This window comes from Astatotilapia calliptera, chromosome 17 (assembly GCF_900246225.1).
Source record: "Astatotilapia calliptera chromosome 17, fAstCal1.2, whole genome shotgun sequence".
Classification (NCBI taxonomy): domain Eukaryota; kingdom Metazoa; phylum Chordata; class Actinopteri; order Cichliformes; family Cichlidae; genus Astatotilapia; species Astatotilapia calliptera.
In genome coordinates, this window is record NC_039318.1 from 22,338,510 (window position 1) to 22,444,485 (window position 105,976).

Below are 105,976 nucleotides of genomic sequence, written 5' to 3' on the forward strand. Positions count from 1 at the left end.
GTAGCTTAGAGACTGAACTTAAATGACAACATTTAAGAGCTTCAGTTTGAAATATTACACATAAAAACCATTACTCCTTGTGTTACTGGTGTCCTGCACACATTACCAAACCTATACTGCCCTCATGTGGTACCTGTGGATCACCTCAGCATCAGGTGTGATGGTGTGACCAGCTATTCATTACAGTTTGTAGATTAGAGCGTGCAATCTATAGTGGATTACATGTAGTATCTCAGTACTAATATGTACAATTGAAAGGCTATCTGCACCAGGGCATTGGAAGCACGGGCCTGCATGTTTTGAATAGCTTCATTTATTAAAAAATAATAATAATAATAATACGTATAAAATTATTTTATCTTAAGGCATTGATTAATCTAGTCTTAAAAAGTGTATTATGATATTTACCTCTGTTCTTTAACCTGAAAGAGCATCCTTCCCTGTAAGACCTAGCTGAAGTCATTACTGTAGACAAAGCTTCTTAAGATCTGATGATGTTGTTTTTCAAGCTATCAACAGCAGCTAGCATTTGTCTTCTCCTGAGTGTTCTCCTCATGACGGAACAGAAGTAAAAGAGGCTTACTTTTAATTCAGATCTAACTTAAACTAATTGCTGTAAAATAGTGCAAATGTTTACAATTTAACATTATAAAATGCAAAAGTATCAGTTATAAAGGATCACTTTTATTAAGTATCAATTGAGAGATCTCCATCTTTGGAATACTTAGAATGTATAAGCAATTTGCAGTTTTGTGAAAAAGAATTTACCCCTTTCCTGATGTATTAGTTTTTCATATTTGTTATTCAAACCTACCTGGTCCTGTGTGAAAAAACAATTTCCTTCCTTGTTGAGTCAAGAATTAACTGTGATTAACCACATTGTTTTTACACTAGCCACAACCAGGTCTGATTACTGCCAGACACAGTGACTGTATGACTAATCCAGAGAGTTCCTGGATAAATCATTTTAACAATTACCTTAATTTCTTCACAATGTCCATTTATCTAAAAGCGCAGCCCCTGCATGGCAGTAGATCAGACCATCTGAGGGAGTTCTCTCCTTGCAAATGTTTGAGTTGTTTGGCCTCGAGGGTCACAAAGAGCAATATGGTAAATGGCCTGTATTTGTATAGTGCTTTTACTAGTCCCTAAGGACCCCAAAGCGCTTTACACAACCAGTCATCCACTCATTCACACTGGTGATGGCAAGCTACGTTGTATCCACAGCCACCCTGGGGCACACTGACAGAGGCGAGGCTGCCAGACACTAGCACCACCGGGCCCTCTGATCAACACCAGTAGGTAACGGGTGAAGTGTCTCACCCAAGGACACAACGATCGAGACTTTCATAAACGAACATTACACCAACAGCCAACCATGGTGGTGGTAGTGTTATGATCTAGGGCTGCTTTGTTGGACCTGATACTGGATTATCTGCCATAATTGATGGAAACAAGAATTCTGATTTCTGTCGATAAATCGTAAAGGACGATGTCCACCCACCAGTTCATGCCCTGAAACTCAATTTCAGTTATCTAGGGGGTGATCCAAAAGACACCAGCAAGTCCACCTCTGAATGCGTAAAACAAAAACAAAATTAAGGTTTTGGAGTGGCCTAGTCAAAGTCTGAGTTTCTATCACATTGGAATGAAAATTGGGATCTTAAACAGCCCATTCATGCTTGAAAACCATCCAGTGTGGCTGAGTTACCACAATTCTGAAAAGAAGAGTGGATCAAAATTCCTCCACAACGATATGAAAGATTTATAGCCAGTTATCATAAACGATTGATTACAATTCAAGTTGCCAAGGGTGGGACAACCAGTTTTTATCCTAGTTATTAGTTCATACAGTGCCATATGGCAGGAGCACTAATCCCTTATCAGTCATGAGGTTAGTTTCCACTGCAGGTCACATCCTCAGTGTTTGCACTGTGCAGTTACACAAATTACACCTTACACAGTCGTGTTTGTACAGATATTTCTTCTAAAAGATTATATTCAGAATTATATCTTAAGTGTGGAGGTTTGGGAACGGCCCGATTAAGACATTCACACCATGCCTTGAAAAATATATCAGCACCATTTTTCCCTTTAACATAACTATGATTACATAATGTGTCTAAATGGATAAAAACAAGTTTTTCACTGGTTATTTCTACCTGTTCTCAAAACGACCAGGCTGTGCAGAAACTGACAAAGTTGCTGCACAAAATCCAGCAAACTCTGCCCACAGGCACACAACAAGAACCAGATGTGCCACTTTAGTTCTGTTTCACAACAACCATCCCATGACATATCGATGCAGAGGGGGTGTGGTGTCACGTGGACCGGTGTTAACCAGGAATGGTTTTTAAAGGAGCGCTCACAGAGGAGCTTTCCCGAGATCTCAGCCCAGCATTAGCATACACACAACTACACACTTCCTACCTGGAGGACGGAGAGGATGGACGCTGCATACAAGAGGGTTAATGGAAACTACAGCCCAGAAGCAGAAACAGGGGACCAAGTCCCAGGGGTAAATCTGACTTATAGCTGACTTAAAAGCCATTTGTGTTTTCTTTCTTTTAGCACTACATTCAATTTTGTCTGTTTATTTGTGTTCTTTTTGTGGAGGTTATGCAAAACAAACAGCCTTAAATAGCGATTCAAACCAGTGCGTTTTTATTAAAACAACAGTATGGCTGGGCAGAGCTAGAAAATTCGGGGTACAAGAGCAAACAAAGCAGAGAATTACAGTGAATAGAGGTGAAAAACAGCTGACGATAATGGAAAAAGTCAGAGTGCTAAACAAATGCAAGAAATGTCCCTACTCTGCAGGCTTCTGTTTTTGTTTCTGAATGACAAAAGCACCCTTTAAGTTCTTTTTTATAATCAAATAATTAAAGCTACAGGTAACTTTTTGCCAGATGGACCACGAAGTTAATATCTTTAATATCAGTTTGAGCTCTGTGTATCCATTTATTTAACTGACATCAGATTTCATAAGCAACATATTAGAAATCTTTAACTGGAGCCTGAATAAAAGCCATACAAAAGATGTAGAAATTCAGTCACCTGTTGAACTCTTGCAGTCAAAACTGTCCTTTAAAAGCTTAATTTTATGTGGGTTCCTTTTAAAAAAGCATGGGACATGTTCAGTTTAATAAATAATTAACTAGGTTGTTATTTCTTCATCTGTATTTACTCATCTGTAAAACATCTGTAGAAGAAATGAGGGGATGTGTTGGGTTTTTGTTTGTGTTTATCTGAAACCCTCTTTGAATATGGCTGAGTGTGAAGCTTTGAACTTTACGCGCTGCCCTGGATGGCTTTAAACTACATAACATGCTCTCTAACAGCATATGGCAGGCAGACAAAAGGAGAGCCAAACACTATTCTAACAATTTTTAAATTCATGATTCACATCCCCGCACTAAAAGTGAATCTGTTGCATTTTTGTAATAGCTTTGCATTAACAACACTGTATGAACGACTTCATCCATGTTGTATTTTTATATAAAATCTGTATATTTATCTTAAATACGTCTCTCAGCAGAAGAGAAGGGGCTCCATGTACCTGGAGGAGGAGACCAACAATAAGTCAGAGGTGATCTCCTGCATCTTCTCCTTAAAAGAAGAGGTCGGAGCTTTAGCCAAAGCCCTGAGGCTGTTTGAGGTAAACTTTTTATATCAGTGGACAGCCCTGGGTCCTAATGGGGTTCAGCGACAAACTGAATGCTAATGATATTCATGTACCTTTCAATATCATTAGGATTTCTAACTTGTTCATTTAGTCATGGAAAGCAAAATTACAAGCAGCTCTTCCAGTAATAAACCATAGGTTGTTAAATTAATGTGTGAATGGTTCGGTATATTAATCTTTATTTATGACAGTGTCTGACTATTGTGAAATGCATTCAAGAAGAAGAATTTATTTTAAAAAAAATATTCCATCCATCCATCCATTCGCTTCCGCTTATCCTTTTCAGGGTCGCGGGGGGGCGCTGGAGCCTATCCCAGCTGTCATAGGGCGAAAGGCGGGGTACACCCTGGACAGGTCGCCAGTCTGTCGCAGGGCTAACACACAGGGACAGACAACCATTCACACTCACATTCACTCGCACATTCACACCTAGTGACAATTTGGATTAATCAATTAACCTATCCCCACAAGCTGCATGTCTTTGGACGGTGGGAGGAAGCCGGAGTACCCGGAGAGAACCCACGCAAACATGGGGAGAACATGCAAAATCCACACAGAAAGACCCCGGCCTGATGGTGTAATTGAACTCAGGACCTTCTTGCTGTGCGGCAACAGTGCTAACCACCATGCCACCGTGCTGAAAAATATTAAAATGTGTTTAGCATTGTCAGTACTTTGAACATTGTGCCTCTTGGCTTTCTTGCAGAAAATTAGATTCATAGGGGACCATTAAATGAAGAGCTATAGCCAGCCACTGGTTGCTGGTTAGGTTCCGAAGAGCGGTTCTGACTGGACTAGATATAAATAAAACGCTTCAAGCAGCAGCTATAACTAAATAACATTTCATCCATCTATATATCCATATTCCTCATTTCTGGTTTTTATATCTCACATTTATATCTTATTTGTTTCATCTGTGTCACCAGTGTTTCTAAGAAGCTAAGCTTCAATGTGTGCTTTAATCTTACTAATTAGCATTTTATATTTCATTTGTATTTTCTATAGCACCTTAATTCAAAGTTTTTGTGAGAAGATAAGATAATATAATAGTATATAATATAATACAATAGTTCTGATCTCACTAAGAATTTATACTATTTCTTTAATCTATATTACTTGATTCCACTCTTTGTGGCTGTGAGCTGGCTAAGCTAAGTCTAAGCTAAGCTATAACCATAAGCTACTTACCTTGTTAGACTAACAGGAAAACACCCTGGATGCAGCCCACACAGGAACACCCCCAATCGCTCTAAGCAACATTTTACCATCAAATGGGTGTCTCCTGATTCAAGGTTTTGTAAACAGCTAAATATATGGTAAGCTAAGGTACATCCAGTAGCTAGTTTGTGTTAAGTAGCAACAATTTGGCTGGTCTAACTGAAACAAACTAATAATGACACTGATTGAAATAAATTCACATTTCTATATTATATTTGTTAAATTTTTAAGTTTTATTTTTAAGCTAAGATTTATTATATAGGAAAGTACAATGCAAAGTGGGGGGAGCTAAGCTACCTTGTAAAATGCTAACTCATGCAACAGCTAAGCTAATGCTTAGCTAAACTACATTCACTATTTAGTTAGCTTATTTTAGCATTAGAGTAATCAGTTTAGCTTAATCGAACAAAGTCATGCTAGTAATACCTACAATTTCACCACATTAAAATTCTATGTCTGATATATTTAATCTATATGATTCAATTTCTACTCTTTGTAAGAATGTAAGCTAAGTGACAGGTAAACTAATCCTGCAATAAGCTACCTTGCAGGGCTCTAGACTAACTTTTTGCCATGGGCATACGGCACAAAAGTTAGGCGTACACAAATTTTATAATAATTTATATAATATAAATGTGTTTTTCTGGATACACTGTGCTTTTTCAGCATTCAAAGATTGATGACACCGTGTCAGAGGACTGGCTATGAATTTCAGAAGGATCAGGCCTTAACTTAACAGAAAAGTTAGCAATAGTTATTTTCCTATTACAGCTACATCCACGTCTGTCGTGCCTAGGCTGCTCACTAGGGCTGGGTATCATCACTGATTTCTATAATCCATTCGATTCCGGTTTTCAAAGTCCCGATTCGATTCAACTTAGCCTCAGACAGTCAGAAATATTATAATTCTGATCATTTATCAGTACTGACTACATCAGAATTGTGAACATCACAGCAGATGCCTTTGTGTGAAAGTAAGTGAGAATAAAACACAGAAAAACATGAATGAGATTTTCCTGGTCTGGCTTTTTATAGCAGATAACCTTAAAAATATTCTACAATGTTCTGCATATAAAGTTTAAATTTCTTCAGTATTGAACAACAGAAAAAATAGGCTTTCTTGTCCGAGGTCATTTAAGTGAAAAAAAGAAAAGAAAAAGACAGCAGCCGACAGCGCTGTAAACAACGGTAGACTGGTGGGTAATAAGCGAATGAATAATACAGAAAACAGAGATTGGAGACGGGAAACTGTTCTTGAAGTACAGAGTGAGAGAGTATAGAGAGTATAGAGAGAGAGAGAGCTAGCTGTGCATGAAGTGTGATTTTAATAGTCGTGGAAGCAAACAGCAAAATTCATGACCACATTGATCAAATGTGAAGCGCAGTTTGCTGCTTCTTTTGCTGCTGGCTCTGTGAATTTTGGTTGGAGAGAGACAAAACCTACAGCTCAGAATCAACGCAAAAAGACGTAATCACAGCGCAGACTGGACGCATCAGAATCGCTAAGCTCCGATAGCGTGTCCGTCTACAGGCCGTCGGGTGAGAAAGCCGAGAAAGACAAAGTTGATTCTGAGTTCTGTGATTACGTCTTTGTGTGGAATCCGTGTACCTGCTCTCATTTGCTGTTTGGTTGTTGTTTAAATGGTTTTGTGAGCTTTAATCTGAGAATCTGCCGTTTCTGGCAAAACACAGTTATATTTAAAAGTCGATTCAGGATTTAATGAATTGATATCGCTTTATTCAAGCTACCAGAGGTGGGACCAAGTCATTGTTTTGCAAGTCTCAAGTAAGTCTCAAGTCTTTATCCTCAAGTCAAGTCTCAAGTAATGTCAGGCAAGTCAGAGTCGAGTCTCAAGTCACTGGTGTAAAAGTCCAAGTAAAGTCACAAGTCTGAAATTTTGAATTTCAAGTCCTTTCGAGTCTTTAAAAAAAAAACGAAAAAAGAATGTTGCAGTTATGCTAAATGTAAATATTAGACCATGTAATTTTTAACTCTGTGTTTTTCTCAACACATGACAAAATAGTGAACTTAGAAAATATACACAAATTGTGAAATTGCACCTCTTTAAAATGCAGCTCAATTAAACTTAGCTCCAAGAATAATTTTCACCGACAGTTCTGAGATAAGCTGCATGTTATTCTTGGATGTGCTTGTAGGACCAGCTTTAAAATCGCATGACAAAAATATCATACACATTAAAAAAAACTGCATCACCAACGTAGCCTGGACAACATTTGCTAGTTAGATGAAGTCAGCTATCTCATCGTAGCATATTTATATGCATATTTATAATCATACGGTTCTTGGAGTGAGTGCACACACTCATGAAGTTTAGTAACTTCAGGTCACTGCAACAAGCCCAGGTACAGTTTACCGACGGATGGGTGCAGGACCTTGAAATGTACCGTGTAGAACGAAAGACCATCGTACGTATCATAAGTTTACCAGTCTCACAAATCGTCGTCATAAATACACATTCCTTAACCGTTTATTAATATAACCTTTGAGCTCAACGGTAATTAATTAGTAGTGGAAATAATTTCTGGTACGCGTTACAGAAATGTAGCAGTGACAATAATACTGTATGCTGTAATCGTACTGGGCAATTAGTGATACAAAACAACTGTTTTATCCTGTGAATAAAAGTATGTTTTTGTCAATGTACCATAATAACAGAAGCGAAACACAATATTGTGTCAGGACAATTCACTATTTATGCACAATAAACAAAGGAGCATAGCGCGACAATTTCTGTTCAGCGTCAGACTTGCTTGTAACCTATATCACCAATTATGTTATGAAAGTGACGTATTAACTACTACAAAACTCTGACCTTTGTGGAAATGCTTGGAGCAGACTAACCTGTGAGCTGGAGTGTTCTGGGACGTTATATTTGGTCTTTGAATGGCTGCGATCCAGGCCATCCGTCGCGTCTTTGTTACTTCGGAAACATGGCTCGAACAATTTCTCTTTAACGACGTAATCCGATAACAACCGATTTCTTTACCCGTCGGCTTCCCGTGGCTGTCATGTGACCGGCTATTGCAGTTAATAATACAACAGCTTGCCATTTTTTGTGTTTCTTTTTATCGCTGTATAACTGATTTCAATTAAAAGCCTGCGTGCGCTAGTACCTCTTGCCACGAGTTCCCAGAATCCTTTGTGGTTCTACCCCAGAATGACATCACATTTTCAATCTCTATATGCATGTTACATTTTATATTTGGAGTGAAATATCAAGTCTTTTCAAGTAAACCGGTTCAAGTCCAATTCAAGTCCCAGGTCATTGGTGTAAAAGTCTAAGTCAAGTCACAAGTCTTAGAACATTTTTTCAAGTCAAGTCTAAAGTCATAAAATTAATGACTCGAGTCTGACTCGAGTCCAAGTCATGTGACTCGAGTCCACACCTCTGATAGAAGCCACTAGAAACAAACTATTCCAGCCTAATTGATGACATTTATGGCATTTGTTTTCTGTGCTGACTGATATGCTGCTCAGTGCTTTGCTGCCTGCTTTTAAATCAGATGTCACTCTGAACATAAACACAAGCTACATGTGATGTCTCTGATGTGTATCTGTTTCTACCCGTGCTGATGCTAGCATGACTAAAGCTAGCCAAGCAGCAGTAAATATGTGAAGCAAGGCAGAAGGATATACTCATCAAACAAACAGGATCATAAGAATATAAAACCACGAGCACTACAAATGTAACAGAAATATGTTGACATAAAATGGCATGTTATTTGAAATCTACACGAAACAATGACACAACTACCGTACTTTTTTTCAATTTTTTCAATTTATTTATTTTTTACCAATTATCCAAATTAGTCTGTGATTGGCCTTAGTGTGACAGAAATCATATTTATATACAACTAAATATGACTCAGCAAACATGTTTTAAATGGATGATTCCTCACTTGATGACGAATGATCCATTTCCATATTTGCTGAGTCTTAAATTTGATGTCAGTGAACTTTTCAGTGGTTGGTGTTAAAAAAAAGCCCCCAAATCCCCTATGAGCAAGCACTTGGCGACAGTGGAGAGGAAAAACTCCCTCTTAATAGGGAGAAACCTCTGACAGAACCGGGCTCAGGAAGGGGTGGCCTTCTGTCTTGACCGAGAGGGGTTCAAATGTTCACTGACAATTTAGTTGTATATAAATATGATTTTTAGGACTTGATGTTGACACCAATTATGTGAAATTGGGGACGCGCACAGTTCCGCTTCTTCTTGTTCTTCTTCTTACTTGGCGGAATCTCTGGCAGGCTCTTGACTTCAGTCTTGAGTTCAGCCACCTTGACATTGAGCATTTTCTGTTTGTCTTGTACACTTTGCAAAGATTCCTGTACAGAAAATGCAGCTGACTCTTCTTTTTCTATCTTCTGTTGTTCTGTGGTGTCTTTTTCTTTCTGAGGCTCCTGCAGAGACCTTGCAGTGGATGGCAGTGAGTCCTCTTTTTCCATCTTGTCCTGTTCTCCAGTCTCGTTTTCTTTCGGAAGCTCAAATTTGTGCATTTCATTTGCAGCAGTGGAATTTTGTTCTTTGTGCTGCTGTGGGATTTTAAGTGAGGAAGCTTTGGCCCCTTTCAGCTCTCGCTCCAGAGACTCTAGCTTCAAATCATGAAGGGCCTTGTTGGGGCAGAGCTGGGATTTCAGGTCACTGATTTCCAGGTTGAGTGTCTCCTGCTCCTGCCTATGTTTAACGGCCTGCTCTTCAAGCTGATTTTGAGCTGCTAGGAGCTGTTTCTGGAGCATCTCAATCTGCTCTTGCTGAATCCTACATTTGAGCTCAAATTCAGCCTCCTTAGAGGACTTCAGTCCTACAGAGTCAGTGTGTGAAGCCTCTGTGGTTGGAGTGGCAGACTCCACACACTGCTCTGTGGTAGGGTGGCTGATTTGGTCCTGCAGGGTAGCAATCACCTCATCCAATATGACCATAGCTTCATTGTCACTCACGAGAGTGTCTGTCTCACTGATGTCATAGGGCTTATTACTAGAAGCTTCTTCCAGCTGCTCTATGAGGCCTTTGATCGTTTCCTCGTGATTTTGCTCGTTCTCGTGAATTTCTTCACGAAGTTTGTTCACCTGAAGCTGGTGATAAGAGGCCCTCTTGTTTGCACCTACCATTTTACAGTAAAGGTCGTTCTGATGGTATTGGGAGGCTTCCAGTTGGTGTCTGAGAGCAGCAATCTCGTGCCAGGGATTAAACGGGGGTCTAAATGTGGGAATGGGTTGATACTCCCAAGTCCCTCCATTAGGCACAGGGTTTTGTCTGCTGGGGTTCTTCCCATTTCTCTCTCTCTCCATGTCCTCCTTTGCATTTGAAATGGGGAGCATTTCTTCATTTTTTGGGTTTGCTCCATCAGCCGTGCTGTTTTGAGCTTCAAGAAGAGCCCGGGCATATGCCCGAGTAATTGCTCTTCTTGGTTCTTCAGCCACTCTTTTCTGTTTTTGCTTTTTTGGTTTCTTTGGTTTCACAACCGTTTCCTTTGGTGGTTGTGCCACAGGAGACTTTTTAGTATTTGGTTGTGCGGCTTTATCAACCTCAGGTTTTGGTGTGATGACCATTTCTATTTTTGCTTCTGCCATTGTAGATGCGTCAGCGTGTGCGTGTGCGTTTCTCTGCGTCCGCCTTGTCTTTGTTTTAACAACCAGGTTGCTTTGTGTTTCTGCCATCCGAGATCCACTAAAGTCGGTTGAACGTCTCCCCTATTTATAGGGTTTTCCAGTAGAATGTGCACTGTGACATCACAGGCTGTTCCTGTGATGCGCTGTTCCTTTGAAGTGCCATGATTGGAACAATTCAAAATAAAATGCCCACAAACCTAATGTAAAGGAAAGGCTTTTATTTTGTAGCACATACTGAATTAACACTATAAAAGCTACTCTACAGGAATTGCAGTAAAAAATAAAACAAAAGCAAAATATGTTTTTTAAATGGTTGTTAAAAAAACTAACCAAAGTAGAAGACAACTGTTTAGTGGAAAGTATTCGACATTCTAGAGATTCTCAGGCATAATAACTTCTTTCATAATTTAAACAAGGACAGGTAGAAAACGTTCATATTTAGTGAAAGATATTTATTAACATTATCCAATGAGAGTTACTGAATGTCTGTAGGCAGTGAGATCTTGGTGGTTGATGAGGCGACAGAATGTCATCTATGTTTTGTTTTAAATTCAGTTTCAATGCTGAATCTAAGAAACAACAGACTGCAGAGGGAGACTTTAATAGAGGTTTACTAACTCTTACTATCATATACATTGTGGAAAAATCTGTCTTTATTTAGCATAATATATTTGTTATAAGCACTAAATATGTTTTATGATTAACTGATGAACACTAACGTACCAAGCTGAAAATTCTGCTCACCAGTCAGCAGCTTATATTCACAAAAAACGGATAAATCTGCGATCCATGCAACTCTAACCAGCAGAGGTGGGACCAAGTCATTGTTTTGCAAGTATCAAGTAAGTCTCAAGTCTTTATCCTCAAGTCAAGTCTCAAGTAATGTCAGGCAAGTCAGAGTCGAGTCTCAAGTCACTGGTGTAAAAGTCCAAGTAAAGTCACAAGTCTGAAATTTTGAATTTCAAGTCCTTTCGAGTCTTTAAAAAAAAACGAAAAAAGAATGTTGCAGTTATGCTAAATGTAAATATTAGACCATGTAATTTTTAAATCTGTGTTTTTCTCAACACATGACAAAATAGTGAACTTGGAAAATATACACAAATTGTGAAATTGCACCTCTTTAAAATGCAGCTCAATTAAACCTAGCTCCAAGAATAATTTTCACCGACAGTTCTGAGATAAGCTGCATGTTATTCTTGGATGCGCTTGTAGGACCGGCTTTAAAATCGCATGACAAAAATATCATACACATTAAAAAAAACTGCATCACCAACGTAGCCTGGACAACATTTGCTAGTTAGATGAAGTCAGCTATCTCATCGTAGCATATTTATATGCATATTTATAATCATACGGTTCTTGGAGTGAGTGCACACACTCATGAAGTTTAGTAACTTCAGGTCACTGCAACAAGCCCAGGTACAGTTTACCGACGGATGGGTGCAGGACCTTGAAATGCACCGTGTAGAACGAAAGACCATCGTACGTATCATAAGTTTACCAGTCTCACAAATCGTCGTCATAAATACACATTCGTTAACCGTTTATTAATAGGACCTTTGAGCTCAACGGTAATTAATTAGTAGTGGAAATAATTTCTGGTACGCGTTACAGAAATGTAGCAGTGACAATAATACTGTATGCTGTAATCGTACTGGGCAATTAGTGATACAAAACAACTGTTTTATTCTGTGAATAAAAGTATGTTTTTGTCAATGTACCATAATAACAGAAGCGAAACACAATATTGTGTCAGGACAATTCACTATTTATGCACAATAAACAAAGGAGCATAGCGCGACAATTTCTGTTCAGCGTCAGACTTGCTTGTAACCTATATCACCAATTATGTTATGAAAATGACGCATTAACTACAACAGAAGACTGACCTTTGTGGAAATGCTTGGAGCAGACTAACCTGTGAGCTGGAGTGTTCTGGGACGTTATATTTGGTCTTTGAATGGCTGCGATCCAGGCCATCCGTCGCGTCTTTGTTACTTCGGAAACATGGCTCGAACAATTTCTCTTCAACGACGTAATCCGATAACAACCGATTTCTTTACCCGTCGGCTTCCCGTGGCTGTCATGTGACCGGCTATAGCAGTTAATAATACAACAGCTTCTTGCCATTTTTTGTGTTTCTTTTTATCGCTGTATAACTGATTTCAATTAAAAGCCTGCGTGCGCTAGTACCTCTTGCCACGAGTTCCCAGAATCCTTTGTGGTTCTACCCCAGAATGACATCACATTTTCAATCTCTATATGCATGTTACATTTTATATTTGGAGTGAAATATCAAGTCTTTTCAAGTAAACCGGTTCAAGTCCAATTCAAGTCCCAGGTCATTGGTGTAAAAGTCTAAGTCAAGTCACAAGTCTTACAACATTTTTTCAAGTCAAGTCTAAAGTCATAAAATTAATGACTCGAGTCTGACTCGAGTCCAAGTCATGTGACTCGAGTCCACACCTCTGCAAGCTACTCACCTCCCACTTCCACCTGCACTTTCAACTGGACCACGGCCAATCAGAGAGGTCCCGCCCCTTACTATCTCTGATTGGTTTAGTCCACGATAAGGGCATAATGTGTGTCTGTTGTTGACCACAGGGAAGGTTGCAGATTTTTTTTTTTTTTTTTTGCTACCCGAACAGTTGGTCGCACAGGTGCAACCAAATGGTTTTTTTTAGTCACACCACTGAAAAATTTGGTCGCATTTGCGACCAGATTGGTCGCACTCTAGAGCCCTGCCTTGTAAGATGCTAAGCTATGGCAGAGCTTAGCTCATGCTAAGTTACAACCAACAGTTCGTTAACTTATGTTAGCATTATAAGAAACAGTAATGACTTGCCTAATGACCACTAATCTCTCTAAATAACATTTGAAATCCCATTTGGTTAATGTATATCCCCATGACTGCACTCTGTGTGAGAAGCTAATCTGGCATAGTTTTGGAAGGCTGGTTTTGCTTAATACTAATTACTACTAACTGTTACAAATGATATATATGAAAATGTTATTGATCAAATGTAAAAATGTTTCTGGCAAGGATCCTTTTCTTTTTACACTTTGGCCTGTGCAGATAAAACAAATAAGAAACAGCTGGCTTCAGTGAGATTGGTATCTGTCCATCTTACTTAACTCTGGGCCGTGTTGCCAACTCCTCAGTATTGAAAATCGCTATTGGCTGTCCTAAAAGTCGCTAGAAGTGGCTAAATGATGTCATCGCCTAATTTGCATAATTGGTCATGCTAATGTGATTGTAACCTACATTGTTGGAGAGAGGAATAACATCGTGGAAGAGACATAAAGTGAATAAAAAAAACGTCCTAAATGCATTTAGTTTACTTAGAACTACAAATTAAATTTCTTTTAGCAATTTTTGTGCTTTTTTTAATGTCACAATTCCAACCCTGCTCCTTTACCCGGGCTTGGACCGGCAAAAGTGACCCGAAATAGGCACTCTGGTGGAGTTACTTTGTGTGTGTGTTTTCCGTAAGTTTTAAACCTTGTGATCCACAAAACAGCATAAGAGTAAAAGAAGAACTGACTGCGTTACAGTCAGTGTGGGAGCAGCGGCTTCGCTCATGCGCGATTCATTTGCACTTTGGACGCATAGGTGTGAACATCTTCTACCTTGATAGCAGCTGGGGGAGGACTATCCTCCACCCGTGAGCACTGTGGAACGGGCGAGGTGCCCACGGCAGCACCCGCTGCTTGTTGAGAGTAAAAGCGATATGCGCTTTCACGTCAAAAAGTCGTCATAAATAAGTCTCCAATAACACCAGAAAAAGTCGCCAGATTTGCTAGTCGATTTTTAGAAAAAAAGTCGCTAAGGGGGTCTGAAAACTCGCTAAATATATAAATATATCGCTAAGTTGCTAACACTGACTCTGGGGGGAGACAATTTGTCAACCTGCTCCTTTAAAAAAAATGGTTCATGACAAAGCAGTTATGTTACGATAAGTTAATGATTAACATTAAACAAAACAAGCCACGAGGAGACACTAAAAAGTAAATCCTGGGAATGTTCCACTTTAGTACATAATTTATACTAGTCATGTCATTTAAATACAATATGGCTTTTGGCGAGGGGAAAGAAATGTACAAATAGGCTAAGCGCTTTGCGGTGTAGTTTTCATGCTCCTGGCTTTTTCTGACTCTTTAAAGGAGGAAACTAAACAAACAGAGCTTATCTCACATGTTTGTATATCAGTGGTTTGCAAACATGGCAGGTGCATCATTGATCTCAGCTGGGGGTAGTGATAAAGAACCAGGCAAATGCTGCTAGAAAATTCTCCATTCTTACACGCTGCAAACTGATTGCTGTGCTGTACCTATGTGAAAGTAAAGTAGTTTACAACATACTATGCTGATGACTAACAGCTGTTTTTATCTATAAATTCTTCTTTATGTTTTGTTAGGAAAATGGGAAAACGGTAGAGCAGTTTCTTGAAACATGTATGGAAATATAATGAGCTTAAATTTTTTATGACGATCTTTATTCTTCAAACCACCTGAAATCTCTTAGGTAAAGTCTTTACGTAGTCTTCAGGGATAGTTCTCCAGGCTTCTTGAAGGACATTCAAAGCTCTTATTTGGATGTTGGTTGCCTTTAGATGAGCTCACACTGCTCTAAATCACTGATAGTGCTCCATTGTGTTTTTCTGTCCAGGTTTGGTTTTACAGCATTGACATTTTTGGGATCATTGTCACGCTGAAAAATGAATGGATCTTGAATGGATGAGAGTTGAAAATCTGATTGTATATTTCTATATTTCTTCATAATCACATTTACAGTTTTGACAGGATCTCCACCACCAAGGCTTGAAATCTAGCCCCAACATGATACCCCACCGTGTTTACAGATGGCTGTAGACACTCTTTGGACTCTCTCTAGGTCTCCTTCATAATAACTACAGTTTGCATTATGACACAATTTGACCAAAATTCTCATAACTGTTCCAGTGATTTTGACCAGTTTTGTTATATGAAACCTCCCTTTTTCCAGTTCTCTCTTAGAGGTCTTTGACGGTCACCTTCCATGTGCATTTCTGATGAGCTCATGAACATAATATCAACTGAAGACAGGTGATCTCTCAGTCTGTATACGGACTCTGTTCAGTATGTCCGTGAGATTTGTTTTAACACATTAATTTGATAAACAGTCTATGTTGTGGAATCTGTGCATACAATGGTACTTAATGGTTTGTCGTACTTTTGCACATTTACCAAGGAAAATCAGTTTGATGTGTTATTACACAACCTGTTATTGCTTAATCCTTCAAATCCCAACAACATCAGTGCGTCATTGTGTTGTTGTTTCTTCTCATATCGATCTAAATTGCCTCTGCGTAGGTGACTACGTGCTCGTGGTAAATAGCGACTGGCAGCACCTTCATTGTTTAATCTTTAAATCTGACCTTCTTTCAAGTATCAAGTTTTAATTTTTTTTAAATACATTTTGTATTAAAACACTATCATAACATATAAAACCAGCCATGAAAATTATGTTTTCAGTTCATGAAAAGCATTTTTGTGAAGAAAATGTTTTCTTTGTTTAATTTAATTTTCCACATTTTTGTGGGTGGAGATGTGGCTGTGTTGACTCTGATCAATACCAAGTATGTGCCAAATGCTTGTCTCAAATGCAGCTGTAAACATCAGGATCCCCTTTGAGCCTATGAGCTCCCACTCTGCCGATCCTCCCCCTGCTCCACCCCTCATCCTCCCACTGCCCTTAACGTTTCAGTAAAACACGCCAAACGACCCCCAAACTATCAACAGACCCCATTCTTGCCCAGCTGTGATGTAACACATGCTGAGTCTGCTCACATGCTTTAAAGTAAATGATGCTGTAAAAAACAAAGCTTCAAGAGTTTGTGCTCCAGGACTTCATTTTTCTCTCCTGTTGTGTGTGTGTGTGTGTGTGTTTTTTTTACTGATATATTGAAAACGACTGAGCCATGTGCTAACGTTTAGCCACACAGCTTGGACAACCATCACGTGTTCATTCAGAGAGCCGCTCATAAAAACTGCCGGACAGCTTATCCACCCGGGTTTCAGCGCACATGTGACACAGCGGCATGGCTTTCTTGTGACGAGTCATGCTACCAACTGACCTTGACCTCAGCTGGGGTTATTGTCACCGGCGTCACAGTGAAGGGACGGCTCGGAGGGGTACAGAAATTTGGCAGATTTGCCGCTGCACTATATTCGCTTCAGGACTTGGAATGGTTATGTTAAGCTGGACCAGGCTGCCAGTGGCACGCACATTGAATTATTTCTCTTTGTAGTCATGGACAGATTAATTATGATGACAGGGACACAGTTCTCAATCCCAAACTAATTAAAAATCAGAAACTAAATCTGTCAGCTACATATACATATCATATTTTCTGTGGTGGCCTCACGAATGATTTGATGTATCACATTTTTTTAATTTATTAACAAAAATTTAAGTAATAATATACAGTAATATTGGGTTTTTAATTGAAAAACACAGTTTTAAATCTCTTCAAACAAATGAAATTCAAAAAATGCCATCGTGGTCTCATCTTTGGTCGGGATGCAGAACCACATGACCCGTAAAAAAAAGCTGAATAGGATCCAGATGGGAGAAAAGGTGATGTTGGGTTGCCTACGCCCTCCTCTGCAGCCTATAGCGGACCAAACAAATAACACACTCCCTCCAAAAAGTTACATAAACGTGCACAAAAACAAAAGCACATTTAGGTGAAAATTGCCATATAAAATTCATTCACATACAAGCCAGAACTATTTTGCATGTTAAGATCAAGTACAGTTCTTGAATTTCAACCATAAAACTCTGGAAACTTCCCAAGGGTTCCACAGTTGTGTACTAACTATTACAACATGTCCCACACGTCTTTACTAAGAGAATGCATCCAGTGTCTGGCTCAGCGAGTTCCAGCCAGCTGACCTGTGGTCTTCACAAAGTCTGATAGAGTGCACTCTAGTAGTTTACTAACAGCACACCACCCTCTAGTGATAGCACAAAGGCAGTGCTGCGGGACAATTTTCCACCTTGTTTTTTATTAGAAATCCCTCTCAAACAAATTTAACATTTCCGTATACAAAATACATGCGTGGATGAGCGTAAACATAAAGACATAAACAGCTGACACCCGCATGCCAACATCTTTCTTTTTGCAGGAGAAAGGCATTAACCTGACACACATCGAGTCCCGTCCATCGCGCATGAACAGTGAGCAGTATGAGTTCTTCATCAGCGTAGACTCCTCCTGCTCTCAGGCCCTGGATGAGGTCATTGACTGCCTGCGCACACAAATCAGCGGCCATGTGCACGAGCTAACACGCAGCAAAGAGAAGGACACAGGTTAGTGAGTAAGTTGTATGAGGATGTCCACTGAACAAGAGCACCTTCAATCAGCAACATGATGAAATTATTAAATGTGAATTTATGTTGCATGTGAATGTCAACTTACAGATATATTCTCGTGTTTAATATGCCAGTCATTTCAGCCTTTAAGTGCTAAACAAGCAATGCAATGAAGTTTTAGACTTATAAATCAAAATCTGAGTCGCTTTTATTTTTAGCCAAAGGATGGCACTAGGTCTCCAAAATGATTACAAGAGGCACATGAATACCTGCAAATAATTAATTACAAGCCATTTGATATTAAACAAGGTCATTCATTGCAAAATAACAAAAAATGTAGCACAATGGGGATTATCTTCTGGGGATCATAAATGCTTTTTGTCAAAGAGCCTTTTTCTTCATCTATGTAATTTTTTAGTTTTTAAGAGTATACCCTGGTCAGGGTATACTCTGGAACCAGATGTACTAGATTATGTAGCAGACCATCGAGTTGACATTAAATAGTTGATATTTTAGTACAAAACACAGTAAACCTCGATGTAGATGCTTTGTCGAGCCTCTGGGGAACCTTGATGTCTGTACCAAATTTCATTGCGATAGACACCAGTGATCATCCTCTGGGGAAATGTCATTACCGTGCTTCATGTTAAGCCACCCAAGAGATGTAAATACGTTTCACTACATATACATACCTTTGAGCTGATTCTGATAAAAAAGGAAAATATGGGCGTATCCTCTGGGGACCCCTGATATCTGTACCAACCTTCATAGCAGTATATTTGAATTCAACACATAAATGAAAAGACAGCAGCAACAACCTATCCCGTAATAATAGAAGTAGTAGTGGTAATATTGTGCGATGTAGATTAAAGATTTTGGTAATAGAGGGAAATTTAGGGTATATTCTCTGAGAACCAGAAACAGCTGTGGTTAAAAAAATGAATAAATCTAAAAAGCTGACACCACTACAGCTGAAATGATCCATTTATCAACCGGGCCTGGTGCTGGGTGTTGAGCTACACCAGACTTAGTAATGGACAGCCAGTGTCGCCCATGAGAATGATGGCCCACTGCCCCTTTTATTAGTTGTTTCCAGAATGACATTAGTTTAGCTACTGAGGACCAACAGGCCCGGCAGGAACAGAAGAGTTTAGTGTCTCCGCCCCAGACTAACCCAAGGACAGAGAACATGCCAAGGTCATGGCAGGCTGAGACAGACAGGGCCACCATGGATCCCCCTCTGACCTCAGCATAGACTCTGTGGCGTACTGGTCAGGGTCAAGTGGACAAGGAGGATATTTATGGCCAGTTTTGGAGACAGCCTAAACAGCTTTATTGTCTCTGCAGGGGCCTCAGGCTGGACCACACTGCCCAAATGCAGATTAATGATTGTGCCTCACTGTTTTTTGAGTGTCATAAATCCATATGAATAAGCAGATGCCCCCCTCGTGTACAGCTCTGTTGAGTGTCAAAATGCCACAGCACTGAAACAAATTTTGCAGGCAAAACGCACACAAGACTGTGTAACAATCATCAATATTAATGTGAACTGCAGCCATTTATATAAGTCAGGAATAAAAAAATATTCAGGCTTCAACTGATGATCATTTCCTTAAATGAAAGTTTTTTATTAAGCGCTTTTTACAGACAGCCACAAAGCGCTGTACACAAAAAGTAAAATAAATATGAGCATTAAGTGCCATAATAGTCAAAGAAGAAAGATACAATAAGAAACAATAAAATAAACAAGTTGTTTTAAAATAAATAAATAATCTTGGGATCAGATTTTCTGCAGAATCTCTGAAGCAGACACTCAACGCACAAAGTGTGGCGCAGATATGTTGGTTGACTCCTTTGAGCGTAGTGGGTATAATAAACACAAATACAGTCATTAAAAAAGTATTCCTGTATTAATATGACCCCACTTGGTTATTGTAGTTGTTGAAATAGCTTGGCCACTTGACTTATCTCTGCATAATATGACAATAAAAGGGCACAGAGATGACCTTTAACCCTTTACCTTACACTGAATATCCCCTTCAGACACTGCACGACTGGTCTGTTTGATCCAATGTTGACTTAAAACATAAATTATAAGTACGTAATGACTGCTGTTATCCTCTAGTGCCATGGTTCCCCAATGATATCCAGGACTTGGACCGTTTTGCCAACCAGATCCTGAGTTATGGTTCCGAGCTGGACGCCGATCACCCGGTAAGGACCGACTCATCCACCGCCACATCCTGCCTCTGCGTGTGCACGTGAATGCACGTCCACTCACGTGCACTCACGCCCACGCGCTTGCTTATGAAAAGCAGCGGAGATGACAAGGCCGCACTCCGCCATCCATTCTAATGGAAACTATCTACACACACAAATTGATGTCAGTGCTTTAATTGAGCCCCTGTAATTATAGATAATTGCTCCCTTTTGCCACTGACATTAAAGCAGAATGCATTCATCATAAGCTGAAAAACACTCTACAAAGGCTTCATTTGAATATGTATGTGAGTTTGGCCTTCCCAAAGGATTTCCACCTTTGATTTAGCTCTGCTGCAATCATGAGATCTAACATGGCTTTTATTTGTGTGTGTGTGTATGTTGTCAGGGCTTCACAGATCCAGTATACAGAGCTCGCAGGAAGGAGTTCGCAGACATCGCCTACAACTACAGACAGTAACTACTCCTACTTAATATATTTATGCTCATAGAGACGTTATGGGCTGAGTTTGAGTAATAGTGGGTTTAAAGGATCACCTAATCAGGAAGTCTTATTCACATGTTGGTCAAATGCTGCAGACAAATGATGAAGTGAACTTTCTCATTGGAATAAACCAATATGTTTTTAAAAAAGAGTTTACTGTGTAGATAATTTAAAAAAAAATTTAAGTTATACTGTAGCTTTAGGGTATAGAGAGAGTATCGAAGTCCAAAACAAAAACACGGGTGAAGTAAAAGGGAAAAAAAACCAACAAAAAATATAAACTAAAAATATTTTTTTGTCCTTTTCTTCACAAAATTCAGTCTTTCTTTGTGAGGTTTTGTTTTGTTGATTTTATTGACTTAATATGTTGTAGACCTGCAGAGTTTTCCACTTTTGTGGTAAGGACATTGAGTCTACATGTACTGAAATGTGCTATGTAAGTTAAATTGACATTGATATATTTATTCAGTGATAAATTATTTATGAGAAAGCTGTTACAAATTAAATTATTGCAATATTTCCTAAAGGAATTGCAATATTTCAATTTTTTGTTATATAATAGATTATTAATAGTATCATATTATATTTTTTCAAAATTTCTAAATGCTCATTATATCATATAATTATTTATTATTTTTATTTAATTCTAATTTTTATTTTTGTACGGGTTCTACTAATTAATTCAAGCCTTTCTATGGGCTGTTTTTATTGTCTTTTCTGCCGTGACACAGCAATTACATAAAGAATTCTATATTTATTTATTTCATTAAAAAATACTATATAATTATTTATATAATATATAATATATGATATTTATATATGATATATTACCACTATATCATATTTTAAATTATTTTTTATGTAGAAAAAATTACCACATTTATTTTTTGATGCTACCACTAAAAATCCTCCACATCAGACATTAGAAAAACTCTACATATAAAACTACAGCCATGGTGAAATTTTTATTGCCGTTGATGTAGACGCTCAAAAGCCATCAATTTATTTTTTAGTAATGTTCACATATAACCGATAAAATGTCTAAAACATGGTTTTAGCTGGGTCGTTAGTTGCTGAGTGAGACTTACAGGAGCAGCAAGTAAAATAAAACTGATATTTTTCAGGTTAGAAAACAGGAATAATGAGCTGTGGCTCAAAGGTTTGTTGGGTTCAGGGAGACTTGGGGAAACATCCACAGAAAAACTGATTCGATTTAAATCTAGAAAAATTTAAGGTAAACACAGTGTGGTGATGTTAGTGTTTATCAGGGAAACATAACTTCTGTTGTGACTGCTGTTCCAGTGGACAGTCCATTCCCAGGGTGGAGTACACAGAGGAGGAGAAGGCCACCTGGGGCACGGTGTTCAGGGAGCTGAAGACTCTGTACCCGACTCACGCCTGCCGTGAACACAACCGCGTCTTCCCCCTGTTGGAGAAATACTGCGGCTACAGGCCAGACAACATCCCACAGCTCGAGGACGTCTCCCGCTTCCTGCAGTGTAACTCCACACCTAAAAAAAACACTTGTTTTTTATCACTCCGAGGTTAAAATGCAGACATTTGAAAGACTATGTTTAATAATATAATTTATAAATGCACACTATTAAAAAGCTGCTAATTACTGCCTATAGATGGCAACAAAGCTGCTATAATATGTAAATTCTCTTCTAATGATTGATAGAAATAGACAATCTCTTTCTGTTATGAGTCACGCAACATCACACAGTCCATGAAACCCAATGCATGAGTCATCATTCAGTTCATTTGGCTGTACAGATACAGACCCCCACTTCCTCTTCCTCCCTTCCTATCAATGCATGCTCTTATTCAACTCAAGCAACAAAACGCTCAGTGTCTCATCTCTTTCATCTCCCCACCACTCTCCTGCAGCATGCACAGGTTTCCGGCTTCGCCCCGTAGCCGGCCTGCTCTCGTCCCGTGACTTCCTGGCTGGACTCGCGTTCCGCGTCTTCCATTCCACGCAGTACATTCGCCACGGCTCCAAGCCCACGTACACACCTGAGCCGTGAGTGTCTCAGTGTATAAAGCTAATAAAAAATTACAGGTGAAGTAAAATCTTCCTTATTACAAGGAAGTAAAGATTTCTAAATTAAAGAGCAAATTGTGTTTCTAATCCAGGGATATCTGCCACGAGCTCCTGGGACACGTTCCTCTGTTTGCTGATCCAAGCTTTGCGCAGTTCTCACAGGTAATATTAAAGAGGAGAATTAACACTTTACTTTTTCCCTTTTCTATTATTCAGATTAGACCAAGAGTGATATGAATTCCTGTGCTGAGGCAAAAAGATGACAAATCTCAGTTTCACCAGTTTATCCTGGCCTTGTCTGACAGCGTGAGCAGCTCCTCTTAACCCATGTGCTTTGATCCCACACAGGAAATTGGCCTTGCATCTCTCGGAGCGCCGGATGAGTACATTGAGAAACTTGCTACCGTGAGTACTGTGTACAAGGCAAACAGCGGTAATAGATAAGAGCCTCTAATTACAAAAGATTGGATCAATCTAGACCACATTAAATAACCTGTTTCTTAATCTAACAGGCTATTCTGACATGTCGCTGCAGGATAAACACAGGTTTAATTAATAACATTAATTACAGTCCTCTTTGCTTTATAGAGCCTTTGGATTGTAAATATAAGAAGTGCATTTTGTCCATGACACGTGTTTACCTTGTTATGACATGGAAAAAACAGTTATTGTATCTTAATGCAGAAATTGGTCAAGACGAGCTTGAATTAGTATTAAGGCTTTCTGTTGATAAAGTAGTACATATATGTATATATATGTCTAGAAATATCAAGACATATATGCTGCTAAACACATTTATTGCAACTCTTTCAGTACCTCCAAAATCATGAATAATTTTTTTTAAAAGTTCATTATTAATATTATATCTGTATTTAATATTCCTATTTTTAAATACTCTGAGTAAAACAAGAGATAAAATGTGATCTAAATCCTAGAGTTTATTTGAGATTGTGTATATCAGAAGCAAACCTCAAGAATCTTAATGACAATTTATATTTTTGTCTTACATAAGTAAATATAAAAAGGAATAAAAAAGAGTGGAGAAATATTAAGAGAATAATAAAAAATAAATAAAAACTTACTTTACATAGTATAAAAATGCAATTTTTATGTCATCATCTTGTTTAAAATAAGATATTTTTTCCTCAGATTTCCTCTGAAACCCAAAGCTTCCTTTCCTTTTTTTTTTACTGCAAGTCACATTTCATGACCCAGGTGTGTGTCCCTCAGGTGTACTGGTTCACCGTGGAGTTTGGCCTCTGTAAGCAGGGCTCTGAGATCAAAGCTTACGGAGCCGGCTTGCTGTCTTCATTTGGAGAGCTGGGGGTAAGAGGAAGCCGAGTACAGCGATGACATTTTGCTTTCTGTACATTATTTTTATAACACATTTGCCTTATTGCACAACAGCAGGCAGTGGGTTAGTGGTCCACTCGGGTTCAGGTTTAATGTGTCACTGGGGGAGTTGCTCAGCAGGGCGGTGGTAAAGTGGTTCAGTGGGTAAGCACTCAGGTGGGGGCAAAGACTTCGAGGTCATGAGTTACATTAGCTGCTGTCAGCAGAGGATGTCCACTCAAGTCAGCAGAGTCTTAAATCGTGCCGCACTTCCTGTTTACAGACAGGAATAGAGATGCTCATTGAGAAAATAAAGCAGTGAAAAGAAAAACATTTTTTTTCTTTCAGTACTCTCTAACAGAAAAGCCCAAACTTCTGCCTTTCGACCCCGAGAAGACGAGTGTCCAGAAGTACCCTATCACAGAGTACCAGCCGGTTTACTTTGTGGCAGAGAGCTTTGAAGATGCCAAAGAGAAAGTCAGGTAGGACAATTTTTAGTTTTTTAGTTGTTCTAAAATTTACAATGCATGCGAGTCTTTAATCATTCACATCTCTCTCTGCAGGAAATTTGCAGGCACGATCCCCAAGCCTTTCTCAGTGCGCTACAACCCCTACACCCAGAGCATCGAAGTGCTGGACAACACCCAGCAGCTCAGGAACCTGGCTGACAGCATCAACAGTAAGCAGCTTTGGTCAAATTACTTATGACTAGTCGTCTGGAAATATCAAATAATAGATGTCTGAACGTGAATGAATGTTTGACTTTGAGTGCCTTAAATTTAAACACCAAGCACAGTGTGGATTTGTTATGTACAGTGACCCCAAACTCCAAAAAGCACGTGCAAACTCCAAAAGTTTGTACGTGTTTGTCTAGACCTGAACACAACCATACAATCAGCCAAAGGCCCACAGACCTGGATGTATACACTCAAAGGACTAATCATGGAAATGCATGCAGTGTGAGACACAGGTGAAAATAATCAACACAATGAAATGGGCAGGAAGTGGAACCAAAACAAGACCTGGGAGTAAACCGTCAAAATACAAGAGAAACAACCCAAATGACACAGGCTTTTCTCACCTCCAGTTTTTACCTCCTCGTCTCCTCCGTCCTACAATAGAATAAAATAGAATGTTTATAGTTAGATGTTTAGATGTTTATATAAAGATGTATTTATTTTCACGTGTACAGTGGTAATTAGGTGCAATTTGAACACTATATAAAAACACTATATAAAAACAATAAAGTATATGAAAATATATTAGACATAACAATAAGTAAAAGATAAAAAGTAATCTTTCTCCGATATTACAGCATTTATTGCTTGTACAGCTCTGGGATAGAAACTGTTTTTCAGTCAGTTTGTCTTCATTTTATTTGTTCTGTACTGTCAGCCTGACGGTAACAGCCAAACACTAGCTGACCATGGTGATCGATCCATTGTGATATTATTAACCTCTTTGAGGCAGCAGGAACTGCCTGATCTTTCAGACATAGGAGGGGGCATCCAGTGAATTATAGGACTGTGTGGATGTTGCAGCAGAAACATAGAAACAATATGTTAATATGACCTCTGTGGAGCTGTGGTAGAAGGACATTAATGGTCTTTGAGAGATGTTCTTTTTGAGGGTCCTCAGGAAGTAAAATCACCAGCTCTGTGGTGTTTTTACACACTAAGTTAGTGTTATAGCTTCAGTGTGTAAAAGTAGGCAACGTGCCACACAGTATGGTGGGATGACTCTTTAAACAGCTCATGTGTGCAATTAAAAAAATACTCCACCATATTGTGAATGTTATTAAAAGCCATAAATAAATAAAGTCCATAAATATGAAAGCATGCGATGAGCATTAACATACAGCAGTAGTTGCTCCTCTGACTCTTCTATTTTCTTCTGTTTCAGGTGAGATGGGGAAATTGTGCGAAGCCCTGCGGAAGCTGGAGTAACAGGACAGGAGATCAGACTTGGAGAACCCTCCTGACAATTTCTTCTTGGCTTCTTTAAACGTCATGCTTAGAGATTCAACTTCTTTGTATTAAAACACATACGCAAGTCAGATAGTGACCATATTCTTAGAATTCAGGTAATAGGAAACATGGGCCCGTTACTTATGGAGAATAGTAAGTTTATAACCTCATTAATGTTACGTGAAGAATAGCTTTTCAAAATAAGAGCATTGTATAATAAACATTTCTTTGTTAGCTAACTGCAATAATCAGGTTATTATGCTTTTCAAAATGACAGGAGGCTTTCTGTTATTATATTTCATTTAATCTGGATTAATTAAATGTTTTGTATATGCATGACAGTTTTTAATAAATATCTCTGTACTCTGACTGTACTTCCTGTGTCTACTGTCAGCTAATATTCCTCTAGTGAGGGGAAAAAACGAATGCCCACTTGGGGTTGGCTTCATAGACTCCAGCTCCAGCAAAGAGTAATTTTGTCCTCTTTGGATAGTTTTACTTTCTGTATTCAGAAGTCTTGATGGGGTGCATTTTTTATTACTCATTCCTTTCTAGCTGGGGTCACTCATTGCGCCTTTTAAAGTGTTATTAATGGTATCATCATTCTAAAAATTAAGTCTTCATGCTCCAGTTTTGCTAATATTGTCACTTAGCACCAGAGCAGGCTCAAAGTATAATGGGGGCCTTAAATGTTGAGACGTGCTGTGCTCCCCAAACCATTTAAAAAATTCTGTTTAACACTAATTAGCAGCTATCTGTGCCCGTGAGTCGCATCTGTACAGTTCATCGGTTTAGCTCTTAGCGCTTCACCTTTCTTCCAAATATGGTCGCTTCTGGCTGTCACTTCTCCATCTTTTATATACAGTCTTTGGTCTGTCCATATTAACAGACTGCAAAGCATTCTGGGTGCTGCAGGATATTATTTTTTTGGAGGGGAACAGCTGGTACCAACACAAACATCCCCCTCTGTTGTACACCACCAGTTTAGTGAATAAAAAAGGGTAATTTACTTATAAATCCACCTTTTAGGTCAGCTGGAGCATTATTAAGGCTGATTAGTGTGCTCTTTTCCTCAATGAGGTGAGGTTATGTTCACCTCACTGATGTCTTCTTTACCTGCAGTCTAGATGTAATCTTGAATCTGTTCCTGTAGCTGCCCCAAAACACAGGGTGAATAAGAAGCGAACATAATAATCTTCATAGCATAATTTTCTATTTATATCCAAGACTGTGTAACGTTTACGTAACCTTTAATGGTTTTGTCTGAGTGCACCTGAAGCGTCTCCTCCTGATATTTGTGCCCCATAAATAGAAAAAACGCCGTGACGCATAGCAGGCCTCCAAGCAGCTCATCTCCATACAGCCTCTAGATGAGAGGAGGCTATTTAAACCTGTCCGAGCTCTCAGCTCCAACAGAGATGAAGACGGACGGTGTGGTGCAGACCTTCAGCGGGAGGAAGCAGAGCCTGATCGAGGACGCGCGCCGGGAGCGCGGAAGTGCCGGCGGCCCGGCAGGCTCCCCGGGGCCCTCCAGGTACGGAGACGGCTTCGTGTTTGAGGAGAAGGACGGCAGGGTGACCCTGAACGTCCTGTTCGCCCTCAGCAGCGAGAAAAACGCGGGCTTCTTCAAAACAGGGAAAATATTTGAGGTGAGCCTGAGACTGAGGTGTGGAAGCACTTCATTAAATGCATAGACTCGTGTGACGATTTTATAAATTAAATGTAAACTTGAAAAAAGCATAAATTTCAATGTCAAGCATGTCTCAAACACTCTTGAATCGTGCGACAGAGGCATTTTTCAGTAAATGAAGCCAGATATCACCATTAAATTTCCTCATTTCTTTTAAGGACTGACGAGTTTGTGACGTGTAATAATGCATTAAATTTATAAATATGCATTAATTTGCACATTTACAGAACATTTTTTTTGCTTTGTTGACACTTGTCCTTTGATAACCTTATAAATTAAAAAAAAAAAAAAAAAACTACAGAGAGCCAGAAGCAAAGCACATTTTTCCACATTTCATGGTGTGCAGAATCCCTTACAATAAAACTTTCAGAAAATCCAGAATTACTGCAAAGTTTAAAGCTGGTGTTACTGAAGAGGGGACTTCTGGATAAAAGGATTTCAATTATCAGGCATTATTGCTGCTGTAGGAAAAAGTCCGATTTTTATTAGAGATATCACCAAAACTAATTACTAATTAATTTCATTTATGCAGTTAAATTGTACTGCTGTCTTTTTTTAACCAAGACACTCTTAAATTATATTTTTAATGTCAAGAATCTTGTTTTTTCTCCTGGGTAATGGAAAACAAACAAACAAAACAACGAATTTGTGTTTGGTAAGATTTATTTGGTGTGGGTGGTTTGTCTTGAGCAGCCTGTGAAGCTCATGGAATGAGTGACAAATAAAAAGATTTTGTTATGTTTATGGGGTAAAGCTAAAGACCAGCAGAACTGAAAGAAAAACCTGAAGGAAAAGCAGGAAAATTACATCTTTGTACTTTTTAAAATCTCTTGCAGACATTTGAAGCCAAGCTTCTCCACATCGAGAGCCGAATGGGGAGGAAGTGTAAGAACAGCACGACGGACCTGGAGTTCTTCATGAAGTGTGAAGTTCACAGCTCAGACCTGGACGTGTTCGTCAACTCACTGAAGAGAGTGGCTGACGACGTTCGCTGCATGCCAGAAGAAAAGGGCAAGTGTCTGATCATTGATTCACCCCAATGCTTTTATCATGTTAGCACAGGACCCATTAACCACTGCATGCGATATCAGCCAATCAGACGGATGGCAGGAGCACTAATTAGTTTGTTTGCGCTCGACCACAGTGCCCTGGTTTCCCCGACAGATAAAAGACCTCGACAGATGCAACATGTTGATCACCAAATTTGATCCTGACATGGACCACGACCATCCAGTGAGTGATTACGCATCTGCTCCTAAATGAAAGACAAAAATAATGGCAAAATAGAGCGTAATGATCATTATTCATTTATTGCAGGGATACAATGACCCTGAATACAGAAAGAGACGGGCCGTCATCTCTGAGCTGGCCTTCAGATACAAACAGTGAGTCCCTCTACGCTGATGACGTCTGAAAAAGTCACGTTTGGTATTACCGGGTTAAAAAGTTTAATCTAAAAGAGGTGAAAAGTTTGAATTGTGCAGCTGAAATGATGCATAGGCTGGTGGAATTGTTAGCTGTTGCAGCACAAAGAAAGAAGTGATCAGAAAAACACCACATCAGATGCTGCAACCCGCAGGTGAAGCTGTGAATAAAAGCTGGATGTTTTTAACTCTATGCCGCCCCCTACTGAGCACCTGGACTGTCTCCACTTGTAATGTCTTATCTATACTGTGCAGATTATTGCTTTGACTTCAGGATATTTCATTTGAAATTTTAATGCCATAGTTTCCTTATTTTTATATATATCTTACCTTTATATCTTTCTGGGTTAACTGGTGACGTGAATGCAGTCAGATCCAGTTTAAAAATAGTTTATTGAACATATTATTGAACATGTGGGGACTGATGTTTATGAATATCCTGCAGGGGGGACCCGCTACCTGTGGTGGAGTACACAGCAGAGGAGATATCTACATGGTGAGGCAGCCCAGCCTGCACAGTCATGGCTGTAGATGCACTGTGGAGGGGGCGATTACATCACAGTGATGCTCTGGTATGGTTGTGTTTAAAGGAGGCAGGTCTACCAGCAGCTGAGGAGCATTTACCCGAGTTTGGCCTGCAAACAGTTCCTAGACGGCCTGCAGCAGCTGGAGAAAGAGTGCGGCTACGGAGAGGACCGTATCCCTCAGCTACGAGAGGTGTCGGCCTTCTTGAAAGGTGACACACTTAAAAATTAAAATCTGAACAGAATTTAACTCAGACGAGTTTTAAAAGTCTCTAAAAGACGAAATTACACGTATAAAGAAGAGAAGTAGTGTTTAAGATATCACTCTTTTAAAATGCATTATAAAAGTTCTTCACTTCTTCAAACAGCTTTTTATTTTCTTGGCTATTTTCTCTCATTAGTTAGGTTTCATTTAGACAGATAAGCAGATGAAACGTGATTCTTCGCATGTTTTTTTGTGTCACAGGTACTGATGCATCTTTTAATGCATTACAAGTGGGGAGTCTGGGACGACAGTGCTGTGCCTTAATGCTGTTTTTGTGTTAATTAAAGCTCCTTGTTGTGACAACAAGGACTGAAATGAAGTAAAGACGCAGAAAGAGAAGATACCAAAACGGACAGTTTATTTTCTGTTCTTTTTTTCTGGTTAAATTCAGAGAGAACTGGTTTCCAGCTGCGCCCAGTAGCCGGCCTGCTGTCAGCCCGAGACTTCCTCGCCAGTTTGGCCTTCAGGGTGTTTCAGTGCACGCAGTACATCAGACACTCCTCTGCGCCCATGCACTCCCCTGAGCCGTGAGTTTTTAGTAAGACCTGAACTGTTTCTTTATGCTCTTGGCTGATTTTACTTTGATAATAAAGATCACACCGCTCCCACAGAGACTGCTGCCACGAGCTGCTCGGCCATATCCCCATGCTGGCAGATAAGGAGTTTGCCCAGTTTTCACAGGTGACTGAACTGTGAGCTTGTTTTTATTCTTTGTGTGACCTTAAATGAAGTATGAATTAATAAACTTGGATGTTTTCAGGAGATTGGACTTGCCTCACTCGGGGTTTCTGATGAGGACATTGAGAAACTGTCAACGGTACGATTCTCAGCCTCAAAAATAGAACATGTAAATGCAATGAGTGATTTTTAACACATTCATGCAGACCTACAGCTTCACTCTTTGCAGTTTAATGGCCTTCAGTGCCATCTAGTGGTAAACACCTTTCATCAACCCTCTTTTTTTTTTTTTTTGCACTGCAGTTATACTGGTTCACTGTGGAGTTTGGCCTCTGCAAGCAGAACGGGGCAGTAAAGGCTTACGGCGCTGGACTTCTGTCCTCCTACGGAGAGCTTGTTGTGAGTTTCCTCACACACAGATGTCCTCTGTTTCTGCATTTACCTGCTGTGCTGTCTGACACTGCTGGTGACCTGTGTCTCCAGTACGCCCTGTCCAACGAGCCCGAGTACAAGCCGTTTGCCCCGGAGGAGACTGCGGTCCAGCCGTACCAGGACCAAACCTACCAGCCGGTTTACTTTGTGTCTGAGAGCTTCGAGGATGCAAAGATGAAACTGAGGTACAAGAAAAATATATATAAGCACATAGAAACCCTCATCAAATGTTCATGGAGGTCCCTACTTTTTAATAGTGTATTATATATCCTATATATATTATATATTGTTGTCTTCTTTTTGGCACTTGTGATGGACATAGAAAAGATGGACATAGCTACTGTGACATCACCCTTCATTAATGCAGGTTATGAAGTCTCAACTAGAACTAACAACATTTGAATGAGAAGTTGGAGTTAGAGCTGCCGACTATCTGCCTCCACTAGTTGAACTCACAAAGTGGACCTCTCTACTGTGTCTCTGCTTCTCTAGGGAGCGTTTTTAGGGGAAATATCTGACTAATAATATGTCCTGCTGTGAGGTATAGACCATCCATATGTTTGTGCTTCAGTTTGAGTGAAATTCCAGTATTTCATTTGTTTGTCACTTGCACTGATTAGCAGATATTTGTGCCTGTGAGTGGCACCTGTACAGTTTAGCTCACTCTTGTCCAAATATGCTCCCTTCCGGCTCTAAAAAAAACCAAGCCAATGTGTCACACAGACATAGAAACTGATCTGCAACCATCTGGCAACCACCATCATGCCAGTCACACAGGGCCACAGACCAGTTACTGACCCTCTGACAACCACCAGTTGGGAGTGTGGCCCACAAAAAGGCCAGCCACTATACTGAGATTTAAGTAAACACTGCGGTCAAAAATGCAGAGCACAAGCAGTTTTATTGGTTATGTAAATATGCAGGAAATGCAAATAGATAAAGATGAAAAACTACAGGCAACCATGGCAACCTGCTAGCAATCAAAGCAATTACTAGGAGGTTTTTGGTGCAGCACCAAGTTCATCCAGTGAGTGCCAGCCATTACCACTGCTAACAACACTACAGTATACGTTTCCATAGCAACCTGTGGTTGTATCACATCTAGTATGGCAGACAATTCTACCAGTGGGCATGACATTGAGTGAAAAACCAATCAGACAGTCTTCAGTACTACAGTTGATCTCAGTAGAATCGCTGTTTATTATACCCAGTAGAAAATCTCCAAAGTGATTTCCAGACATGTCTGGTCAGTTAAACGTTGTTCTCTTTCTAATATTTGTCTTCAATTTGTTTTATGTGCACAGGAAATACTCTGCAAACATCAAGCGCCCCTTCACAGTCCGCTATGACCCCTTCACCTGCAGCGTGGAGGTCCTGGATCAACCCAGTAAAATCCAAAACGCCCTGAGCCAGATGAGGGAGGACCTCAAGACCCTGCACAGCGCCCTGGAGAAGCTCAGCTCGTCTTAAGACCGGGGGAGACATTTTTATAAGATTTCTCCTCCTTATGTAGTGAGATTTGTAAGGCTCCACTGGGCCATTTAACTGTGTGTATAAAGTAGACCATGTAAAAAGACAATAAATGTTTATTTTCATGAAAAACTCTTTGTTGTTTTACATTTCAATCTGAAAAAAATGCGCCACAGAGGTGGTTCAATGTTTGTCAGCAGGACTAATCAAAGGCAAAGGCTGAACCACTACAATACAGGGCTCCCAGACCATTTTCTGGCTTTTAATTCCAAACCGACTATTTCCATTTGGAAAATTCTTGGAAGTCATTTATCTTCACGTGTTATTAAGCAAAGGGAAGGAGCTAATTATGAATGATTTAAGTATCGTGTTCCCTCTTCTGGTCAAGGCCAGAGCCAGCACTGAGGCCCAACACGTCAGCAGGGCCAGGTCGCCGGGACCTCACAGCCGACCACAGCACGGTCCGCAGGGCTGCGCTGCTGACAGACGCTCTTCTCTCTTTATTTCTCTTTGGAGAATTTGGCCTTCGGGGTTTTTGATAGACGTCCAGCGTTTTGATCTCCACACCGGCGACAATGCATATCAAAGCCGTGCACGTCAAAGCTTCCCCTTGAGAAGACAAATCATCTCCATCTGCAGGATTCATAAAGCATCACCAGCATCAAGACGGTGGCTGGCAAAAGCCTTGCGCCAGCCACCTTGTGTTGGGAAGCTTTCCCTTCCCATAATTCCACTGTGCAGTAAATCAAGCCTCCCTGGGAAAAGCTTGTGTGTGCAGAGGAGAAAAAATTGTGTGCAAAAAGAGAGGGCTAGGGAGGGGGGGGGGGAGAGTAATCTGCTGCTTTTGAAAGTGTGCAGCAACGCACACACTAGCACTCTCCAACCAAATGTTTCACACTTTATAATTTCTTGTAACCCGGCGACCAGCAGAAGGGATCCAATGAGATTCTTGCGCTTACTCGCCACAAATCCCAAATGCTGTGTCATCCCTGTATCATCTAACCATGAGTGTTTCCTTTATTGATGTCAGGGCCATCTCATCCCGACGCTGGCTCGGTTGCTTCTGAAATCAGGGTCAGGAGGTTCACTGCGTCCTCAGTAAGATAGTCTGTGAGGCACATTAAAAGTCCATCCCAGTCCTCATGGGTCCGTTTTGCACTAATGCACCTCACTGGACCTCAAGGTAAATATGTGTACCTTTTTTCTCCCTAAAAAGGTACACAGGTCATGAACCACCCTTTATTTTGCCAGGAAAATTGGGAAATAGCTGCAGGGATTTATTGAAATCTGTGCTAACATGCAAGTAGTACAGTATACGAGGCACAAAATAGTCTTTTGTTTTGGGGTTTTTTCTTTTTTTACAATCACATGACCACCTTTATTCTTCAACACAGCCTGAACTGAAGGCAACCTTCTTTGAATTTCTTTAAGTAGTCTTCAGGAATAGTTATCCTGTGTCTTGAAGGGCATTTAAAGCTCTTCTTTGGATGCTGTATGCCTTTAGATGATCCCACACTGCTTCAGTAATGTTGAGGATGTGTGTTTTTCTATCCAGAGATGCTTTTACTGCATTGGCAGTGTTTGGGATCATTGCTGTCAATCAGAAACGTTCCAGATGGTATTGCATGTTGGATTAAAAATAAAAAAATTCATAGTTTTCCGTGACAAGATCTCCAACACCGCTGGCTGAAATGGAAACCACCTCCGCCATGTTTTACAGATGACAGATGACAATTTGAACCAACAATTTTCACATTTAAATTCATTCAATTTAATTCTATTTTATTTATACAGTGCCAAATCACAACAACAGTCTCCCCAAGGCTCTTCATCACTCCATCAGGCCAGTTCTTGTGTAAGTTTGTATACCTCGTTCTTTTCAGCCACCCTACTCTGATGAGGCATCAGGGAACAGCAGATGGATCAGATGAATGTATAATGTATATGTCTCACAAAATCCCACATCTCTCTGATCTTTTTTCCTTTTTCTTGAGGATATACCTTTCAGATACTGTTCTTCTTCTTCTTCTATACAGACATGGATAGGTTAACTGGTGATTCTAAACATGGATCCAGGAGCTCATGTCATAGTGGACAGTATTAGTAAAACACATATCTATACAAACTTGTTTGGTCTATGATGTGTACTCAAGTAGTAAAATGACATTCACTGATCAGTTATAATCTATGTGTCTCACAAAATCCCACATCTGGACGTGCCCCCAGCACTGCCCCAGCCACAAGGTGTTGTAAGAGTATTTCATGAATTAAATACTCTTAAGAATCACTTGGGAAAGCCTTATAGATAAATAGATAGATAAAAGGAATAGTTAAATATTTTAAGAGACATTTTATCTGAGTCACTATACTATACCTGTGCGTGAGGAGCTGAAGTCAGGTGAGGGAAGGCAAAGCAAAACAACACACCTCTGAAGCTGATTAGCGGTTCCTTTTTTGTTCACTTCAGTTAGTTAATATGTTAAACACAGACAAACATCTGCCAGCCATCATTAGGTGAAGCCCTGGAAGCATCTGCAACATCTGGAATTCAAACAAAGTCAACTTTAGAGAAGTGTGGTTTTTACAGCAGCTTCACTGACGCTGAAGTTAAACAGAGAGAACAAGAGACAGAACGGAAGTAAGGAAATAAGACATTCATCGGTGATTGGCTGGACTTACCTGGAAGACCAGGACTCCAGCTTATGGTAAATTTATGATGGAGAAGGAAAGTTCAGTGTGATCTCAGGCAGTCAGTTGAATTTGTCTTTCCAGCTCCAGAGCAGCAATATGCAACTACTGCATGGTATTAACTTTTTGTCCTGTGTTAAAATATCTAACTAAGCAGAATTAAAAAGCACATTTACAACCTGGCACAGCAGCTCCAGAGGCTGCTGGCACCGATTCTCAAAGCCAAAGTCATATTATTTCAAATACAGCCCAGTTGGATCCAAATATATGGATTTTCAGAACAATTAAATTAATGAGTAAGAACAGATTTAATAAATTACTTACTCATTATTAGATGATGAACAGCCAGAGGCGTCCCAGTTTTTCTGTTTGGTTTATCCATCCATCCTTCCTTTCTCTTCCACTTATCCTTATTAGGGTCATGGGTGGGCTACCCCAGCTGCCATAGAGCGAGAGGCAGGGTTCATCCTGGACAGGTCACCAATGTGAAGCAGGGCTAACACAGACAGATGACAACCATTCATACCCACATAGTTAACTCCTCCCTGCAAATGATGCTACCAAGCTAAGGGTCTAGCCGATGCCAGTGGATGGGTAGGTGGTTTTAAGTATTCCTGGGCCTTTGACAGTCAACCATCTAACCTCCCAGTGCCATTTCTGTTTCCGTTGCCTTTATTCAGGCTTTGAAGAGACCACTCCCATCATGCCAGAAATGTTTCATCAACAGTTTTTTTTTTTTGTTTGATTTCAGATGATGAGATGTCATGGTTCAGTGAGTAAACTCAGAAGTGCAAAAGCACCCAGCTGAGTTTGCTTTTTCGTTCAAACGTGCTCATAAAACTTTAAATCGGGTGCAGGTACAATATAGACCTTATAAAAGGATAAACCGTTGACACACAGCTTCCATAAAGTGCATACTGGCTGCATCAACACTTCAGATGATCAGCCAACACCACCCTAAAGCAGTGATGGAACCCTTTTTCACTGACTCTTTCTCCTTACTCCATCAAAATCAGCATAATCGCTTCATTCTGGGAAAGCATCGCAAACAAACCAGGCCAACCACAAGATTAAATCAAACACCAGCCTCAAAGAGCTCTAATCTCTCTCTTTGTTTCCTGCCCTATCATGCTCCTCATTATTTTTATTTTGCTCTCTTTGTGTTGAGCCCCCGGCTTAAAGTTGGCAGGGCCGCAGAAGAATTATCTGGGGGCAGGAGATTAGAAAGAAGTTTGTGAAGATTTGAAGACGGCCTGATCTCGCTTTCATCGTTTCACAGTTTGTTATTAGTCCACACAGCACCGCCACCGCAAGAGATCAAGCTTCATTCAGGTTACATCAAAAGGTAACGCCGGGGTCATCTGAGTGACATCTGAGGACTGCTTTCAGCAAAGAGAAGTCCACACAGCTCATGAACAAGATTAAGCCTCCCTGCTGTTCTGTCAGGCAGCCATCAGATGGCCACCTTGAGTCACAGGATTTGTAAACCCGCTCAGGATTGAGACTCGTGTTTGTGATTGCAGCAGGCGGAATGTGCACACATGAAAGGGCATCTTAAACCACTAGTTTATCCTTCTTTACAGGACTGCTCTCGGTCTGTTACTGACTTACATATGTGACATGAGTAAAGGAAGTCAGTTCCTTTCAAAAAGAAGCCAGCACTGAATTGGAAAGAAAGGCTTCAAACTTAATTAAAAAAAAAAATCCACTAAATCGTATGCACTGTCTCACTAAATGGCCTTGAAGCAATTTTAAAACATCTGGGACCCTTATTTTAGGCTGTAAATGTAGACGCCTGAGCATTGCTACCCCCCGTTTGGTCCAAGACGACTGTGACAACTTTTTCTCATGCTCCGGGTGCCTGAAATGAGAGGGAGGCATTTGTGACGATGAAGATGGAAGTGAAAGCGTACGAGTGGGGAGGGGAAGAGTCCAGGCAGGGTTCAGTGATTTGTGACAGAAAGACAAGGTTCACAAGATAGTAGTGACACCTGCTATGATGTGCCTTTTGGAGACGGTGGTACTGATAAAAAGACAAGAGGCCAAGCTTTAGATGTTAAGATCTTCATTGGGAGTGATCAGAATGGACAGAGTTAGTAGATCAGAGGGAACCGTTTGCAGACAAAGTAAAAGGGGCAAGGCTGATATGTGCATAGGAGGGATGGTGGATATGCTGGACAAAGGATGCTGAAGATGCAAGGGAGGAGGAAAGGAGGAAGGCAACAGAGAAGATTTAGTGAAGGAGGACACGCAGAGGGTTGGTGTGACAGAGGATCCAGGGGATAGAGTGAGATGGAAGCAGATGATCTGTTGCTGCCATGACCACAAAAGGGAGAAGCTGAAGAAAGAAGCAGAAGTCTCTTTATTTACTTCATATTTTGCAGTATTTATGTGTATTACTGGGTCATATTGGCCATGACATCAAAAGAGTCGCGTTTTCCTGAATAACAACAGTTAAATGAATAAAAAATTTAAGTACAAATACATTTTTCAAAGATCTGAAAATATATCCATCTTATTAATAATGAGGTAAACATGATTGTGTATTGAAAGTGAACGTCTCAGAGAAGCTGATTTGTGGGTTGGAGTTCAAAATAATGTGACCTGATAAGTTTGCAGCAGTTTCAGAAACACCCCTGAAAACCATCACTGGTGCACACAGTTCTCCCCTGCATCTACAAATATAAACACGAATAAAATCCAGAAACGATACTGCCCAGACTGTTTCAGAGGCCGTTAGTGAACAGGATATAGATAATGAAGGATATGTGCGGGTATCACAGGGCTTGCTTACTTTGTGAGATGATGCCAAACCGCTTTGTGCACGTACTCTGACAGCACGGCTCTGGACTGAGAGAGTCCGGGTGCCAAACTGGCCTGTCTCCAGTCCAAACTTGTCCTCCATTAAAGATATTTGGCACGTTATGATACAAACATATAACAAAAGGAGGCCCGAACTGCTGAGCAGCTGAATTTGTTAAAGTAAGACGTGATGCAACACAGTGGGAAGGTGACACTACTCGGCTTCGATCTTTTTATACGTTGGCTTTGCAGAATATTCAGTTTAACGCAGGCTTTAAATGATTTTCATTCATTTTGTTTTTATTTGCATTTCACACAGCCGCTCCACTTTTTTTTGGAATCGGTCTTGTATACGCAGCTGCTCCAACACCGCTTGCACCTAAAGCACGGCAAAACCCAGAGAGCTGCGACCACATTGGACTTGTTCAAACAAAAAAAGTGGACCGGGAGAGCAGTAGCATGTTATGCTTTGTGGATGGTGGTCAGCGCCTCCTGTCCAAGAAATATAGGAGGCTGATGGACTGGTTTGAAAGAGTGGTGCTCGCTCCTGCTCTGTCACACCGGCGTCGGCGTCCAATATAACCCAGTGTTTAAGCTGACGTTTACGTTGAAATAAAGCTCGTGCATTGAGGTGGAAGCTGAAGTGATCACCTGCCACCCCGAATGATTCACGATCAGTTTAATTACACCAGCACCCGCTGCAGTTGAGCGGCCGTACAACCGCTTTGAAAACTCGCAGGCATTCCTGTGATGGTACAATGAGTCTTTGTTCTACTGCGGGCAGCTGCCAAGTCATCCCGAGTCTTCATCAAGGTCAGGTGAGGCACATCTGCTCCTCTTCCTAAATCCTCACGCAACTGCTCAGTTTGAAGCTGAAGATAACCTGAAATGACCTCAGACTTGAGAGCCTCCCTGAGCTTTTCCCGTGCTTACACTTTTCGTGATATGATTCAAGGTCCGCCGTGGATAGTAAGAAAATTCAGAAGCCAAGAGGGAGAGAAAACACCTGTACGAGGACAACGTTGACTGGTGAAGTGTAGAGTTGGCACTCGGACACGTTCCTTTGAACTACGGCTCTCTTGGCAGGACATAACAGACAACTGATGTAAGTCATTCCTCTGAGAAATGAAAAACAAGTTCTCGGCATAAACCAGACAATCCTGCTGTTTATCTGTAGCTGACCTGAAGGGGTGGTCAGAAATGAGAAGAACAAAGCTCGAGCATGCAGCCAATTCCCATCAAATTCCACACAAACTGCACGAATACTTGGAAAAATATTTTATTGAGCACAAACAGAAACAGGACGCAGGTTTCCACAACAGATTTCTACATCTCAGTCATCCAAAAGCAAAGCTTCCTGTCGCCGCCGACCACACAGAGCGGCAGCGTCCGGTGCCAACTGAGGCCTGATCCGACGGTCACCGACCCGATCGCCACCGGCTGTAACGACATGAGGTGTGTGACGTGAGCTGATGGAAAGCACATTAAATTTAATTAAAAACAAAAACAAAACTCATAACAACTATGGAAAGCACACACAGACCTGCGGGTGGCCGAGATGGTGGATGATCAGCTGAGTGTTGATCTTTCCTGGACATCCCGTTGTGGCAAAGAGGTTTTCATTGGCTCGAGACCACCTGGAGAGAAGAACAAAGTCCTGAAAGCCTTCACACAATTGGAGAATTACTGTCTGAAATATAAAATCATCCTCCTGAAACTGACTTGTGTTAAGTTATGAAAGTTTCTTCTGTGATGCCAACCAATTCAGGTCTTTGTAAAAGACCAAAAAGAAAACTCCAAATCTTTCAATTTCAATAAAATTAAAATATTTTTTAGCGAATCACAGACTGACCAGATTTAAAGGAGAAACCTGAGCAGGTATGAACCGAAGCAATAAGGCTTATGGAAGAACTTTCCTCACCTAAACAGCCGTGCTTTATCGATGTGAGCTGGTCTTTTTTCTTGTGGGTAACTGCAAACAACAAAAAACGTGACTTAGACACATCCCAAATCAATACCTCGAGCAATATCAGCACCACACATCCTCTCACCTGGATCGAGTTATATCCCAGATCAGCCAGTCGCTGCCCGACACCCCGCCTACTTTGATCGTGTTGGTAAGGCACCAGTCTGCTGACATGAGCGGTTCGCTCTCCAGTGACAGGATGGCCTGCTGGGTGACCATGTCATAAAAGCGAATCGTCCCCTTCTTCTCTGCCACCATTAACTAAAGAGCACAGGACGTAATGAATGTAGCAAGGATTTCACAACACTTTGTACTTCTGCACCAAATTCATGCTTTATTCTGAAAGTGGTGCTCGTTTTGGTTGCAACAAAGGTAGCAAAGATGACACGGATGCATGGTGGGTCCTGGAGCACAACTAAACCTCTGTACCAAGGTTATATGAACAGAAAACAACTGGTATCAAATATCCTGTCGGTTCATAGAGATTTCCTAAAAATGATGGTACTTATTTTTATCATGGTTACATAAATGCCAGTGGACATATTTTACAGTATGGGCATCAAACACTGAGGCATCAAAACTCATCATTAAGGGTACTGTGAAGGTTGTGAAACGTCTTTATCAGGGAAACAATTAAGATGAGCTTTTTTTCAATTACATCTCTTCAGTGAGGTGAAGGCCAATCTCCTTCAACATGACTTTGAGAGTAATTCTCACCTTTAATACCTCTTGATTAGAGTGTTTTAATTCTTTGTACGTTGGCTTTGTTAAGTCGTTACTTCGTAGCCTGCAGGCTCTACAAAATGGAGCAACTCGCTTTCTGACAATAAAGAAATGGCATGACCACACCACACCTGTATTGGCCTCCCTATACTGGTTTCCAGTCCATCTCGGGATCCAGTTTAAAATTTTATTACTTGTTTTTAAGAGTCTTAGTGTTTTGGCGTAGAAGCTCTACACGCCTACCAAAGCACTGAGGTCTAGGAACCAATTGTTCTTGGATGTTACTACTTCCAGGCTCAAAGGCAGAGGCGATAGGACCTTTTCGGTGGTGGCTCCTAATCTGTGGAACAACCTATTTTTTCGCACAAGAGCTGCCCAATCTCACTTGCTTTCAGATCTACTTGAGCAGGACATCCTGGCGTTTGTTTTTGTGCAAACAAAGCTGACTTCTATTATTATGTGAGAGTTCTTCTTTCTAATTCAGATTTATGGTTTTTAGTGTATAATTTATTGTATTTTTATTGTTGACCCTATTAACTTTATGCAGTAGAAACCATATTTACAGAGACAGTGGTTTAGAGATGTGGAGCTTCAGTGAAATATATACTGATTTATGTATATCATGTGCAATATATCAGTTAAACTACAGATTAGAGCATGTCCCAGCATGCAACAGTATAGAAAGTAGAAATTAAGCATGATTAAACTCTGTTGGACTCTGCAACATTATGAAAGGATTTAAAAACTATATTTTTTTGTTTCTCACCCTCCTCTGTACACTTCAGCAGGCCTTTACCCACATGTGTACTTTGGGCTCCACATCAAGATATTTCACAACAAAATCTATATTTGAATGTTGGGCAGAATCTTTTATTTGGCTTATCTAACCACCCACGTGAACTTCAAGTGTTTCTGATAACAATGAGGATGTCTCGGAGGAGTGAGGGCATCCATAAAGTTGACCTCACACCTGACCCTCCAACTGTAAACCATCTATACTACTCAGGTGTTTTACCTCAGCTTTAGAGTAGGCAACTCCTACCTTAAAGACTTCCTTTGGGTGCCAGCACACACTGATGCCAGGAGACTGAAGCCGGAAAGTAGCGCTTTCATTCCCATCCAGGTCCCACACCCTGCAGACATGAATTCACGTGGACAACAAAGATTAAAATGGACACCAACAAAATGCAGAGCGATCTCAGAGTGAGGCACCTTGTTTGACCCAGTTTGACTCACTTTGTTTCCAGAGTATTGGAACTGACACTGTGTTCGCAAGTGCTGTGAGAATTAATTGCCAAAACCTGTATAACTGTCTCATTATTGTGTAGGAGGTAAAAAAACACAGGGCTCTAATCATTTCTAATTAGTTGTGCTACGGATTGATTCAGTTTGACACGTGAACTGTTCTTGGCCTAAAATCCAAAAACAAAATCCACTACCTCTTAATTAACAGCAAAGATGGGGCTTTAGAGCAGGCGCCTAAAAATAGCATCGGATTTTGAGCCACCCTTAGCCCTTACATAACATTAGAATGAATTGACCTTCCAAAGGTTTCTTTCTCTGTAGTGCTAAATGCAAAAGCATAATGGCACACACAGCCTTGACCTTTGCAAATATAATGCCCTGAGTTTTCTTATTCCTATTAAGGCATGCAATGATCCAATATTTGGATGAGATATGGTTCTGTGTTTGCTGCAGCTGTGTATGTTTGCAGTAGTTATCAAACTCCCTCAACTTGCACCATCATCTTGTCTTGAGTGACGGGAGGGTGGAGCATGAAACTGCATGCAGATGTTGTGTTAAAGAGAGCCTAAAGATAAGATAAGATAAGATAAGATAGAACTTTATTAATCCCTCGGGTGGGTTCCTCTGGGAAATTCGATTTCCAAAAAAGCACAGCACCGACAGAAGTTACAGAGTTATACACACACACACATATATATAAATACAGAGACAATATAAATAAAATATACGAAGGGGATAAATAGAATAAATAGGAATAAAAAATAAAAATACAAGTGAATTGCACATTTCAAGTATTGAGTCTATTGCACCGTTGACTATTTACAAAAGTATTGCACAAGGTATTGTACAGTGAGGTGAAGAGGCACTACAGCTTAGTTGTTCCCTCCTTTGTCCTCCTGTTTCCCCTCCCTCTCCCCTCCAGAGAGGAGTTAAACAGTCTGATGGCGTGTGGGACAAAGGAGTTTTTAAGTCTGTTAGTTCTTGTCTTTGGGAGAAGCAACCTGTCACTGAACAGACTCTTCTGGTTGTTAATGGCCGTGTGCAGAGGATGCCTGGCATTGTCCATAATGTCCATCAGTTTCTTTAATGTCCTTTTCTCTGCCACTGTCACCAGAGTGTCCAGCTTCATGCCGACCACAGAGCTAGCCCTCCTGATCAGTTTCTCCAGCCTGGATGAGTCCCTCTTTGCTGTGCTGCTCCCCCAGCACACCACAGCATAGAAAAGTACTCCAGCAACCACCGACTGGTAAAACATCCTCAGGAGCTTCCTGCAGATGTTAAAAGACCTCAGCCTCCTGAGGAAGTACAGTCGGCTTTGGGCTTTTTTATACAGGTGCTCTGTGTTGCATGACCAGTCCAGTTTATTGTCCACCCACAGCCCGAGGTACTTGTACTTGTTGACCACCTCCACCTCCTCCCCCTCTATCTGAACCGGCAGTGGACCTGCTCTAGACCTCCCGAAGTCCACAACCAGTTCCTTAGTCTTTGAGGTGTTGAGTTGCAGGTGGTTTGTGTGACTCCATGCGACAAAGTTCCTCACCAGACTTCTGTACTCCTCTTCCTGATCATCCCAGATACACCCCATGATGGCTGTGTCGTCTGCAAACTTCTGAATGTGGCATAATTCAGAGTTGTAGCAGAAGTCAGAGGTGTACAGGGTGAAGAGAAGAGGGGACAGCACAGTTCCCTGTGGTGCTCCTGTGCTGCTGACCACTGTGTCAGACGTGATGTCCTTCAGCCTGACGTACTGTGGTCTGTCGGTGAGGTAGTCGGAGATCCAAGCCACCAGCCGCTCTAGAGTCTTCATAAGATGTGACGTCAGTGCCACCGGTCGGAAAAGGTAAAGGTTAAGCTCTTGATTTATCAGTTGTCTACATTCCAGCCTTCACTTGGTCATTTATCCAGACTCATGAACACAAGTAAACAAGGTCGAAATGGGTTACTGCTGGCTGCAAGCTGTCTGGACTGATCAGAATGCCTCCCTGGAAAGTTCTCTAGACATGCCCCTGGTAGTCCCAGAATTCACTGGAGAGACTATTAGATAAACCTTGCTAGCACTGGGTTGGACTCCCTTTTACCTTAAGAACTGCCTTAATTCTTCATGGCATAGATTCATCACACAGTTGCTGCAGATTTGTCAGCTGTAGATCCATGATGTCATTCTCTCATTCCACAGCATCCCAAAGAAGCTCTTTTGGATGGAAATCTGGTGACTGTGGAGGCTATTAGAGTACAGTGAACTCACTGTCATGGACATGGTGCATTATCCCGCTGGAAGTAGCCATCGGAAGAAAGGCACACTATGGTGTTTAAACAATGCTCAATTGGTAGTAAAGAACCACAAGTGTTCCAAATAGATATACCCCCACACCATTACACAATCACCACTGGCCTGATAAGTTAATATCAGACAGGATAGAATCCAAGTTGGTTGGTTGGTAAAACCAACATGGGTCATGTTGGTTTTACCAAATTCTAACCCTTCCATCTGAATGTCAGAGCAGAATCTGGGACAGACCAACGTTTTTCTAATCTATCGTCTAATGTTGGTGAGCCTATGTGGGTTGCAGCCTCAGTTTCCTGTTTTTCGCTCAGAGGAGGGGTACCCAGTGTGGTCTTCTGCTGCAGGCCACCTGATGCGCGTGCAGTTCGTTCAGATATACTTTTCTGCATTCCATGGTTGTAGTGAGTAGTTATTTGAGTTACTGTCGGTTTTTTGTTTTGTTTTTTTGTCCTATCAGCTTGCAGCAGTCTGGCCATTGTCCTCTGACATCAGCAAGGCCGTTTTGCACAAAGACCTGCTACTTACTCATATATTTTCTCTTTTTCAGACCCATTCTCTGTAAACCCTAGAGATCGCAGATCAGCAGTTTCTTAAATACTCAGACCAACAACCATGACACGTTCCAAATCACCTTCTTCACCATCCTAATGCTTGGTCTGACCATATCTAACTAACTAAATGCACTGAGTTGCCTCCATGTGATTGGTTGATTAGATATTCATGTTAATAAGCAGTGGAACAGATTTAACCAATAAAGTGGCTGATGACCATATATCTCATCTGGGCTGATGGTGTCTCAGAATCTCTCAGAAGACACAGGGAAAAAACATCTGGGCAGAAGGACGTTCAGAATACCTCGGTCTGCCTGCCGCTACTATAACCTCTTTGGAAGTGTGAAAGGAAATGGATGGATGGATATTGTTCCTGTTGATTTGACTCTTGTTGTCTTCTGCAGTGTTGGTCAAGTTACTTGAAAAAAGTAATCAGTAACTAATTACTGATTACTTCCCCCAAAAAGTAATCCCATTACTTTACTGATTACTTATTTTCAAAAGTAATTAGTTACTTAGTTACTTTTTTAAAAAATGATTTACAACCTGAATAGGTAATAAAGCGATCGATCTTTCAGCCCAATTCTATTTTTTTCTGCATAACCCATCATATAAAATGTAATCAAATGAAAAAGTCTCTTTTTAAAACTTGTTTTATTAGTTTTAATCTTTTAACTTTACGCATGAAGCAAACATTAAATTATATGCAACATTCTCTGACTGGAAGAAATTTGTTTAACATTTAAACCTATTTTCTGCATATTCCAGCACATAAAATAAAATTTGTTTTTGTGTTTACACTCACTCTTTCAAATAAATGCAGGTAAAACACAGCAGAAAATAAATAAAATCAAGGACTCAGCGGTCCTGTTGCTCTATTTTCACCTGTATAGCAGGAGTGGGGCAGGCGGAGGTTTGCCCTGGTGCAGGTGTGTCGTAGCGGTCAGTGGAAGGATCTGGGAGTTTCATATTCCCGTGGCAGTGTACTGTCCGTGCTTGCTCGGAAGTTTAGGGTTTTTTTCGCTGTAAAAAGAATTTTTCTTCCCACGCAGTGAACAGCGGACACTAATGTTTTTGTCACTTTTTATGGAATCAAACTTAAAGGTCAGTACTTCCACGCTTTAAACGCTGCACGCTCATACTCTCTCCCGCACTCGATATATTATCCATTGTTGATCTGCACACAGCTGTTGTCACGAACGTCGCACTTGCTTACGTCACTGTCATGAGACACGCAAAAAAAAAATCACGGTTTTAGTAACGCAGTAACGCAGCGTGCTTACGGGAAAGTAACAGTAATCTAATTACCGTTTTTGCAATAGTAATCCCTTACTTTACTCGTTACTTGAAAAAAGTAATCGGATTACAGTAACGCGTTACTGCCCATCTCTGGTCTTCAGCACGAAATTTGGTTAGCTGTATTTGTGAGTTGCTGGTTGTTGTTGCTATAAAGATCACAGCAGCAAAGATACCCACTAATGCCAGACTGGTGAATCGTGTTGGAGTGCCTTTATTTTTCAATAAATCTGCAGCTTTGTGGAAACATGCCTGGCTTTCACAGTAAAAGGCTGGTGAGTAAATAATGGGTGGCGTCTTTTCACTGAAGTTCATGGTTTCCTCTAATCTGCAGCAGGGTACAGCTGTCTTCATCCTTTTCCAGGGAAAATGGGCTCTTTTCTCAGATTTGGGCCTTCAAGCTTCGAAGACAGACAGACTTATACTGGACTCTTACAGAAAAAACGCCAGCGTCAAATTACATTGAGCTATGACAGCAGGGGCAGAGGAAGGTGGGTTGGAGTGGAATGGAGGTAGGGGGCTAAGCACCCTCGCCTGAGTTGGTGTTATGCTCCACTTGCATTACAGCAAATGTTTCGCTGTGGGCGGCCCGCTGCCATTCATTTTCTGTGGAATACAGCGTAGGGCGGCGAAACGCACGTCAGCTGGGGAAGCGTGGCGGAGAAAAGTTGAACAGCATCCTACCTTATGCAAATGAAACAGAGAGCTCTGGAGGATTAGGACCAATCTTAATTAGAGTATGGCTCCAGCAGCTAAATAAGCTGTATGATCGCAAAAGCAGCTCAGCAACACCACGGATGTAATGAATCACTTGGACCGAGAGAGCTGCGGTTCCTGAGACCTGGATCTACGGTTAACCACATCTGAACTAGAAGAAAAGGTGGAGATGGGGGCACAGGGAAGGCTGCAAGTGTTTCTGGGAATATAAAACAAAGTCTTGTGAAGCATGGGAAGGCGCTGACTGATGAGGTCATGCAAAAGACATCATGTAATAAAGTACCTCCAAAGACTATCTAAATGTCAAGTGTGTTGTTGGAGAGATTGATGTCCTCAGTGGTGCGGTGTAGGGGAGGATATGCCCCGTCTCAGATGAAGACCACAGTAAACACTCAACTTTTCCTGCCTCGTCTCCCGTGCAGGCAGTAGGATAGGGTGCTGTCAAAACTCTAGGCTTCTCTCCTCTGCCCATGTGCAGCCTGGGCCTCCATTGTGGAGAACGAGGGGGGGGGGGAGAAAAGAGAGAGGAAAAACCCCCAGACCACATGAGGAAAACAACGACTAAACCCTATTCTTTTAGACCACTAGCCAAGCAGAGCTCAATTGCACGCTACACCACCAACGGCCAAACTGCGGTCAACCGCTCTCCCCTTCAAATGGAGAACGCCAGCTCCCCAAAAAAACATAACCTCTGCCGAATGAGGTGAAAGACATGAGACACGAAAACACGCGTCACCTCTTCTGATAAAGCACTGTTATTGCATCACACTACATCAAGCAATAACTCTCTGCTTCCATGTACAACAACAGAGATGAAAAGGACATTGGAAGTGATCTGAGTGAGCAAACAATAAGGTTGGAGCGTTGTGGTTTTTTGGGGTTTCGGATAAATGAAGGAAACGGGAAATGCCGTTAGCACTGTGTGACCCGATTTGTTTTAGAGAATAGAATAAATAATCAAAGGTGAGAAATAAGAATCATATCTCAGGTACCTTGAAGGGTCACTACATGAACAGGGAACACAAATATATATGGCTAACAAACTGAAAAGTCAATATTTGGTGTGACCTCCGTTGTTCTTCCACACAACCTGAACTCAGTTACTAAGTAGTCTCCAGGAATAGTTCTCCAGGCTTCTTGAAGGACATTCAGAGCTCTTCTTTGGATGTTTCTGCCTTTTCTTCAGTTGTCTGTTAAGATGATGTTGAGGTTCAGGCTCTGGGGAGGCCGATCCATGACTGATGGTGTTCCCTTGTGTGTTTTTCTATTCAGGTATGTTTTTACTGCATTGGCAGAGTGTTTGAAATCATTCAAGCTGTTGATAACCAGAAGCTTTCCAGGTGGTTTTGTACGGTGGTTAAAAATCTGACAAGATCCCCACCATCACTGGCTGAAATCAAGCCCTAAAACCATGAAAGGGCTTTCACCATGTTCTACAATGGCTCCAGATACTCACTGTTGTACCTCTCTCCTAAAGCCGTACATATTTCAAGTTTGGATCCATTACTTCGTCAGTGCAGTGATTTTCAGTGCAGTTCTTGAATAATTTGGCATACCTCAGCCTTTCTCCCGGTTTTCCTTCCTTTAGAATGGCTTCTTGACATTCATCCTTCCAGTAACACCATTTCTGATGAGGCTAAAAGGACAGCTGGAACCATATACTGTATATAAAAGATGGACATGGCTGTTTTTTGTGTGTTTTGTTTTTGTTTTTGTTTTTTTCATAAAGCCCCCAGGTGGCGATAACTATAATTGCAAAAATATTTCAGTTCCTATATAAATCTATGAGAAAATATCAGTCAGGCACAACGTCTGTAATTTGACAAATCTGTTAGCAGGGAGCAACACTGAATCTTGATAATCTAGAAACATCTAGCTTCTTCTTTATAAGCTAAGACTGATCTAAAAAAGCATGTGGTCCAGATTGTGAAAAGGTGGCAGGAATGCTCTCTTAAGACCCAGAAACAACTGAGAAAGGTGGAAAATGTTGGTTAACGACTTATTTAGTTGTTGACAGAGCGAGAAACAAAAAAAATGTATTAAATGTTTTATAAAACTTACATATCTATACTATTGCTAATATATATTGTAATATATCTATATCACTAAAGCACTTCTGGATGGATGCAAACTGCATTTCGTTGCCCTGTACCTGTGCATGTGCAATGACAATAAAGTTGAATTCTATTCTATTCTATTCTAAAAATAGCATTTCTTACTCTCTACTGACTTTAAAACACATGATCACACAGGATTCACACAATTTTCCCAACTTCCAAGATTACTTATTTTTTTTAAAAAGGCAGTAGTAATGGAAGCTGCCCACATTAACAGAATATCCACCTTTATGTAACTAAAAGTGTTGAATAAGGTCAGGTTTGTAATCCATGACAACAAATTCAGAACATGTTGAGTGGGTGGGGTTACAGAGGGTTATTTGAACTAATCTTATAGGGACCCAATAAGGTTGAGAACCAGTAATCGAGGACAGGCTATCACAGTACTGTAATTTTTTCTCCCCTTACACAAGATGAGGGATTGAGGAAAAAGAAAACGGATTATCAGTGAGAACAGGATATACTGCTTTAAACCATACACATAATGCAGCAGCAGCAGGTGGGCGTTTTCCTGAGTTCAGCGGTGAACTCAGTCAGCCCCAAATCCTCTCAGAACCCTGCAGAGTGCCCTCGTGATCTCTAGGTGGCATAACCCACACCCTTTCCACCTACACTGACACCATGAGTTGTTTAGACTACATGAAGCAAGACTCCATCTCTGAGGAAGTGCAGTCTGGTTCCCCACCTTGCTGCTCCAGCGTCAGGTTGCATACTGGAAACAGCAGAGGTCCCACAGCTGCAGGGGACAGTGATGACAACAAACTTATAGTAGAGGCACTCCAGCCAAAGCTAACAGACTGATGGAGAGGTCATGAGTCTATACATGCAGATAGAAACCTCCCTCCCTTTCTTTCCTGTTCTCATATCGAGGCTCAGTTTGTGTGGGCTGACTGGAAGGTCGTCTCCTGTTAACTTGATCTATCCCTTGTTCCTCCTCTGTCTTCCTCCTGCGTCCCATATTTTCTCAACATGACAGAATTTAAATCTTTCAGCAGAGAGAGCGCACTCCTGTTTTCTCTGGACACTTGGCAGAGGGAGCGGAGGAATAGAGTTGAGGAGACTTGTTCAGATGTGAATGGACAGGGGGATCACTATGCTGCTGATAGTCAAAAACGGACCGACTAAAAGCCTGTGAGAGACAAAGTCATGGTTACAAACCCATTTCTAAAGCGTTGACACTCCAGCGAACCATAGTAAGAGCCATTAAGCACAAATTGAGAAAACTCGAAACTAGAGCAGGGCGATATGGCCAAAAATATTTATCACGATATATATTTGAAAATTTGCGATAACGATATAACTGACGATATAATTGATGCGAGACAAAATACAACTCCACAACATTACTAGCGCAAAAAGACAACCTTCCATTTATTTTCACTTCAACAAGAAGCTGGTTTTTATGTACATTAAAGCTTTATAAAAATGTAACCGTGCAAATGCAAATTCCTTGCTGACAGTTTAACCAAAAGGCATTTCCAGTAGAAATGTGCTGACATATCCTGAGCATAACCATGTATAATATCCACTGAAGTTAAAAAGAGGTGCTTTGCAACATTAAACTGCAGTGTGCAGTACGTATTTTTCGGACCATAAGGTGCACGGGATTATAAGGCACATTAAGCGAAACAAAGCAGTCAGATAAATCAAACTTTATTAAACTCATTCTTCTTGCTTCCTCCACTTCTGTACCATTGATTCATTAATGTTGAATTCTCTGGCAGCTGCTCTATTCCCATGTTGTTGCAGTATATTAATGACTAACCTCGTATTGTGGATGGATTATCTCAGTTGTTCTCCTGATTGAAGATTGGTCCGTTTACAGCATCCTGCCATGCGATTGCATTTGTCTCTAACCATGAGGAACCTTCAAGCTAACTTTTATAAGTGGAAAAGTGTTAGTGTTCGTCCTCCAGCTTCACTGTTTATGTTATGCTAACATAGCTGTGTCGCTAGCGATCACGTAGCACATCATTATATACCAGCTAGCCCAACTTCAGTAACCCTACAAACGTCCCTGCTGTTTAGTTTCCTGTCTTCATTTATGTTGGAAGTGATAGCAGAGATGTACGTTTGAATTTTTTCAGAAATCTCTCAGTCAGAACATGCTATATCATGCTTAGGTAACTAGCGAAACTAGCAAGCTAACTTCCGCTAGCTTCCTGCTAACTTCTAACTCCGTTAAATGTAATAAATTTTGTTTTAATGGATGCCTGGAAGCTAAACTTCATAGTTACACCTGGTAAAGCAGCAATGCTGATCGTTTTACTAAAGATGAAAGAATTTAGATAGTTTTTAACGCTCAGTGATGCTGCAGTGTTGTTTGACCTGAAGAATACAGAGTTTAGGACCCAGATTACTCCCAGATTTAAGAGCATCTTAGTCCGACAAATACGACAACAACGATGGCCGCTTGCATGTTCTGCAAAAAAAATGTGCTTTGTTGTGTATCTGATGGACAAACACCAAACCAGTTCCACATCACTGAAGTTGCACCATTTTTACAAACCAATTCTGGTTCATCTGTTTCACTCAACAATCGGCCATGTGCGTATGAAAACAAAGGCACTGCGCATGCGCGTTTTACTCCCATTCTATCGCGATATTTCATTTTCCTATCGTTGCCTAACATTATACCGGTATTACCGTGAACGGTATAATATGGCCCAGCCCTACTCGAAACAGCGGTGAACCTTCCCAGGGGTGGCCAGCCGACAAAAATTACCCCAAGAGTGCATCGATGAGTCATCTAGGAGGTCACAAAAGAACCCAGAACAACAGCTAAAGAACTGCAGGCCTCAGTTGTCTCAGTTAAGGTCAGAGTTCATGATTCAACAATATGAAAGAGACTGGGCAAAAATGGCATCCATGGGAGAGTTCAAGAAGAAAAGCACTGCTGACCAATAAGAACAAAAAGGCTCATCTCAAATTTGCCAAAAAACATGTTGATGATCTCCAAGACTTCTAAGAAAATGTTCTGTGGACTGACGACACAAAAGCTGAACTTTGTGGAAGGTTTGAGTCTCGTTACATCTGACATAAAACTAACACAGCAGTTCATAAAAAGAACATCACAACAACAGTCAAACACGTTGCTGTGAGTGTGCTGGTGAAGGGCTGCTTTGCTGCTAGATTAACTTGATGAAAACATGAATTCTGCTCTCTTCCAGAACATTTCTGACCATCAGTTTATGACCTGAAGCTCAAGAGCACTCAAGTTACACAGAAGGACAATGATCTGAAACACACGAGCCAAGTCAAAGTCCAGACTTAGAACTGATTGAGATGCTTTGGCATGACCTTAAACAGGCCAAAGCATCTGGAAAACCATTCAATGGAGTTGAAAAAAAAACCAAACAACTTCTGTTGTAAACTTCTGTAAAGAAAAATCAGCTAAAATTCCTCCACGATGATCTGAAAGACTCTATGATAACTGATGTTTGATAACTAATGCTTAATTGCAGTTCTTGCTGCCAAGAGTGGAACAACCAGTTATTCGGTTTAAGAGGCAATTACTTTTTCCACACAGGGAGGTAGGTTTGGAGATCTAATATTAGTATTTGTTTAATGATGTGTAAGAAGTAAGTGTGACAAATACGGAGAAAATCTAAGAAATTATGCCATAATTATATAAAAAATATATAAATACTTTTTCAAAGCACTGTATATTAAAAAAAAATGCTGGATTATAATGCAGTGTGACTCTCAAGACAAAATCATACAATACTAACGCAAACACACATAGTTTCACAATAAATTATTGGAAAAATATCCTCCACCTCAGAATCCACATCAACAGATATTAATAGCATTTTTTTATACTTCAGAATATGAGATTAAACTCTCTCTTAATGGCAGCATGATAAAGGACTGTCTGCGATGTGGCAGTAAATGCCAATAAGGTATTGTGGTTAGCTGCATGCCTGGGCTTTCATATCTTCCATTCACCATCCATCCATTCACTTCCGCTTATCCTTTTCAGGGTCGCGGGGGGCGCTGGAGCCTATCCCAGCTGTCATAGGGCGAGAGGCGGGGTACACCCTGGACAGGTCGCCAGTCTGTCGCAGGGCCAACACACAGAGACAGACAACCATTCGCACTCACTTTCACTCACACATTCACACCTAGTGGCAATTTGGATTATCCAATTAACCTATCCCCACAAGTTGCATGTCTTTGGACAGTGGAAGGAAGCTGGAGTACCTGGAGGGAACCCACGCAAACACGGGGAGAACATGCAAACTCCACACAGAAAGACCCCGGCCTGATGGTGGAATTGAACTCAGGACCTTCTTGCTGTGCGGCAACAGTGCTAACCACCGTGCCACCGTGCTGCTTTCATATCTTGGTGTTTTGAAACCAGACACGAAAAGCAAGGCATGGCTCTACCTGTGTAAATAACAACAAGACAGGAAGGACTTAGATAATGCTCTTAAAATTATGATAATCTTCACTTTTTATTTGATAAGGCCTGAAACTAGCAACTGAGATCATAAAGCCATGTGGAAAGTGTTTACTGAGGTCACAGAGCAAGGGAAATGAGTTTCAAATATACTTCTATAACACTTGAAGTCTTTCAGCAACCAGACTAGCCAGTAAAAAAAAAATGCATGTTGAAGGTATTTCTGCTTTGGATTCACTGCCTGGAAGATATCAAAATCTGGATGTCAACCAACTTTCTCTAACTGAACAACAATAAGGTTCCATTGCTCTGGAAAGTTCTTTGCACCAAGTCCTGCTAACCCATCACCCTCACCAGCTCCCAGTCAAGGTAAGTCTCCTGTAAAATCCTTCTTCTCAGCTACAAATCCAGTAATTATCAGAACCTTCTCCTCCCCTACACCCCATCCCGGACACTGGATTCCTCAGTTAAAGGTCTACTCTCCATTCCCACACCAGACTCCCTTCTGAGATCTACAAGGCCTCGCGGAGGTCTTCATAGAGAAACATAGCTACATATGCAGTCTACAGTCAGGTCCGAAAAACGAAACTTTTTCTTCTTTCTATTAGCCAGAAGGTGTCGACTCAATCAGGTCCAACTGTATAAAAAGACAAGCCTACTCCTAACCCAATTTATGACTTGATTGACGTTTCTCATGTGATGTTGTGCGCATATTATATATATAGCTGTATATCTCAGATTTCTGTAAAGTTATTTATTTCGTATAGTTTTTCATATTTATATCCTATTCATATCCTGTACATAGCTTGTACTCACTACAGCCTGTACATACCTATAGTTATAGAATATTCACAACATACTTCATACCGTGTACATTATAACATACCATAATAGACCCATTTCTGTAATATACTCACATATCTATATTATTGCTAATATATATTGTAATATATCTATATCACTAAAGCACTTCTGGATGGATACAAACTGCATTTCGTTGCCCTGTACCTGCGCATGTGCAATGACAATAAAGTTGAATTCTATTCTATTCTATTCTATTCTATATTATTCAAGATATTCCCCAACTGGTTGACATAAAGAAGAGTATGATTTGGTGCATGAAGTTGTTACTATGTGTCCACAGTCTTGATTTACATAGTCACCCCTTATTCCATGATAGGTGGTGTAAGTGTAGCTATTTTCATCTTTATATCCAGTCCGTTATCTCCAACTACCTGCATTTTTTTGTTTGAATCTAAAAATATTAGAGTTTCTACACTGCTGCTGCCATTTGAAACAAAAAGCAACACTAGCTGAAATAACTAGCTAAAAGTATATGACTTAACTACCTCCAGGACAGCTAATACTAACGGCTATGTGGCTGAAGTGGGCATCCAGAAGTAAAAGCTAAATGACGTGCTTGTATGTTGCAGCAGAACCAGCCTCACAATGTTACAGGGGTTGTCCCCGTGGTGACCCCAGCTACTGATACACTTTTTCCCCTCCTCTCGCCTTAATTGAAAAGGAAATTTTTGGGACCCTGTTACGGGACACCCACCCCCCTTTAGAGAGAGGAAAATCTTTCTGCAGCTAATTGGATTTCCATATTTAACCAATTAGCTAGAAAAGCTACAAAGCAGCTCTGTGCTTACGCACAGTCACACTGGAGCATGTTGTGCTTAGCATCGTGTTTCACTGTGGAAACACTGTCAGAACTTTCTGCACCATTAACAGAGAACAGAACTGAAAATCAGAAGCTGGGAACACACACACACACGCACACACACACACATGGAAATAAAACGGGTTCGACCTGCAAGTGTGGTCATCACTGACGGAAGCAATTTGTTTCCCCTCCATGGGCTCGAACACCAAATGGTTAATGTAGCTGGTGTGACCCTCCATTACCTAGTGACAGCATTGGAAAAACAAACGTGTGAACAAAAACAGAAAATATACCAATCAATAAGTTGTTAAATGAATGTTTTGTAGCAGTTTAACTACTTCCTCTATCGCTAAGCACTGAACGTCAGCACTAAGCAGCGCAAGTTTGATGCCTAATGACAAGCGCAGTTGTGGCCAATGTGCTCCAGATGTTGCATTACCTTGACTTCATGCCTATCCTGAAGATCAGAAGTCAGCAGGCGTAGCTTTCTGTCAGCTGCAGCCGTGCACAACCTGCAAAGAGAGGACATAAAAACACAGAGTGAGCATCAAAACAGTCAGACCGATGACAAACGACATCATGCAACCACCTACACTGACACCTCTGGATGAGACTGTGTGTGTGTGGTAAAAACTTGGACGCCGATCAGTAGAAACACTGCCAGGGAGATTCTGATTGCAAGCTAAGATAAACATGTAGAAAAATAAGAATCCTCACGCCATTTGTGCACGCTTCTGTTCAAAAAAACCTGTGCAGAGCCAGGCAGAGGACTTTCCCCTCTAATCAGTCCTCGTATACCAGCGCCTGCAATTATTCACACAATTACACTAACTCACTTATGACAAGAAAAACACACACATATCACCAGAATAAACAGACAGCAGTTCACACATTTTCGAGCACAGGCACAGATGGATTTGGCATGATGTCACTACAAACAGCCTTAACGTGCTCCAGGGTTTTACTGCTACAGTAGATTAGATTATATTAGGACAGGCCCTCTCAACCTGCGTATTAGTGTTTGTTGTAAAACATGGAACACACGCTGGCGTTTTGCCTTTTTTTAAATTAAATGTCAAAGCCATTCCCATTGAATAAAAAGGGGAAATTCCAGTGAATTTTTGTTTTGTTGACATAAACTCACTCTACCTCGTGCCATCATTTTAACCCCACAGAGGCTGAAACAGGATAGGTTTTTGAAAGTGAGAACATCTTTGAAAGGTCTGCTTGACCAAAATTAGCAGAATCTTGGCTTAATGTTTTACATTAAAAAAAGAAGCTACATTTAGAGTCTATATACTGTATGCATATGTGAATGTTTTCCCCTTTCATCTTGTAATGACATTTATGAATCCCTGCTTTATTGTGGTGGGGAGGTCTGTACCCCACTGATCCCAGGAGCTATGTTGAGGGGGCATTTGCTCCTAGTTGGGTTTTGCAAGGCAAATTGGTCCTGGGCAAGAGACCAGACAAAGAGTGATTCAGACGACCCTTATGAACAAGAGAACAAGGAGCCAGTTTGCTTTGCTCAGGATAGGGTTACCAGGGCCCCCTGGAATCAAGCCCGGGGAGAGGGGTCCAAGAAAGAGTGCCTGGTAGCCGGGCCTTAGCCTATGAGGGCCAGTTGGATGCAGCCCAAAGACAAAATATGGACCTGGCCTTCTGTGGGTCTGCAACGCACAAGAAGCACCACATGGGTCCAGTAAGTCAGACAGTAGTTATGGGTGCAAGCCCAGTGGTCTGACCCGAGCGTCCCAGTGATTCCAGGAGCTATGTCGTCAGAGAGAGAGAGAGATCGCATCTCCTGGCTGGCTTGAGAACACCTTGGTGTTCCCCCAGAAGAGCTGAAAGACGTGGTCAGGGAGGTCTGGGCTTCTCTGCCTTGGGTGTATTTGATATCCCCCATGTTGGCGTTCTTCCTGAATCATCACAATTAATCTTGGTCAATCACAATGTTATTAGTTCTGTGACATGGAAAAAAAATTGCCAATGTCCACTCAGGAAAAAGAAAATGTAAAAAACAAAAAAAAAAAACAAAAAATAAAAACATGGCTGTTAGGGACATGGTTAGGGTTTGGTGTGCGGTGTGATGGTGTGTCAATAACACCAAAACAATACATCGCAAAGTGATAACATCATATCACAATGTTAACCTTGGTGTTCGAGGAACAAAACCAACGCAGGATATCAGACCATGCCTCTTCTTAGACTCCCCCCATTTTAATGCTATTGAGTCTCTTCTTACATTACCAACACTGCAACTTATCCTGCCTAACCTGGTTCAGGTCGTTTGGGCAGCAGCGATGTCCAAACCTCACTCTTCCCAACCACCTCCTCCAACGTTTCCATAGGAACACCGAGCCATTCCAAGATCAGAGATAAAATCTCTCCAGCGTGTCATGTGTCTGCCCCCTGACCTCCTTCTGGTAAGATATGTTTGAACCACCTTAGCTGCCTACTTTTGATGTGGAGGAGTAAGAACTGTGGTTTAGTTTTTTTATCTGACAAAGCGAGGCTGAATTAAACCAAACGTAAATAAAATGTCAGGATAAAATACTAATAAAAACCAATCACAAAATACAAAACTATAATAATTCTTTGTGAAACAATGAAAGCTCCTGAGTAGAAGATTACCAGATAGACCCCAAGATAGTAGAGTTGGAATTAGAGCAGGGCAATATGACCAAAAATATCTATCACGATATACATTTGAAAATTTGCGATAACGATATAACTGATGATATAATTGACACTAGATAAAATACTTTACAACTCCTCAACTTTATTAGTGCAAAAAAACCCCAAAAAACATCAATGTATTTTGCACTTACACAAGCAACTTTTTAAATGCATTAAAGTTATATAAAAAATTTAAAGTGCAAATGCAAATCCTTGCTGACAGTTTAACCAAAAGGCATTTCCAGTGGAAGTTGGCCGACATATCCTCAGCATAACCATGTATAATATCCACAAAACTTAAAAGAGGTTATAAACACATACAATATGGTAATATTGTATGTGTTTCACTCAGCGAGGCACCTGCCTACTATAGCCATAATGCTCCGACAATACATCAAGCGGTGCGGGTTCGTAGCTTAGCAAAGTCGTACTGAAACATTTGACAGATTTTCGAGCGCCGTGTACCACATAAAATCGTTTCGAGGTCAGTAAACACAACCAGAATTCATACATAAGGCACACGGGATTAAAAGGGACACTGTCGACTTTCAGAAAGATCAAAGGATTGATTTTAAGTGCGCCGTATCTCCCAAAAAACACGGTAATAACGACGGCCCGCTAGCATGCGCTACCAAAAATAGTGCTTTGTTGTATATCTGACGGATGAAAGCTAAACCAGTTCTACACCACTGAAGTTGCAGCATTTTTACAAACCAATTCTGGTTCATCCGTTTCATTTAACGATCCACTTTCGCTCTTCTCATTCTGCGTCGCAGCCATGTGCGTATGCAAACAAAGGCACTGCGCATGCGCGTTTTACCCATATCCTATCGCGATATTTCATTTTCTTATCATTGCCCAACATTACACCGGTATTACCGTGAACGGTATGATATAGCCCAGCCCTAGTTGGAATTATAGGATAATACAATATCCATCAGTTATTTATTTGTCAAAGTACTTCTATTATTTGCTGAAAAGAAATTTAGAAAATACATTTAATAAAAAGAATACATCCTTGCAAATATACCCATGCATGCAGCAAACTAGGATGCCAAGCTGAAGTTTTAAAATATGTTCTGTGCAAACTACAGAATATATTAGCATGTAATTTACTGATGCATGTCTGTTTCTGGTTGCCTAGTGATCCAAGCTGCAATCATCCCTGAGGGCATCTGAGGGTAAAATGCCACAAACATGAACTTTAGCTTCTCTGGTTTGAGCCTGGTTGGGGGTCTTTGTTGTCATGTCATTCTCATGTCCCTCTGCCCATCTTCTCTTTGTGCCTTTAACTCTCTGATAAAGGCCAGCATGTTGTCCACTGTATATAGTAAATGACAGGCAAGGCTGAAAAATGTGTGTGTTCAGTTGAAGTCTGTGGTTTTAATAGTCTCCAGGCTTGTTCTCATTATAAGCTGCTGTGGTGGCAGCTTGAGGCCCCTCTTCTCCCCTCTCTGTTACTCTCTCTGGGCCCCCACTTGAGGCAAACCCGTGAGAACGTTGTACTTTTCCTGGAAGGCACAGCTACGTGCAGCCTGAAGGGAGGGATGGAACCTGAGTGGGTAGTCATCAGCGCAATAACAAGTGCGCACGTCACAGGGCTGGCTCAAGGGTCCTGTGGAGTAAACCACAGAAGGCCAGCTGCTTTTCCTTTTCAATTACAGAAAGGCTAAACACCTCCAGGGGGACCACGAAACCTTCCCATCCACCGCCTCAGGCGAAAACTCTTGCTTTCTAACAATCTTTGCTTGGGCTACTTCCCTCCTGTCCAAAGCCACCTGAAACAACTTTGCTCACATCCTGGCATCTGCAGTGTGACAGCAAGAGGCAGTGATGACTACTTTCACTGGCTGGTGTGCTTTCTCTGCAAATGTCTCTTCTCTGGTCCCAAAAACTGTGTTTACAACAGTGACCCTGTTATAATAATAATAATAATAATAATAATAATAATAATGGATACTTTATTGATCCCCATGGGGAAATTACTTGTTTTTCTCTGCATTTGACCCATTCACTCAGTGAAGCAGTGGGCAGCCCACTAAGCAGGCGCCCGGGGAGCAGTGTGTAGGGACGGTACCTTGCTCAGGGGTACCTCAGGGTAGCCGTTAAGTTATGTTAAAAGACGTAAATGTCTAATGTGGAAGTGAAAGTTGGCTGGAGACCTTCTAATCCTGCCTCATCATGACCTCTCACGTAACAAGAGGCCCATGACCTACAGATGAGCTACAAATGTCCAACCAAATGCCTTTTGCTAATAAGGCATCAGTTACATTGGCTTGGGTAAGATTGTGTATATATTCCAACCGGTTAATAAATAACATTGCTGAACTTTTTCTATTTCCAGTTTGCATTACATTTTGTTTAATTTTACAGTCACTCACCTAGTAGTTGGCAAGCATTCGCAGACCTATATGGAAAACTACAGGCAACTGTGGCAACCTAAACAACCTAAGGAACCACTGGAGCTGGTGGTCATATCACATGAAAACCTACAGGCAACTGCAGGAATCTGCTAGCACACCGGTCCCCAACCCCCGGGCCTCGGACCGGTACCGGTCCGTGAGTTGTTTGGTACCGGGCCGCGAAAGTTGAGGCTCAGGTGTGAAATGTATAGTTTTCAGGGTTTTTATCGGTTTTCAGCGTTATTTTGTTATCGTTTGTATCGTTAACTCGGTTTTCCTTGGTGTTTTCACGTGTGTTATGAATAAATCTTCTTTATTTTGGTACCGGTACTAGTTTTATTTTGTTGTATTTATCCGTGACACCTTAAAGGCCGGTCCGTGAAAATATTGTCGGGCATAAACCGGTCCGTGGTGCAAAAAAGGTTGGAGACCGCTGTGCTAGCATACACAGCATACACAAAAAGGGTTACGCTGGGGGTAGGGGTGGGCGATATAAACGATATATGATGGAAACGATATAAATTTGGCTAACGATAGAGATTTTGACTATATGCGCTATTGCGATAGCGCATGATGATGATGTCATCAAGCTGCGCCTGTTTTGGTAGAAAGCATCGTAGCGGTTACAACCATGTCACAGCAAAGAGATGAAGCACTTTTGAAATATGGGGAAAGCCAAAAACTGCCCTTCCTCCACTTCCGTAACATTGATTCATTAATGTTGAATTCGGAAGCAGATTTGTGTCGTGAAAAGGCCAAAACGCCTGAAACGCGCGTAAGTGTAGCGCGTTTCAGGCGTTTGACTTGCGAAAAAAAACACGCGCCTGAGTTTTTGTGTTGCATTTTGTGCATACGCGCGTTTCGCATCTACCGCTGGAGTTGGAAAAATCTGAACTCCAGCGTCAAGTTGCGCCGCGACAACCAATCAGGAGCCTGGTGACGTGGCTGTGACCTAGGTCAAAGGGGCAGATCCAGCCAAAGCCCTTCATTCTTCAGTGGAGGGGAAGGCTAATCAATGCTGTTGCAAACAACCCAGAGCTGTACGACACCAGCTGCTTTCTGTACCGAGACAGGAATATAAAGGACAGAGCTTGGAGGAAGATATGTGAAGAGATCGGGCAACCTGGTAAGTTCATTCATTTCTCTTTTGAAAGTTTTCACTGACCTGGCAAGCTAGCAAGCCACCGCTATTTTCCCATGGACGTACAAATACCGTTCTGCTTTTATGCATGTTGTCATATAGGAATATATTTTGTTTATTAATAAACAGCACACAGTGGTCCCGCTGTTCATCCGTCACTGCCTCGCTTTTTCGCTGATTTTTTTTTTTTATTGCACAGTACAGCATTGCATTCTGCAGCCTGATTGACAAATCTCCTCCGTGCCGTGTCTCCTGCGCGTGGCAAATTTATCATGTTTGGTTTTGATAACCATCACGTCCAATAGAAAAAAAAAACCGCACAAAAACACCCATAACTATGACCCTCATTCGGAAATAGACACCTGCACCGCAAGGGAAAAAGGCGCACGAAAGTGGCAGGCAGATGAAGACAAAACGCGGCATAATAATACTTTTACGTTTTGCAATCTACAAAGGTTTGCACTTTGAGAATCAATTGTGAGAACTGTGACCATTGTTCATGTGTGTGGGGAAAACAGTGTACGAAGTGCGTGGCCAGGGCCTAGTGTTTCTGAGAACCCCTGCTGCAATAAATGATGGACCACTGTATATACTTTCTCTGATTATTATATTCAACCTGTTAACATTTAATACTGTATTGATAGAGACAACTGATTCTGCAGCAGAGCATCCCCTGTTGCTTCTCCTGGCTCCCCAGTCCCTGAGCTCCTGCTGCTGCACCCACAGGTATGTACAGCAAGCACTGATAGCTTTTTACTCGGTTGGATTCCCTTGTGATCACCTTTACTAAATATCTACAACTAATCTGATTATATCCTGTTTTTTGTTTTTTGTTTTCAATGTTGAAATTAAAATCTAGTAGCAGCCTTCTCATTTCTTTGTGTTTTGTGCTGTTTTACAGGCCCACAGAGGAGGACGGCTCCGAGGCAGATGAGGGACGGTCCATCGGCGGTGGAGCTGGCCATCCTGGAGTCCCTGAAGAGGCCACACCAGTCTCCAATGGAGCATTTCCTCCTCAGCCTTGTTCCTGCTCTGGAGAGCAGCTGGGTCCTTTTTATTCCTGTCTCTCTGTAAATACTTATATTTTATATATTTATGTTTAATGTTTTTCTGTTCGAGAATTTTAATATTGTTTCAAATAAATTTTTATAATGACAAATGTCTCTAGTTCTACTACACAGCAAACGTTGGCACACGACTTGACACATGTAGAATTTATTTCATATTATACTAATGACAAAATATACTAATACAGTGGGATGCAGAAGTTTGGGCAACCTTGTTAATAGCCATTATTTTCCTGTATAAATCATTGGTTGTTACAATAAAAAATGTCAGTTAAATATCATACAGGAGACACACACAGTGATATTTGAGAAGTGAAAAGAAGTTTACTGGATTTACAAAAAGTGTGCAATAATTTTTTTAACAAAATCAAGCAGGTGCATAAATTTGGGCACCACAAAAAAAGAAATGAAATGAATATTTAGTGTATATCAATGTGTGTGTCTCCTATATGATATATGGGGTGCCTTTGTCTGGATGTGCTTCCCATCCAGAGCTGCACAGCACAGAGGGAAGTTTCAGCACTCCTGGAATCCCTCTGTGATGGACCGCCAGTCTCCAGGTGAAGGCACAGCCATGAAGTTGTCCACTAGACAGTCCCAGATGGCCGTCGCTACCTGGGGGGTGATCTGACACACCGACTCTGTAACTGAACGCTTGGAAGGAGTCCCCGGTGACAAGGAACCTGGACAAAATTGTTCAAAATCAGTATTATGTGTACTGCAGTTACAAAATACATTATTCAAATTCCAAAATACTTTTGTGATGTCAGATTTAAATCACAAAACTTGAATCTTACATAAAACATTTTGTAATTATAAGGATAATTACAAAATGTATATTAGATAATATCTAAAACAGTTGTTTTGTTTTAACTTTAACATATCATAATTTGATTGGTAGCAACTTTCACAACTACAGTGAGCCAATCACTCATAATTCCTAAACATGTCAATCAGGTAGGAATGAAGTAAGACATTAATAGAAATAAAGAGTTTTATGTTGACATGTAGCCCTTTCCTTTCTTATATCATTAATATTTTTGAAAAATAAATCTGTGATAAGACATAGCTTATCAAGATGGAACCATGCAACTAAAGATGAACCAAACTGTTCAGTTTTATCTAACTCTCAGTTTTAATAAAGGCTGGTGACCCCTGTTATAGAGTCTGACAGCTGCAGGGATTATATACAAATATTCAACTATACCAGAATTAAACCAGGTCTAAATAAAAAAAGGAGTGAGTATCACTACAAAGATTAACCCACAGTGGTCCTAATGCTACAGTTTGATATCAGCAAACACCGAGCGCATACGTATGACACCACAGCCATGCTATCAATGCAAACACTGATAACAGCATAAATTGAATTAAATCAGGACTTGATAAGAACTGAGTATCACTAAAAATATTATAAACAGTCGTCTCCATACCACAGTTTGCTATCAGTAAACACCAACGGCATTCATTGATAGCATAGCACATCCATGTTAGCAGTCTATAAACGATAGTTTAGCATATTAGCACAGGTATCAATAAAGGACTACCGTATTAAACACTTTTACTAACCTCAGGCAGACGGACAGGCGCTCTGCAGGTGGGATTGAGCGCCTGTAGTTGGTGTCTAGGCGGGCGATGCTTGGACCAGCGCGGGCCGCAGGTCCTCAAACTGGGCGAGGGAAAGACGGCGATATCGCTGTCATCGCCTCATCCAGGCGCAGCTCCTGAAGCAAGTGGTGAAACTCACCAAACTGCTCACGCGTCTGGAGGACCTGATGGACCCAGGTACGGCGAGGACGTCCTTAACGCCGCTGCTCTGCTCTCCACAGTAAATAGAGAAGGGAGACTCTCTCTTCAAGCGCTAGCTCGACAGCTGCCATCTAGCAAAGATACCGGTCTGGCACAACTTCCTCCCACATTTCCGGTTCACGCGCGTCAAAGTATGCAATTTTGAGGCGCGATGGATTTTTCTTGGACACGCGTCGAGGTGCGAATGTGCACGCGTCAAATTAGGGGCGTTTGGGGCGTTTTCGTTCGCGTCTATCGCGTTTGGTGTGAACACACCGTTAGTGTTCGTTTGACTTTGGGACCTGAAGCGGATGGAGTTTTGGACCCAGATTACTCCGCGAAGCTCCTCACTACGGCAGCCATAATGCTCTGACAATCCATCAAGCAGTGCGGCTTACCAAAGTTGTACTAAACATTTTTTAACAGATTTCTGCACGCAGAAATCGGTTCGAGGTCAGTAAGCACAACCAGAATTCATACATAAGGCACGCTCTCGATTTTTGAGAAAATTAAAGGATTTTAAGTGTGCCTTATAGTGTGGAAAATACGTTATACAGAAGAAAAGAATATATCGTGATATATATCGTTACCGCACATGCTTGAAATTATATCGCGATATAAATTTTAGGCCATATCGCCCAGCCCTAGCAGGGGGCAGTTGATTTAACCCAGCGAAAACCAGAAACATCAGATGAGAAACTTCAATCAAGCTCAAAAGTGACCACCCATGTTTTGCATGTCTTCAGCTCCCGAAGCTGAACATGGGTGTCTTCATTCATGTTTCAGAAAGCGCTTACATGAAGAGTTTTAAACAAGCCACCGAGCTACAAAGTGAACGATGTTAATAAAAAGACTTGATTTGGATATAAAAAAACAAAACAAAAAAAAAAACAGAAGAAGGCCAAAGCACGTGGAATGCAAGTGGCCTAGTACCTGATAGTGGGTATCCTGTCCAGCCGAGACTCGGGGCTCCAGGCTAGAGCGTCGACACGCAGTTCATGGTGAAAAGCTCGAAGAACATTGAATTCAACTCCCTCGACCTCCACATCCTCCTCCTGTAGGAGCAAAGTTGCATTCAGAGAAGGAAACAGATGTGCACTCAGTGAACCAAAACACGTGAGACTGTATCTCTAACCTGGAAGAGGCAGGTGCCCACCACCACGTACTGGTTTCCACCATAGGCCAGGAGAGATGCCGGGGTACCGGAGCTGAAGGGACTGAACTCCACCACATGAACAAAGTCGTCACATGGTACGGTGTAGCTGGGACTGTGGCTTGAGTCCTCCTGCATGTCGCGCGTACTTCCACTGAAAGAATCAGAAGGATAACCGATAGGAAATGATTAGGATGATCATCAATACCTGTTGTTTAAAACCACTTTTAAACAAGAACATCAGTTCATTGATCAGATTATTATCGGTAAATGTACCAGTAGTCATGATAAATGTGATAATTAAAAGTCTCAACACTACATATATGATGATATTAAGCTATTTTGTTAAAGGTTGTGTTTAACTTGATTTTTAACTGATTAACTAAACAGGTTCCCAACTTTTAGGATAAATAACATTAGGTTTGTCTTAACGCTTAAAGGTAAATCAATGGGCTTCTAATGAAAAGGCACAAAATACTCAGGCACAAAATAAATGTTGTGTTAATTGTAATGTCTTAAAATCAGTCAGTTCTGTTAAGTGTTTGAGCACCTTAGATGTGGTAAATGGAGTTGTTATTATATAGCGTTTTTCTACTCTACTAGAGCAGTCAAAGCTCTTTATACAACATGCATCATTCACCCATTCAAACAAGCACTTGTTTCTACATCTATCTTTCTAACATTCACACACATTCATACATCATACCTACATACTCTACCACCTGAGCTACAACCACTTGTTGTAGCTGTACATCATGGAGGTACAACACACAAATCTGCTGCAACTGATGCCATTATATCAAGAAAATTTCCAGGAACTTACTGAATTTATATTTTTAAAAAGTCTAGACTGGATTTTATTTCAGTCAACTAAAATTGTTTTCAGGCCTACTTTTATCTTAGTTTTTGTTAACTACACTAGTTGGGGATTTATAAACCCTCTTTTGTATCTTGCAGATAAAAAATAAAGTTAAACTTAACTAAACTAAATCAGTATTTTTGCTTATGTTCAATAAAAAAAAAAGGAAAAAAAGTCTGCAGGGTTACAGTTGCTAAGGATCCTAAAAACCAAACGTCAATCAAAGACTTTCTTGTTTTTCATATCCCAGTAGTTACAGACTCATGCACAGCAAGTAGGACGCAGCTGGACTATGTTTTACCAAACTACATTGATCAACATTAGATTCGGCGCAGTTAATATACACACAGAGTCCCCGTCCCCCCCTTTTTTAAACTTAGTACAAATGCAGACAGTGCTTAAAATTGTATTACTGCTTATGAGTTAAGTTTTTTCTCGCTAAGTTGCAACAAGGTCGTTTATTTTCATGTTATTTCTGTAAAGGAAAACTAGGTGAATATGATATCTCAGCTAAACTAGTGTGGCTTTTGTGGAAGAATAATAATAATGTCTCTGTATTTATATGTGTGTGTGTGTGTGTGTGTATATCTATATATATATCTATATATATATATATAACAATTCTGTAACTGTAACTTCGGTCGTTGCTGTGCTTTTTGGAAGTCGAATTTCCCAGAGGAACCCACCCGAGGGATTAATAAAGTTCTATCTTATCTTATCTTAATGGTAGCATGTCACCAGTCTAGAAGCAAAACGTGCTGCTGGTTTAAATGCGGAAGCACTGCTTGTCGTTTTTACCAGTCAAACCGCAGCCTGGCAATGTCGTAGCTAACCCTTACTGGTGAGGGTCTATCTAAACTCAGAACACAGCAGTAACTGATAGACTTTACTACCTTATTTTCAATGAATCCCTTGAACGAAACGCTGCCCGCGTTTGAGATGTTTTCAATCTTCTTCCGATTACGACACGGAACGTACCATCGAGTAGAAATGTCAGAGGGTGGTTGGGTATTAGTTATGGCGACAGAAATTTTTGGGGAGAAAGTCTAAACCACTTTAGAAAATCCATAAGCGTTACTGAAAGATTTTATTTGAAACACGTCTAATGACACGAACTTATAGCTAGCTGTCGAGTTTTAGAATTGAATATCTCTACGAAAAGAAAAATCTCACCCCCGCTATTTGCTGAGAGGTGATTGGACAAAAAGGAACAACGTCATCGGCAATTTAAAATTTCAAAACAGCTGCTTTGTGTCGTGGCTGTGTGCTCTTGGAAGACTGCAGCAATTTAAGAGGTTTGCGTTGTTTAATCAGTCTTTTTTAATGTAAAGTGAATAAACGCTGTGTTGTATATATGTATGTAGTTGTAGATGTAAAATGTGGACACATTTTTGCTGTGAAATACTTACAAGTTATCGAAGGTGTTACATGCCACTGAGACCCTGTATGAAAATTAAGTCTTTAAATTAATTTCAGGTATGTCTTTCTGTATTTAAAGAACTATATGTATAAATTGGTTTTGAGGGTTTCTTTTTTTTTTTTGCCAGTGACTTTTTCCTTTCTTGAAGGAAGCAATCAGTAACTTAAGGCCTTCGAATTCCCCTCAAGATATTCTTCCTTCTCGCCTTTTCAAGGAAGCTCTGTCGACTAAGGTTGTTCTGTTGCTTTAGTCACTTTACATTTGACTGCCGCCTTTGACACAGTTATTCATAACATTATTTTTATCCGACTTGACCATGTCGTTGGTCTTAAAGGCACAGTTTTATCTTTAAAGAGAGGTCTTTTTCTGTTGCTATTGGGAAATACTCCCCCTATTTGTTGTGGTGTGCCACCGGGGTCTGTTTTGTGTCTGTTTTGGATCCAACTCTCTGCTTTTTTTTTATACATGATACCTTTGGGATCCATTTTCAGGAAATACACATTCCCTTTCACTGTTATACTGATGACATCCAAATTTACTTCCCCTTGAAATTGTATGTCTCTGTCCCCCTTCACCTTCTGCTTAACTGCCTACATGATGTTAAAGAGTGGTTAAAACACAATTTTCTCGCCCTAAATGGAAATAGGACTGAAGTTATTGTTTTTGGAAGTCATGGCCCTTTTGGATAACTGATGCCCTTGGTCCTCTTGCTTGTCATCATTTCCACACTGTAAGAAATCTCGGCATGTTTTTAGATGGCTCTTTTAAATTAGAGAAGCAAGTGTCCACAGTTGTGAAATCGGTTTTTAATCAGTTACGTGAAATTGCGAAGCATCATCTTCCTCCTAAAGACCTAGAAAAATTTATTCATGCCTTCATCACCTCTAAACTGGACTACCGCAGTTTTCTCTATTTGGGTCGTCAACACTCATCTCTCCATTGCAGCAGCATTTTAGTCCAAACAGGTGTTAGAATGTAGGTACACATCACTTCACATCACTTGCCATATGATATTCGTACTTCAGAATCTACACAGTCCTTCAAATCACACTTAAAACACATCTTTTATGTTGGCTTTTAAATCAAGTTCAGTTTAACATCAGGCTTGTTTTATGTTTTGTTTTTATGTTAATACATTGTCATTGCCTCTCTATCTATCTATCTCTATCTCTATCTATCTATCTATCTATCTATCTATCTATCTATCTATCTATCTATCTATCTATCTATCTATCTATCTATCTATCTATCTATCTATCTATCTATCTATCTATCTATCTATCTATCTATCTATCTATCTATCTATCTATCTATCTATCTATCTATCTATCTATCTATCTATCTCTCTCTATCTCTCTCTATCTCTCTCTATCTCTCTCTATCTCTCTCTCTCTCTCTATATATATATATATATATATATATATATATATATATATATAAATAAAAACTTTGTTGCATTTAAATGTGCGATAGAATTTTTTTGTTGCTTTTGTTTAAGGGAATAATGGAGGGTATAGGAGACCAACTCAAGCTGATGGTGAAAACCTTCAGGAGGGAGCGTCACCGGGTCTTACAGTCTGAGAGGACCACCATTCATGGAGCTGATGGCATGCTTATGGTGCTGCAGGTGGCCATGGCAGAAGTGAATAAAAAGGTAACCCTAACACCCTGAAAATACCACAGATTATTTGTATCTGTCCTCTCTCACCACCTCCATCAACCTCATCTGTGGCATTCCAGTTTCCCCCCTGCCTGCCAGCTCCATCTTTAGCAGCATCCTCTAATTTGCGCAGAGCTCAAAGGATATGAAAAGACAACACCAGGCACAGCCTGTAAGCCAGGCTGCCATCTGGCGAGTGATACAGGAGTATCAGCTGCCGAACTTCCAGGCGTCAGAGCAGTTTATCTCCTCAGGCTGTCATACTTCTGAATTCATCCTCTACACTCTACCACAAATAGTAGCTTTATTTTTATGTGCTTATTATTTATTAATTTGTGTATTTTTGTGAGCAACATAAGAGGCTGGTGTTGGATAATGATTGAAAACATGGAGATCTTAAATAACCCACCTTTCTGCACTCTTCCCTAACAGTCCCACTCAATCACAATCGTAGCATCTTTAACTCAGCTGCATCCAGCTGAGTGACTGTCTAAGCCACATGACATCTTCTAACCCTTCTCCTTATATTCTCATCCATCTCCTCCACCCTGCTGCTGCTTTGAACAGTTGACCACAAATATTCAAATTCATCTTCACCAACTCGTTCTCTGCTGTGCTCCTTTTTCTTTCACCTGCATGCACTTACTCTCAGTCTTACTGATTTGAACGCCTCTTCTCTAGATGAGATCTCCCATCAGCCTGCTCCTTATTTTCACAAGCCACAAAAGTCACGCTTTGACCCAAAGTACCAGTCGAAAGGTTTTCAGACTGCGTAGCTGATGGGCTTTTTTCATGATTGCATCATTTTTGCACAAATAATACACAACATGTATCTTGATTTCTTCCACAGCTTTGTTGTTAGACCACAAGGAATACACAGAAACTACAAAAAAAGATTGGATGTAAAATGCAGTTTAAAATAGGTTTATTAAAATGCTGCAACACCACCTCAAAGTTACTCAGTTTTAAGTAATACGGTTCTGGACTTGATTCATTTATTCATACACTTTAAAATACTTTTACTGATCTGATTCATATCTATAAAGGACAGGTCACACAGATGACCCTTGATGCAGTCTCACCTCTACCTTGAAACCACCTATCCCACCTCATTGCCCTCATGTGTGCCATTTGCTGCTACTTAGTTCCTCATGCAGTAACTCACCTCCTCCCTCGCCACATGCTTTGACTAAATCCACAAAGTCTCAATGGGTCTACGTCTGACTTTCAAAGTGCTCTTTCCTGGCACGAGACCCTACTGCCACTCGCAAATCATCACCTCCATTCTTAATCGAGCTTCCACTACACTTTCCCATAATTTCATGCTGTGGCTGATCAGCTTTATTCCTCTGTAGTTTGGTCCCTTTATGCTTAAAAATGCCTATATATACAGATTTAAAAAAAAATCCATCTAAAAGTAAAGTTAAAGTAGCTGAAATGCAGCAATTCTGATAGCCCAAGGTTTTCTGAAGTTATCAAACTTTGTCTAATGGTAAACCAATAACTTGCATTTTAGGCCCTTTATTTAACAAAAGGGTCAGGCTATCCAGTAACACTGAGAAATCTTAGAGCCATTTTATAACAGGATATATCCGTCGCTGCACATATTAAACAAATATGTAAGACTGTTTTCTTTAATCTGCACAATATTTGTTAAAAATAGAAACATCCTGTCTCAGACTGACGCTGAAAAATTAGTTCATTTATTGTCAAAGGAGCTTGCAAAGAAAAGCATCTGGACTTCTTTAAGTTGCTTGAAGACATTTCACCTCTCATCCGAGAAGCTTCTTCAGTTCTAAGGTCAAATGGTGCAGAGTCCCAGATTTAAACCTAGTGGGAGTGTCCCCCCACAGAGGGACAAAAGGACCCCCTGATGAGCCAAGGTGTGAAATTGGGTGTGGGTCCCAATCAGCCAGGGTTTCAGGTGAGCTCATTGTGAAACCTGGCCCCACCTTATCATATGAATTCCTGAGGTCAGATGGCCCAGGATGTGAGTCAGGGGGTCCTTTTGTCCCTCTGTGGGGGGACACTCCCACTAGGTTTAAATCTGGGACTCTGCACCATTTGACCTTAGAACTGAAGAAGCTTCTCGGATGAGAGGTGAAACGTCTTCAAGCAACTTAAAGAAGTCCAGACGCTTTTCTTTGCAAGCTCCTTTGACTACGATGACCTGGATGACTGAGAACCTTCACAGACACAGTTCATTTATTTAGTACTTCCAGACTGGAGTGTTGTATTCCTTCAATCTCATGCAGAGCCTTCAGCTTTCAGGGCCCTCCACTATGGAACCAGTTCTCAGTTTGGGTTCAGGAGACGGGCTCTGTTTTAAGAATAGGCTTCAAACTCTTACTTTTGATAATGATTTGGTAAAGCATGGTTATGGCTGCATCAGGTGAACCTGAATCAGTTGTTAGTTGAGCTGGTGTAGGCTCAGGCTTGTGTGGGACTTCCCATGATGCACTCTGCTGCATGGCATTAACTTTTGTCTTCTCTTTTTCTTAATTTTTTTTCTGCCTCCCCAATTCATGGCAGATGGCTGCCCCTGTGTTAGCCTGGCTCAGCTGGAGTTTTCTTCCTGTTAAAAGGGAGTTCTTCCTTCCCACTGTCACAAATGCTTGCTTGCTTACAGGCAATCTCGTCTTTTTGGACGTTTCTGACACTTGCCAATATAAAGAGCTTTGAGTTGATTTATTGTGAGTTGGTGCTGGAAAATTAAAACTGAATTGAAACGTACTGTGACAGCAACCATGTTGTAAACCCAGCCTTTCACGCTTCACTCTCAGTCGCTCTGAGGATACTCTTTTTTTTTTTTTTTTTTAAATGTTAATGTTTCTGGACTCATTTAGGATAAAGTTGAATTTTGAAGGTGAGGCAACTGATGAATTTCCTCTTTCGCAAAATGGAAAATAAATGGAATTAAGGAGGAAAAATATACAGTGTGTCTGTTATCCGGTGTCGTAAAAGCGAGGCTGTGTGAGCCCATTTCACATCATCATCACGGCATAGTTCAATTGAACCATCAGGCCGACTGTCATCACGTCTATAACTGATGACATTACTGCAGGTTTCCGGGTGAGACCACTCATGGCTTATTTTTGGACGGCTGCAGAAGGTCTCTTTGCTTTTGAACTGATTGTTTCCAGGCTGTTTGTAATTGCACATGCTGCTTTCTCTCTTCCTGTGACAGCATGGCGGAGAGTTCAAAGTGGCTCTGAGTGATGTCCTGATGGCCTGGAAACACTTATTGTTAGACAAACTTCACCTGCTGCCCCCCAGCCCTGCACGCCTGGAGAACTATGATCTCATTGTGGAGGCATACGAGTCGTTCCTGAAACGCTCCAACACCATCGACCTGATTGATCTCCTCTTCATGTACAAACAGCTGAGGCTGGTGGACTCTGATCCAGAGGAGCCTGTGAGCCTGGTGAGCTGGTTGAAATCAGGCTGATGATGTTGATTGTGGATGATCACACTGGCTACACAGTTGGAGATAAGGCCAATCTGTTTATCCCCTCTCTCTCTCTCTGCTTTTGTAAATTCTTTTGCCAAGATCCAGCTGTTTGAGTTCCTATCGGGCAACGTGGAAGTCCCAGAGTTGCCAGTTTCCTCAGTCCCGTCAACCCCATCTGGTAAAGGCAGGTCCTGCAGCTCACAGGTAGGCCCAACTGTGTTTTTTCTGCTTCAGTGAAAGGTGCAACTTGTTTCATAAACTCCCACAAGAAATCCTTTATTTCCACTTTGCCTTCTGCCTTTGAATATTGTGTTTTAGTAATATGAAATGCTTCTCTCCTGCAGGCAGTAATCCATGCTTTTGCTTTCCCAGCCTTCAGTGTAATTTCTGTCTGGAATCCATCCTGCTCTTATTGACAGGAGCTCTATATCACATCACTCAGATTTAAGGGTGCAATGTGAATTCAATTACCAGGCAGATGTTTAAAACACGACACAGGAGCTTCTGTAACACAGTCTCTTTGCTGGTCTCTTCTGCCTCTTGCAAATTTATGGGGTTTTAGAGAGGAGGCTTGCTGTGCTGATGTAATTTTTTACTGGAGCGATGCCAGCTGCTGTTTGTAGCCGTTTTACTCGGGAACTAAAGCTACTTTCCAGTTTGGGCATTTCAGACCGAAGGTTTTTACTGAAGTAAATGTTGTTGCTGGTTTGCTTAGCAGAAGTAAAAACAGACACGGAGAGATTATCTGCTGTTTTAATATAAATAGGGAAATAAAAATAATTTGCCGCTGTCTTGTCTGGTTCCAGTAACTTCCTGGAGTCTCTGCTTTGTTTGGCTGCAGAATGGCAAACTAATACAGCAGATAACTCTCCATCAAATCCGTACATTTTTGTTTCAGTGATATCTCTAGACCCTTACCCCTAAACTAGTCATGGGAGGTGGTCTATTCCTGTTGAAAGAGAGTTCTTTCTCCTCGTTGTTGCCAAAATCATGTTCATAGGAGACCATCTGGTTGTTGGGATTTTCTGTCTATCACCTTACAATATAACTGATGGATGGTTTGTTTGGTCTTAAAACAATAAAAAAAAACAAAAAAAAACAAAAACTGAGGTACTAATATAAGTTTTTGTTTTATTTCATTTTGCGTTTAAAATATTTCCTCCTGGTAGGTTTTTTTTTTTGTTTGTTTGTTTTGTTTTTTTCAGCTTTAGTTTTTAATGTTAATTGTAGCCTTTCTTCTTAAACTATTGTAAGGTCAAGACAGGGGAGAGATTTATAAACATGATACCTAGCTGCCATCTATGATGTGGTGATTAACACAGTCACCTTACACCTAGAACATCCCCAGTTTGAAACAATGAGGAGACACAACTCTATGTGGCTCTATCTGGTATGGTCACTAATTGGGGAAACAAGGGAGCTGAAGGTTTAACTGTATCTATTAGGTGCCTGGTTTATTGATCGGGCTTGTTTCCAGTCTCCTTGGCACCAGCAGTCAGTAACCTTTTGAGGTTATTTAATTCAAAGGAAAGGATAAATATACATTGTGTAGTTATGTCTTCCAACAAACTACACTTATAATCTATTATAAATGCATAGGAGCGGGTGTGCAGCCACTGTCTTCCACCACCATATTTAAATACAGTGGCCAAGAAGGACACCTCCCTTCTGACCAATTGAGAAAAGTATGAATATAATATGAAACAGTATTCATATTTGTTCCTACTGTACCTCTGTTGCTTTTCAATTCTGCTACCAAATCACTAGAATGCGCTGATTTTTCTCTCTTCAAATTGACCCAAACCCTTCCAATCTATTTGAAGTAGAAGTTGCAGGAAATGTACTTGAGGAAACAATGGTACTGAGTTGGCTAATCACAGTTGTTTGAGGAGGGTTGACACAATGTGTAGTTACATCATGAGTTTTTCATCTGAAAAATGAAAGTAAACAAAACCCAAAATTTCCAAAGTGCTGGTTAAGCACTTGCATTAATGCCATGACGTTAACTGTTCATCCATCCATTCGCTTCCGCTTATCCTTTTCAGGGTCGCGGGGGGCGCTGGAGCCTATCCCAGCTGTCATAGGGCGAAAGGCGGGGTGCACCCTGGACAGGTCGCCAGTCTGTCGCAGGGCTAACACACAGGGACAGACAACCATTCACACTCACATTCACTCGCACATTCACACCTAGTGACAATTTGGATTAATCAATTAACCTATCCCCACAAGCTGCATGTCTTTGGACGGTGGGAGGAAGCCGTAGTACCCGGAGAGAACCCACGCAAACACGGGGAGAACATGCAAACTCCACACAGAAAGACCCCGGCCTGATGGTGGAATTGAACTCAGGACCTTCTTGCTGTGCAGCAACAGTGCTAACCACCGTGCCACTGTGCTGCACTGTTCATTAACTGTTCATTAGCCTTTGAATGCCATAATACCAATGAGAGGATGCAACCAAAAATGCATCTCAAACACGTTACCCAGTTTAAGATTTAATAGACTTTCTGTTAGTTTCCCTTATAATCTTGGGGAACCGTTGACAGTTTATTAAAATGTAAAAATCTTTGGTCTTGTGTGTTTTCTATTTGTCTGTAGGTGAAAATGGCTGTGAGACGCGTTTTCTGCTCCTATCTGAATTTGCTGGTAAACACCAAGAACGACATTGCCATGGCGCTAATCCTCGACGTTCCCAGTCGCACTCTTGGACGACAGGCGTTTACTGACATCAAGCATGCTGCGCACAACAGCAACACTTCTCTGTTCTTGGTAAGAACACCCCCAGTCATTATGTGCTCAAGTAAATGAGAGTAATCCTCTCTGGTGCAACATCTGGGTCGTTCTCATGCTTTTGCTTTTTTTTTTTTTTTTTTTTTTTTTTTTTTTGCAGGCCGTGACGTCTTTTGTTAGGGCTCTCCAGCTTGGAGGGAAGGGCTATGCTCCAGCTGAATCTGACCCACTGAGAAAGCATGTCAAAGGCCTGTCTGACTTTGTCCAGTTTGTAGACAACCTGGAAGAAATACTGGGGGAGATCCCCGACCCAAGGTACACAGAACTGTTTGATCCAGGCTTCCACTTGCTCTCTGTCTTGCTGCTTAGTTTGACATACGCCTCCACCGTAGAGACAGAACTAAATGTAAATGTCGGGAAGTTGAGATGCACTCTATCACCTGAACTGGAAATTCTTTGTTTTCTAAAGAATTGAAGTCAAATTGCAATAGAAGTTATAAATACATCAGGCATCACTTAGATTTTCAACAACAGAAAAAACAAAATTGTTCGCTTTTTTTTTTTTCTCAACCATATAACTTTTTTTTCAATTTTTTTTTTAACTTGTAGCTAGCAGCTTCGCTTAGTTTCACATAATATCTAAATACCAACAGAACACGCTACTCTAGCTTTATCAAAACGCTGGAGTCTGAATAACATAGTTTTTAGTGCCTCTTAACCTATAAATTATCACACATTGGCTATCATCTCACACAAGATGAATTATGTTTCCTACTTTATGTTTACAGCTTGTAAGCTTAGCATAAGCATCTGCTTAGTTTAATGTTAATTACATTGTGAGGCTAGCTATATCACTTCATGTCATTCACACATATATAGTATATTTTTATGTAAGTAGCAGTTAATTAATAGTCTTCTTAATCAACATATTAACAACAAATGTTTTTGAAATCTAAATCTTTTGTACAAAGTGGGCATTGAAGTAAATGGGGTTTTTTTTTTGTTTTTGTTGTTGTTGTTGTTTTTTTTGTCAAAAAGCTGTCTTTAATTATTTTTTCAGGTAATCATTTCTAGAACACCTTAAAAATCATGTAAAAGAATCTGTCATTTTTTCCTAGTTTACTGTAACACACATACTGTTGCGTGTTACTGTGTTAATGTTTAAGCATGACTAAAAATGTTTGAATCATGCAATATAAGTAACAGATTTCTTTACTTTTATTGACCTGAGGGAACCCCGAAAAGGTTTTCAGTTTCAGATAAATACCTAATAATTTCAAATTGTTCTACAGTATTTAATAACTTGTGCTTTTATAGTACACACACATGTATTTCATATCCAGAGTCATCCTAAGCTGATGAGGAGAATGCAGAGATTCCAAGAAAAGCTGAGCACCTGGCGGCAGCTGAAGTCAAGCACAGTGAAACTTGTGATTTATAATTGGATTGGATTTTTCTTTGAATTTCTCCACTTCAGTTCAGGTTAAATCCCGCTTCCTTTCTGGAGGAGCTGACTCAGTTCTTGTGAATTCAAGGATTTGGCAGTGCGCTGCTACGACTGGTGGGAATATTTGTAGCAGGGCGGATCAGACTGTGCTGAAATCACACCTGTGATCATAAAATCCACCTGTCCCCCCACTGCTTCTTATTATTTCCTCCCAAATCCCTGTAATGACTCCCATCTAAGCATGATAACATTTGGATTGCTAAAGCATGTTCATCTTTGCTACATCAAAGCCCATCTTTGTTAAATAACTTGTTCCCCGTGTGTTTGCTTCGCTCACTTTGATGAACTATCATCAAACCTAGAGCTCCACAGATCACTCTCTATACTGTTACAGATTATTTTAGATGTCAAAGCATCTGGCACCACAACAGAAGTGGCTATCACAAATAATTTAGCAGTTCAATCATGTGAGCTTTGAGCTGAAGCTGCAGAAGGAGCCTTTTGTAAGCAGTCCCAGTAGCAACGGCGGATTCGCTCGAGCCATAACAACACATGATGTTTGTGCAGTGCCGTGTTCAACTCTCGCTGCTCTTCTGAGGGTTCTCAGTTCACGCGGGTCGTTGAGAACTCCCGTCTGATGAGATGCTGATGAGCATGGCCAACGTGTCTTTCAGCAGGCAGTGCCTTTACGCTCTCAGTGGAGTACCGTATTTCCTCATACAAACACCTTCTGTGGCGAGTTCAGGGCCCCTTGTTCAGCGAACATCTGTTTTCCCAAATGATTCTGTTACTGAGGCGCGCTCGCTCCCTCGCATCAGAGCCGGGTCAGGTTTGGACCACCGCCTCGCCACCAAAACATTTTGGTGCACTTGACTGTTTGAAACTTACATAAATGATATGTTGCTATGATTTTTGGACATACTGTGGAGACAAACACGGATCAACACCCCCCCTCCCAACTGCGACATAAAGAGGAAAATCAGACCGGAGTGCAGTGACCATGTAACTGTTATAACTGTTAACATTGGCAAAACTCTGCTATAGTGAAATAAAGCTCTACTGGATGTTAATGCTGAAACAATTACTCTGAGCCCTGAAATTCAGTGTCCAATTAATTGAAAGTGAAGAAGCAGTATATCTTTTAAAGACATTCAGACTAAAGCCCCGGCTTTTCTGCGAGAGCGTTATTCATGCTGGCAAATGTTGGCTGAACTCTTGAAGACTGTTTACTCCATCCAGATGAAAACCACTGTGTGTCCCGCATAAGAAAGAATCTGCTCCTTTCCAAAGTTATTCAGCGTTTCTTCTCTTCCTGTAGCTCATTTCTTGTTCCCTTGTCACTTTGTTGACTTCCCAGTGTATGTGGAGCCAGGCTGGTGACCGCCATCAGGGCGGTGTTGGTGAAGGGTCGCAGCAGCGGAGATGCCGTGTACGCTGCTGCTGAGGAGACTGCACAGGAGCTAAAGGAGAGGATCTGCCAGCTACACCAGATCCAGAAGCAGTCTGCTAATGGAAGCGGGACAGGGATAAGTCCTGCAAGGGTAATGTATAACCTCTGCTTTCAGCCAGCTGGCTCCACTCTGGGCTTTTCCTTCTCGCCACAAGTCCATACATTGAACCCACTTCATGTTTCACTGTCTGTTCACCATCTGGCAGAGCTGTGACTGTAGTTATGTTGGTCTTCACCCCCAGCCAAAAGTGTATGCAGTCAATCACGCTACAGCATACGGAGGTCGTGACACTGTGAAGGTGCTGATGGCGCTGCTGGATGAAGAAGCCCTGACTCCTCCGTGTCAAAGCAAAGCCGACCTGCTGTCCGAGGATCAGCCCGTCCTCGGTGGAGCAGAGGGGACCTGCGTCCTCACGCTGTTCAGGTTGGTTCCTGTTAATTCTGCAGTTCACTCAAAATCTGATATCTGCATTTTCAGTTGGTTAAAATAAATATTAAGGCTACATTTGGCAAAATTAAGAATTAAAGCAGGCCTGACTTACTGCATTATGTGATGACCTCTAGAAGAAAGGTTATAATAGTAAAATAAAAGTAAATTTAGGGGAGTTTGACTAATAGTGGGTTTTAAGGTCAACCAAAAAAATTGCTTTTAAAGAAGTGAAACAAAAATACAATATCAATTTATCTAGTTTTAATTTTTAATATTTGATTGTCTTATCCAAATATTAGATTTCTAGTGGTGCAGTACCCAAATTTCATGAAGTGACTGTTACCATTTCCTTCAGTGCCATGTGCAAACACAGTAAAGAGCGCTTACATTATATAACACTGTAATAGAGCAAAATCACTACTTTGTATTTATTAATTTTTCTATGTTAAACTGGAACTTCATCGTGTTCACAGCCTCGTCGGATTAATTCGAGTTAAATGAGCTTGTAGTTTACTGTCTGCCTTAATATGATGGGCAAGTTCTTGAAAGATGTTGCTGGTCTTCTTATAATATTTTGTATGGGTTATTGATCCCAAGAGTCCAAATATGTGAGTTTCTTTCCAAAGCAATACCATCACTTGAGTTCTTTTTCCTCAGTTCTTTGTCAGTGACACAATAATGCCAAAGGAGAGAATAATTATATTTGTGATTAGTTTGTTGCAGTAAACTCTGAATCTGAGTCTGAAACCAGTAAAGACTTTTTTCACTACCACAGGGTTCAGTGAGAGTGGGAATCCCCCTGAAATATAAAATAGGCCAACATGGATCTGTGCGACTTTCCTCTGAAACCATATGGAGGAAAATCCTCCCACATCACAATGGAACAATTTATCTGCTCTGAAATAAAAAATAATACAGCCACTGGTTGTGTTTGTGGCTACAGGGGCGGGTGACACTGTACGGCTAATGCTAGTGAAAACATCTTTACATGGTGAGAGTTTTAAAGGGAGAACGTTGTTTGAAGAAATAGCAGGCAGATTTCTCGGTTACTGTGGCCATGTAAGCTTGTAGCTTTTTTAATTTATTGAAAAATTTTCTTTGCTTCTCGCTGTGGCTCTCTCTCCTCAGATCCCCTGAAGTGTCTACTGGATGTTCTCCAGAACCCCTAAAGAACAGAGTCCAGAGCCGACTAGACCTGCTCAAACCCAAGGTAACGTGGGCCCCTTTGTCCAAGAGCCCCAAATCCTAAATATGAACCTCTCCAAACTGAATCAGATGTCCAAACATTGAAAATAATGTCTTTATATCCTGTAATTTCTTCCTGGTTTTATATTATTTATTTGCTTAGCTGAAGCTCTCATCTTAACTGACTTCCACTCTTCCCGTTTGCACAGCTGGGTTTTAGCTTAGTGTTGGTTCGAGCGTGCTGAAAAAGTTATGTATGGGGCATTCAAACCAGTAACCTGTTAACAGTGCCTGTTTTCTTGGAAAATCCTCTTTTCTGGCACCTACCTAGCATCACTAAAATTTACAAAAATTTTTATCCCGTATAAACTGAAACGGGTCAGTGAGACCATAAATTCACAAGGAAAGTGTTTAGAGACTTTGGCAAAGGGCAGTTGTCCCACAGAATGTCCCATCTGAAGTCTTTTATGGCGATAAGAGTCGAATTTGAGTGTTTACGTTAAATGTTTCTCTGGTTCACTCGCTTCAGTCACACAAGCATTACATTATGACCACCTGCCTAATATCGCGTTGGCCCCTTTTTGCTGCCAAAACGGCCCTGAACTGTCAAGGTATGGACTCCACTAGACTCCTGAAGGTGTGCTCTGGTATCTAGCATGGATGGCAAGATGTTGTACGTTAGCTGTTAACTACAGATCCTTTAAGTCCTGTAAGTTGGATCAGGTGGTGGGGGAGGACGCTGGACAGACCCGGTGCACCTAAACGCGTAGTGACGGTGTGCTGGGAACGTCTAGCAGAGGCCCCAGTCCATGAGATCTTCAACGCACACCTCCGGCAGAGCTTCATTGCATTCCGAGGCAGAGTGGGGACATTGAGTCTGAATGGACCATGTTCAGCATCTCCATTGCCGAAGCTGCTGCATTGAGCTGCGGCCGCAAGGTGGTGTGTGTGTCATGGGGGTAACCCCCGAACCAAATGGTGGACACCAGAGGTGAAGGGAGCCACCAGGCTCAAGAAGGAGTCCTATCGGGCTTGGTTAGCCTGTGGGACTTCGGAGGCAGCTGACAGGTACCGACAGGCCAAGCGGAATGCAGCTCGGACAGTGGCTGAAGCAAAAACTCGGGTGTGGGAGGAGTTCGGGGGAAACTTCGGACTGCCTCGAAGAGATTCTGGCAAACTGTCAGGCGTCTCAGGAGGGGAAAGCGGTGCTCTACCTGCACTGTGTATAGTGCTGGCGGAGCGCTGCTGACTTCGACTGAGAAAATTGTCAGGTGGTGGAAGGAGTACTTCGAGGACTTCCTTAATCCCACTGACACGTCTTCCGAGGAGGAAGCAGAGTCTGGGGATGAGGGGAATGACCCGCCAATTTCCGGGGGCGAGGTCAGTAAGGCAGTTAAACAACTCCTTGGTGGCAGAGCCCCTGGTGTGGATGAGGTCCGCCCAGAGTTCCTGAAGGCTCTGGACGTTGTAGGGCTGTTCTGGTTGACACGGCTCTACAATGCTGCGTGGAGATCAGGGGCAGTACCTGTGGACTGGCAGACCGGGGTGGTGGTCCCCATCTTTAAGAAGGGGGACCAGAGGGTGTGTTCCAACTACAGGGGGATCACACTCCTCAGCCTCCCTGGGAACGTCTATGCCAGGGTGCTGGAAAGGAGAGTTCGTCCGCTAGTCGAACCTCGGATACAGGAGGAACAATGCGGTTTTTGTCCTGATTCGCGGAACACTGGACCAGCTCTTTATCCTCTCCAGGATACTTGAGGGTGCATGGGAGTTTGCCCAACCAGTCTACATGTGTTTTGTGGACTTGGAGAAGGCATTCGACCGTGTCCCTCGGGGTGTCCTGTGGGAGGTGCGCCGGGAGTATGGGGTGTCTGGCCCATTGCTACGGGCCATTCGATCACTATACAACTGTTGCAAGAGCTTGGTTCACACGCCGGTTCGATCCCCGGGCTCTCTGTCCTGATTGTTGTGTCCTTGGGCAAGACACTTTACCTACCGCCTACTGGCGTTGGCCAGAGGGGCCGATGGCGCGATATGGCAGCCTCACTTCTGTCAGTCTGCCCCAGGGCAGCTGTGGCTACAACTGTAGCTGCCTCCACCAGTGTGTGAATGTGAGAGTGAATGAATAGTAGCATTGTAAAGCGCTTTGGGTGCCTTGAAAAGCGCTATATAAATCCAATCCATTATTATTATTATTATTATTATTATTATTATTGCCGGCAATAAGTCTGACTCATTCCCGGTGGGTGATGGGCTCCGCCAGGGCTGCCCTTTGTCACAGATTCTGTTCATAATTTTTATGGACAGGATTTCTAGGTGCAGCCAAGTGGCGGAGGGCTTTCACTTCGGTGGCCTCAGAATCTCATCTCTGCTTTTCGTGGATGATGTGGTTCTGTTGGCTTCATCGGGTGATGGCCTCCAGCTCGCACTGGAACGGTTCGCAGCCGAGTGTGAAGCAGCGAGAATGAGGATCAGCACCTCCAAATCTGAGGCCATGGTTCTCAACCGGAAAAGGGTGGATTGCCCACTCCGGGTCAGGGATGAGTTTCTGCCCCAAGTAGAGGAGTTCAAGTATCTCGAGGTCTTGTTCGCCAGTGATGAGAGATGCAGATGCTGCACCAGTCTGTCTTGGTGAAGAGAGAGCTGAGTGTAAAAGCAAAGCTCTCAATTTACCGGTCGATCTACGTCCCTACCCTCACCTATGGCCACGAGCTGTGGGTAGTGACTGAAAGAACGAGATTGTGGATACAAGCGGCAGAAATGAGCTGGTCTCTCCCTTAGAGATAGGACACTTTACATCTTAAATTCTAGTGTGTTGTTTGTCCTTCTTTCTGGTCTCAATTAGGGCTGCACCTCCATGAGCCTGATTCGGCCTGAGGTTTCTTCCTGTCAAAAGGGAGTTTTTCCTTCCCACTGTGGCCAAAGTGCTTGCTCATAGGGAATCAAGATTGTTGGTGGTTTTCTGTTTTGTTTGTATTATTGTCTTTCCCTTAAAATATTGCTTTATATTTTAAGGGTAAAGAGTGTGACTGTTGTTATGAGTTACACTGAATGAAATGTAATACTTGGATCAAATTGCTAAGATATGCTATTTTCTGAAACTGAAAATTAATTGTAGCAACAAAAAAAAGACAACTTATTTCTCAGAATATACCGGTAATGCCATTTTATTTTTCTTGTGGTGGTAAGAGGTATTTTTAGGGTAGTGCTGCTGCATCACCCAGTTCTAGATTGCAAGCTATTATCCTTTAAGCAAACATGAAGTGTGAAGCACTTATTAGAAGATGTATGCTAGACACATTTTGTGAAATAGCTCCTTTATTTGATTGTGCTACCAGATGTCATTTTAGCTCCCCACAATCTGGCTGCCTTCCTGTTTGAGTGCGCTGTAATGGTCCCTGGGCAGCTCACCGCTTCCTGAACTCGGTGAGCGGAAGCTTTCTGCATCAATTTCACTTTGAAGATGCCATATCAGTCGCGTAACTCGACTAGCAAGGGAAACTTGAAAGGTTATTGTTTCCTGTTGTCTGCTAAATGACTTTATCCTAGACTTCTCCAGCGGTTTCATCATGCACTGACGTCAACCGGCACACACAGAGATGGACAGATTTAGTTTCTGCTTTTGGGTTGTTTCCAGGTCTTTTTCTTTTCTTTTCCTCCTCTTTCTTCCTTCCACTATTACCACAGATGATCAAAACATTGAAAAACACGAGAAAAACTCCTGCTTCCTCTGTGACACAAGTAACGATGTTCAAATGAGGTGCATTCACCTTTAGCTATATATTCATTTTATTTTTTATATATAGCTCTGGTTCCGCTGCACCTGCTACTGCTTTGTTCTCACTTCTACAAAAGCAGATGTCAGAACACAAAGCTGCAGAAATGGCTTGCACCTGCTTTTTAAAATGCTATCAGGAATGTCTCGGTCAGGTGTCGGGTCAGACGTAGGTTATTTCAGGACAGTTGTGTTCGGAGGAATGAGGGCTATGTGACCACAAGGTGCCATGTCAGGCTTCCACCTGTTGTAATTGGATTAGTTGTTCTCTGTGGGTCATAGTTTGGCCGTGCAGCTCTTCCATCCCCTTCCATCTTCTTTAGGTTTTATTAGCATGCAACCAGTAGCTCCGTTACTGAAGTGTGCCTCGGTGCTGGGGTTTCTGTTGTTTTAGGTCCTCTTTAAAGAAGTTCTTTTGAGAAGCACAAAGGCTTTGATCCCCTTTGTGCTCCGCGGACCCACCAAGCTTTGCTCTCTCACATTTCTTCTCCTTACTGTGGCCCATTGGCCTGAAGGGTGAAATCCCTGGATTGTGATAATCCCAAGCAGGCGTACATCAAACAGTGGATGAAAAGCTGTGGATCTGTGTGTGCCCCTGGGCTGGGATTGTAGGCTTCAATATCATTCACTTTGTTATAGAAACTTGGCTGTTGGGTTTTTTGTTTTGTTTTTTTGTTTTTTAAAGGATGTGGTAATTGATAGGAGCAATGCACAGTATATCAGTTGGCTAGAAAAGAAAATCTCATCTTTCTCATTTCTGGGATTTCAGCAACATATTAAACTTTTAGTTGTTCAAAAAAACCCAACATAAAACATGCTTTAAAAGCCAGGAATCTTATCCCCTAATTAAAAACCATACCCTTTTATTGTTTTTGTTATTGAAAGATCTGAGCAACTATTGGATGGATTACAATGACCTAATAATGGTAATTGATGCTAATGACTTTAGTGATCCCCATACTTTTCACACATTGTGTTTTTTCTGGCTCTGAGTCACGTTTTTCGGGGCTACTTCAGACGTAAGCATGACTGTTTTGTGGTACCTTATTTGACAGAAATTGACGCATTTTCTTGATGATAAAAAGAAAAGTCTATTACACTTGAGTACATGAAACCCCACTCAACAAAAGTGGTTTAAAAAAATAAAACTTTATTGCAGCGCTGGTAATTTTCCTTTAGCTCCAGAGAAAACCTCTTTGAGATGTGCCAAAAATTCTTCTGATTTAACACCACAGAAGTTGTGCTTTCTGTGAAATGTCTTGACTGCCGTTGGTTGGATTTCCACGAATTTTAGTGCAGATATGCATGTTCCCTTTTAGGTTTGGCCTATAATACATTTGATTACAATATCAGAGCAAGGAAAGAAAGTAGTTTGTGTACTTCAGTGCTAATTAGCAGATCCAGCTGCTGAAACCCGCTGAGCAGGAGTGGAAAAGTACTTAAAAGGGTCTTTGTTTCAAAACGCCAAAAGAAAGAGCCAGAAAAATCTCGGCCACCTGCCCTCAGTTGTTGATACTGATCACCAGTCGCCATATCAGCTGGATTTCAGTTGTTTTGCATTTATTCCAGGTCCGAGAGAGAGTCATCCGATCCCAGTTCGCCTGCACTTACAATGACGAAGAGCTCCCTCTCAACCGTGTGCTGGACTTCCCGAGCACTAGCCAGGTTCCCACTTGCGTGCACCCACCCAAAGCTAAAACCACCACATCTGTGAATGATGGGTGCAGCTCTGATGTGGAAGACTCAACAAAAGGTAAAAGTTTATGTTATTTTTCTTTACAAGCTACACCCCCTACCCCACCACCATCTTTTATTTTTTTGTACTCAGCAACATGTCAAATGTCAGAACAAGACGTGCTGCATTTTATCTGCTGGAACAGACTTCTGTTTCCTCTGACGGCACACAGCTGGATCGAGGCCCAGGCTCACCTTCTCAGCTCCGGCCTTGGAGCCTTCTCAGTCCCAGTTGTGGGACTGGTACTTACAACTTGCTGTTAAATTAATTCCCATTCTATAAAACCTCCTCACCCCCACATCTGTCGTAAAAAAACAAAACACACACACACACAGTCTTGTACAGACTTTTTGCCCATTTCCCCCTTCTGCTTTTTGTTCCGTGGGAATTCAGGCTCTGCTCCATCAGGTTAACATGACAAATGTTGAAATTCAGGTTCAGAGAATAAACACACAGCCTGCTTCAACTAGCAGCTAACGTAAGCAATTTCGTCACAACATTTTTCCCTTTCCCCCCTACCAACTTGTCACACTTACTTTTGCTTTTTAATTATTTATTTCATTTTTGTTTTTCTTTTACATTTGCAGCCAAGTCCTCTGAATGTACAAATAAGGCACGGGGTGAGATACAGCGGGGGGCTGCTCTCGAGCAAAGAAGTGGAAATGCCCCAAAACAAGGTGCAAGCCTGGTTAATGGAAAGGGAACTGGCTTTCAGATGCAAAGCAGGGGTAACAAGAGAAAGCAGCTGGACCAACACGGTGGATCTGAAAATGAGCCTCCGGAGAAGAAACGGCCAACTCGCACATCAGTCAAAATGCCTGGCAAAAATGGCAGCAAGGCCTTGAGTAAGAAGAAGCTCATAGCTGGACAAGGGAAGCTGACCAGTTTCTTCAGAGTCTAACCAGTGTTTGCACTAACGATGACACAATAAGGACTTTTCTATCAGATATTTATATGAAGCAGCTGAAGCTTGTGTACTACGAGTATACTCCAGCTTGGGCTGCCATTTAGAATCATTTGTCATCTTGTTTAACCTCGAGTATTTTATATATACACACACGGTAAAATATCACGTGATCTTTAGTGACTTAGTGATTGCTGTTAAGAGTTAAATATTTTTATGCTAAGCTACACTGAGGCTTCGTATGAAATGTGCACAACAGTGTTATTTAACTCTTTCTGAAAATGTCACTAAAATGTCCAACATTGTTAGGCGAAAAGCAAGCTGGTCATTGCACTTTATCACTAATCAATTTTAAAATGAGTCTAATAACGCCTTCTTGGAAATAAAATGTATATCGTCACTGCTAGTATGTAAATTTTACCTTTCAATTATTTTCAAGATTCTACCATTTACATCCACTCTTTAAACACACAGCTTGCAATTGTTAATAAACTTTTATTTTGTTTTCCATGTTTGTCTGCTTTATTTCCTACAAGTAAATTAATCTTCTTATACCATACAGGAGGAAACATTCATTGACGTCGCTCATGCTTCCCAGCAGGGCCGGTACACTCTTCCAATCATACATCGCAGCACTAGGTTAGGAAAGGAAACCACATAGAGCAGTTGAGTTTATATGGCATTTTTTTTTTTTTTTTAAGTTTATTTTCCAAGAAATGCTGGTTTTCCATATGCTTACCGTCAAGGTCGGTATCTCTGCGATCTATCTTCACGCTGTACTCGGCAGGAGTGTGGCTCAGGCTTCGATCTGCGAGGAGAGGAAGGCTCCGAGTGAAGGCCGGGTTCAGCCCTCGAACACTGTGCCCTTTCAGCCTTGCATCCTGAAAAACATCATATTGATCAGTGATTACATGTGACACCCGGAGCCCACACACACACATTCCCGTACTGTAGGATGTGAACTCTGGATGGTCAGGTTGCAGGAACAGCTTTTAAAGATTATCCTTTTTACTTGTAGTACAGGTGTTGGATCTGCTTTTACCAGCTGATCCAAGCCACAAGAACCCCAAATGGAAGAAATGTGTTCCCTCATTTTTTACTATATCACAGTGGCCCGTTTTCTTCCACAGCTCCGGTTCGCCCAGATGTCTTTGTCTCCATCATGGCTGCCTGTTTCCCATTACCACAGAGATAACCACCCTGTTCATAACACACAAGACGCAGTCTGCAGATAAACCTTTTACACATTGCAGCTAAACATTTGGGGGAAACACTGATATATCGTCATTCTTCCCACTGAGAGTCCAATAAATCTTTATAGGCTTGTGATCATTTGACCTTTTCGCTTAATAGTATTTCCCAGTTTTCCAGCGTTGCCGTAAAATATTTTTATAGATTTATGTGAAGTATTGACTTAACAGTAGAAGCGAGGACGGTGGCCAATTGAAAGGGGTCAAGTATTCAGTCACAGGATGGAGATAATGTGCTCTTTGTTGTTGAACTATGGTTAGCTGAGGTTGTTATGAAAAAAAATCTCATACAATGAAGATTTATGAGGCATGACCGTCACTGGCAGAACAGTGTTAGGCTGAATGACAGTGGATAGTTTGCTGTTAAGTTAATTTGATCCAAAAAAGAATCAAAATCGCTGGTTATAATTTTCTTTAAGCACTAATTATAGTGCTTACCCTAGGGGTGTCAAACATAAGGCCTGGGCGCCAGAATATATCCAGCCCACTGTGAATGAATGAAAACGTTATATTTTCTATTTACAGGACAGTCTGTGCAATGAACTTCCATAACTTTTTTTTTGTCATTTTACACATTTAGCACAGTTTCACAGGTCCACTCTACTTTATATCAAAGTGGGCTCGGTATGTGGCCCCCAATGTCAAGTGAGCTTGACATCCCTGTTCAGGAGAGTGTAAGACTATGTTTAGGTGGGGATTCGAAGCAGGGTTGGTCTTTGGTTAAATAGCCTTTTAATATTGTGAAAAGTGGACCTTTAATTGTTTTTTCCATATTTTCTGTGGGTGTTTGTAAAAAAATAAAATAAAATAAAAATGAGGGGCAGCAATCAAAAGAAAGCTAGCTTAAACAGTTGGGGAAAAGGGCTGCAATGGATGTACGTAGTATGTACATGGGTATTTTGGCCTTTTGTCAACAACGAAAATTTAGATTTTTTTCTTGCAACATCAATGGTGTGGAACTTTACCTCCTTTTCTAATGTCAGACAGTGTAGTGCATTGTTATTTATTGACTTTTGACTGGCCAACTTTTCTTCTCGGTTAGTGTTATATGCCTACCTCTTGCTTTTCCATATTCTTGACAGACCTTGAGGTAATATTTTTCATTTTCATTTCAAAGGAGCTATTCCCTTGTGTGGATATAGCCTCACGTGCACAGCTTTTTAAGCAGTATTTTGAACTGTGAGCAACTCTAGTCAACTTCAAGAATAAAAATGAACTATACCTAATAATAATAATAGTACGTTATATTTGAGGGCGCCTTTCTAATACCCAAGGTCACCTTACAAAGAGAAGAAAATATCAATTCATTATTTCCAAACCAAAAATCAGCATATATCAGTCTCTTGTCCATAGATTCACTCAGAAATACTGTCTCAGATGAACATAAAACAACACTGATTTTGCAATATTAGTAATTACATTCCAGGAAGAGTGTGTTTTTGTTACAAGCTCCTTTGTTTTGTGGGGACTTTTGGGAAAATTAGAATCCTTTATGGGAACAGTGTGGAAGCAGGGGTGTCAAACTTTTTTTTTTTTTTAATAGGACAGGGGGAAAGAATGAAAGAAAGAGGGGGAGAGGAAGAAAGAAAACCAAAGGGGAGAAGAGACGGTGAGAAGGGGGGGAAGAGAGAAAAAAAAAACAAACAAAAAAAAACTCCTGGGTCACCTGTATGGAGAGAAAGAAAAACAAAAAAAAACAGGGGAGACAGCAAACAACAAAGAGCAACATAATAAAAAAAAAAAAAAAAGCACCATCACAATAAACTAGCTAGTCATAGATATCAGTAGTTACTAAATAATAAACGATATTGTACAGCACGCAAGATAGACAGCACACAGTGTGCTTTGAGGCAGCAGCCAAGAAATAAATATATATATATATATATATATATATATATATATATATATATATATATATATATATATATATATATATATATATATATATATATATATATATATAGTGAGAGAGAGATAAGATTTTAAGTTTTAAAGCATTTCTTATTCAACAGGGCCACCTGTACAGGCTTTTATTCTACATCAAAGTACTTGACAATTACCTACACAGTTATAGTTTTATATAAGTTTTTTCATAATCCAATATAAAAATTTCTGGATATTTTTTACAAGAATTAATGAACGCTTTCTCCTTTATAATTACAGAACAGTCTGGTAATTTTAGCTACCAGAACTTTTGCTGTAATTTTACACATTTATTTTTTACAATACAAGCACAAAGAGTCAGGCTGCCACAACAGCTTTTATTTTCCATGTAGAAAAACTAAGACGTGTAGTTGAAATTGCACTTCTTTTCCTTAAATTAAGGTATCTCGGGCATAAAACATGTAGTTAAAACTATATGAAATTTCACTGGTCTCCCCCACTTCAGATCAAACTGGACTGTATTTGGCCCACACTGTAAAATTAGTTTGTTACTTCAAAGGCGCATGGACATCTGCTCAGGTTTAAGTTCCAGCAACACTTGTACTACAAAGAACTACTTTAATACTTCTTAATAAGAGTTACTGGACCTTCAACCAATTCAGAATCCTTTATAACATAACCATAATGACTGACACCTGATTATTATCAGGATCAGCGTAGTAAAAATTATTGTATATATTGTATATTGAGTACAATTCAAATATATTACTGTAAGAAAAATGTTCTTTCTTCAGTTTAAATCAATTTTGTTTATATAGTGCAAAATCCCTTCAAGGCATTATATACTTTATATTCAAAGGCATAGACCCCTACAATAATACAATCAAACGAACCCCTTTGAAGCCAAGCAGTTGACAACAATGAGGAGGAAAAACACTCTTTTCATACAGAAAGAAGCCTCCAGTAGAACCAGGTTCTGGGAGGGGCAGCCATCCGCCCACACCATTTGGGGTTCAGGGGAAAAGGAAAAGAAATGGGAGATCTTGTCTCCACTGTGCGATAACAATAAAGGCTAAAAAGTCGCAACAAAAAGGAATAACGTTAATGCATGATGAAAGTTGCAACACTTACCGAGATGATGATTGTTGGGTTCCCATCTTCATCCCTGATTCGGCGCTGCCTGAACACCGGTGGGATCACAGCGGGCTCAGAGATCGACTCGTCACCCAGTATCAAACCCAGGCTGTCTTCTTCTGTTGTACCATCCTCTGCATTAGTTGCAGGCATGGCTACGGTGACTGAGTGGCTGCTCAGCTCAGTGAAAAGCAGCAGAGTTAAGAAGACAGAGTAGACAGAGATCATGGTATCTACAATGTTTATTTCTTAAGACTTTCGCCAGTTGAGCCTTGCCTTAACAACTGGTATGATTGGACTTTAAGCTGCTTTATATATTGAGGGAGAGAGCATTTTGCTGCCAGCTCACAATTGTTTAATGTACAAAATCATCATCATGTCTCCCACAGGGACACATCAACGTATAAGATCAAAGGTCACAGGAGATGTGGTATAAGTCCATTAACAGGGAAGCAAAAGGTGACAAACTTCATTTAGTACATTTAAAGATTTGGCGAATTAAGGTTATTAAAGATGGGGAAACATGGTGTGCTATAATTTTAACCACATTAAAGAACTCGGGGAAAGAAGGCTCATAGAGGGTCAAAGGGTAGGAACTGATTCAAATCTGTCCCTTCAAAATCCGCATGTTGAAATTAACCCAGCAGGTGATAAGATGGAGACTTGCTGCAGTAAGAAACACAACTCACACAGGGAGTCTTTCAGAGGTATCAGTGACTTAACAAGATCCCCATCAACAAGGTGCTGTCGCCTCCAGACTCAGGTAAAAAGGCACCTACTTAGATTATTTGTCTGGTATCGCCAATCACTATTATACCTTCTTGCCAAGACTTTGAATAGAAGAAGTCTGTTAGTTGAACTTGGCTCAAAGACGGAAAATAGGCTGAAATGGCTAGCATATTCTGTTTGATGAAAACAAAAGTCATGTCAGCTTATCTAAAAGTCACAAATTTAACAATATATCTCTTTTGTAAATTCTGGAGGAGGGGTTCATCTTATTTATAAGGAGACTAAACCCACAGGTTGCTTGTGCAAGCTCTTATTACAAGTTTTATTTAAAGTTATGTTTTTGTGGCCTCGTTAACTGGTGCGAGTACAGTGTGTTCTGATGTGGTCACTTTTACATGGTTTTGAGCCAGGTTGGTCATTTTATCTTACAATTTAAAAGGAGAACATTTTTAGGCAAACCACATAGTTTATGTTCCTTAATCTAACCAAAAAAGTCCAATTAAATGGCAAGTGAAAGTTTATCTTAAAAGAGGTTGAGCTCAAGCCTCCTAGTTAACCTGGGTTAGGGTTAGCATTCTTCTTCTGTTGCCTCTATATCACCAGCCAAGTGAAAGCAATTCTCTTTGTTGTTTAAAGAATGTTTATATTGGTTGTTTTGAAGCTATATTTAAAAAAAAAAACCCCACCCCAATCTGATTGTTTTGCTTGAAGACGGGTTTTTTAATCAATGCTTTTCCAGTAGTTCTGGGAATCGGGAGTACACCTCTTAAATCAAGATTGCAAGTGCCTCAAGAACTATTTGCTGGGTTTCCATGTAATCTTGTGCAGGCATGTGGCTTCTGGAAAACTGATTCTTCTGATTTTGGTGACATTTGACAGAGCAAGCATGCAAACAGCTCTCTGCGACCGTGGCTCAGGGGGTTGGGAAGCGTATCTGTAACTGGAAGGTCGCCGGTTCGGTCCCTGGGCTCTCTGTCCTGGTCGTTGTGTCCTTGGGCAAGACACTTCACTTACCGCCTACTGGTGTTGGCCAGAGGGGCCGATGGCGTGATATGGCAGCCTCGCTTCTGTCAGTCTGCCCCAGGGCAGCTGTGGCTACAACCGTAGCTTGCCTCCACCAGTGTGTGAATGCGAGAGTGAATGAATAGTGGCATTGTAAAGCGCTTTGGGTGCCTTGAAAAGCGCTATATAAATCCAATCCATTATTATTATTATTGTAGAAGTCACTAAAGGGGTCCTTTCACACCTTATTGTTTACTTGTTGCCTTCAAGGTTTCCAGTTGATGCAAACCAAAATTACAGATGTGAGGCACCCCTACGAACAAAGACCTTAACCTTGGTCCAACAAAAAATGGTGGTTGTGGTATAAAATATGGTGTTCAGAAGGTTTTGATGTTCACACAAATCAGAGAAAGTTAAAATAGTTAAAGTAGTCTGTGGTTTGAAAATGTTGTCATGGTCCTGTACTGTTCAGGGGATTTTCCCCATGCTTTTTACTGACTTAGCTCTTTAGGTAAAGGATGGGTTTAACCTGTAGATGGAGTCTCCTGTTCATGCCCATTCCTTGACCTGTTCCTCATCTCCTATCTTGAACTTAAAGACCAACTAAAACATCCGATCTCTGCCATATTTTTGTCAATAGTAGAGCAGCATTCAGGCTTCTCTATGGCTCCTGTAATTTCCAAAGTTCCCCCCTGTGCTAACGTCTTTGATATCTTGTTCCGTAGTTGCCCCTGAAAAGCTGAAGAGTTCACTTTCTGCCTGTATCACTTACCTCTTTCTTTCATGCTGATCTGGCTCATTTGGAAAGTCTTAGTTAAGTACTCACCTCTCAAACCCACCTGCTCGTCCATCCTCCAGTCGTTCCACCCTGTTGCTCTCACTTTGGACTCTTGAAGTAAAAACTCACTCTTCCAAAGTCATAAAAATCATTAACTGTTGTGTTTTGGGTCATGCTTTATAATCCGCCAGTTACTGTTGCCTATAAAGATCATGGTACATGTAAATAGTCCATCCATCCATCCATCCATTTTCTTTACCTTATCTGTACTGTAGTGACAGCTGGCTAAGTAGTGTCCTTTTGACAAACAACATTTTCCAGTCTTCTGGTAGTTCCCAAAGGAAATCCCAGACTTTTTTAAGATATATAACTCCATGGAGTTCTGTGTCTGCCCTGGATGTCCCCCTATGTGGGTGAAACAACTCAACCTATTTTAATTAATGCTAGGTTTTCTCCAGGGTAAAAAAGGAGCCAAGGTATTAAAATACATTCCTACAATATGATAAAAAGTAAGCCGAATGATAAAGAAAGAACAGTGCTATACAAAAGGCCAAGAAAAGGAATCCTTTGCTTCACTTGTTGCCGTTCATTCAAACGCCAATCCGGTCGTTAAGTCTGACGTCACTAGCCGTGTCTGGGCCTAAACTCCGCTGCAGGTCCATATATCAAACGATCACTATGGCATTACTGAGAGTTGAAACACTGTCTAAAGTCTTTCATCTTTAATAAAATGATCAGCGTTCTGCTCTACCAGGTGTAACAATTGTGTTTAACATCCAGGCATCCACGAAAACGGAATTTATGACATTTAACGGAGTTAGAAGTTGGCAGGAAGTTAGCTCGCTAGCTTCTATCGAAATACAATATAGCATGTCCTGACTGCGGGGTTTTGGAAACAAATTAAAACAGCTGTTATCACTTCCAACATAAATGAAGACAGAAAACTAAACAGCAGTGACGTTTGTAGGTTTACTGAAGTTTGGCTAGCTGGTATATAATGATGTGCTACGTGACCGCTAGCGACACAGCTATGTTAGCATAATATAAACAAGCTAACTTTTTTCCACTCGATAAAAGTTAACATGAGTGTTCTCGGTGGTCAGGAACAAATGTAATCGCATGGCAGGATGCTGTAAAAGGACCAAACTTCAGCCAGGAGACCAACTGAGATAATCCATCCACAATACGAGGTTAGTCATTCATATACTGCTGCATGGGCTGGGCTGTAGTTACATCCTAAGGTTTTAAATACTGAGCTTAAATAAATGATTAGCGGTAATAAAAGCCGAGGGAGGTCAACAGTGATCACTGACTGTTTTAGGAGCTTTTTGAGATTAAATAGAAGAAAATACAAAACATTAAACATGTTAACAACACAAAAGCCATATTAAACACAGGCTACTTTAGGCCCGGAAGTAGGATTCGTCATGTCATCACTTAACGACCGGATAGAAGGCAAGTGGCCAAATTGACAAAACGCTGATGTCATACTTTAAGGTGTAAATAGGTCATTTGTGAGAATGAAAACAGCTGGGTTAGCTGTTTTCACTCTTTATGCTAAGCTAAGCTAACCAGCTGCTGGCGGTAGCTTTGTATTTACCATACTAATCAGAGTAGTGTCAGGTGTTAGTGGGGTCTTCTCATCTAACTCTCATCAAGAACGCAAATAAGCGACCTGTCAAACTTTTTGTTTAAAGGAGAATTTGATCTGCAATAGCCCTGTGATCAAGCCTCCAGGCCGTTTGATCACGAGCTCTCACACCAAGGTGCTGACCATCAGCTGACAATAAAGGCGGAGGCAAGCAAAAATGTTGACATAACGCCTGGTAGGCTTCTTCTCAGCTCAAAGGGCTTACCTTATTAATATCACAGGAGCCGTGGAGCAGGGAATGGAGAACCAGGACATGAATAATAGCGATTGAACTCAGCTGAAGTGATTTTACTTGGAGCGGTCAGCCTTTATTTTGTAAGTATTATTGTTGGAGGGCGAGGACTTCTACTGAAGGACTGAACTTGTCCACAGGGGCACGGCCGTTCCAGCAGAAGCACAACTGAACTTGTGAGCTTCGTGCTCTGTTGTTGTAACCTTTCCCGCTCTTTCTTTCTGATAATGTATCCCTCCCTTTTCCCATATTTATTCTTATAGAGGGTGCATTCATGGACAGGGGATGGACTGGGAATTCAAAGCAAGTCCACCTGATTCATGAGCCTCTGGGCTCTGTCAGCTCCCCTGGCACTTGCCGAGAGGAATCAACGAACTCTGAGCTGTGGTGAAGGTCTCTCTATCTGGTAACTGCGTTTTTCACCCAGTCCGAGTTTCTAAGAAATCATTACCATAATTCTGTAACAAAGAACATTAGTAGAAAAGCCAAGAGTCAAATAATCTTATGAAGACCAGATGTGATTCAGTGGGTATCCATGAACATTATTTACTAAATCTTTATGTTTCCACAACACCGCTTGTCAAATCTTCAACTCATGCCAACAAAGTTTATTCAACTACTGACTGCAGTTGGTCTTGTTTGTATGCGCTTGTAATTGCATCCAGATCTGATTCGGTCTGTGCGTCTTTTAAATTTTGAGCTCGGTTAAGCTGCAGAGTGTTTTTATCAACGGCTTTGTCAGCTGCTTGCATCACCTGTCAGTTGCCGGTGCTGTATTTCAATCACACCACCTACATCTTTGTGCGTAAACGAGACCTCATAATAAGACTGGGCTCTATGACATCAGTAGCAGCATTGTTTAATAGTCCTTCAGGGTACAGCATGTTATTTCCTCGTCCTGTATTAACACGCTGCCTTTCATCACCGACACTCATCTTCTAATGAAAAACAAAAAAGAAAGTAAAAGGCAAACACTGTTGCAGTGCAGGGGAAGCTCTGGTTCCAAGGAAATGTGATGCTTCGTCCAGGATGCTTCACATCTATGTGTGTGTCTTGAGCTGTGCCAGAGGCCGGCGTGCTGCATTCAGCAGAGATGCGGGTGCAGAAGAGGGGGGATCGCATTTTGGGCAGGATTTTTTTTTTTTTTTTTGCCCAGAGAACAGACCATGGTTTCCTGGAACAATGCAGCTGATGAGAGCCTCTCCAAGGAAAATAAGGCTCTGACATCATGGGTTCTTAAAGCACACAGCTGAGCCAACACTCTCCTGCTATAATCAAGTCTCAGTGAATTTCCACTGTTGACTGAAATTGAGAGAAAGAGAATCTCCAATTCTGAAGCTTTACATGGTTTTTTTGAATACATTCTTTAATCTAGCTGCTAATATTCTTGAGTTAGCACCGTGCTCTTGCACTTTGCACTGCATTTGGCTTGCAGTAGCAATCAAATTACACACAGGGCTACTTGTAAATTTCTCATAGTAAACTCATCATTTTCCAAGACTGGATTTTTACCTCCAAAATGTAAAAACATTTAAGATTAAAGACAAAAAATGCTGACAACAGCAAAGAGCAAAAGTTAGAACTCGGTGAAGTGAAATCCTGGGTGTCCTTTTGGAAAAAAATGGATGGCGGGAGACTGATGAGGCCTTACAACTTCTTTTTCTTTTCTTTTTTGTAAAACAACCAGCAGAATAAGTAGTAAAATTGGTGAGGGTAGTAAAACAGACCACAAGGTCATTCAAAAGACAATTGTGTGCTTAAGATGAGGAGTTGAAGAGTGTGGAGAGATTGTGTTTCAGAGCCCAGTCCAAAATCTGTGTCCTCAGATGCACTGGATCCCGAGTGCACGTAGATCAATGGGAAGAGATTGTTCTTTCCACAACCATCCTGGTTCCTGAGGTTATTCAAACATGTTTGTGTGTTGCACTCTTTTGACTCACCATGTAATGCAAAATTAGCCCATATAAGAGTATAAAATGAGCATTTTAAAGACATCCTAACCTTGATATTCACTCCGATAACTGGCTTTCTTTCTCTCCACTGCACACGATCTCTCCAATTTATTTGAACTCTAAATCTTGCAAGCTTGCAACCTGCAATTGTCCCATTAGGGTAAGATAATTGATTCAGTATTAGTCATGGAGAGGGATGAAATAACATCCAGGATGGTCAGGATGACCGGGACCTTGCCGGCGTTCCTGCTGTTTCACATTTTGATCTCCGCTGTCTGCTGAGCGTCAGCCAGAGAGTCAGTTTATCAGGGTTTTATTGTTGCCCCATATACATCAGTTCTTTAAAAAAAAATAAAAAATAAAAATTTAAGTGCTGACAACGAGCAGAGCTCAGCGCTGTCACTGTTAGCATCCCCCAATAGAGCTGAGACATGCAGGAAGCACCACGCCCCTTCTCTGTTTGCTTTGGCAGATCCTGCTGCCTCTTAGGAAGTATTACTTTGTCATTTAGCCCAACCAGATTCATATGCATGGTGCACAAAGCCTCAGCTTGAGTTATGGCTTTATCCATGACCAAAATGTCTTTAAAGATTTAAGAGGGACGAACTTCTACTTTGTAATTATCTGCTGTTTATGTGTCTGACTCCACTGGGTTCCTAATAAAAGCCATATAGATGCTACCAGTGTGATGTTATGTGGCAGGGAGAGTAATGTCTTTACAGGGTTATGTTTCCCCAGAGATTTTTATAAGTTAATACACATGCAGTATGAAAGAACGCTCCAGCCATTTCTGTGATGTTGACAAGTGGTTTATTCAGCAGGAATGGTGAACAGTTTGTCAGTATTTTTTTTTTTTTTTTTGTCTACAGAAGGCAATCAAGCACCATGAATAACAGCGCTCCAATCAGACAGTTGCTTTGGACAGTGACCTTCAGGAAATTGTATCATCTCGTATAACACCTCATATAATCATTAATGACTCACACGCTCCCATGATCCAGGCTTTATTGATCATTGCATACCACTGACAAACTGGAATGTTTCATTCATTGTGTGAAGATGGTTGCTGCAGCTTCTGTTTTTTAATGCACAAACTGTATTTCAGGTACCAGAAACATAGTGTGACGGGTGTACTGTTGTTGTAGTGAAATTGAGACAGTGATACCATCATTTGATATTTAATGAACAGCTCATTGGTTTCATTCATGATACAATAATGGTGAGTGAGGCTTCACTTTAATCAAAAAGTCTTTGGTTTATACCATTTATCTGAAGATCTGGGAGGACCAGAGCTGTTCTCCAGCCAGCTTCCTATTTCATTTCTGCTGCCAGGTTGACTAATAAGACAGTTTGCTTAGAATAAACACTAAAGAATATAGCAAATCCACATTATACAACCTTTTTAGAAACAAAAACACACTTTTAAATTAATCTGTGAAAATAAGTTTTAATTGAGAATTGATAACGAATGTTTTGGACAAGATAAATTAAACTCCTGGGTTACTCTTAAAGCCAGACAATGCAATCTTAGTTCAGTTCTCAACATGGGCTAATTTCATTTTTAACTGTAGCTTAAATATGAAGCCAGGTTCAGTAGCCCGTTAAGCTGGGCTTACACTGTGCGATTTTTGGCCCATTTTGAGCCGATTTTTGAGTCGTGCGCCCGTTTTGGTGATCGGCCCGATTTTGGCCTTTATCGTCCGTCGTGGATCGTGTAGTATACGTTGGGTAACGAGAAGTGATTAACACCTCACGACCAGCTCCCGATCATCAATCGCTTGGTCGTGAGGATTTCAAACCGATTTGAAATCCTCCCGACCGTCGTGAGGGTATCACCGCAGCCGCTCACACTGCGCACACGCAAACACATAAATGTCGGTGAAAAAGACGGAGCAGCACGGCAGTGCAGCGTGTGAGCTGAACACAAGCGATGGAGGCACTTGTAGAACTTTGGAAAGCTCATCCGAGCCTTTTTGATGTGGCCTCACAAAATTATCACGACCACAACAACCGTGAAAATAGTTGGCTCTACACTGCTGCTCAATCACAGCTGATCAATGTTTTTCATTAGCAATTTAGCAAAGTTGATGGTGGTGGTGCATGTCTGTGTGAGTGAAAGACAGAGGGAGAGCGAGCGACAGAATTTCTGTTATAACCTTCATTTTATGGACGCACAGTGTGAGCACTCAGGTCGCATCAGAGCATCGGGCCGTATAGTGTGAGACCTGCATCGTGACCGACGAACTTCTAACCTCTACGAGTCAATCGTGCAGTTTGAGCAGGAGCTGAATAACGCGACTGAAAAAAATCGCACAACGTAAGCCCAGTTTTCGTTTAGCTTAGCAATGTTAGCTAGGAACAGGGAACAGCTGCCTTGGCTCTGCCCAGAGGGTTTTATTTATTTATTTTTTAAAGCTCCTCTAAAGCTCAGAATCTTGTTTATCTAATCTTTAAAAATTGAGGTGAAATAACACACAGGATTCACTTCCTGTGTTAATCTGTGAGCTTTAGGATTGCTAGTGGGCGGATTACATTGAGTACACGTAGTCAGCAAGCTAAGCTAACTGGCTAAATAAAAAATGTAGAGACAAAGCACAAGTAATAATTCAGCCCTACATTTATTTTGTGGGAAGATCACTTCTTTTCTGTCGCGACTGTTAGCACCAACAGACTAAATAATGGAGAAGTGTGTTAAAGGCAATTAGCCAGGAGTGGGAACGGGAAGAATGGGAAAACTGCAATTATGGCTGTATTTTTCTAAGCTCTGCTGAACCACTGTGTTAAAGTTATAAAGTTAATATATCTGCAAATGGCTTTGCTAGTTTTCTAATAGCTAAAAAAAAACAAAAAACAAAAAAACAAAGATAAAAATAATCCTCTGGGGTTTTTTAAAAAATCTGGAGTTTTGAGATAGCAGCAGGAATTTTATTAACATTTCAAGTACAACTTGTGATTGTTTCCCCATGCCAATGGAGTAGTTTTCAGAAGAGCTCACAATCTCTGTGAAGCAGCTCTTTAATTTTAGTTAAATAGAATAAAATATTGAACTTTATGCCATTATATTCCATGTTGACAGGCACAGGTCCGACTCAAAGATATTTTTTTTCAATGACCCTAATCCTTCACTGTATGTCATACCCATTTTAGTCTTATCTGCTGAAGCCAGTGAAACTGTATCTGGATAAATCTGCAGGTGTAAGTTATTATCAGAAAAAAAAATTTTAAATATACTAAGGCAGACATGTTGTCTTACAATTTTTAGATGATGTGGTTTGTTGGTAGTTGAACTGTGATTTTCAAAATGCTGCGAACTTTAAATGTTGTCAGTTACTTTGGAACCGACTCTGAGTAATAGTTAATTAAATCTATAAATAATAATTACATTGGCTAACCAACACTCATAGGCATAGGCAACCAGATGCCAAAGCAGAAGAGGTTTAAACCTGCATTCTTTTCAAATGCTACCAGAGGGTGACTCCTGCAGATTCAAAATTACTTTCTGTCCTATATAAATTTGTGTGGTTTCAAAGTTCATCTTTTCTGGTTTCAAAGCATCAAGAATGGTTAAAAAAAAAAAAAAAAAAAAAAAAAGAAAGAAAAGGGAAAAAAAAGGAATAAATAAATCAGCTCAAGACCTCAACAGGATTTCTCAAACTAGTGGCTGACTTCACAGTGCCCATCTTATATACTGTCAATGTACTCAGGTTTGGGTGAGTCCTTAGTTGTGAGCCCAGTAAGACTGAGGACCATATAATCAATAAAAATGTTATTAGGTAAGAGCGTGTCAACTAAACTATCGACCAGTCAACTCTGAGTCCACAGCCCTACTTTCGTAGGGTTCGTCACCCCGTCTCTATGAGAGTAGCAACGACCTCTTTTTATTTATGTCATTAAATTAAAGATCCAGATTCTAAATATGTTACTGAAATGGGTACATTTGGGATTTTTGTTGGATGTATGCTGATTGTCTACTGTTTGACAAAGGTTGCATTGTCTTGTTTTAAGTAATTTCAATAGCTGGTACTTTGACTTCCAGTTAGGTGAATTATCACCAACACACACATCTGGACAGACAAAAGTACACGATGACTTTTTACAATCTTAATACAATTGGAAGAATCATTGTTCACAGTTATTTTGTCAAGTTATTTGGCATAAGGGATCTATATTGAGAAAATAATTTAAAACAGTAGAAAAAATAGCATTTTGCCTTCTTGGGAACACAACATGGTATATTCATTTCCTTTTTTTTTTTTTTTTTAAATTCTTCATGCATTCACAGATTTCACACAGATACATTTACTCGCTTAGACTACTACCTTATTGAAACAGCTTACAAATAAAAACACTATTAAAATGGTGGCCACAAGGCTGTGCAAAAGGGAAGACCTCCAATGTAAGCCCTGCCATCAGTCTCTTAGCCATCTCTTGCAAGTAACAAACTACAAAATAGCACCATTATACAGTGGATAGGATTCTTAATACAGTTTTGTTATATGAAACCATCATGTACAATGAATGATAGTAATGCATAGGTTAACATAATGGGAATACTGTTTGATTATACACAGGCAGAGGAGACAGAGCCAGAGATGAGTTGTCTTGGGCAATTATTATTTTTTTCCTGTCGTTTTTTATTTTTTTTTTTATCGGGTTTTTTTTTTTTTTTTTTTTTTTTTTTTGGAGGCTTAAACAAACAGCCGTTTTTGTTAGTCCTCATGCAAGGACTTCTCAGAACTGGCTTTTCATCAAAGTTGGTGTATGTCTGCATGACCTTTGCTTGTAGTTGCATAACTCTAATTTACCTTGTGAGTGCTTTTGTATGTGTATTTGTATTCTGATATGCGAACATCACATCACCAGAAAGATTTGTCCTTGTGGTTTTGCCAACGTTCACCAAATATGTGTGTTTCTTGGGTGCACTCTGCAATGAATGCAGTGGAGGTTTATTCTACTCTTGCCATCAGATAAAGTTGCAAAATTCTCAGCCTTCCTAAGCTAATAAAATATCCAGGTCAAGATCAATCACTTAAATTCATACGTGTGAAGGCTCTGCTTTTTTTTTTTAGAGCACTTGCTTTGACTAAACTTTCATAACATCGTGTTTACCCTTGAACACGGGTTGTGAGTGGAAACCTGTGTTTAACCTTGAACACAGGTTTCCACTCAAACGGAAATGTTGACTGAACTGTTGTCAAAAATCAAATTTGGCTGGGGTGTTGACACGTGAAAGGATGCAGACGACAAACATTTTGCCTGATTGTCATTATTTGACTTTTTCCGCTTCAGTTTGCCAAATGCACTTTGACTTCACCGAAGGACACGCTTCTGAGGGCCAAACGAGAACTCAGTTTTAGCTTCTGGTTAATTTGTTTTTCTGTTTTGGAAAATGTGAAAAATCCCAGTCTTGTTTTTGTAGTACCTTCTGTACTACCTACTTTCTTTAAAATCCCCTCTAATAGTGCTTGAGCTCTTTTTATAATGTTTGGATTGTAGACTCAGTCCTCAGGTTTTGAACACTTCCTGGGGCTTAAGAGAGATTTGGACTGATCTCAAACCTTCCAGCGACTCCTCGTAGTAAGGTTTAGACTTAGGCTCAAGTTAACATACCTACAACAATGTTCAAACTCTGATGAACCACCTGGTCTTTGTCCTTAAAGCAAACCTTTTTTATTTATTTTTTTTACATAATAAAAATATCCACAGTAATGGATGGTGCATAAAAACAAACTCTGAAGGTAATATATCAGCTTTGAACTGGGGTACTAACTGTTAAATGTGACCGAGCCACAGTCATGCTGCTCTCTGATTGGCTGAGGCCCAGATACGTTCCCATCTTTCCTGGAGCCTGGGGAGGCTGCAGCTCCCACATGGAGGTATAATAAGCTCTTGTTCGTGTCTTAGCAGCTAAACTAGTCTGTTACATTGCATTAACAAAGAATTCCTCCCAGTATGGAATGGTGCAGTGTATAAAATAATCACAACTTTCCACATCAGACCCTTACACACCACCTAGCTCTCTGTTTTCAATCATTTTGAAGAGCTTTTCAGGTCATTATTAGCATCTTCTTTCTTTTGTTTTACAGTGAACCATTCCACAGGGGTACCAGGTAAGGCCACTCCCTTCTCTCCTCCCAAGTTGCTGGGCATTTGTCCATTTGCTCCTTCCCTACATTCTGTAATTCCTGCCCCCCGAACTTCCTCGACTTGAGTTTTTCTGGTGGACTTCCTGCAACAAAAAAGAAACACATTTTTTTTTTTTTAGATGTACAGCAGAGATATAGAAGATACCGGATGGCCTGGTCTTCTGTACTTATTTGGTCAAAATTCATCTACCCGGCAGTTTTCATATTGCTTTATCCAACTTGGGGGTCACAAGGGGTTGGAACACATCCCAACTGATATTAGGTAAAAAGTGCAATACACTCTGTGTGGTTACCCATGCATCTTGGGGCTAATTTAGAGAAACTTAGAAATACACACTTTCACATCTATGGCCAGTTTAGAATGACCACTTTACTTAACAACCGCATCTTTGGTCAGTGGAAAGAAATGAAATCAGATATGTAATCTCCAAACAGAAAGACCCTAGCCAACCAGGATGCTCAAACTTAGAACCTAAAACAGCTGCTAACCACAGCAACATGATGGTGATGGTGATAAACAATAATGAAACAAAACAAATTTTTCATTTTTTATTTCTGGTAACTTCAAATAGGAATCAATTTTAGTACCTAACTTCCAAATCCCAAAAAGTTGTTTTCATTCATCTGTACATTACACTTTCAGTGGGAGAAAGGTTTTGTTAATGATCCAACTGTCCTTTTCAGTCCACAATGAACCGAATCAACGTTCTGGTATGACGGAACATGCATCAAGACATTCCAACATCCAAATGTTGGTCTAAAAGTGATCTTGTCTAAGGTCAGTCATATGCCATAAGGATTCTTACACTGGTTAGGGTAACACTAGAGCAGATGGGGTATCCTGGTCTTGTATTCAAGCAACTGACAGCAAGGGGAAATCAGGGGGAAATTGCTTTGGACTGTGCTCTGGAAGAGTCCAGAATCTAGTAATAGTAAAAGCCCTTAAAATTACCTGACCTGACTGCTGATCACTTTCTTCACTCTCAGTGTTTAAATAACTTCTTCTTCCACTAACATCTGCACATCCTAGCCTCTAAACAGGGTTTTTATGTGCCTGAGCCATGCAAGACCTAAGTAAGGGAAAGTACATAAGTAGTTCTGCCTGTACTTATTACAGTACTTATTCTAGTAGATTCTAGGAGTAGTTATCTACTTAGTTCTTAACTCCTTACCTCCCTGCCAAGGAGGTCTGCATATTTTAAATCAACGATATGTTCTTTATATAATTGATTTTTGGACTCTAAATGAATTCAAACAAATGCAGCTCACTGAATTTTTCTTCAACATCCTTCCCTCTACAATGCTTGATTTTACACTCTGCCTCTTCTGAGTGTGGTTATTCTGATCAGACGTGGGCACTCGGATTTCAAATGCATTCAGTCAGAAAACATGCTATATTCGGACAGAGTATGATCTCAACCTTCGAACAGATCTAAAATTGTTCACCACCAACTGCCAGTGATGTACGAACAGCTGCAAACATAAAATCACTAAACGTGATATGTATGCTTTGGCTCCTTCCCTTGCATGTGTTGTATTGTAAGCTATCTGAATTTTAGGACATAATGTAAAGTAGCAGAGTGGAGATTGTGCCTGGGGAGTGCCACTGCAGGTCTACCACAAAAACCACTTAGTTTCTTCTTCCGATTCTAATGGTGTTCTTTTATTGAGAAAAGAGTAAAAAGCACATGGTTGAATTTTAAAATGCTCACACTATGACACCGAATCCATATTTAGAAATTACACGTTCTTTAGTTGCCCCCTGATGTTCTAGAACTAGGATTTATATAAAGTTTTCATTTCTTGTAAAAAGATTGCCCTGCTTTTGAAACTCTTACGTCATTGGCGAGATTGTGTATTTGATAAAGCTTAGATGACAAAAGGACAATGAAACATGAGATCATTTTGCATGCATACCTTGAAGGATGAACTATGTCCAGGTGAAGGTCTCTGTGGAAGAAAAAATAGGTCACTTTAGTTTCTGCTAATTAAGCTATATTACCTTAATTAATCAGGATATTATGCACGTATGTTCTGAGTATGTAACAAAATGTAAATTCAATCCAATCAACAATTTTTAAAATTTATCTGTTTTGATGCTTTGCTCACCTTCTTGTTTTTTGTCTTGTCTGGCTGAGGCGCTGTCCTACGCTCTGTCCCCTTGCTCGCTCTGCTACTAACCTTGGGTGTTCTTGGCATGTCTGTGTGCCGCTGTGAACGCACAGAGCGAGAAATCTTGGGAGTCTTGACAGGTGCACAGTACATCTCAAGGCGCTGCAGCTCACAGCTTTGGAAGCAGCACTCATCCACGATGCCACGTGACCGCCTTGCACTGGGGCCATAGCCTGTTGGTTTATCTGTTTGAGAAGAACGGCAGCAGGTTTTAGACAATGGAGAGACAGAACCAGTTCCATTGCTTAGTTCTAATTTTCTACCCAACAAAATTGGTGGCTAGTGCGCTGAAATAAAGGACTCATTGATCCAAACTTTACTACTTCAGAAAGAAATCTGCACTTGTTTACACGAGCTGGTATAAAAAGGCTAGGTAGCAATATTTTGGCTCTTGAGTGGACTTGAAGAAAAACCATAGATTTGTTTAATGATTTCATATGACTGGATATATTCTAAAAGTATATTTATATAAAAAGTCAGCCAGAGACAACATTTTAAATCGGTTAACAAAACTATTGCTAGCTTAATTTGCTATCATCCTATAGGAAAAAAAAAAATCTGTTAATGGTAAATGTCCGTTCAGCCAGTAAAATCAGTGTTGTCCGCATTTGTTTACCTGCTTCTAAATTAAGGGAACTTTGATTTGAAATTTAGTACATAATTTAAGTGGTAAATTTGTCCTCATGCTTATGGCCAGTACAGGTTTAGCTGAACCAGCCAAACTCAACAACAAAAATATTGATGTTAGCTAGGAAGCAAAAAGGAACAATGTTGTTTCATGATTTCCGTGCTTTCTACATATAATTGCATATATTTTTTAATTTGTACAAATATAAAGCATAGGCCAGAAAAAACACTTTACATGTGTACAGCTGACAAAACATTTTT

The 105,976-nt window shown here is 40.8% G+C and overlaps 6 protein-coding genes across 9 annotated transcripts in view; 3 read left to right on the plus strand and 3 right to left on the minus strand.

Moving 5' to 3' along the window:
• Positions 1–2,331: 2,331 nt before the first annotated feature.
• On the plus strand, positions 2,332–26,279 carry pah (phenylalanine hydroxylase). The gene is given in 14 exon segments (XM_026146367.1): positions 2,332–2,433; positions 2,435–2,518; positions 3,536–3,658; positions 17,706–17,889; positions 20,018–20,106; positions 20,501–20,568; positions 21,899–22,095; positions 22,487–22,622; positions 22,736–22,805; positions 22,992–23,048; positions 23,874–23,969; positions 24,324–24,457; positions 24,539–24,654; positions 25,878–26,279. Coding segments are annotated over 14 exon segments (1,485 nt in total). The 5' UTR covers positions 2,332–2,346; the 3' UTR covers positions 25,922–26,279.
• A 2-nt stretch (positions 26,280–26,281) lies between these two features.
• th2 (tyrosine hydroxylase 2) lies at positions 26,282–32,524 on the plus strand. The gene is made up of 12 exons (XM_026146368.1): positions 26,282–27,591; positions 28,469–28,643; positions 28,777–28,865; positions 28,950–29,017; positions 29,502–29,552; positions 29,647–29,792; positions 30,237–30,372; positions 30,457–30,526; positions 30,606–30,662; positions 30,827–30,922; positions 31,007–31,140; positions 32,260–32,524. The coding sequence occupies exons 1-12, from the start codon at positions 27,313–27,315 to the stop codon at positions 32,423–32,425; spliced, it is 1,467 nt and encodes a 488-aa protein (XP_026002153.1). The 5' UTR covers positions 26,282–27,312; the 3' UTR covers positions 32,426–32,524.
• A 6,654-nt stretch (positions 32,525–39,178) lies between these two features.
• nup37 (nucleoporin 37) lies at positions 39,179–66,947 on the minus strand. 2 transcript variants are annotated; one of them, XM_026147075.1, is made up of 10 exons: positions 66,865–66,947; positions 65,095–65,266; positions 64,893–65,014; positions 55,322–55,394; positions 55,030–55,124; positions 41,647–41,737; positions 39,967–40,142; positions 39,837–39,887; positions 39,459–39,552; positions 39,179–39,355 (listed from the first exon to the last, which is right to left on the minus strand). In XM_026147075.1, exons 2-10 carry the CDS (start codon positions 65,248–65,250, stop codon positions 39,242–39,244), a joined length of 972 nt encoding a protein of 323 aa, XP_026002860.1. In that variant the 5' UTR covers positions 65,251–65,266; positions 66,865–66,947; the 3' UTR covers positions 39,179–39,241. The 2 variants fall into 2 exon arrangements, with proteins under 2 accessions (XP_026002860.1, XP_026002862.1); XM_026147077.1 differs by lacking the exon at positions 66,865–66,947 and adding an exon at positions 66,770–66,810.
• Positions 66,948–67,193: 246 nt separating this feature from the next.
• Positions 67,194–86,666, plus strand: parpbp (PARP1 binding protein). Of its 3 annotated transcripts, none has more exons than XM_026147073.1 (11): positions 67,194–67,266; positions 68,890–69,045; positions 72,239–72,475; positions 72,608–72,706; positions 75,101–75,271; positions 75,393–75,547; positions 78,028–78,220; positions 78,372–78,553; positions 79,688–79,769; positions 85,089–85,272; positions 85,842–86,666. In XM_026147073.1, the coding sequence occupies exons 2-11, from the start codon at positions 68,896–68,898 to the stop codon at positions 86,153–86,155; spliced, it is 1,767 nt and encodes a 588-aa protein (XP_026002858.1). In that variant the 5' UTR covers positions 67,194–67,266; positions 68,890–68,895; the 3' UTR covers positions 86,156–86,666. The 3 variants fall into 3 exon arrangements, with proteins under 3 accessions (XP_026002858.1, XP_026002857.1, XP_026002859.1); XM_026147072.1 differs by having other exon boundaries at positions 67,195–67,266; positions 72,602–72,706; positions 85,842–86,662; XM_026147074.1 differs by having other exon boundaries at positions 67,195–67,266; positions 72,602–72,706; positions 78,037–78,220; positions 85,842–86,662.
• A 60-nt stretch (positions 86,667–86,726) lies between these two features.
• pmch (pro-melanin-concentrating hormone) lies at positions 86,727–92,091 on the minus strand. Its single transcript, XM_026147078.1, has 3 exons — positions 90,424–92,091; positions 86,898–87,039; positions 86,727–86,793 (listed from the first exon to the last, which is right to left on the minus strand). Exons 1-3 carry the CDS (start codon positions 90,652–90,654, stop codon positions 86,744–86,746), a joined length of 423 nt encoding a protein of 140 aa, XP_026002863.1. The 5' UTR covers positions 90,655–92,091; the 3' UTR covers positions 86,727–86,743.
• Positions 92,092–102,415: 10,324 nt separating this feature from the next.
• Positions 102,416–105,976, minus strand: part of igf1 (insulin-like growth factor 1) — a 14,350-nt gene continuing 10,789 nt past the window's right edge. Inside the window, exons 3-5 of the mRNA XM_026146870.1 lie at positions 105,026–105,273; positions 104,834–104,866; positions 102,416–102,999 (exon numbers count right to left, since the gene is read on the minus strand). Coding sequence (XP_026002655.1) covers positions 102,940–102,999; positions 104,834–104,866; positions 105,026–105,273 — 341 coding nt within the window. The 3' untranslated portion in view covers positions 102,416–102,939. The remainder of the gene's footprint in view (positions 103,000–104,833; positions 104,867–105,025; positions 105,274–105,976) is intronic.

Coding starts and splice junctions, on each gene's coding strand:
- th2 (XM_026146368.1), top strand. CDS start 27,313: ATGAGAGGAGGCTATTTAAACCTGTCCGAGCTCTCAGCTCCAACAGAG. Junction 28,644..28,776: donor CTGCATGCCAGAAGAAAAGG/GCAAGTGTCTGA, acceptor GCTCGACCACAG/TGCCCTGGTTTCCCCGACAG. Junction 30,923..31,006: donor CCTCCTACGGAGAGCTTGTT/GTGAGTTTCCTC, acceptor CTGTGTCTCCAG/TACGCCCTGTCCAACGAGCC.
- nup37 (XM_026147075.1), bottom strand. CDS start 65,250: ATGCAGGAGGACTCAAGCCACAGTCCCAGCTACACCGTACCATGTGAC. Junction 40,143..41,646: donor ACCCAAAGGAAGTCTTTAAG/GTAGGAGTTGCC, acceptor TGTGCTCTTTAG/TTAATGGTGGCAGAGAAGAA. Junction 39,553..39,836: donor GATAAAGCACGGCTGTTTAG/GTGAGGAAAGTT, acceptor TCTTCTCTCCAG/GTGGTCTCGAGCCAATGAAA.
- parpbp (XM_026147072.1), top strand. CDS start 68,896: ATGGAGGGTATAGGAGACCAACTCAAGCTGATGGTGAAAACCTTCAGG. Junction 72,707..75,100: donor GCAGGTCCTGCAGCTCACAG/GTAGGCCCAACT, acceptor ATTTGTCTGTAG/GTGAAAATGGCTGTGAGACG. Junction 75,272..75,392: donor GCAACACTTCTCTGTTCTTG/GTAAGAACACCC, acceptor TTTTTTTTGCAG/GCCGTGACGTCTTTTGTTAG.
- pmch (XM_026147078.1), bottom strand. CDS start 90,654: ATGATCTCTGTCTACTCTGTCTTCTTAACTCTGCTGCTTTTCACTGAG. Junction 87,040..90,423: donor ACCCAACAATCATCATCTCG/GTAAGTGTTGCA, acceptor GATGTTTTTCAG/GATGCAAGGCTGAAAGGGCA. Junction 86,794..86,897: donor CAGAGATACCGACCTTGACG/GTAAGCATATGG, acceptor TTCCTAACCTAG/TGCTGCGATGTATGATTGGA.